This window comes from Urocitellus parryii, chromosome 4 (genome assembly GCF_045843805.1).
Source record: "Urocitellus parryii isolate mUroPar1 chromosome 4, mUroPar1.hap1, whole genome shotgun sequence".
In the NCBI taxonomy this organism is placed as follows: domain Eukaryota; kingdom Metazoa; phylum Chordata; class Mammalia; order Rodentia; family Sciuridae; genus Urocitellus; species Urocitellus parryii.
In genome coordinates this window covers 117,179,660-117,282,008 of record NC_135534.1, presented here as the reverse complement: position 1 = coordinate 117,282,008, position 102,349 = coordinate 117,179,660, and the positions used below count along the sequence as shown (strand labels likewise).

Genomic DNA, 102,349 nt, shown 5'->3' with positions numbered 1-102,349 from the left:
TTTTTTTTTTGTTTGATTGGTTGGTTGGTTGGTTTTGGTTTTGGTTTGGTTTGAGTTTTTTTCCTCTTTATTTTCTTTTTATGTAATTATTTAATTTTTTTTTATTTTTGGTACTGGGCGCTCTAGCACTGTGCTACATCCCCAGCACTTTTTAATTTTTTTTATTTTGAGGCACAGTCTTACTAAGTTGCTGAGACTGACCTCCAAGTTGTGATCCTCCTGCCTCTGCCTTCCAAGTGGCTGGAATTACAGGTGTGCACCACTGTGCTGGGTGCACACCATCTGGCTCTTTGATGCCAACCATCGTTTCACCATTGCCATCATGCAACTTCAGTCTCCATGGGATCTTTCACCTTAGTTGCTGTGACCTGCCAGCCATTAATTCAGAAAGCTGTCAAGGGCAATGAGGGATGGAGAAAAGACGAACAGACACACACACAAAGAGGAAAAGTTGGGGCCCAGTGGTTCTTCATCCCCTGATGAGGATGAAAGACCCAAGCTAGCTTGGCAGGTTTATTATATAGATTTTAAAATCAAAAGGATTTTTTGTGAGAAACTTTCTTCAAAGCATGCAGGATGGAGGTCGAATTCTGGGCAGCCCAATTATAATCATCAACTTGTGCTCATAATTATTTACCCCTGGCAGCTGGTGTCTGAACTCAGGGTCAAGAAATGATAGTCTTGTGGCCTACACAGAACCTCCTTTGAACAGCAACCGGGCAATCTCAACTCCTGCCTTTGCACAAGGAGTTTCCAGCGCAGGTGCACTCCTGTCTCCAGACAGAGAATGTGATTCAAACCACCAATCCCGACACTTAGTCACCTTGCTACAACACGGTGTCTCAGTTATGTCTTCAAAACCAAAAATCACAGCCACTGTGTGACCCAGTCTCCCTCCCATGCCACTAACTTTCTTCTTCCTGGTGGTCAGTAGCAACCTCTTTTTTGAGGTTGGGAGGCCCTTGCAGGGGTCTGTGCCCATCTCCTTCTGTACATGTTATCCATTTGCTGCATTGGATATGGACTAATCCCTTCTCCAAATGTTTGCCTTTCCTGGATTCTTGTCTTACCTTTTAGCCCCTAGATGTCAGGGTTTCCAAAATTCTCTCTTCAGCCTCCTCCTTTTTTTTTTTTCTCTCTTGGCAATTCATCTAATCTCCTGGCTTCAGAGAGGGAAACCTGCCTTCCTAGAAGAGACATCACCAAGGAGTTGTCACTTTGCCTTAGCAATCACCAGGGAATTTCTCCACCAGTGTTCTACATGAGTAATACAGTTGACCACTGTTACACAGTCAATCAATATTATTGAGCACATACACTGTCCTTAGGTACTGAACAACAAGAGTTAACAAAATAAAGTCCCCTGCTTTGAAATCAACAAGCCCAAAGTGGACTTCGCCAAATTGCCCATCTTCCACTGTTTTCTCTAATGCAATCATTCTTCCTAGGCTCAAAACTCAAAAATTATCTTTGACCCTCCACTTACCTTACATCTCATATCCAGTTAGTTCTAAATCTGGCCAAGGCTTTCTTTAATATGTATGTATACATAGACCTTCTTTTGTCTCCATTTGACGAATCTATTCAAGCCCTCACCACTCTTTGCCTGGTTTCCTGTAAGAGGCAAAGGGATTTTTCTGCCTCCAGTGTGCCACCATGGGATCTCCCCTACACAAAGCAGTCAGGTTAACTTTCTAAAACCACAGCTTCTTTAAAACCTGGTGTGTCTTTTGGACCAAAGCCAATCTCCTAGCCTAGCTTCCATGCTCTGATCCATCCTCCTTTGCAACCATGCCTGCCAGCATTGCTATCTGGACCTATTACAGTTTGAATACGAGACATCCCCAAACACCTCCTGTATTAATTCAGGAATATTTGGAGGTGAATTGATTAGATTATGGGAGCTGTAACCTAATCAGTCCATCCTAGTTTGAATGGACTGACTGGGTGGTAACGGTAGACAGGTGGGGTGTGGTTGGAGGAGGTGGCCACTGGCAGAGGGATGCCCCTGAGATGTTCACTGTCCCTGTATCTCCTTCCACTTCCTCTCTCTGCCTTCTGACAGCCATGAATGGAGCAGCACTCTTCCACCATGCCCTCCCACCATGATGTTCTGCCTCACCTTGGACCCAGAGCAATGAATTCAGCTGAATATGGAACCATAAGCCAAAACAAAGTCCCCCTCATCTAAGTTGTCCTTGTCTAGTATTTTGGTCATGGTGAAGGAAAGCTCACTACACAGGACCATTTCTTTTCAGCCACATTTTCTGACCTTTTCACCTTTCCCAAAGCTTCTCATCCAGTAGAAAGACCCTCTTTACTCCTCTATATCTTGAGTCCAAAGTCACCAATGGGAGTTACTAGCACTGTTCACTAAGTGTTTTTACCCCTCCGCCGTCTGAGCAGAGGCCAGAGCTATACTCCCTCCCTTTTGATGATAAGTTTGGCCATATGGGTAGCTGTAGCCAAAAAAAAAAAAGTGAATTAAAAGAGACGGTACCCATCACTTTCACATAGGAACACAGGAGGCAGTACGCAGCCCCTATGCTCTTTTCTGAGACAAAATCTCTGTCATCACCTTAAGGCAATGATAAATGTTTAAGAAGGTAGATACGTTTAACGTGATTTAAGCATTACACAATGTATACATGTATCAGTTGGGGGCTGGGGTTGTAGCTCAGTGGTAGAGCACTTGCATGGTATGTGCAAGGCACTGGGTTTGATTCTTAGCACCATAAATAAATAAATAAAAATAAAGGTTCATCCACAAATAAAAAAATTAATTAAAAAAACACCATGTGGTTCCCCATAAATATGTATAATCTTTATGTTTTATGTATTTTAAAAATAAATTTTGAAGTAATTTAAATGAAATATAATTTTAAAATAAAATTATATTTAAAAAACAATACTACTTTTATCAGCCTGTGATCCCAAGTGATCACAAATAACAGAGATCCTGCCAGGTATACTGGTTATGTGGCATGAGGGATAATGGCTTTGGGACATTAAACCCTGGGAGTTGATGGTTGTTTGTTATAGCTACAAACATAGCCTATCCTGAGTGATTTACAAACCTCCACCAAGAGATTTCTTTCTTCCTTCTAAACCAGGACTAGGTGTGTTTGTACCTCTATTATGGCATTATCACCTCTTCATTACATTTCTGTTTCTTATTGACCTTTGAGTCCTCAGAGTCTAGCACAATAAATTGTGTCCATTGAATAAATAGGAAAATATATCTGTAAACTTCCATCATATAAAGCTCTCCAAAGTCAAATAGAAGATATCAAAAAATAGTTTCCTACTTTGGATTACCAAAGGTACAACACTGACAATTAGAGCATGACTGGAAGTAAGCCATAGATGGGATAGCGCTCATGGCTCTCAGACCTGCTATTCTGCTTTGAAAAGAGTGATTCATATTGTATTCCCAGGGTTTCTGGAGCTTCATGTTTATCTAGAGCTTAACAAATGTCTGGCCCATAGAAGGCATCCGTGCATTCATTTGAAAGCAATGCACCTGTGATGTGTTTGCTGCAAATGTAGATGAAGAGAGAGGAGCCCAGAAGACCCTTCCCTAGAATCGTTATGTCATGGCAACTTACTGAGTTCACACTATGTTCACTCCCATGGCAGAGAAAAAAGTGTAAATATATGTTATTACATTAAACCCACTTTTAAAAATTCTCATTAAGTTATCTTATCTCAGTGCTTTTGTTTCCAAATTTTCCATGAAGGAGCCCAAGAACAGAAAGCCCAAACAATGTGGCCAAGGGGCCTTGGGTTTAATCCCCAGCATTGCCACCCCCCAAAAAAGTTCTCACACTCACAGGAATAAATCCAACTCAAACCCAGATTCCTGTCATTCTTCTGCTATACAAAGGTGACTCATGACCAAATTAACCAATCTTTGCCACCATGCCTTCTTCACCTATACCACCACCATGCTCCCTCCCAAATTGCCATCTCTCCTCCCTGAATTTCCCAGAGTTCTTTGTCTGCTAGGAAAGCCACATCTGTGTCCAGAGGACCCCAGGAGCCTTTCCAACCAGCCCCCATGTCCTTGGAGCCAGAATCATTTAAAGGGTGGGTGTACAGGTGTGGACCTGCCTGTAGGCTGAAGAACCAGGTTTGTGCTGGTGGTAAGGGAAAGGGTGAGGAGGCACCATGTAGACCTAGCCTAAGTTTAAAATCACCAGGGATGTTCCCTCCAACACAGTGAGACCGGTGGGCCAACACAGCCAGAGAAAATTGTGCCAGGCCAGCAGGCAACTCACATTACTTCTAGAAGGAGGAAAGTTTGCAAATAGCAAGAGCTGTGGGAGAGGTTTAGAATGAACAGAATAAAGTGGAATGAACCAGTCAAGGAACCTCCATCCATGAATGTCTTATATCTCCTGGAACAGCAAGTTTTATCTATTCAACACCTAGTACTGCCTTTGCCTTTGTGCTCAAGAGCTCTAGTATCTCCCTATGGAAGGTGCTTTTTGGTAAATGCACTATCAGTTGTTTAGTATCGTCATGGTTTGATATCTAAGAATCCTTTGTCAATTCCAAAATTATGAAGATTTGACCCTGATTTTTAATTTTTTATTATTTTATTAATTGATTTATTGATTGTAGTACTAGGGAATGAACCCAGGCCCTAACACATGCTGGGCAAATGCTCTACCATGGAGCTGTATCCCAAGTTATTTTTTATTTTGAGACAGAGTCTCACTACGTTGCCTAGGCTGGCCTTGAATTTGTTATTCTTCTGACTTAGCCTCCAGAGTTGTTGGAATTACAGGCCACCTTGCTCAGCCTTTGCCCCCTTCTCTTGGTGAGAGTCCAGTTCAGCTAAAACATAATATTGTCATGCACGGTGGCATACATCTGTAATCCCAGCAACTTGGAAGGCTGAGGCAGGATGATCACAAGTTCAAGGCCATCCTCAGCAATTTAGCAAGACCCTGTCTCAAAAAAAAAAAAAAAAAAGCTAAAAAGGGCTAGTTATGTGGCTCAGTGGTAAAGCACCCCTGGGTTCAATCCCTAGTACCTAAATAAATAAATAAATAATATCTGTGATCATATTCCTAGACATAATCAATCTCTTCTTTCCAAAATTGCTACATATCTTATAAAACAGTGGGTTTCTATTTTCCTGCTACACATAAGGTCTCTCAAAATGTTGTTGCACAATAAGTGACAATAATTCTTGAAGCTGAGTATGAGAATGTTAAGCCCCTGCGCAGGCTGTGTGCTGTTGGGTTTCTTCACTAACAATATAGAAACAAAAGATTATTATAATTTTATGAGAATTGAACCAAATGGGCTTCACATATTAACAAATGGTCACACTGCTTTCTCTGTCATGTGCACAGGTGCACTTAGTAAGTTGACATAACACAGGGATGCTAGGGAAGGGTCTTGGTGGACCTCTCTCTCTATTCATCTGGATTTGCTAGTAGAGGCATTGCCTGTGCATTGCTTTCAGATGATTGCATGAGCACCTTCTATGTGAAAGATGTTTCTTTAGCCCTAGATAAAACTAAGCTCTAGGAACCTGGGACACAATATGAGTCACTCCTTTTAGAACAAAATAGAGCTTTGAGATCCTGAAGTGTCATCTCCTTTATATTATTTTGGATTTGGTCATCTCAATAAATGGGCTTCATCACTCATTCAATTAACTAATTCTAGAACACACCACTGGCTTTTTTCCTTATTCCACCCAACCATAAACAACAAACACGCAAACAAATCACCAATCTATCAGTTCTAACTCCAAATTATGTTTAAAATCTATCTACTTTTTCTCTTGCCTGACATTCCTCTATTCCAGAACACCATCATCTCCTTCCTGGACCACACATAGCCTCTGTAAGCTCTCATTCACCTGGTTTGCTGCACTCCGATTCATTTGTTTGTTTTGAGGTGCTGGGGATAAAACCCAGGACCTCTTGGATGCTAGGCAAGCACTCTACCACTGAGCTACACTGCCAGCCCAACTGTAATCTGTTGGGATTACAGTGAAAGACCAAGTGTACCCCATCACTCTGCTTTCAAAACCACAGTTACCAAAGGCAGGAATTCAAACCTGTTAGTTTACCCAGCACTCACTTGATAAGTCTTTGCAAAATTATTAAAAACTCAAATGAATAAGTAAAATGTTAGTAAATACTTTCTATTGACAATTATTATTAAAAATGTAGTACAAATGTGAAGAAAACATAAGATGACTATTGTGTACAGCCTATTGGATTATTATATGGCAATACTCTTCTTGAGTCTCCTTTATAGGAAATATTTGCGATCAGAAGTAATTTGGATTTCAGATTTTCTCCTATTTTGGAATGTCTGCATATACATAATGAGAATATTGAGGATGGAACTCAAGTCTAAACATCAAATTTATTTTTATTTCATGTATACATTATACACATAGCCAAAGTTAATTTCATACACTATTTTTGTGTGCTTGCTTTTGACTGTGGAATTTTCCACTTGTGGCATCATGTTGGTACTCAAAATGTTTCATATTTTGGAATTTCAGATTAGGGATGTTCAAACTGTAGAACCTTGTCAACCCTCTCTCACTCTAAACCTCCCCGTGACTGTCCCCCAAGCAATCATTACCCTCCCCAGTCAGAGAAACCACTATGGTAATTACTTATCTGTTTTTCTTTATATAGTTTTATCATCCAGGTCTGGCTCTCTGCACACTAAAATTTACCTTTGACCTGCTTTGTTTTTCTGCAGTGCTGGGGATCAAGCACAGGAACTCATACACATAAGGCAAGTACTCTACCACTGAGTTACACTCCCAAACCTGACATGATTTTTGTTTCTTCCATTCTATATTAAATGGTTTTTAGTTCTCTTATAAGTTCCCACTTCATCTTTTTGACCCTCCCTTTACAGTGTATTTTCTGAAGACTCCAGATAATTTGTTCTGTAGACTTTTCCATAGTCACAATTTTGCTGATTGTATTCTCATGGAGGAGTCTATCTTGTGGGCTCCCTGGCTCTTTGTATTCCTTGAAAACTGTTGTATCTGGAAGTTTCCTTGGATAAAAGTTTACTTTCTTTTTGGAGAACATTTACTTCAAAGTGGATAATGTCTTCAACAGAAGATACACATCTAACTATCCCTTGGTTTGTATTGCAAGCTGTATGCCTGAATTCTAAATTCATTAGGAAATGGGAAGTCTAAGAGTTTAACATTTTCTGTTTATTTACTTGCTGGAATACTTCCAGAAAGTGAGATATCTTATTAACTATTTGGATACACAATGTTAATATTAGTGAAGGAAAGGAAGGATATTTATCTTTCCCTTCATTTAGCTAGTTCACAATAGTTAATTTTCTAACATCTTCCAAAGGTATTGGTCAGCTTTCCATTACTTTAACAAGGTACCAGAGATAATCTATTTAAAAAGAAGGAAGATCTGTTTTGACTCATGGTTTCAGGGATTTCAGTCCACGATTAGTTGGTCATGTTGCTTTTGGGCTTGTGGAGAGAGAGTACATCATGAAGAGGAACACATGGTAATACACAGTAGAGCGAACTTACTCAACTCATGGTCAGAAATGTAAGAGGAAGAGATAGGGATCCCACAATCCCCTTAAAAGGCATGCCTCCAATAACTGGAAGATCTCCCACTAGGCTCACCTCTTAAAGTTTCCACCATGTCCCAATAGCGTCCAGCTAGAGACCACACCTTCAACATATGGACCTTTGGGGTCACTTAAGATACCAGCAATAAGAACTCATAAATAAATTCAGTAAAGTAGCAGTACATAAAATTAACACCCATAAATCAACTGTGCATCAGTGATGAATCAACTGAAAGAGAAATTAGAAAAACTATCCTATTCACAATAGCCTCAAAGAAAATAAAATATTTGGGAATCAATCCAACAAAAGAGGTGAAAGACCTCTACACAGAAAACTACAGAACACTAAACAAAGAAATGGAGAAAACCTTAGAAGATGGAAAGATCTTCCATGTTCTTGGATAGGCAGAATTAATATTGTCAAAGTGGCCAAACTACCAAAAGAGCTATACAGATTTAATGCAATTCCTATTAAAATTCCAATGACATTCTTCATAGAAATAGAAAAAGCAGTCATGAAATTCATTTGAAAAAATAAGAGGTCTAGAATAGCCAAAGCAATCCTCAGCAAGAAAAGTGCCTCACATATGCTAGAACCAGATCTTAAATTATATCACAGAGCTACAGTAACAAAAACAGCATGATATGGGCACCAAAACAGACCTGAAGACCAATGGTACAGAATAGAAAACACAGAGACAAACCCACATACATATAATTATCTCAGACTAGACAAAGGTGTCATAAACATACATGAGAGAAAACAAATGATGCTGGGAAAACTGGAAATTCATATGTAGTAAAATGAAATTAGACACCTATCTGTCACTCTGCACAAAACTCAACTCAAAATGGATCGAGGATCTAGACATTAGAGACCTGGCACTTACTAGAAGGAAGAAGCAGGCCCAAATCTCCATAATGTTGGCTTAGAAACTAAATTCCTCAACAAGACTTCTTACACAGAAGTAAAATCAAGAATCAATAAATGGGATGGTATCAAATTAAAAAGCTTCTTCACATCAAAGGAAACAATCAAGAACGTGAAGAGAGACCCTACAGAATGGGAGAAAATCTTTGCCACCTGTACCTCAGAGAATTAATCTCTAGGATACAAAGAACTCAAAAAATTTAACATCAGAAAACCAAATAACTCAGTCAATAAATGGGCAAAGGAACTGAACAGACACTTCACAGAAGAAGAAATATGATCAGTCAACAAATGTGTGAAAAAACTGTTCAGCCTCTTTAGCAATCAGAGAAATACAAATTAAAACTACACTGAGATTTCATCTCACTCCAGTCAGAATGGCAATTATCAAGAATACAAGTGACAATAAATGTTGGTGAGGATGCGGGGGGAAAGGTACACTCATACGTTGCTGGTGGGACTGCAAATTGGTGCAGCCACTAAGGAAAGCAGTATGAAAGTTCCTCAGAAAACTTGAAATGGAACCACCATTTGACCCAGTTATCCCACTCCTCAGCATGTACCAAAGGACTTAAAATCAGCAAAATAGCCAGGTACGGTAGGACACCTATAATCCCAGTGGCTCAGGAGGCTGAGGCAGGAGGATTCAGAGTTCAAAGTCAGCCTCAGCAACTTAGGGAGGCACTTAGCAACTCAGCAAGACCCTGTCTTTATTTTTTTAAATATTTTTAGTTGTCAATAGACCTTTATTTTATTTATTTATATGCAGTGCTGAGAATTAAATCCAGTGCCTCACATATGCTAGGCAAGTGCTCTGCCATTGAGCCACAAGCTCAGCCTCAATACCCTCTCTTTAAATAAAATATTAAAAAAATGGGATGGGGATGTGGCTCAGTGGCTAAACACCCTGGGCTCAATTCCCGGTACCAAAAAAAAAAAAAAAAAAAAAAAAAATCAGCATACTATAGTGACACAGTCATTTCAATTTTATAGCTGCTCAATTCACAATGGCTAAACTATGGAACCAACAACAGAGGAGCAATAAAAAAAGAATGTGGTACATATACACAATGGAATACTTCTCAGCCATAAAGAAGAATGAAATAATGGCATTTACTGGTAAATGGATGGAACTGGAGACTATCATGCTAATTGAAATAAGCCAATCCCCCCCAAAAACGAAGGCGGAATATTCTCTCTGATAAATGGATGCTAACTCACAATAAGTGGGGAAGGGGGAAGGGAAGGATAGAAATTCACTGGATTTGACAAAAGGGAATGAAGGGAAGGCGGAGTGGGAATAGGAAAGACTTTACAATGAATTGGACATAACTTTCCTATGTTTTTATATGAATACATTGTAACTCCACATCATGTACAATTGCAAAAATCAGATGTTATACTCCATGTATGTATGATATGTCAAAATACATTCTACTGTCATGTATAACTAAAAAGAACAAGTAAAAGATTTTTAAGAAGATTCAAGCTATAAATAGCTGTGGCATGTGCCTGTGTCCCAGATACTCAGGAATAAGACAGGAAACTCACCAGAGCCCAGAAGTTCAAGGTTAGCCTGGGGAACATAACAAGACCCCATCTCAAAAACTTAAAAACAAAACCCCCAAACTATAACAGATCAGCTTTCTGTTTGCTTGCTTTTGGGGTTTAGACATATTTGATGTGTTTGATTTATTGCCATTTTAATGCTGATTGATTTTTAACGCATCCCCTCTTTGTCCAGTGGAAGCCTATTTAAGTCAGCTCTGAGCTCTTTGACCTACTCCTAGTCATCTTTGATTGTTTTAATTCTCCTTGTATAATGTCCCAGATTCATTTTCTACATTGCTTACACATACAGTCATTTCTTCAAGACATACTAATGTCATTTTTTTAACAAATGATATTGAAGTATTAAATCATAATCTGGGCACAGGGGATGTTCATTATTATTTGGTCATTGTTTCTGGGGCTTTTGGTGAAGAAAGTTAGGAAAATTTATTTATTTGTTTGTTTGTTTATTTATTTTGGTGCTGGGAATTGAACCCAGAGCCTCACAAATGCTAGGCAAGTGTTGTACCACTGAGCGGCACCCAAGCCCAGAAAGCTAGGAGTTTCTGAAAGAGATAAGGATACCCATCACGTTCATAATGATACCTCCAATTCTATTTTAGGACCACATGGTACTGACTTAACTTATTTTATCTTGTGTCTGTATTTTTTTTTCCACAAGAGAATCCTGTTCTGGCATTACCTTTTAAAAAGAGAAAAACTCTATCTCCTTTAATTTTTATTAACACTTTATAGTTAACACATTCATCCTGACAAACGCATACTTGCATGGAATTCAGTTTCAGTTCATGATCCGCCCTTCTCCCCCACTATCTCCTTTATTAAATAAAGGCAACAGGTACAATTGTCACAGTAGAGTTCAGTCAATTCATCCTTAATGGAGTTTTGTCAACCTGCCAGCTAACAAACAACCGAATACTCTCATTTGAGGGAGGAGACTATTGGAAGATGCTTAGAGACACTGGGAGGGCCAGAGAGGCATGAGGGGAGGAAAGAGAGCCAGCGACAAGCTCCAGCCACAGGACAAGGCTGCATGGAAAACCCCGCTGGTCTTGCCCATGGACAGCACAACCGCTGAGACGAGACACCAACCTCGACACCTGTCACACTGCCACTGCTGCCCCCAAACTGACACCTCTTACTTCACCCTGACAGAAAGTGGGTCCCCGAGTGCTGTGTTCTTTGTATTCTCCTGACTAAGCCTCTTGAGAGTGCATCTCCTTAGATCTTAACTTGAGGCCTACCTGCCAGCGAGCTGAGAAGGTGAAGTGTGGCTTCTGCCTTACCTAGCCAGGACTCATGCGATGGGATTCTTCAACATGGGAGGGTTGCTCCAAAGACACTCGGTGTCCATAAACTTGGTAAATGCAGACACACTAGCACTGTAGTTTGAGTCTGGAGTGTCCCCAAAGGCCTGCCTGTTGAGGACTTGGTGGTCAGCCTGTGGTGCAGTAGGGAGGGGGGAGAATGTTTAGGAGGTATGGCCTAATAAAGGAAGTGAGGCCTCTGGACCTTGGCCCCTTCCTGTCTTTCTAGACTTCCTCTACCACATGCTCCTGCCGTGATACACTGTGGTGCTACAGGTCCAAAGCAAGATGGTCTCAAACCTCTAAAACCATTAACCAGAATCACCTTTCTTCCTTTTAAGTTACTATCTAAGGTGTTTGTCACATCAATGGAGATCTAACTAACAAAACTAAAATGCTAGTATGAAAGTGTGTCTTCTGAGCCTTTCTGGAAATGCATTTCACCCTGGGCTACTTATTTGATACTCTGTCATTCTCAGACTTCACCTGCTCTTTCCACATCATCAGTACATCCAAGTTCATCCTTCCTTCTAATATATGTAGCTATGGCCCAGCCTACTCCCTGACTCATGGTGCCACACGAGGTCTACATGTTCATTTGTTTTCCCGGTGCTGGAGACTGAACCCAGGGGTGAATTTATATACCCAGCCCTTTTTGAGACAGGGTCTTGCTAAGTTGCCCAGACTGTACTTGAACTTGGGATCCTCCTGAATCCCTGGGATTACAGGTGTGCACCACCACACCAAGCTCTAGATTGGTTTTTAATATCAAAGTCCACTGACTCACTTGCTTCATGCTGAGCTCATGCTCAGGTGACAACAGGTATCATCTGATAAGAAGTTGACCCAAAAAAAAAGTTGAAATTATCAAAACTGTGGATTTATATTTACAGTACAGTTTCATTTTCCAAAGTTTTAATTACTCTTGGTTAACCATAGTCCAAAATTAAATGGAAAACTCCAGAAATAAACAATTCTTAAATTGTATGTCATTTGGAGTAGCATGATGAAATCTCAAGTCATTCTGTTCCATCACAACCAGGACAAGAATCATCCCTTTATCCAGTGTATCCACTTTGTGTATGCTACCTACCCAGTAGTCACTTAGTAGCTGTCTCAGTTATCAGAACAATTTTCACAGTATCATACTGCTTGTGTTCAAGTAACTCCCATACAATATCCTTACATAGCACCATTCACCTCACTTCCTCTCATCACCCAGGCATTATTTCATTATTTCATCATGAGGAGGGAAATTACAGTACATATAATATATGAGAGACTGAGACCACACTCATACATCATTATTGTTCTATTTTATTAGTAGTCATTATTGTTAATCTCTTACTATCAGCTTTCCATTATCAGAACAAATACTTGAGATAATCAACCTACAAAGAGTAAAAGTTTATTTGGGCTCACGGTTTTGGAGGTTCCAATCCATGATTGTTTGGCCACATTGCTCTTGGGTCTGTGGCAAGGGAACACATCATAGAGGGGAGTGAATGGTAAAGCAAAACTGCTTATCTCACAGTGAGCCATGGAGCAAAAAAGAGAAAGAGAGTTAAGCAAGGTGGTACATGCCTGTAGTCCCAGCTACTTGGGAGGCTGAGGCAGGAAGATTGGAAGTTTGAGGCCAGCCTGGTCAACTTAATGAGATCCTATTTTGAAATAAAAAATTAAAAGAGCAGGGTTTAACCCAGTGGTAGAGCACCTCAGGTTCAATCCCCAGTGGAAAGAGAGGGAGAGGGAAGAGGGAGGAGGGGACTACAGACCCACAATTCCCTTTGAGGGCAAGCACTCAATGACCTAGCTTTCTTCCAATAGGACCCATCTCTTAAAGGTCCCACTACCTCCCAATAGTGCCAGGCTGGGGACTAAGGCTTTAACACACGGACATTTGGGGAACATTAGCATCCAAACTTCAGCAGTAAGTATGCATGTATACAAAAAACATAAGATACACAGGGTTTGAAGCTTCAGGCATCCACTGGGTGTCTTGGAACTTGTTCTCCACAAATAAGAGAAGCTACAGTACTATTAACAATGACATTTTTCACTCTAAAGAGTCTGTTAAATCTTAAGGTATTAACAACTATTATGAGGTCAGTGTGATTAATGAGATATAAAAATTAAATGACCAGTACACAAAGACAAGCCACTATAATTCTTCAGTGCTTTAAGTCATTCAATATTCAATTAGTAGTTTACAAAATTTCATTGAAAATGATAAATGTACAGCTTGAGGTCTCTTAATTAAAAGACAAAGACGAACAGCCATAAAACCATCACAGAATCATGTTTTCTTTCCACAGGAAAAAGGACTGAAATTATACACAGAAACAATAGGGCAAGTCAGGTGCAGTGACAGCTCAGGAGTCTGAGACAGGAGGATTGCGAGTTCAAAGCCAGCCTCAGCAACAATGAGGTGCAAAGCAACTTAGTGAGATCTTGTCTTTAAATAAAATACAAAATAGGGGTGGGGATGTGGCTTAGTGGTTGAGTGCCCCTGAGTTCAATCCCCGGTACCCAAAGAAAGAAAGAAAGAAACAATAGGGCAAAAACTATAATTCATTATTCTGTCAGGAAGCACTGTTGGAAGATGCACAGAATGGAAGAAACAAGAAAAAAAAAAGGTAGAGAAGATATTAATAAAGGCACAGATGTTTCTACTATAGCCAAGCTCATGGATATTTGCTAATTATTTGATCATGAAATACAATACACTATTTTTTTTTTAGTGAGCCCTGTGTATTGTAAAATATATGTCCTCAGTCATTTGCGCCATGGTCCCAGCTATTTATGAGGCTAAGGCAGAAGGATCACTTGAGCCCAGAGGTTTGAGGCCAGCCCAGGCAACATGGCAAAACCTTATCTCAAATAATGATAATAATACCCAGTATTCACTGAGCACCTAGTCTGTCCTGGGTACCAGGCTAGGTTTAGGAGCTTTATGTATGATAACTCACTCTTTTATCTTTTTAATACCCAAGAGCGCTCTACCACTGAGACACATTCCCAGCCCTTTTTTATATTTTATCTAGAGACAGGGTCTTGCTGAGTAGCTTAGGGCTTTGCTAAATTGCTGAGGCTGGCTTTGAACTTGAGATCCTCCTGCCTCAGCCTCCCAAGCCTCTGGGATTACAGGAAGGTGCCACTGTGCCTGGCAGTAACTCACTCTCAAACCAATGAGGTAAGTAGCATCACTAACCCTATTTTTCAGATGGAAAAACTAGGGCACAGAGCAGTTAGATAACTTACTCAAGGTCACTCAGTCAGTAAGGGGACATGTTAGGAAAAGAACAGGCAGTTTAACCTCAGAATTTCAGCTTTTAATATGAACACTCTTAAATTTTACTTATACCCTGTGGGGAAGAATGTATTTAAAAAATCAAGGCCAAGGTAATGCTGATGAATGCGACTTTGATTGGAATGTAGAAACATTCTTAGGTAGGGTTCCGGTGCTATCCTACATTGGAATGTTAAATGCATAATAAGCTACGAAATGTCTCCAGTGTAGTTAACTTTAAAACCTAGTAGAATCTGTGTGTTATTGTTGTTGTTTGGTGTTCTCATTGTGCTGTATTTTTTAATAAGATTGAAAGGGTCCAAGAAAACATTTTAAATTACACAGAGATTTTTCATTTTGTGGAAAAGAGTTTTTGAACTTGAAGATGTCACATGGTTTTGTTTTTCGTTTCTTGCAGTGCTGGAGATGGAACTAAGGTCTCCCAACATGCTAGTTAGCTCTCTCCACTAAGGTTGGAGGAAAAAACCTCCCAACCCTGTTTTTTTTTTTTTTTTTTTTTGACACCCATTCCAATTTGCTGAACTTTTCCCAAGGAAACTCATGCTATAGAGAAATTTCAAAACAGATGTCTGGAAAGTTCCACAACCAAGTAATCTCACTATCAAAAGTGATGTCTCACCTGAAAGATCTATTTGTACGCTTGGAAATAGAATCAATAGGATTAAAAATTTAGTATGATTCTATCATAAACACAGCCAATGAATGAAGCATCTTTCTTCTTCCAGTCTATTTTTGCGAAGCACATTTTCTGGATTAAAAATATAGTTTTAATGATATATAATTGGTATGTAATAAATATACATAAGTTTCCAATCTGTTTGTTTTTTAAAAAATATTTTTGTTAGTTGTTAATGAAACTTTATTTAATTTATTTATTTATATGAGGTGCTGAGGATCAAACCCAGTGCCTCACATATACAAGGTAAGCACTCTACCACTGAGACACAACCCCAGCCCTCCAATCTGTTTTGACATACATGTACACCTGTGAAACCATCACCACAATCTATTACTCTCAGCTTTGATAACTATCATGTAAAGTATTGCAACCAACTGGCCTTAGAACCAGACTTTCTAAACACTCTATTTCCAAGTGTCAAAATACAATAAAAAAAATAAGGGGGGGGTAACCTCAGAGTAGATAAACCTAACAAACATGCCTGAGTCAGGGGCTCAAGGTCAATGTTGACATTGGTGAGTCCTGTTGACAATATGTACTCTCCCCCCGCCCAGGATAAATTAAAGGAGTTAATATTATCACACTTTAAAAATAGTCGTTTGTAACATGCTGCTGTAATTAGAACAACCAGTTTGGGGGTTACTGATACAAGGAATTTCAGCAGCAAACTTAGAGCTTCCTTAAAACATAAAAAATGAGATAGTGAATTGATGCAAACCTATACGTCTGAGAAAAATATTCTTGTGAACATTAATACTCAGCTAAATATAATCACTGGCATTGTGACTTGAGCCAGGCTTTAAATTTGAATTAGGCCAACGATAGGAAGGCTCCCAATGGAGGAAGGAATGGGACTCAAAGTTGGAATAACTTGAAATGCCAGGGACAATGCGGAGACCTGTTTTTGGGGAGCAGAATTACATATCAGAACAACAGGAAAATAATATGTTTCAAAGCATATGCATCAACACCTTATGGTGAGCTGAATCTTCAACAAAGCCCAGTCTGAAAAAATGCATCTAAATGAGAATTTAGAGAGCCAAGAGGCACCTACCTCTTGCCATACCCTGAGTGCAAGGGTATGGCTTTGCACTTCCTTCAGGGTCACTACTAAATTATAGGGACTCTTTCTAAAAAGATGTTGTTTATTTATAATAAACTATTTTAGTTAAAAGATTTGACCAGGTAAAAGCTCATGAGCATCACGCTGACTTCCAGGTTTTACCTCTCAAATATTCCTGAGAAAACTGCAAGGTAAAAGGAGCTTTCCTCCCTTTCTAAAAACTCTTTTCCAGAGGTTGTTCAGACCTTTCTAGATGAAATACACAGGCAATATTGCAGTTAAAGGACAAACTGAGGAACTGCTTCCCACTGAACCCAAATGGGGAGGAAACAATCAGTATAAACTTCAAGGAAAAATGCAGCTCCAAACTGAATGGAGCAGGGGTCCTTGGCTAAGTGAAGGATGAAGCAAGATGACCCACTTGAAGTCCCTGTTACATCATGAATGCAATTCAGTTTGGGAAAAATAGTTTAATGTATCTCTCAGAAAAAAAAAGTCTATACTTTGCATCACAAACAAAACAGTGGTTATGATGTCCAGCACCATCGAGCCACCTTCATTCTGTCCCATACTGCTGAAAGGGAATCGAAGGTGGGCGGACGTCCAGCATGATGAACTGGTAGTCATTGCTGACTTTGCCGCCATCATAGTAATCTATCATGTATCTAACTTCTGTGCCACAGTGGTTGGTGATCCAATCATGCCTGTCGAAAGGCAACTCAGACCTCATCCAAGAATGAATTCTTGCCCTTGGCGAACACTCTTTTGCCTTCCGTTCAATGATGGATCACAAGGACATTTCGAAGTATAAAGTGTTTCCCACTTAAAAATCTCCTTCCAAGCCTGTTCACTGTTCTGATTGTGATTATAATGATATTACACATATCTTTCTAATATCCTCATCCTTCCTCTTCCACACTTTAACATCACATTTCAGAACCTCTATTCAGAAGGATAAACACTTTTTCTCTGAATCTGCTCATGGAATGCACGACTCCTCTCTGACAGCTGACAACGCAAAGGCTGATCTGGAGGCTGTTCTGCTAGGTGGTAGCACCAGATTTGCAGGCTCTAGGTTCTCCTTATTCTTAGCAGCACTGCCTGCAATGGGAAACTCCATGTACTCATATGCATGATCTTGGTGGGCAGGCACAGAGTGTTTTGCTCTCACAGGTTGGACCAGAGGGTTCTGCACTCATCAGACAAACTTTCATTTTCCCTTCATGCCAAACAACTTTAAATTTCCTCCTGCTTCCTCCTTGGGCTATTCCAGGTGGCTGGCCTGCCTCTAACCCAAGCCTGGAGGACAGCAACTTACCAACATCCCACAGTGTTTTGTTCTTTGTTTTCCATCATTTTATTCTCTTGCCATTTCTTTCTTTTTTCTTTTTCTTTCTCTTTCTTTTTTTAGTTGTAGATGGACACGTTATCTGTATGTATTTATTTTTACGTGGTGCTGAGGATCAAACCCAGTGCCACACACGTGCCAGGCAGTTGCTCTACCACTGAGCACAGCGCCAGCCCTGTATTCTTTTTTTTGAATTTTTAATATTTATTTTTTAGTTCTCGGCGGACACAACATCTTTGTTGGTATGTGGTGCTGAGGATCGAACCCGGACCGCACGCATGCCAGGCGAGCGCGCTACCGCTGAGCCACATCTCCAGCCCCGAACCCTGTATTCTTAATCTAATATGATGAAGACCTTTGACTCTGATCTTCCTCCCCGCAAAATCACAACTCCAGGGTCTTATGAGAAACATCAGACACATCCCAACAGTGGGACATTCTATAAAACATCTGACAGTACTACTCAAAATTGTTAAGATGATAAAACAAGGAAAGTCTGAGAAATTGCCTCAGTCAAGAGGCTAGAGGCACAAATAAATAAAATGTTATAATTTTGGACAGAAAATGGACATTAGGTAGAAGCAAAGAAATCTGACTCAACGCGAGTGCACAAGTACACCCACCAGCGCAAGAGCAAAAGCAAGCCGTTGTTTTGCTCACTCTAAAACTAGGGTTTTTTGAAATCCAAAAGGCTTTGCACCTTTATTAAATAAAATTTGGAAAAATTATTTTAGACTTTCCAACTTTCTATTTAAGATAGTACATGTACATAACTTTAAAATCACCACATAGAAACATGTGGCACATAACTAAAAACGTGTCATTGATGAAAGCCACATTGCTCTAGTCAGAAAGAGGGACTGATTTCCACATTTTTAGTTCAACTGGGCCTGGGTTATCATGGCCACAGCACTTTGGCAGATGCCTCAGTAAGTCATGACCCTCCATTTCAAGGTTCTAGGAAAAATTTCTTGTGCCCATCCTTTGAAAACCTAGGGTGTTCCACAATAGGGGTACACTAACAAAGCCTGTGTTAAGGCCTGCTGAAGTGAGTACCCACAGGGGACAGAATAGCCATGACATCCCCTACTTCATAGGTAACAAGGCAAGATGCTGATTTGTTTTTTTATTGGTTCATAATAGTTATAGATAATATCAGGATTTGACATGATTATAAACGCATGGAGTATAGTTTGCTCTAATTAAGTCCCTAGTACTTACCTTTTACCTCCTTTTCTTCCCTCCCCATTTCCTTCCCTCTGCTGACATATTTACATATTTTTTTTTAAATTAGTGCCTGGTACGTAATGATGAGATTCACTACAGTATATTCATTTAAGGACCACTTTGCCCTTTGGTGCAGAAAAGAGCCTGACGCTGACAGTGGCTCTGCCACTAATAACATGTGAGCTTGTGGTCCCGTTTCATCAGTGACAGGGAGCCCTTCTACTTTCTTCTGTTTTCTCCATGTCCATGATATCCCATGAGAAATCTTAAGGACAGTGTTATGAGAGTGGACCCCTGGGCCTCTCCAACCCTTAGGGACTCACCATACATCCTAATTTGTCTCTCCTTATTATTATATGATACTCTTACTTTAAGTGTATCAGTTGTCACAGCAAATGAAATCAGATCAGATCTCCCAGACACCTGGGCTGGCTCAGACCTTAGCTGCTGAGCCCAGGTAGGCAGGTAGGAGGACTTTGCACCTGAGTCAATTGCCAGCACCTGAGGCTAAGGGCAGGTGGGTAGGGCCACATTCCCCTGAGGTCAAAGCTGAGTCACCAAGGCAGAAACCAGATAAGTTTCTCTCTAAACTAGAGGGGGGCTACGATACCAGGGAGCAGAGTGGAGCCAGCCTAGGGTGAGGTCTACGCACAGTTCCTGACTTCTATTTCCTTACAAAATTTAAACTTAATCTCTATATGGCTACCATCTACATCTACCTCAACTGTGTATAAGAATTTGATTCAATGAACCCATACCCGGTTGAGTGTAAAGCAAATATGGCCATGGTGAAGGAGACGGGTGGGCTTTACTGCCAAGACGCCTACATTCTTCTTTTTAATGTGTAGTAAAGGTCCTAGATGAGAGCATTCCAATTTATGAAGTCACACATTGGGAAAGCGTTTGTTTTATCTGGTCACATTTTTGTTCAGTTTTGTACAATCCTACACGGCAGGTCAATCGTTTCAGGAGAATGGCCATATGCTCATGGTGACCACATATTATTTAATTGCAAATTCCATCATTCATTCCAGGTATTCTTTGGCTGTATTCCATCTTCCTTTCTTGACTGCTTAAGGAAGTCCTCTCGAGATAGGTAGTCTCCCGGGGAGAGAGAAAGAAACCCTTAGTAGATGGAGACCCGGATCTATGAGCATGACCAGTCATGTTTATCCCTTTAGTTAAATGAATAATAAAAACCTCTAGCATATGTTTTTAGTGAACCAAATAGAACAAAGCCATAATAGACTTAAATGTTACCAGATTCAAAGACTTATATGTCGACAAATGTTCTATGGCTAGGCTGCTTAACTAAAAAAGTCCCAAATATCAAAGTCCCAAATATCAAAGGACTGCCATGGAATTTGATTTTCAAAGGAGCTTGCTTCAGAACCTGTGCATGTCTTCCCAGGAAAATCATTTGTGTAGTTAGCTCAGCTCTGGGTGCATCACTCATCTCTTCTCTGAGAGGCAAGGGTCCCCCCTGCACTCTACCTTTGGGATGTGTTTATCTTGGTTTTCCATAAATAGATCTTTGCTCATTCCTTGCTTTTCATACATTCTAGAATTTATTTTCAGCAGTGAAAGTCAAGAATCCACTTGGGGTCTCCTACATTCTGATCTATCCCCAGCTGTAGCTGTGCTGACCTGTTTGGATAATGTCTAAGTGGAAACTTTTGCAATTTCACCATCTCTGAAGTTCTCTGAGGTACATGATCAACAGGCATGCTGGTAATGGATAAAAGTCCTTAGTTGACCAGTTGGCTAGTTCCAGTGGACAGAAACCCACTTCTAGGGCAAACTTGAAGACCATTTTCTAAGACTGACATACAGTGAAGGAGGAACTCCATTAGAGCTGGGTTTGGAAAACCTCAGCTTGCTGTGACACAGGAGTACTATACCTCCAAATGTTAAGATGATTAAACTAGACACTGCCCATAAAAAGCTAGCAGATGGTAGAGCCGCTAAAAAAAAAAAAAAAAAAAAAAAAAGCTGGTCGGCTGCATTTGGAATCAGATCAGGAATGCTAGAACCATTTCCTGGCTGAGATTAAGTGACAACCTTCTTTAAAGCACACTGGCAGAAATTGGCTTCAAAAATAAAAAGGCCCCTCTCCTCCATGTCTTTCTTGGCAGCACCTAAATGACCAGGCAGAAGGGAGAGACGCTGGGGAAGCGAGAGAACCAAGGCGTTCAGTGGCTCAACCCAAGGTGCTCATAAAGTGCTCTTTCTATTCCAGTGTTCTAGGAAAGATCCCTCATACATACATATGTGTGTGTGTGTGTGTGTGTGTACACAATTACATATGGGTGTATGCAATATGACCTTGAAAACTGCTCCAGATATTTAAATTATATTAAATGGGGTAGGGATGAATCAGCCCTGAAATTTACTTTCCAGAGTATCACAGCATTAAAAAAGCTTAGTGAAGACAGGCATGGTGGTACATGCCTGCAGTTCCAGTAACTTGGGAGGCTAAGGCAGGAAGTTTGCAAGTCTGAGGCCAGCCTCAACAACTTCATTAAAGAGGCCCTAAGAAACTTAGAGAGACCCCCATCTCAAAATAAAATAAAATAAAAGAGCTGGGGATGTAACTGGGTTAAATCCCCAGTATGGGGGGCTGGGGGAGCATGAGTCTTAGTGGCAGTAACACCCCCTTCAACTAGGTGTCCTAGTGGCAGGTTATTGAAGAAACTCAGCAATGAAGGCTGCAAACATTTCTTTGGAAATTTAGTGCCATAAGCCCTTTCATTCTTTCTAGTAACATTAAGACAAAAAGTCTGTCATTAATAAAGTACCAGTAGCCGAATAAACTTTGCCAGACAATGTTCTAGGCAGATTTTCTTTCTTATTTTTTGAATGAAAATGAAATTTATGCTCAAGAGTCAAGACTTGCTTGAGTTGGCTTATTTCATTCTCTGTGGAACAGCCCAGTAATCCTTCACAGAAAGAAGACATCCGTCATCTCTGAAGGTAGGAGGGGTAACACCATCATAACAGATCAATACTTTGCACAGTCAATAAAACAAGGAGTCTCAGTGGAAGTTAAAGTATTTATTGATGTGTTTAAACTCTGTACATTCTCCACAGATCATATTAAGGAGTCTGTAGGTGAAGTTTAATCTGTGCATAGTGGGAAGAGACATGGATAAGGTCAAAGGGAGGAAGGAAAACAAAAAAAGTCACACACACACACACAAAAAAAAAAAAAAAAAAAGGAAAAAAAAATACACCACAGGTTACCAGAACCTTCAACTGAAAATGGGAAAAAGGAAAAGCTGTGAGCATCAACATGAACTATACAAGCATTACAGAGACTCATGTGAAAGAAACAAAAAATCTTCAAAGCTTTCCACAGTGTCTAAAGATCCAGTTTTGTGTACAACCCGCAACATTCTCTTATCACATAAATATTCCCCATGCTCTCTTCTGGACCCTCCCTCATCTACTTATAGTAGTGTCTTCTCTGGATGACAGGAGAGGAAGCAGAAGTGAAAGTACAAAAGGAGGCCAAGGGTCAGTGCCTTAGAGGGAGACATCCAAAGAAGAAGAGACTGCACATCTGCACACAATTTTAAAGGGGAAGTGAAGAGTAAAAAGCTACAGTAAGTGAACAAAAAATAGTGAAACAATTTCACAAACTACAGGCTAGTTGCTGTGGAAGAACTGGATTTAGAAGGAAAGCAGCAGTGGACACCCCCATCTGTATGCATTAGGCTTGCCGAAAGACACGGGAACAAAAATGCCTTGACACCCCACCTTGGGGACATAACTAGTATGAAGACACCAAGGCACCCACCCAGACTGCAAACACTGGGCTTCCAAGAGACTACTGACCCTTCAGAATCATTTAGCAAGGGCATCATGATGTGCTTCATGGTCAACTGCAGTTTCCTATTCCACTAAGTTTCTCAGCAATTTTCTGAAAGTTTAAAAAGGGAATACTGCCTTTTTATCTTTTTTAAATAATAAAAATCAGAACAGTGAATGAGCCTAAAGAGTTGACTTAGACACAATGTAACTGGAACAGTCTGCATATACAGTCTATCATTGAAAATCAACAATTTCCATTTATATAGAGAGCATGTGAGACCATACAATAGAAGTGGGATTTGATTAATTTAAAAAAGAAAACTACATCCATCAGATATCTGCAATAGATCTTTTTTTTTTTCATTTTACTTAAGGTTTATATATCATATATTGTTATATTAACATTTTTCACCCATTTAAAAGAATGGAAATTGAAATTCTACAGTAGTACTTTATAGTCTTAAACAATCCAGGAGGTCAAGATGTAAGATGAGACCTTCTGGCAGCAGCTGGGGGTCAGCAATTGGTCCAAAATGCGGGACCTGTTCTGGCCCACTGTACCACCCCTTCATCCAGGGTGCCACATGCTTCCTGCTACTTAAATCTGCATTTGCTCTAGGTATTTGTAGGTTGGGTTTTCATAACCATGGTTCTGCATCTTGTTCAGGTGACGCTCTTCTGGGGTAAGCATTGGGTCAACCTAGAAGAAAAGGTTAGAAGTCATTGTAATATATTTGAAGAGGCCTGTGCAGGGTCTCAGGAGACCAGAGTTATTTGCTGCTATTTGAACTTGGGCCAAGGCAGAACAAAGTACAGCTCCTCACCTCCACAATCCCATGGCTAATGGTGCCATATTGCCTCTTCCTCAGCATCACCAGGCTGATGACGATGACTGTGGCAATGGCCACTGCAATGACCAGTAAGCCAATAAGAGCACTGCTGCTCAGACTGAAGTCCTCCCGCAGAGGTCCCACAGATTCCTAAAATAAAGAAGATGGGGAACAAAGTCCAATGACCACCTGCAAACCATGAGACAGGTAATTCAAGGAGGGTCACGAGCCTTTAAAGTTGGGTTTCTAAAACCTAAGGGAGCAGAACAAAATCCTACTTCACGTTAACTATCCAAATGGGAAGAATGCCCTCTTTTCCAATCTCTAGAGATTTTCATTTTAGTTTTCTTACCCAAAAGTATGAGAGCCCTTATTTGCTTAAAACACAAGTCTCCTCTATGTGAACTGAGCAGACTAGAAACAGCCAATATTGACATGAAATCTAGAATTGGGTTCTGGAATTAACCACATACCGGTTCTTCCTCAAGGCCTCCAACTCTCTCAGCATTGAAAATCATTTCCTTAACATCCAGAGTCTCATCAATGACCTGGAAGATTAATGAAAACGTCAGCAACTACCAAGTGGGTAGGAGTGGAAATTTACTTTAAGTATTATTGCTTCTTTTGTACTCCATTTGGTGTAGAAAGCAGACATATATTTGACACCTACTAACCAGACAGTTCTGTCACAACCCCTTAATGCAAATGGGGATACAAAAATTACTGTGTGGGAGCTGGTCTAATAAGGGATTTCACTTGCATTTTTTTGAGGGTGGTGGTGGTGATGTTTACCTATTGAATCAGGGGTGCTTTAACCACTGAGCCACATTCCTAGTCCTTTTTATTTTGAAACAGAGTCTTACTAAGTTGCTGAGGCTGGCTTTGAACCTCCAATCCTCCTGCCTTAGCCTCTGGAGCCACTGGGATTACAGGCATGCTCCACCGTGCCTGACCACTTGCATTTTTCTTTAGGGAGCTATTGTGGATACATGTCTCAGGAAAGACTACTAAGAAGCCATGTTTAATTATCAAACTTAGTTAAAAATAATCCAGAAACATAAATGACAGGAAACAGAAGAATATAAAGGGGTATAACTCTGCAGTATAAAAACTAAGCCCAACTTTAAGTTATTAAATTGTAACTCACTTGAAAATGGCTTCTAGTGTTATTGATATGTTTAGGTGCAAATGTTATTTTCCTACTGTATTAAGAGATAAAATACTACAGTGAAAGACTTCATGAGCCCTTCTCATCTGCAGATGCTAAGTGACACAGCTAATTTAGAAGGACAGCTGGAGCTTCCATCTCCTACTGGATATGAAGTGCTAACATCAGGCCAATGATTCTAATGAGTCTCAAAAGGAAATGTTCTGGGCAGAAGAGAGAATGGGCTCACCATATTTTCATCCACTTTATTCTTACTGTTTATCACTTTCTCTTCTGCACCAATCAGTCCCCCGTCCTGCTCTCCTACTCCAGACCCTGTGTGGGGAGAGATCACAGCTGAGTTTCTAGGAGCCCCACTGTGGGCCAATATCACAGAAACAGCAAATTTCTGCCTGAGGGCCAGGAAGCCCCCTCACCAAGTGCCTCCCCCCACCTCCGACGCAATATGCCACTGCGTTCCCATGTTTGAGGATGTGCTGTGCTCTACAAGGATGAATGACAGAGGTATTTTCCAAGGACCGATGGGTATAATGTAGGAGGACAGAGAGCTTACTTGTCCTCCACTTGGGAAAAAAAAAAAAAAGAAAGAAAATATACAGCCTTCAGGGAGAATGTTTATTTTAAAATAGATAAAAATTGAGTCTGAAGGCATTCTAGCAAGAAAAACATGCAGCACCCTCATATGTGACACTGCTGAGCACCTGCTATCCCAACAACTTGATTCTTCAGCACCCAGGATTTTCCATATGTACAAAGGAGGACAATCACACAGCAATGATCTGCATGTTTGCCTTGTGCATGACAGTTTACTCCACAGGTAGTTCTTTCCGTCTCAAATACCCTCCTAGACACCTCAAGCTCTACTATTTGTCCTTCAAGCTTCAGCTCCTCTTGGCGGATATACCCAGGTTATAACATTTTGTAATTATCAGTGTCCTTTTGTCTCTCCCACAGGTTGTATTCCTTCTCAGAGTCTAGATCCTAGATGATCACATCCTAAATGACACATACAGAATGAACAGGAACAAAGCATTCCATCAACAGGGAGAATTCTAACACCAGGGTGGGAAAATGCCTTTCTCTACAAGGAACAATAGTAACTCTTCTCTTTCCAAGGTCAGACACTGCTGAATCAATGGCACTTGAAATGATAGCATCCAAATACATAGCATGACTGACCCAGCACAGACACAGGGAGGCTGAAAGAGGGCAAACCTCTTTGTATAGCTCCAAAGCACATGATTTCTAGTTATCAAAAGTTTCTTATTAATTATACCTATAGTCCTATACACATCTGTGACTTATTATAAACAGACCAACCTGACAGCATACTCAACATTCATTGGTAATTCTCTGCAAGTGAATAAAATTCCAATGTGAGTTTATGCACCATGGTGCTATTTCTGGGCTTGTTAAAGGCAGACAAGTCTAGCCAGAAAGCTAAGGGTTTTTTGTTTGTTTATTTTTAGTGGTACTAGGGATGGAACCTGGGAACATTTTACCACTAAGTTACAATCCCAGTTGCCCTCCTCCCACTTTTTTTTTTTTTTTAATTTTGAGAGGCTCTTAAGTTGCCAAAGTTGGCCTTAAAATTGTGATCCTCCTTCAGCCTCCCAAGTAGCTGGGATTACAGATGTGAATCACAGCTCCCAGCAATAAAACAAAGCTTTCTAGCTCACAACTAGAATCATTCTTAACACAGAACAATAGCAGAAATTAACACTACCTAATCTGCTGAACTTGAAGGTTAGTGAATTCATTAACTTATTATATATCATAGCAGCTACAAATGATTACTTTTTTCTAAACCTTTCACCTGAAAGCAATAATACTGTGCCTCGACTATTTGAGAAAGAAGGGAGTTACCTGAGCAAGGACCCAGCCCAGCAAATCTAATTCTGAGCTCATCTATCTTGTTCCCTTTCCTCAGAATCTTGCAAAGGCAGAATCCAATTCAAAAAATGTGGTTCTGAACCAACTCACACAAAGACCTACTACCAATCCACACGTTTTAATACCTTTTTTGGGGGCGACAAGGTGCTGGGGTTTGAACTCAGGGCCTCATACATGCTAGGTGAGTGCATTACCACTGAGCCACATGCTCAGCTCCCTGTTATAATACTTTCTTGCTGGTAAAACCCACATTTTGTAAATACTAACCAAAACCACTTTGGTTTTATGAAGTGCATAAACAAGGGACTTCAAGGGACCAAAAGTTAATGGTTAAATTGTTGCAACTCATAACAGTTTAAGTACAAAGGCAAAAGCCAGTTTAGTGTCTAGAAAATTCATCTTTATCTATAAACATCTAAGATGTGCTGTCGAGAGGAATGTTACCAGTGATCTCCAAAAAGAGACATACCCCAGTCGAACATAGTAAAGCATTTTCAGAAGATTCAAATCACTTTTATGTTCTAAGAGTGAATTGTGGTATAAATCAGAATACCAAATTCTCAGCCAGGGAACACTGTTTGGTCCATCCATAATCAGACTGGCAAGCCAAAAGAGTGGGCTCATAAAAAACATGAAGTATTCTCAGTGACTTCAAAGAGTGGACTGCCCAACTACCCAGGGAATTCAACAACTGAGAATGGGAACCTAGGCAACAGAAACCACATGGGCTCTGAGCCAAGAGACTGGGTACAGACCCCAGGTCTTCTACTTTTTACATTCAAGACTTGCAAGTCATGGCAATCTCAGAGACTTCTTCAAATTGCCTAATCTAGAAAATAGAGCTCAAAATCTGCCCTACAGGGAGGTCTGAACCATCAAACAAGACTGGGGGGTCAAGGCATTCAGCACATTGCTTTCCTGAACTGTCTTCAAAACTATAGATTACTACAGCAAGGGTTTGTTCACCTGTCTCCACTTGTTGCACCTATCAGCTTCTCACATTTGAGAAATGCTACAATTCAGGGATATAAGATGAGTAGAACACAGGGCAGAGACAGTAAAATAGAAGGGAAAAAGATATAGGTGGGAATAGCAAAAAAAGAAAAGAAATGAGGGAAAAACAAAAACCAAAAACCTGACTGTAAATTATGCAAATTCTTACATATATTAGAACTCAACAACCAACCTGTTTAAACAGAAGCTATTTTAAAAAACCTACCCAGATTAAAATGATTCAGAAAAACATCTGTTTTGGTTACTTTAGAAGGAAAGCTTTAAGATGGCCATTCAGTAACCAACACCACTGACACTAGATTTTGAGTGCAGGAAAGCTGGCCCAGCTCACATGGAAGTAGAGCTACTCTGGCTCCTCTCACAGCCATGGCTGAAGAAATGAGGTGGAAAAGATCAGATGATGGCATGAAACAGAAAATGAAACTTCCAACACGCTGGAGAAGTGAAAAGGAATGAAGGTCTTAAAGGGAACATCTTTGACAAACCAACCTTTTTTCATTGGATGGTACAACTCCGGCTGAGTGTCTAGCAGAAAGGAAAACAATAAAAAACAAAACAGCACAAAAGGAGATTAAGAAAGAAAATGGCTTCTTTCAGAATTTCTGTCTTAGAATTTCTCTACAGTGTCAACAATAGGCATTTTTTCCTTAAAAACCATTCCAAAATATCCCATAAACGAACAGCAGTAAGATCCACAGCAAATCATTAAAAGGTATCCTTGAAGAGACAAAAAGTAGTAATCTGACTTGTGCCTTTTGAGGGAATTTCTGAAATTAGTTTAGTACATAAAATTATTCTTCGAAAACAGCAAAAATTGAAGTTAATATTGATTGTGGTTTGCTTGTAAGGAGACAAGGTCCCAGCTGAACTAATGTCCAAGATGCCCCAACCTCAAACAAGCATAAAAAAGTTGTTCATATATGACCACCCAATAGCCCCACAGGTTTGAGATTGTAAGATTAAGATAAGTATTAAAAATGGGGTAACATATCTTTACCCACTATTTTCACAGTTCCTGTTTTGTTATTAAAGGGCCAACTATTGAGTTTGTGTAGTTCAATGAGTAGTGTAGAAGGCATTTCTAAAGGCTAAGCTGACTGCACACATACCATTCAATTTGACACCTTCCCCAGACCTCTATTCCAGCACTATACAGTCATGTGACTGTACCCCAGTGACTACAGGGCATTGTCAGTTGGGGTTCAAATCCTGACTCTCCACCTATAAGCTACATGACCCCGGGGACAAGTACTTAACTTTTTAAACCTTGGAATCCTCAAAGGGGGATACTCACAGTACCTACCTTAGAGGATTACTCTGAGGATTGAATGAAAGCATCCAAGCCAAATGCTTAACTAAAGTTGGCATGTAATCACAGTTTCATAGCTGTGGGCCATTTTTATCATTACCATCACCATTAGCAGCAGCAGTAATCAGAATCTGATTATATATACTGGTCTCAGGGCATGGTCTCTGCAGCTTGTTTATTTCTGGTGCAGACTCAAGGCTTTTAGAGATACTTTTAGACATTGAAAACCAGCAAGGGAATAAAGGAAAGCATGCCTGACTAGGAGCCAGATGACATAGCTTCTTACCCTACCACACTAGAGATGTTGACCCTGAGTCAGTTCAGGCACCTCCTCAACCCCTCCCCTATCTATCTCCCAAGACTAACAAAAAAACACAGTAAAATATAAAGGTGATATCTCACTTGCCAAGTGACTCCCACATGTGAGGGGTATCACATCAGCATGAAGAGCAGTGGGCTTGAAGCAATCCAAAAGGAGGTTTTTTTTTTTTTTTTTTTTTTTTTGGGGGGGGGTGGAGGTGGGGATAAGCCAGGGCCTTGTGCATGCAAGGCAAGCACTCTACCAACTAAGCTATATATCCCCAGCCCCAACAGAGGAGTATTCTTGACTTCATGGTGATACTGAAGCCAATTAGTTGGCAAGACCTAGAACAGTACCCACACCACAGCAGGTGGTGGGGGAGTCTCGTCTCCCCAACTCTTACCAGTAATACAACCTCCCCAGCTCAACCCAGTTTGAAAACATGAACTCCAGTTTTCTAATTTCTTTCTCCCAGCCCCATGGGTCAAGAAGTGCACTGAGGACCATACGCACCTTCATTCTCAGGTAAGGATGGGAAGGGATGGAAGGGGTGGAACGGTGGGATCTCGTCACTCTCCTCAGAGCTCACCCGGACGTCCATAGTGCTCTCTGAGATGGAGGCAGTGAACTGGTCCATGTCTGCTCGCTGTTCCTGAAGAAGCTCATCTGACAAAGAAAGACACAGCAGGGAATAGAGATGCAGTTTTCACAAAGACCTAGTATCTATGTACAGGACCAGCAGTCTGAAAAAGGCTAATGCTTGTCATTTCAGAGCTCATGATCCACAGTGTCCCACCAGTTTACAACGCAGCTGACCACTCACTCCCAGAAACACCTTCCCCAACTCTGTAACACAGCAGAGCTTCAGCAAGGAACCCAGGGCTCCATCATCAGAGTCATCCTCTGTTTCCACGCTCTGGTTATATGCTCTCCTCCAAAGCTAGTTTTGGGTTTTGAATTGTACAATTTATGATGTTTTAATTGTATAATTTATGATGTACACGTTTTGATATACATAGTGAAATGATTACTAACTATACAAATTAACACACCCATCATCTTACTTTTTATTGGTAAGAATGCCTAAAATCTACTTTCCTGGCAAATTTTCAGCATACAATAATATTAACTGCAGTGTTTACACTGTACATGCAGCCACAATTTCATACCCTTTGACCTATTTTGCCAATGTCAGTTAAAAAAAGAAAAAATCCATGCATCATGGCTTCCATAGCTATTGCCCAAACTGTCAACTGCCTCATCTACCTTAGATATTCTCTTAACATACAACAGCACTTTCTATTTTAACCTGTACAAAGAGAATTCTAGATTTTCTTCCCCACCTCAGTGAACACTAATACTACCATCCATACATACAACTACTTTGACGCCTGTATGTTATTCTTGATGTTCTTCCTCACCCCACATCTAACTCTCAGCATATCCCTTCACCCTTCTCTGGAATATCCTAAAAATATCTCCCATCATCTCAGCACACACTACCACCATCTCTCTCCAGGATTTTCATAAACATTTCCTGTCTGATTTCCAAGTTTAATTAGCTCTCCACATGGCAGTCAAGTGATTTTTTTAAATTCTTATATTTATTTTTAGTTGTAGATGGACACAATACCTTTATTTTATTTGTTTATTTTTATGTGGTGCTGAGGACCGAACCCAGTGCCTATGCACGATAGGCAAGTGTTTTACCACTGAGCTACAACCCCAGCCCAATATATATATATATATATATATATATTTTTTTTAATTCATGTTCTTTTTTTAAAAAAGCATAATCCATATCCAGTTACTCCCTAGGTTAAAGCCCTCTAAAAGTTTCCTATTAAAATCTTAAATAAATCCAAATGCCTTGATTTTACTCAAATTGCTTCATACTCTGGACCCTGTCTATTTCCCAGGCCTCACTTCCCCTTATTATGATCTAGCCACACTGATCTACTTGAATGCACTGACTTAAATTTTAGGCTTTGATATTCATCATTCCCACTGCAAACAATATGTTTTCCCTTGTGATCTTTGCATAGGCAGCTTGTGCTTATTTAGATCTCTAGTTATTTTCCCCCGAAGCAGCAATCCTGACCTAAAGTCACTCCTCACTATTACATCCTGCTTCTAAAGTTCTACTTAGCATTTATAACCATCTGACACTTGGTTAGTATTTCATTCCATTTTGCTGCCTGTTTCTCTCCTACTGTAATAGAAACTCTACCATTGTACTCTGGAAAACACAGTAGACATGATAAAACTTGTTAAATAAATGAACTGAGAGAGAGAGAAGGTGGGAATGTGTATAAAACAGAGTACCTTGAACTGCTGAATATATCAACAATTAAGGTGATAGTGGCAGCGAGAGGATGGGGTGGATAGTAAAAGGAAATTTCCAAGGCCCCTGTAATTTCACACCCTGGATTTTCTTCTTCCGCTAACAAGAGTGAAGATCAATGGAACTCCAGGCTCCCCGCCAGGACATCTGTCCTTGGGGACTCCTTGACCTTTCTATGTGAGCTCCAGTCTTCCAGACCCCTGAAGCTACAGTGAGATAATGTCCTACTCCACTGGCCTTGCTGACTCCTATTTCTCTCATCTTGTTCAGCCATGGTGCCTGAGCCTCACTCAGCAAGAAGTCCCAACCTGCCCTTGACACACTCATCAAGTACCCACCAATTTCCTCTTGAATTTCTTGCGCTACATAAGGAACTTTGTAGAGCAGAGAGAGGCTTTGGTTCCTTCTTTCTTCAATCACGTGAAGGTGTGTCATTACCTGGAAGCACAGTTACGATGGAGAGGTCTTATCACTGAAAACAACCAGGCCAGAAAGGAACATGAAGGCAGAAAGACATATACACACACACAGAAAGACAAGTTCAAAAGGTACTTTTTTTTTTTTTTTGGTACTAGGGATTGAACTCCAGGGCATTCAGCCACTGAGCCACATCCCCAGTCCTTTTTTATATTTTATTTAGAGACAGGGTCTCACAATCCTCCTGCCTCGGCCTCCCCAGCCACTGGGATTACAGGTGTGCACCACCACGCCAAGCAAAAGGTGCATTCTTTATTGAGTCCAACAGGACAGTTCCTCAGAGGAAATGTATTATTCTCCATACCATATTTACCAACTGCTAAAGTGTAAGAATATGTTCAGGCAACATTATAATACCACTAGATGACATAAGAATATATCTACAGGAAGACTCCAAATTAAAAGAAACTTTAGTTTAAAAATATTTGCTAGCCAGTTACTTGATTTTCATACAAGGCACTTATCACCAACTACACAGAGTTAAAGAGCCCCACTTTTTACAGTGCTGGATGTTTAAAAAGGTTTAGTTGAATGAAAAAGGGAAAGTGTCAGTTAATTTTTATCATTGATCCCACATATCTAAAAAGTAGATATGTGGGAAGACCATTTATGGCTTTTGCTTAGTGAAGCAAATACTTAACATAATTATTATGGTAACCAGGAGAGTTGGTGGCACACACTTCTAATCCCAGTGACTTGGCAGACTAAGGCAGGAAGATCTCAAGTTTGAGGTCACCCTGAGCAATTTTGCAAGACACTGTCTCAGAAAATAAATAAATAAAAAGGGCTGAGGATATGGCTCAGTGGTAGGAACTTCACAGGGTTTAATCCCCAGCACTGGGGAAAAGATGATTATGATGGTAAAGAATAGAATTAGTTAATTCCTATTTAACTAAATCACTATTCTTTAAAATAACGCATGCTGATTTTTTTTCTAGTACCAGAGATCAAATCTAGGCCCTCATGCTTTCTCGCAAGGAATCTAGCACTGAATTGCATCCCCATCCCTACCATCCCTAAAAAAACTGATTTTAAGGAACTGTTAAAGGAAGTTATTGACTATAGCTCACTTAGTTTACTATCCTTTCTGAATGTACAAGTTTCAAGATTGTTTATCCAACTACAAAAAAGTCATTCAGGGTGGAGCTGAATGGTGACCTGGGATAAAGTTCACATTAAGGATACAGTGAGGCATACTCTTGTTGCTCACACAAGCTCCTACTCTAAGCTAAGCCCAGTCAGACTTGCAGTTACTCCCTTTGCCTAAAGAGGGTGCTGAAAGCCAATGCATTAATTACATGGGCTTGAAGCCATTAAGATGTAGAGTCAAAATGAAAAAAAGTTAAATGTAAAGATGCTTTTATTGAAGACTGATGGGTCTCTGATCTTTAAAAGCAAGGATGAAAGCAATTTAATTTTATATTTGCCATTCTGTCATTCAAGTAAATTGATGGGAAAGCATAAGAGTGAGTACCTTAGAGAAAAAGGGCAAATGGAACTGAAATGTACCACTTACAGCCTCAGCAAGTGTTGACGCTGTTTATACTTACTCAGATGAACTAAGAAACCATCTGAGAGGAAGTTCATATACCCACAGCAGGACAAGAGCCACAGGGTGGAATACTGGAAATTAGCGCCTTTATAGTATCTCTTGAATTATAGAGCAATAAGGGGGTAAAAGCATCATCTCACTCATATTCAGGCAGAAGTTTCTTAGGTTGAGAATCTCTGATTTAAAAATCCAAAAGCATAAATGCTCTAAAAACTGACACATTTTGAGTGCTGACATAATGCCACAAGTGGAAAATTCACAGTTGACTTCATATGAAGGTTGTATTCAAAACGCAGGTACACTAAAAATACTGCATAACATTACTTTCAGGCTATGCATATAAGGTGTACATGAAACAAATGAATTTCAGGTTTACACTTGAGTCCTATTCCAGGATATTAGGACATCCCATATGTACATGAAAAATACTTTAAAGTCCAAAAAAATCCAAAATCAGAAAAGCATTTTAGATCTTGGGTTTTTCTAGCATTCAGATACTTGGCTACACTTTGACAGAATGACAAGTTCAAAGTGGACAGTAAATAGGATCCAGGAAAGCTGGATCTACCCACACCCCAGCCAAGATGTTCTACAATGGGAGGACTCTACTTCCCACTCTACTTGGTATGGGACTTTGCTCTCACTTGCAAATGTTGTCCAATTATTAATTCAATATATGGATTGAAACACCCCTTTCTATTCTCACCTCACAAAATAGGCTATTTTTTAAATAGAAAATACAGCATAACAATCTAATTTTAAACAAAAAGTTTGGAAAATTACATTCTGTATTAAAAAATCAGTAGGACCCAAGAAGCCTAACCTAGTCCAACAAAATGCATCTAACTCAATTCAACAAAATGCATTTCTCTACCTTTCTTCTCAGAGTACTCCTGGACTACTGTGCCTTTTCTCCCTCTTTTCTACTCCATCTGATATGAAGCAAAGCCTTTAACAAGCCCATATCATATACTTCCCAGAGTCCTAGATCCATCTCCTTCCTATATTCCCACTTTTCAAGAGTCTGAGTTCTTCTTTTCCCCCAAACACCCAAATTCTAATGTAAACTCTATATATTTAAAGATGATTATTCACCTTTATAATTAATAAAATTAATTTCATACTAGCTGAAAGACGCTCAAGGGTACTTAGGTGATATAACTGTACTGTCAGATGATATGAAAGATTTTGTCATGTAGATGGTGATACAACTTCTCACCAACAAGTGGAACAAAACTCAGCTTATATATTCCTAATACCTCTAGGCAGATTATGACCATAACATACAGAAAAAGTTCGGAGGGACCCATGCTGTAATTGTATTCTATGTATAATGGTACCATCAGCACAGCATTATATTTAAAATATGGAAGGAAATAAGATCAGTGATGTTATTACAAGGCCATCTAGGAAAATGAAGAGGCTGAGCTGCTAGACTTCCTAGCTTAAAATAAACCTGTATTATAGGTGAAAATCATTTTCTTGGAATATATGAAAAGTAAAAACAAGTTGATATATGGATAATACCAAAATGAGAAAGAGGAACCAGAAACAAGTCTCTACAGATAACTCTAAAGTAAAGCTGGACTCACTATGGAACAAAACCCAGGAATGTAAACATGTCTTAAAAAAAACCCTAAATGCACAGAAGACTCTCTTAAAAATATTTTTGTGGTATTAAGAGATGGAACCTTTGCACATGCTAGGCAAGTACTTTATCAGTGAGCTACTCTCCTAGCCCAAGACCAACTTTTAAGATCTGCTTAATATATTTGTCTAGAAAGGGTTTTCAAATATTAATTCTGGTAATATCCTAAATCAGAAATAAACTGATAGAAAAACCAATTTAGAAATCGATTATATTTTCAATACAATCATGCATTTCTAAACCTTCAGAAACTTTAAATACAAAGTACTTAGTATAAGGTATGGAAAATATTTTTTTAATTTTTTTTTTTTTTTTTTTTTAGTTGTAAATGGACACAATACCTTTATATATTTTATATGTGGTGCTGAGGATTGAACCCAGTGCCTCACATGTGCAAGGCAAGTGCTCTACCACTGAGCCACAGCCCCTGGAAAAGATATTTTTAAGAGTGCTACAACAACAACCAATGCATGTACTGAATGTCTTTGGAAATCAAAAATCATTTTCTAAGAACAAACAATAAACACAACTAGAATGCTATCCTACCATCAGTCAAGGCCTATGTCCCCAAGGAAAATATTCTCAAGGCAGTCATTTGTGTCTGGCATACCTGGGATTTCATCTGGGCTGCCTTTTCTGGATCAACAGCCAACACATGCTGGTAATGACGAATGGTATGCAGGCGATCTTTATTCTCAGCACGGACATAACGCCGCAGAGCCTGGAGAATGCGATGAGGCTACAAGAGAGAATAGTTGTTTTAATATCCAGAGACTCAAGAATTAAAAACAGGTAGGAAACAAAGCATGAAAAATTCACTTAAGAATGTAAAGCTTATGGGGTTAGTGTTATGGCTCAGTGGTACAGTGCTTTGCCTAGCACATGTGAGGCACTGGGTTCAATCCTCAGCACCACCTAAAAATAAATAAATAAAATACATTTTAAAACAAAAAAGAATGTAAAGCTTAGCTATGAACAAGAATGAAAGCTGTAACTCTGAAAGCTTTAGCCTACCAAGTAACAAGAAACTCTTTCTAGGTGAAATACCAAACTAAGTTCCAGCATTGTATTAAATCTGTAAAAAATAGTATTTCCCAGAATCTCCAGCCACAGTCCTCCTCTAATAGTCTTCTTTCTTGGCTAAGCCTCTTGACATCTGAATTATAAGTTAGGAAGTCTCCTATGTCACCCTAAAGAGAAGAGTATACCAACTCACTCAGAAAGGATACAAATATCCTTCCAATACTTCCCATTTCCCAAAAGCAAGGCAGGTTAGAATTAAGAGACTAAAAAAAAAGGTTGAGATTGCTCACCCAAGAGTTTCAATATAAATTACTTCACCTTTTTCTTTTTGAATGGAACTGGTCCAAAAGCCTTCATTCATAGAAAGCAAATTTTTATTCTTTGAAAATAAGGCTATGACAGAAAATGCATAAATTGTGTTAATTCTTAAACAATATCCTGAGGTTATGCTTTTCTACATAATACCTTTTCTATCCTAATCTTTTTTCTTTACCATCAGCACTGCCAAAACTTGTCAGAAATATGTAAATTTTACCAACCTGTATGACATAAACTGGCATCATTTTAGGGTGAATAACACTGAGAAGACAACTCAAGAGTGATTCTGCTCTGACTACAACTCACCCGAGGGGGGTCAGACTGCAGGGCAGCCAGGTAATTCTCTAGAGCCATCCGTCGACGGTCGTTCAGCATGGCTTCCACACGGGCCAGGTGGGTTTCCACCAGCTGCTGCTTCTCACTAGCTGCTTCCTTCTCTAATGCTTTAACCATAGCTTGGAAGTGCTAACCCGTGAAAGAAGGAATAACATTTAATTTTCAATACCTGGAGGAAGTCTAAGCAAATGCCCTTAGGCTCACACGTTTCTCCATGCCCAGTGTCTATGCAAGACAGTAACAGGTTCAGAGAGTAAAGTGAGGGTAAGATCAAGATATGCTTCTGAGTTCTACCATGATAAATACTTCCTTAACTAAAAAAGTAAGTTAAATCTCAATGTTAGAGGAACTCCTAGCATTTCTGTAACTGAAATTACTAGCACTGCAAACTCAAGCTCAATATCTGTATTTTTCAGTGTACACTGCAATAAAGGAATAACACAAGGCTGACAGGGTATCTTAGTGGTGGAGAGCTTTCCTAGCATGCACAAGGCCCTGGGTTTGATTCCCTGCACCACAAAAAATAAATATACAGTGGAACCAACCTAGATGCCCTTCAATAGATGAATGGATAAAAAAAAAAAAATGTGGCATTTATACACAATGGAATATTACTCAGCACTAAAAAATAACAAAATCATGGCATTTGCAGGGAAATGGATGGCATTAGAGCAGATTATGCTAAGTGAAGCTAGCCAATCCCTAAAAAACAAATGCCGAATGTCTTCTTTGATATAAGGAGGGCAACTCAAAACAGAGCAGGGAGGAAGAGCATGAGAAGATTACCATTAAACAGGGACAAGAGGTGGGAGGGAATGGGAGAGAGAAGGGGAATTGCATGGAAATGGAAGGAGACTCTTATTGTTATACAAAATTACATATAAGAGGATGTGAGGGGGAAAGGGGGAAAAAAACGAGAGAGAGAAATGAATTACAGTAGATGGAATAAAGAGAGGGGAGGGGAAGGGAGGGGAGGGGAGATAGGAAGGGGATAGGAAAGGTAGCAAAATACAACAGACACTAGTATGGCAGTATGTATAAACATGAATGTGAATCTGCAATCTGTATATGTGGTAAATATGGGAGTTCATAACCCACTTGAATCAAATGTATGAAATATGATATGTCCAGAGCATTGTAATGTTTTGAACAACCAATAAAAAAAAATGGCTGCACCAATTTTCAGTCCTAAATCAATCAATCAATGGTTTTTTTCCATGTTAAGCAAGGGACTAACTTCCAAACCCTGAAATTGGCAAGCAGTAGTAAATATACTTTCAAACATAATACAATAATGTGGTAAGTTATGCTGAATCATGCCTTAAAGTTGTGAAGGGCAAGTTATCTATGAGATATCTAGCCAGGTTTAGAGGTACAATTTAGAGGCTGCTGAATTTAATTTCCTTGCATAAGATGCACTGGCTTGTAACTCTTAAGATTTTTCTAAGTCATTGATAAGAAAGCAAAGGTCTTCCAGAAAAGAACTAATATCACAAGAAGAAAAAGTTAGTAAGAAATGAACTAATTTAAAATGTAGTCAGGGTCTAGGGTATAGCTCAATGGCAGAGTGTGTTTAGCTCAAGTAAGTCCCTAAATTCAATCCCTAGCACACTGTGCCTGCCCCGCCACCCCTGCAGCCAAAAAAAAAAAAAAAAAAAAGTGTGTATATATATATATATATATATATATATATATATATATATTTGTTTTCCAAAACTAAAGCAGTCCTATAAATTGCTGTCCCTATTCCTAGCAACTTTCTTTTGCTGAAGGGGAATATAGTTAACTACTATGATTTTAAGGCTGTATTTTTACAAAATTAGAGATGAACTTATATCATTGTTTTCTGCCTTTTGACTTTTCATTCTGCCAATAAATAAGTAAATCAGTACTGCTGAAAAACAAGTCATAGCCCAAGAACAAAGATGACAGAGAACTTTTGCCAGGAAAGCAGATTAACAAGTGGCAGCTAAGCTGAGGTTACTTCCTGGCATGAATTAAGTATACTCTGGGAGGGGGTTTGGTTTCCTTCTACTGTAGGTGAGTAATACTAGAGGTGAAAAGAGAAAAATAGGTTACTTCCTTGTAACTTAAGCCCCTGAATAAAAAGAGGTGCCAAATTTAAATTTCCTAGGAGTTTGGCTTTGACCATATTTTTAACTGGTAGGTGGATGCTTTATCCTTGGAGAAGGCATCTTACCTGAATAAGGGTCTGCCTCTCTGCCTTGGGAAGGTTCTTGGCTTGAAGCTCTGCCTCTTCCCACTCTTTCTTTACCTACAAAAGGTTAAAAACACTTCACCAGAGAACAATCCTCTGAAACAACTTCCCCATTTTCTAAAAATACTGCCAGGCACTGAATCCAGTGTCGGAAACTGTGCAAAAGGAAACTGCATCATGTGCTCCCTTAAGAATTCAGGGTTGCTGCTGCCTCAGAAGGTTGTAGGCCTCAACTGTCCCCAGATGGAGCCTCAATTCCATGACCACCTTGTTATATAATCTTCGATTAGTTACTTTAAAAGTCTCTGTGCCTTAGTCTACTCCCCTAAAAAATTGAGGTTAGGGCTGGGGCTGGGGCTCAGAGGCAGAGCGCTCGCCTGGCATGCGTGGGGCGCTGGGTTCGGTCCTCAGCACCACACAAAATAAAAAGTTATTTAAAAAAAATTGAGTTTAATACCTATTTCTCAGAACTGCTATGGAGAACATAATGAGCATTTCCTATATGGTAATGCTCAATGCAGGTGAGGTACAGGTATTGGAGGGAGAGCTCAGGCCAAGCAAGATTTTCCTGTGTCAATCTCTTCTCAGTACTAAGTGCATTCAGGAGGAAGCTATACTCTGGGCTCTCACTGCTCTGAACTTAGAATGCTCTTAAGGAAACGAAAGTCTCTGAGACTTCAGAACCTTCCACAGGCAGTGGTATTTAAAGCCAGTGATGGCAAAGAAAAGCAACAAGTGAGTAATAGCTACAGGAAGAGCTCTGCAGTGTCTGCATCATGTCATACAGCAACTATATCCTTATGGAGACAGGGTAGGCAAGGACTCACCCATCCAGCAGGAGTTCCCCTGATACTCTGGAACCTCACTATTCCTTACCCATTACACAACATTCTAGAAAGATGGTGTCTCTTTCTTTGACTAAAGTTGAATCCCCAGCTAAAGAAAACAAAACAAGCCCCCCCCCCCCAAAAAAAAACCCAAACCCCCATGCTACTTAACTGCCAAGCACCATGAAGAATAACAGAATTGCCTAAGTTTACCCTGTCCATTCGGTTGCGGTGCCGAATTTCCAACTGTTCCTTAGCCTTTTGGAAGCGAGCATGCTCATTATCATCTGCAGAGGTCTCAAAATATACATCAACATCATTGGTTGGCAGAGGAGTTGGAGGAACTGAAACAAAATTACAGAAGGAGTTTGCTTTGAGGGTCAGGGATCAGTCAGATGCAGTGTTAAAACTGCACAGTGCTTTAGGAAGAAAACCAAGCTCAGGACCTGCAAGATGGACTCAATTTGTGTCATGCCTTACTACAAGTACAGGGTGCTACTGTCTGCCAAGTCTTCACTTTGTTGGATTACAGTGGGCAATATTCTTTACACAATATTCATCAACCATGTCAGTCCATGCTAATTCACCAATTTATTGGTAGCTCAGTCCCCTGGTATTTTCGTCACTCATGAGGCATCCACTCTGGACTGCAGTGCAGAAAAAGAGAAGCTGCTTTTATGTCTTCCCTTCATAATGTGAAACCTGAAAACCATTTTTAAAAAAACAGCCACCTTACTGATCATCAACTAATGGTGTCTGAATAGGGACCAGCATGAAATTAGACCCTGTAGAAGCACTTCCACAAATGTATACATTTTTGAGGAACTTACTTTTACTCTTTTGGCAATCCTTAGATCCTAGCTTGCTTCAGGAAACTGGCTAAACAGTCTTTAAATATAGACTGGGTAGAGAAAGCCCAACTCACTCTAGATATAATTTTTGAGTTTTCAATATCACTGAAGGACTCTTACACCCATCCCCAATTATTAGGGGATAATTGGGGTAAAAGTAAAACTAAGTTTCTGTAGTTTAGAAGGACACCTTCCATGGATGTGAAGATACCTTGGTCTTATTGGACTCATGACACTGACCAAAGGGCCTTTCTGGGCATCTGTCCAAACATAAGCCCATTGGAATGGACAACCCCTCACCTCACTGTTGTTCACACATAATCTCTTACTAGCACCAGGCAAGTAAGTGTAAGTATAATGGAGTTTAATCTCTAAGAGAAAGAACTGAGAAGGGAGCAAGTTCACTTGGCTAACTTCTTAAGAAACACCTCTGGAATTATGTGTTAGCCCAATTCATTCAAGATTTCCCAAACCAGGGAGGAATAATGTGTAACTTGTTTATCATGACAAATGCCAAAATACAACTAATTTCTACCTTGGAAACAAATTCACCCAATTTCCAGAACTATGTCATTTTAATCATTCTGACTAGGGCTTGGATTGTGGCTTAGCGGTAGAGCACTTGCCTAGCATGTGTGAGGCCCTGGGTTCGATCCTCAGCACCACATAAAAATAAAATAAAGATATTGTGTCCAACTACAACTAAAAAATAAATACTAAAAAAAATGTGACTAATAAAAATATTACTACAGATTAGCCAATCACTCCGAAGTTTTTCCATCAGAAGAATCTTCTTTGCTCCCTTTAATAAACCTAGAATAAAATCATGTGAAGAATATCTGAGTCCCAAATAAGTTTAAAGAGCAGACAGATCACATTCTCCAAGAAACTAAAAAATTCAGTCAAGGAGAATTCAAGTCCTTTGTGCTAAATGCACATCATTATCAGGGACACATGTCTGCAGGCTCATGAGTTGAGGATGGTTTCTATCACTGGGGAGAATACACATAATGCAAAACACAGTGTGCCTCCACCCTCCATGGGAACAAAAGGGGAAGAGGACAGCATGTCTAGAGATTTACTTCTAAAGACACAAAGGGCTCAGAGCAAAATCACTACAATTCATGAAGCTAGCACATCTACTTGCCTCAGACCCTCTGAAGAGGGACACAAACACGACCACTAGAAACCTGATGCTCTAGACCTTCAAAGCCCTCCAGCCAGCAAACCCTCCCCCTAGCACACAAACAGAATTTCTCTTCCGCAATTTCCCCAAAGCCACACGGATTTCACAGACCTTCCATTCCAAGGTATCTCAGAAGACTATTTATTTGAGCCTTTGGATAGAGGTTGCCACCTCTGTATTCTGTGAGATCTTTAAAGGGCCCCAATTACGGAAATTGTATTGATTCTTAGTTTGAATAGTTTTGCAAAGCAATAATTTTTATCACTAAATCTTTCCTTGGTAAAGTTTTTGTACCAAAGTTCCTAAAGCTCACTCTCTTTCACCTTTTTAACTGATTGAAATAACAGTCTTTTCCAAATACAGCAACTTTCAGAGTAGAAGCTCTGAAAGCATGCTGAATTCAATAAAGATTTTAAAACTCTTTATGAGAAAGAAAAAAGAGGGAGCATGAAGGTATCTGAATGAAATGAAAAACCATCAGAAACTACATCCCCACCGGGACCTCTAGAGCAAATACCAGGAACAGGCAGCAAGTCATCCTGATGAATTCCAGAGTAGGAACGAAAGAAAACTGCCTGGCTTGAGGATTTTCCCAGCACATGGATAGGTACCACCAGGTTAAGAGGGGCTTGACAAGAAAAACTCTTCCTACCTGTCTAACATAAATCCAACTCAATTGAACTACTGTACTGAGTAGTAGTTTCTCTGAGACCAAAAAAACACAAACTAAAATCTCCTCATTTCCTAAAGTCCTGCATGACCCCAGGTTTCCAATATATTAAAGAAATAGTACTCAGCTACAAAGCTCTATCCTTAGAGTAAATAATGCAAGGTATTTTCGGTATTATGGAATCCCTAAAATATTGTTGCTCTTTTTAAAAGTGGGCATTCCATTAGGTGGCATCACAGGGTTCGGTAACAGAGTGGTTCAAAGATGAGATTAAGAAGCAAAACTGAGGCAAAACTCAGGCTGGGTGCAGTGGTGCACACCTGAAATCCCAGCTGCTTGAGAGGCTGAAGCAGGAGGCTCTCAAGTTCAAAGCCAGCCTCAGCAACTCAGTGAGGCCCTAATAACTCAATGAGACCCTGTCTCTTAACATATAAAAAAGGGCTGGGGATACGGCTCAGTGATTAAGCACCCGTGGGTTCAATCCCCAGTACCCGCCCCCCCAAAAATGAGGTAAAACTTAGAATACAATCATGGACGGAACTCAGGACTATTCAGTTACCCTTTGGTGCCTTTCAATCATGAATGCTTCCCAACCAATACCAGAGCACCCTTAGCACTTATAGACTCCAAGTCTGGATGAGAAAAAACAAGCCCCTGGCTGTGGCCACCCACTGCGCCAGGGAAGGCACACAACACTACCACCACCACCACCACTAAACGTCCAGCAGACACAAGGGGAGCACGGGACATGGAAAACTGAGCTTACTACTGCCAACAGGAAAGCAAAGCCTCAGTCTAGGAAGCACAAAGATGAGGGGAAAACGACTGACAGCAAACACCTGAGTCGGCGGAAACATGTCACAGATGCAGCCACGAGGACGGCCGGGAGAGACAGAACGCTGGACAGGACAGCGCTGCTGCACAGGGCCAGCGCAAGGCGGGACTTACTCATCGCTTTACACACAGCCATACAATAATCCTCAGACTCAAAATTGTTCCTGTTGCCGCCGCAGCCGCCATATATAAAGTGCACGCACTTTCCCTTGGAGAGGTCGAAGTACCAACGAGGCATCACAGCCCGGCAAGGCCCCGTCATCGCCTCCTGGGAGCAGACAGCTGTGTGAAAATGGTCAGAGTATCAGCAGAGCAGAGGCAGTGCTTCAAATGCTTCAAAATGCTACAGGCCGGCCACGATAAAACCAGGTGTTGGTAATGGGGGACCACACAGGAAATTAAGGCCCTGGCTGACCTAACTCACCAACACAGGTCAGGGGTTCTGTGGATGAAGTCACTTTCCATGTGACAAAAACATAGGGGAATGGAGATTTTTAATAAATTAAAATTAAAAACAAAACACTTTTTTTGCACCATCTGAGACTAGATCGACACACAGGTTAACAAAGAGGAGTCTCTCATAGCCTCATGAGTTTTTCATTTTTTTTTTATCTGTTCAATGGAAATAGATCCTGGTTTGTCTATTTTAGTGGTTTCAAGGACCCAAAGGAGTCAATGCAGGCAGAAAAGTTATTTTAAGTGGTGATACCCACAGCAAACACTGAAGTGCCTACAAAGGACAAGTGTTCCTATTTTCATATTCTCCAAGATGAATCATAAATTTCTAGACCAATTAATTTTCTCCCAGTTGGGTTTTAAAATTCTTCAGATCCTAACTGGTTTCAAATACACAATGAGCAGAGGCCATGTGCTCTCTGGAACTATCACAACCTTCTTTGTTAAAACTAAAGTTGACAAGATCATTCAATTTCAACCTACCAGCTACAGATACCTGAACAGATGGAGCAGCCTACAGATTAGAATATACTTAGTGAAAGAAAAACCCAGCAAGCTATTCCATCCTAAAAGTTAAGACTTGAGAGGAGAAGGATAGATGTGGAATAATCCTGCTGACAGACGATATTGCCTTTTATTTTCTAAACTCTTACAAAGCAAACTCTGTTTCTGAGTCAACCCCATATCTCTTCCTGGTCATGCATGCCTGCTTACTGCTAACATCACTTCACCGCTCTACCACTACACAGAAAAGCAGAATTCCCCTTCAGCACAGAAATACCACCTTTCCTTCTGAGACTTACCTGATTACTTAGAATCTGTATGCCTTCACCATTAAATAATGATCACATGGATTTTAAAGCCACAGCTTTAAACTGGGTTACCTTTAACATCATGAGCAATTTCTTTGTCTGAAATAGCTCCCTCGCTGCTGGGTTCAGTTGGGTTCTCCTCATTGTAGTCATCTCCTTTAAAGGTGTCATAGTAGTAATCACGGTCTTCTACCACTTCCTCCCCTTCCTCATCCTCCTCGTCCACAGCTGCCTCTGTGAAGTCTTCCAAATCTGTTTCAGTGGGAAATTCACTAAAGGCCACAATAAAAATAAAGGAAGGTTAATATCAATTCTACACACAAAGCACAATGATTGCCTTCCCTAGTCTCAAACACAAAAAGAGAGACAGGAAATAAACTCAACTTATATGTAACTATGCCATGAAAGCCCTCAGCCTAGCTACATCAGCAAAAGGGAAGAGTTAGTGAACATAGACTACATTAACCTGCAGTACATAATGTGGCCCAAAACAATAAAAAGCCAAAAGTCACAGCTTCAATCAGAATGAAATGCAGGTTGAATCAATTCTAGCATTACAAGGGTATGCCCACCTTATCCAAAAGTGAGGAACTAGCAGCCAACAGCCATTATTACAGAAGTGCTAAATTATTTCAGAGCTCAGGACAAGAATTTACCTTTTATAAATATCATAGTCTTCCTCTTCATCTTCCTCCTCTTCTTCCTCTTCTTCTTCTTTTGACACAGTAGAGTCTACAGAGTCAATAACCTTTGTCTGAGGGCAACACACATATTCGGTGCCATGGAACTGGTCTACTCCACAGGGCAGCAGCATGCCATAGCTATATAAAGTCATTCCCTGAGTCAGACATGCCTAAAGGAAAACCACAGACCACATCAAAACATATTCCACAAAGACTTCTGATACCTGTCTTTATCCCAAAGAAACCCTTATCAAATCACTAAGTAATGCTTTCTCTTACAGACACACAACTTACCAGCCAAAAAGTTGTGATACTATAAGATTTATTAACTGGACATAGTGCATGCCTATAATCCCAGCTACTTGGAAGACTGAGGCAAAAGGATCACAAATTTGAGGACTGCCTATAAACTTAACAATATCATCTTAAAAATAAAAAGGGCTGGGGATGTAGCTCAGTGGTTAAGCACTTGCTTCGTATGTGTGAGGCCTTTGATTTAATTCCTAGTACCTCCAAAAAAAAAAAAAAAGTTATACCCAACTTATAGCATCAGATGAGCCAAAACAATTAAAAGTCCAAATTTGAAAAAAAAAAATTTAAGGAAGTGGGAGTTTCTTCTACTGATTATCAACACTTATTAAAGATGACTAATGCTAATTTTTACTATACTGGTATAGATACTACTTCAGAATTTGAATAAAGAAAAGACTACTGACTGAAGAACCAATCAAACTACAGATGACCAGAATAAGTGTTTCTCTCCAGCAGAACAGAGAAATGGCAACCAATTCTGAGGTTTATATTCCGTATCCAGTTTTTCTAGAATTGGCTATTTCCACACAATCCTTAGTAGAGAGGAGGCCTGCTGAAAGCATGTACAACCCCTGCCTAACAGCCTTTTAATCTCTTCTGTGTGTGTGTGTGTGTGCTAGGAATCAAACTTCATGCCTACTAGGCAAGTGCTGTATTAATAAGCTACACCCAGCTCAAATGAAGAGAGAAACTTCACTATTTTTTTTTGATGCTGGGGATAGAATCCAGGGTGCGGTGAATACTCTACAACTAAGCCACATCTCTAGCCCTATAATAGCTTGAATTTTAGAAGTCGGACAATCTAAGCTGTACTTTCTATTCCTCTCCCATGCATTTTTAATATAGAAGATAGAAAGAAGTAATTAAAAAAAATAACTGAAAGGCATGGTGAGGTTTTGGACACCAATATTACTTTCTCTTCTAACAGGTACAATGCTTTACTTTTCCCCATCCACTCACTTACCTCTTTGACTACTGTGTGCCAGTGCTGGTGATTCTCACACACCTCCATCCGTTCTTTGTGAAAAAACTGGCACTTTTCTGGAACTAGCAGAACATCACTTACAAATTCACCCACTGGAAAAAAAAAAAAAGAACCTTTGTCAGAGGCAAATCTGATTATGATTCAAGGCAGAAAGGACTTACATGCCAGACTAATGACAGCTACATAGTCAGGTGTTTACAGGAGCAGTCGCTAATGCTCAAAAGCAGGTGTGGGCACAAGAAATCATCAATGCATCAGGGCCACAATGCCAGCAGCTTTCCTCATGTTTCCCTAACCACACTCCCTCGAAGTCCCATTGAAGGCTTTTAGCAAGACATGACAAGGGGACATGAATAGGATCCCCCTTCATGACCATCTCAAATATATATACAGCCACTCCCACTGACCTCTAGATTCATGGGAACAATATTCCTAGCTTCTTACTTTCCTAATTTGGCCCATATCTCCTCTAATCACAAAATGCCCCAGAAACTAATATTGAAGTATAGATGAACCTTATACTAGACAAATTGATTAAAGTAAAAATCATCAATGGATGTTTAATTATAAAGAGGTAAAGGTACCTTTACAATGGGAAATGCTAGCAAAACTACCTTAACAAGGTGATCAACTAAATATCATTAATAACAGACAAGTTGACATGGGTGATATCCTGAGAAGAAAATATCACCTACCAAAACATACCACCTGAATATGTTCACGATAAAATAGTAAGACAAATCCAAATTCTGGAATATTCTGTTAAACAAATGGCTTGGATTCAAAAAATGTCACTGTCATTAAATATTTATAAACATAAAGACTGAGGAACTGTTCTAGATCAAACGTAATGTGTGATTTTTATTTTAAAAGAGGCTATAAAGGGCTGGGGATATAGCTCCGTTGGTAGAGTGCTCACCTTGCATGCACAATGCCCTGTGTTCAATCCCTAAGACCACACACACACACATACACACACACACACACACACAAATAAAATATAAGAGGCTATAAAAGGGCATTATTTGAATACTTACAGAAACTTCCAAAATGTAGTAAATATATTATCATTACAAAGGAGAATGTCCTTGGTCTTAGGAAACACAAAGTAAAGCATTTAGAAGTGAACTTTTAGGATGTCCCAACTTATTTTCAAATGGTTGAGCAACCAAAAAGTACCCCCATACACACACAAATAAATTAGGCAAAATTGGAGAATCCAGGTAAAGAGCATAAAGGTATTCACTATATTTTTTTCTTTAATTCTACATTTTTCTTGGGGTGGTGGTGGTGGTGTTATCACCCAGATAAGCAGGGGTGAGGGGCAAGAGCATAGATAAAGTGATCCTGGCTCCTGAACTGATGACCATTATATAGCTGGGCAATGTGGGTTTGCAATACTACTATCCCTGTTTGAATATGTTTGTAATTTTTCATAATAAAATGCTGAGTGGGGTGTGTGTGTGTGTGTGTGTGTGTGTGTGTGTGTGTGTGTCTGTCTCACTGCATTACTGCTTAAATTCTGATTCAGTAGTGTAAGGGTAAACTCAGTAATTTGCTTCCCAGGTGAATCTGATTCATTAGCCACATGCTCCATAAAGGATCTAAGTAGAGGAAAAGAGACAAAAGGAGGGATATGTGTTTTGCATTTTGTAGGGACATGGGACAAAAAAGCAGGCAGGCTAACATCTATGGTAAAGGGGAGAAAAAGTTAAAAATGGTACAAAAGTAAAGTCAGTCCTTCTATTATCCAGCTGATTCAAGAAGGGAGTTGCTGCTCTTAAAAGGGGAAAGGATGTGGTTCCTTGTGTTTTAACTTGGAACGGAAAATAGTTTCCCAGCATGAAAACAGTGTTACACACGTTTTCATAGCACTACCAGTACATGGACTTTTGGAGTCAAATTGCCCCATTTGACATGAAATCAGGAATGCCAAGGTAAGCTAGATAGAGTGCTGCTTCCAAGGACCCTGAAGGCTCTAGAGCAGTCAGTGCCTATATTATACAAGCTTTACCAATCAATTGGACATACAACTTCATTTCATTTAAAAATGACAAAAAAATGTAGTGGTAAAAAAAGATCTCTTCTAGGGCTGGGGATGTGGCTCAAGCGGTAGCGCGCTCGCCTGGCATGCGTGCGGCCCGGGTTCGATCCTCAGCACCACATACCAACAAAGATGTTGTGTCCGCCGAGAACTAAAAAATAAATATTAAAAATTCTCTCTCTCTCTCTCTCCTCTCACTCTCTCTAAAAAAAAGATCTCTTCTATTAGGAAAACCAACTCTGATATTCAATCTAAATGCAATTCGATCTAACTACTTAAATTCTGACATCCAATCATCAACTAACATTGTTTAACTGACAATTTTATATTACCTAGGCATTTTTTGCCTTGTTAATTTATGATAAAAGACAACAAAAGCATATACTTAAGGGACAGGGTATACAGGATTAAACACCAAGGTTCAATCTCAGCAATGTTCTTTACTAGTAGAGTGATTTTAGGCAAATTATCTAACCTGCCTGTACCTCAGTTCCCATCTCTTATTCTAAGGATTAACGGCCTCATCTTTCTGACACGGAAAAAGTTGAGAACAAAAACCAAACCAATCAGTTACTATAATTGTAAGTTTTAACTATTGATGTTAATGTTATTTTAAAATCTTGCCCAACTACTTTTACACAAAGTAAACTATACAACCATAATTGTAAAGCAATCTATAGTGAAGCAATAGTTAATGCACTTTATTTTTGTTTTATACAGATAATTACAACACTGAAAAAATTAAAACAGCAATTTCACTACTATATATATCTTTAAAAGCATTATATTATCTTTAAAAGCATTAAACAAAAGTAATAAACACACCCCATATATCCCTAAGCTCTCTCATTTAGTGTGGTTAACTTCTAAGACTAGGTTTGTTTCTTACCCAAAGATGCATGTAACACATAATAGATGTTTATTAAATCTGAACTTAAAAAGCAGCACATATAGAGTATGATCCCACTGAGAAAAAAACAAATGGGGAGGGGGTGTTGTGTTGTTTTGTTTTGAGATAGGTCTCACTACAGTTGCCCAGGCTGGCCTTGAACTTGTGATTTTCCCATGCAAAATTCTAAAGTATCTGTGATTACAGTTGTGCACCACTGTGCCTGATTTTGGAGTGGGGGGGGGGGTCTCAAAGCATACACATTTCTACATGTATCCAAAGAAAAATATTTTCACTTACACACCAAAATGTTAGTCAGGTTGACTGAGGTCAGAAATGGAAATGACTTTTTGCCCCCTCCCCCACACCTCATACTTCATTTGTTGAAAAACAAACTTCTAAAAAGTAAACTAAAAGAGGAAACACATTTCAATCCCAGCATCCGTTCTATCAATTTATTGCAACTTTCTGCCTTTGTTAAAACCACTTATCAGAAGCTTCTGGGGGGGGGAAATTTATGTAGAAAGATCAGTGTTCATTCAGTTTTATATAACACTGAAAATGGTTTGGTATCACTTTAAAAGTTTATATGCAAGTTTGTGGTAACAATCTTCAGTTTAACCTGCTGGAGCACAATATAATGGCTATTATTTTCTAAGCCACTACACAAACATAAAGCTATATTGTTTTTGCTGTTCAATGCATAAGGCAATACAGCAAAACCTAACCTACAGCTTCAGTTGTGACTTAATCTCCAACCTCTTTTCACTCTATTCACTCTCTGAGATTCAGTTTTTCTTTCATGCCACCTCACTCCAGCAGGGGCATGGCAGCCTTCCAGGTTTTAAAGCTTTTTCAGAGTTGCTGAAATTCCTTTCAGAAAAACAAAGGCTGTTTATCTACTCGGGAAAGCCCCCAACACTAACATCCACGAGTGTAAATAAACCTACAGCAAAAGTACTCTCCAGCTGGAAAGGAATACATTTATGGAACTCTTGGAGGATACTGCCCAGGTGGAAGAAAACAGCCTAAAGCAATAAGTAGGAGCCATCTTTGGTAGATATCTTTGAGGTAAAGAGTGCTCCAAGAACTGAAGGATCCAAGCAGAAACATTCACCTTGCACAAGGGTCCACACTGTTAACAGAGATAATGTTTGGGGCCACTGTGAATTCAAAGACTACAGGACTTGCAAAGGAACACCTACAATGAAACAAGTTACTGCAACCTACCTACAACTGCTGAAGACTGCATCTCAAAGCCTCTGAGACTGGTTTTGATTTAGTTATTAAATGGGAATTTTTCTGGTAGTTTTCCCAGTGCAGTAACATTCCCTGTCCAAATCTCCATCCAAATATAACCCAAAACAAAATCAGTCATGAACTTATAAAACTCTCTTCTTTAGTATAGGAGTCAGTACACATACAAACGTCAGAGATGACTAAACTCCCCACCACCACCAGTACCTACAGTTTTGCTGCATTTTTTTTAAACAGCCCCCCATTCCCACCCCCAAGTACTGAGGATTGAACTCAGGACCTCATACAAGTAAGCAAGTGCTCTACCACTGAGTTACATCCCCAGGTGTCAGTTTTGCTTCTTCACACATCACCTACTCTGTCCTACTTGGGTCACTATTATCATGTATGTATGTATGTATGTATGTATGTATGTATGTGTGTGTGTGTGTGTGTATATATCAAATATAAAATTATATATTTTATAGATAACCAGAAGGCAGTAGTAATGTAAGATACAAGGTTCATTTTGAGGAAGGAGAAGATTATTCAACTGTTCCTTCTCACCAAATTTACTATACAACATTTAAAAGAGCCACACCGATAGACATGCAGCATCATAAAACTTCAGACAATCCAACCCTGGACTTATTATGAATACTGTAACTTAATCAACTGTAATAAAGATACTACCTAGCAGTCAGGCTCAATGGCACACATCTGTAATCCCAGAGGCTTGGGAGGCTGAGGCCTTAAGCAATTCAGTAAGAACTTATCTCTAAATAAGATATAAAAAAAGGCTGGGCTGTTACGCAACCCTGGGTTCAATCCCTGATACAGAGAGAGAGAGAGAGAGAGAGAGAGAGAGAGAGAGAGAGAGAGAGAGAGAAAGAAAAAAAGAAATATACTACCCAATAAAAACAATAACAAGCAAACAAAAATAGTGCCCAGAAACAGAGGTAAGAACACTGTGATATCCAAATCAATTAATAAAGGCACCCAATCAATACATACATAGCTTGTTTTCCCCATTTCTTCACCCTTGCTCTGGCTGGCCTATGTTTTGGATTTGCTAGGCAGCAATATATTAAAGGAGATTTCAGGATTTAAGCCAACCACCCTATTGCAATCTCTCTTTCAACATATAGCATTCATTTTTTTTTTTTTTAACTTGGGGTGGGGGGCTGAATCCAGGGACACTTCACCACTGAGCTACATTCACAGAGCCTGGAACTTTCAATCATCCTGCCTCTGCTTCCTGAGTCATGGGATTATAAGTAAGTGCAACCATCTCCAGTCAAACTGCATACTTTTAAATGAGTAAATTGTATAGCATGTGAATTATACCTCAACAAACCCAATTTTTTAAAAAGCCAAGATTTGGTTGTGGGAATAGCAGGCAAAGAAGAAAATATACTGAGAATACAGGAATTTGAGCTATCACTTTGAAGCCTTTTTTGTTGTTGTTGTTAGTTTGTTTTGTTTTGGGGGACAGGGAGGGGCAGGGGGTAGTTCCCAGGGATTGAACTCAAGGACACCGGACCACTGAGCCACATCCCCAGCCCTTTTTGTATTTTATTTAGAGACTGGGTCTCATTAAGTTACTTAGTGCCTTGCTTTTTTGCTGAGGCTGGCTTCAAACTCACAATCCTCTTGTCTCAACCTCCCCAACTGCTGGGATTATACGCGTGCACCATAGTATCCAGCTCACTGGTTTTAATATGCACTCACAGGTCGATAAGGCAATGTAGATTTTTGTACATCTGGACATGTAATACATACATATATTTCTTAGCTTCATTTATTGAGTGTGCCTAGAAGCAACACACCCTTGGCAGCAGTAAGCATTCCTAATGCCCAGATCCCCAGGACCCCAAATCCTGAACACTGCTACCAGTCCCATTAAGAAATCAAAGAAATGGCTTACTCCAGGCATGGGCAAGGGAAAATTCAGAATGCACTTAGAGAATCTTTTGTACCAGGCAAGTAAGCCCTCAAAGAAAGACAGGGATATGTTAAAAGGATACAGGAAAACAGCATAAAATGGTTTCCACGATCAAATCTGGAAAATGAATACATATAAAATAACTGAAATCTAAAACCATCTGTTTTAGTTAAGTTTTTGCATCCCTATGACCAAAGTATCCTACAAAAAAATAGAGGGAAAGTTTATTTGGGGCTTACAGTTTCAGAGGTCTCAGTCCAAAGTGAGGCAGCATATCATGGGAAGTGTGTGATGAAGGGAAGCTGCTTCCCTCGTGGTAGCCAGGAAGCAGATAGAGGAGACAGAAGGGGGCACATGCCCAGTAACATAGCTCCTTCAGCCATGTCCCACCAGCCTATGGTTACCCACCCAGTCAGTCCATTCAAACTAGGACAGACTCTTGATTGCATTAACAAAGCATCTCATATCCAAACCAAAACAGCATCTTAGCCAGCAGATAAACATGATCAAGAATAACACAACAAATTGACATCACACAACTGATAATAAATACAATGTCACAAAATTCTGTGACATTCCTCTCAAAATGCATACACTAAATAAAGCATGGAACAAGAAGTGGTAGATATCAAGACAGGATTAAAGTCAAGGTTCAGCAAATTATGGAAGGTGATTTTTATTTTTATTTTGTACTAAGAAATGAATCCAGGGCCTCAGGTATGGTTACTCTACCATTGAGTTACACCTCCAGCCCTTTTCCTTTTGAGACAGGGTCTCACTAACTTGCTCAAGGTGGTCTTGAACTTATGATCCTCCTCTCTCACCTTCCTAAGTAGCTGGATTTATAGATATACACCACTGTGCCCAACAGATTATGGAGTTTTAAAGTCATACTAAGAAATTTCAAAATTATTTTAGGTAAAGAAGAGATGCTAAAGAGTTTTACGTACAGGAGAGACATAACTTTATTTTCACTTTAGATCACCATAAGGGCAACAGACTGGACAACAGAACAGAGAAATATGTGGAGGCTGCTGTCATGATGGAGACAAGAAGTGACCAAAGCCTGAGTTAGAGCAGTGAGAATCTGATGGAGGACATAATCCAGAAATTTACAAATTTCCTCAACTCACAGCACCCCAAATATCTCATTTTTTTCATAACACCCCTAGGCCAAAAAAAAAATTTAAAGAGGGGTTGGGTCTGTAGCTCAGTGGCAGAATGCTTGCCTTGCATGTGTGAGGCACTGGGTTTGAGTCTCAGAACCACATTCAAAAAATAATTAATTAATGAAGGTATTGTGTATCCATCTACAACTAAAAAACACATTAAAGGTAAGTAGTTAGGTCAAAAAACAAACTAAATAAGTATCTGTGTCCAACCATTAAGTGCATTTTGGGCACTGCACAACTCCCTCCACATTGCAATCAGACTGAATATCATGGCCCTTGTTTCTTCTTCTAAAGTGATTTTACTGGTATGCTTGCTTTTTTCCACAGGAACCACTGAAAACACAGCTTCATAAAGATATGAAGTTTTCACAAGATAAATAATGTTGAAATAAAACTACCTCCTGATAACAGTCTGAAGAACATCTGGCATATGTCACGTTTCCCTTGCAAATAAAATATATCCTGCAAATAAAATATGTCCTTTTTAGTTTCTTGCAAATCCTGGGGTGCCTCGGAGCAGTTTGGGAATCATGGATATAAGCCATATATAAGAGGTAAAAATCGAGCTGACTTGAAAACTGAAATGGGACGGGCATGGTGGCTGATAATCCCAGCAGTTCAGGAGGCTGAGGCGGGAGGATCAGTGGTTCAAAACCAGCTTTAGCAACTGAGTAAAGTTGTAAGCAACCTAGTGAGATACTGTCTCAAAAGGCTGGGGATGTGGTTCAGTGGTTAAGTGGCCCTGTATTTAATCCACGGTTTAAAAAAAAAAGAAAAAGAAAACTGAAATGGATATGGGGAGATAAATGATAATAGAAGAATCATAGGTTCCAGGTTCACTTGGAAGTCTACCTGTACAGTAAAGCTGGCAAGTAACAAGAACAAATAGGAAGATTAGAATGCAAAATCTTTAGGGGTAAGGATGCAAAAGAAATAATTTTAAGTACTTTCTATTTATTATCCACAAATATTCAAAAATAATCTCTTAGCCTGGGGATGTAGCTTAGAGGTCGAGTGCTTGCCCAGAATGCATAAGGCCCAGGGTACAATATTCAGCATGGCAACACACATATACACACACACATTTATGTTTATCATGTTTCACTTTTAGTTGAAAATGTTACCGATGATGAATGAAACCTCATAGGCAGAGATTTCCCAGAGTCAAATGAAAGGAAAGAATATCCTTAAAATGCTTCATACAAAAATTTTGACAAGTTTTACACTACTGTAAGATGCTCAGTTTTAAAGTAAATGTTAAAGCATGCACACTGTCCCTCTTTCCCCCTACTGAGTGCTCTTAAAACTAAGTTAATTGTTCAGTATTTTAAATATTGTTCCTTCAAGTGCTGATTCTTCCTATTATTTGCTTGCTCAATGTTAGGCAAAGAAAAATAGCATTCTACTGTGCTGCTGTCTGTAGTTTAAGGAAATGTTTTAAAGAGAGGGAGGGAAATAAGTTTAACTGACAGCTCAAAATAGATGTATCTACAGAACTCCTCAGGATGTCACTGTTGATGCCAAATTTATGTTAAGATTATCATGGATCTGGGCTGAAGATATAGCTCAATCGGTGGAGTGCTTCCCTCCCCTGCACAAGGCCCTGGGTTCAATTCCCAGCAAAACACACACACACACACACACACACACACACACACACACACACACGATTATCATGAATCATTTAAACCCATTTTTTGTCCCTTTTATCATCTATGACCAAATATGGAATGTGTCAGATGAGGAATGGTTAGGATGACTATTAACACTGTTGCTGAATAATATACTATCACAGCTTTATTTAAGTTGGCTCCAAATGCTAATGCCATCAATGGAGTCATAAACACCTCAGTAAGCCCCAAACCCATCAGGATGGTGGGTTCCATAGCATCTGGCCCTGGCACCTGTTACTTACCATGAGTCACTTTTCCTTCTCCCTAACACTACCAGAAGTCTAATCTAACAGTACAAATGCAGTTCAAGTAAGGGAGACAAAGAATCTTTTCCTTGGACTACTTTCTACTATTCACCCCTCTCTACTATCATTGTAAAACACTAATTTCAAACTGTTAATGTGAGGGGAAAGCTGAACTGCTCTTGGGCAGTACTCTTACTCTAGACACTGAGAACACCTACAACGGAAAAGGCAGTTAGTAATCACTGAGAAGTCAACCACCAACATAGGAAAGTTCTGCCTATTCAAAGCACAAATTCCCTCGTAAGTTCATCTTAACAGATGCAGATACTTCACTGTTATGTCTAGAAAAAGTTAAATTTAAAGATGAGGGAGAAGTTAAAAGTAACTCAAAACACTTACCAAGACACTTGAAAGGTATAACAATGTGATTCTTGCATTGTTTTTTGTCCCTCCGGCACCAATTGTCAATACTGACAGGCTGGTTTGCTTCCATCACATTTGTGATCTTCAGTTCTGGATACATCTGTTAAGGAAAAAAACAAACACAAAAACACAAAACAAAAACATGCACATAACAATAAATTGACCTGCAGATGGACATGCACTTTCAAGTTAGGATAAGTATTTAAGTTTACTCAGGCTCTAATCTTATCCTACATAAATCTGAAGTTTCACTCCACCACCCCTGTGGTTCCAACTAAAGTCACCAAGTAAAAAAAGACAAACTATTAGTTTTCCTTTGACAGGTTACATTTCTGACTGCTCCTATGCATTCTCTTTTAAAAAGGAATCTGTATTTAAGGACAAACAAAAGCAGCAGGCTTTCATCCCAAAACAAATCCAACTGGATATCAAGTTCCTCTACAGGGCATGAGTAAATCACTGAGTTCATGAACCTCTTTAGGTAAGGCAAGTCTATGGAAGTATCTGTTAAAATTACAGAACAAAATTTCATTCCTGGCTCTATATGTTGGCCTTGGTAAGTTAAAGCATCTCATTTTCTTTGAACGACCTTTTCGCTTTGGACCAAAAGGGAAGCTGACTCAGATATGAGACGATCAATTACAATACTGGTGACTTTCTATTAGCAAGTAGAAAACAAGCAGACGATATTTTGCTTTCCATCTTCCCAAGACTGGTAGGAAGACAAAAGTAGCACGCTTTGCTTCTATAGCACTTGCCAAGTTTCTGGAGTATTCCTTCTGGAAAGAACTGAGACCTCACAGCACACACAGGCAAAGTCTTTGAGAGACCTCATTCATACCAGACATTTAGAAGCAAGAGGCCTGGGCTCCAGTTATTGGCATCATATCTATTTCCAAGGTAAACAAATTCAATCCTGACCCCAGGGGTGGGGTAAGTTTTAACTGCCTGGCAACAATCTTACCTCCTGACAGTACTGAAGAACTTCTTCTTTTGTTCCAAAGCAGCTCTTGGTGCCTGTTGGGTCAGGTTCCCATTTCCCAGTCTGGATGTTCACATGCATATTTAACTTCCCACAGAACATTGCAATTTGTGGCTCTGCAACAGCAAATCCTGTTCCAGCATTGGCTGCAAGAGCCTACCAAAGAGTGGGGTGGGGGGAAAGTCCAGGTTTACTCCAAAGAGGGTGGCAGCACAGTCATTCAGTGGTTTGTGACAAAACTGATCTTTTGATAAACTTTGTTATTCACTATTTTTATCTTCATATACAAACCCTTTCCACAGGGGGAGATCCAGAATTTTAAAATGACCTCTGGACATCTTTGGCTAAAGAAAAAGGTCAATTAGAAATCCAGACCCCAGTTTCAACCTGGGATACTTGTAACCTAAGAAACCTGACTGTACCTGCCCTACTACAAGCAAATCTATTCACTTCTTCAATATAATAAGTCACAAAAAAAGAGGAACGGCTCAAGTTCCAGTGATTTTACTTAATTCACAATACAACAATAAAAATTTTATTGAGCAATTATTTTGAAGGCAATGTGCTTAATGCTTAGCACACAAGGATAAGCAAGAAGTCATGGCCCCACTCTGTTTCTGATGTAATACACGAAGTCAAATTCACACAAAAATGTGTGATTAGATTCCCAGTTCTAAGAAGGAAAAGTGAAGAGTGCTCAGAAAATATACAAAAAGGTCATCTCAATGGCAGAGTGCTAGCCTAGCATGTGTGAGGCATTCGGTTTGATCCTTAGCACTACATAAAAATAAATACAGGCATTCTGTCCATCTACAACTACAAAAAAATTAAAATAATAATAAAAAAAAGGTATCTGACCCAATCTTCAGTAGAAAGATGATCAAAGAATCTTCCTGGAAAAAAAAAAAAGTGAGGCTTAAGCAGAACTTTGAGCATCTCCCATGGAGAAAATGTAGACCATGAGGTAGAGAAAAGGTAGAGTGGAATGCAGAAATAGTTCTAGACAATCTGTAGATGGAAAAAATTTCAGTCTTTAAAAAAAAATTCTTTTAGTTACAGATGAACATGATACCCTTATTTAATTTATTTATTTTTATATGGTGCTGAGGATAAGACCCAGTGCCTCAAATGTGCTAGACAAGCACTCTACCACTGAGGTACAACCCCAGCCCAAGAATTTGTCTACTCCACTAGAAGTGTTGAGAGATTTTAAGCACAAAGTTACTACTTTCAATATGTAACTCTGTTGCTTTTCCTGGTTGCAATATGAAGAATGATGAAATGCCTCAGAAAGTCAGAGGTGCACAGTACAAAAGGATGATGGTAGCTTGGGCTAAAGTAAGCACAGAGATTCTAGAGAAGGACAAAAGGAAAATAAGTAAGTCCTGAAGATAGATTAAATATGGAGGAAGAGGAAGATGTAAAATTTGGCTTGTGTCACTATTTAGATCTCCATCATCCCGTAAAAGGCCTACATATAGAAAGTTTAGTGACCAGCCTGTAGTGTTACTACAAAGTGGTGGAACCTTTAGGAGGTGGGGCCTAGTGGGAGGAAGCTAGGTCACTGGGGGCATGCCCTTAAAAAGACACTGGGATCCCAGCCACCATGAGGTGAACAATTTCTTCTGCCATGCAGTCCTACCATAATGTTCTGCCATGCCACAGGCCCAAAAGAACAGGGCCCAACTAACCATATTCTGAAATCTCTAAACTGAGCCAAAATAATCCTTTCCTCTTTTTAGTTTGATTATCTCAGGTATCTTATTACAGTGATGCAAAACCAACTACCATAGTCTGCATTACTCAATATGTGGTGGCATCATTCATGGAAACAATACCAAAAGAGAATTCCTGAGCTGGGAAAAATTTGTGTCTACTGCTCAAGTTACTTGGGAAGTTGAGGCAGAAGGACTGCATAAGCCCAGGAGTTTGAGGCCAGCTTGGGCAACACAGAAAGACCTATCTTAGCTGAGTTGACCCAAGCTACCATTGTCCTTCTTTGGACTGTGCACCTCTGACTTCCTGAGGCATTTCCCTGCTTACATACATTCTTATTTCCTTTCAGTCCATTCTTCATTACATGTCTGTAGATTCCAGCAACTAAAGAGGATGAGGCAGAAGAGTCACAAGAGCAAGCCCCACCTTGGCAACTTAACAAGACCTATTTCGAAGGAACTAAAAAAAAAAAAAAAAAAAAAGGCTGGGGATGTAGCTCAGTGGTAGAGAGGCCTTGGGTTAAATCACTAACACTGCAGGCAGGCAGGCAGGAAGATCAACTCTTAAAACAAAAGGGATTCCATGAACTATTTTTATCCAACAATAATCAAATATTCCATAAAGTCTTTGGTCAGTAGCCTCTTGTTTTGTGATCAGATATTAACTATTAATAATCTCAGAAATTATAGACAGGAAATACCATTTAGGAATTATGGTGGTAAGCCTCCCGCAAAGAAACGAGCACAGGAGTGCATCTATTATTACAGCTGTCCACCTTTATCTGCAGGGATGTGTTCTACTAGCAGATGAATAATATTCTTTGTATGCATACACACACACTTATGATAAAGTTTAATTTATAAATTAGGTATAGTACGAAATAAGCAACAATTGCTAATAAACTAGAACAGAGCTTATTAAAATCAACCTCCTTTCCACTGAGGAGAAGGAAACACAAATATCTGTTAGATCACTCAAAGAAAGCTAATTTGGAATTAAAATGTTGTCAAGATCTATCAAGTTTGGAAAACACTGCAATTAAATCCAACAAACAATTAGCACCCTTATTAATTAAACTGATTGTAGTCCTGCTGTGATCAACAATCATTTATTAAAAGAGAAGACCCTAGGTTCTATGCCTTCAGTAAAACTGCATATGAAGCTTACAGACTGATGTGAATTCCTGCTTCCTTGAAAGAGAAAAAAATTAAAGCTATCTAAAGAAAGTAACACATACTTAATTATAGGGAATACTATAAATTCAAACAATGTGTTTAAGGTAAACAAATCATTAAAAGGTACAGAGGATGCACAAGACAACTGTGTTTAATTCTTAAAATGAAGTTCAAGATGTGAACCAAAAGGAAAAGCTTCTTTTGGGCTTAGAGTGTGGCTCAGTCATAGAGAGCTTGCTTAGCATGAGGGAGGCCCTGCATTTCACCCCAACAGAATGACAAAAAGGAGAGAAGGCTCTTCTTTTGTGATCCATAACTAAGAATTGTGGCTAGAAACCTGGATATATATGAGAAAGTCAAACGAAAGGTCAGAAGGATATGTTTCCTAAATTTACTACAAATAAACTAGCAAAAGATTTTAAGCAGTGTTTCCTAAATTCTCTCTATGGCTTTGTATACTTTCAACATTAAACAACACAGCTACTGAATAGAATTTGTGGTAGAGTAACAGAGGACCAGGTGTGGTGGCACATACCTGTAATCCCATCAGCTCAGGAGGCTGAGGCAGGAGGATTCTGAGTTCAAAGCCAACTCAGCCAAAGCAAGGCGCTAAGCAACTCTGTGAGACCCTGTCTCTAAATAAAATACAAAATGGGGCTGGGGATGTGGCTCAGTGGTTGAGTGGCTGAGTCTAATCCCCAGTCAATCCCCCAAAATAATAGAGGGGAATGCAGAGAACATCTATACCTTAAATTCTAAAACTGATACAGGTAAGAAACAAGTGTCAATTTGTTATATGAGCTCACCCAAGCCACAGTCCTGAAGTAGTCCAATTTAGTGCAGGCAGCCATTCATCAGCACCAAAGATTATGTTCCACATGTTACTCATTATGGTTGTTGGCTATAAGACCACAAGAGTTCCAACAGTATAAATTGTTCAGTTTATGAGTCAACCACGGAGGTCAATACATCAGTAGTAAGTGCATTTGATCTCTGCACTGAAATGGTCAGCATTATCATCTCTAAAGAGAATCTAAAATACCAGAGGTTAAAGCAACAGGAAGAAGAGATAAGCAGCAACAGATCCTCACATCAGTTACCACCAAGAAAAAGGAGAGTAACTGGAATCAATCCAGACAGCTAATAAGCTATAGTGATTCACTTCTGAGTTCAGAAAGATTAATCCTTGTGGTTATGAGAGACTCTCAAGAAAGTATCATCTGAAATATAAAAAGCCTCTGCGGACCATGTCTAGGAATCAACTAATCAAACACACCCCATCCTTACCTAGTGTATGATAGGGTGACTTTTTCTATAACATTTAGACTCCTTTGAAAATGCTCTTATTTAATGTGCTTTCCATTTTCTTAGGCACAGACTGTGCCTTGATCCATTACATCAACATATAAATCAATCTGTTTCCTAATCTAACATGTTACAAATGGGATTTCACTGCCAACTCAGCATTTCTGAGCTCCTGTGAACCTGGAATCCTCCATGAAAGAAAATTAATGCCCCATGTGTTGGCACTTAAGCCAGTCTTTGTGATCTATGCACATTGCAGCACTTTTAAGGCTTTGAAAACAAATTGCATCAATTGCTTTCCTAGCCAGTGCTTCCACTTTACTTAATAATTCATTCTTAATAAGAAATTCCATTTTATTAATTTAGCTTGGGGAAAAGAGTTTAGCTATCCAAGGACAAAATTCAACTTGGTAAAAACTGCTTCTAGTAACTTGGTTGAAACCCTGAAATAACTTTAAGCAATAAATATGTAAATATAATAAATCTGAATCTGAACCTATGATAAATCAGGTCCTTTAATCACCGCTTCAAAAGACACTACTACTGGGGCCACCTAATCCCTACTTCTTCTCCCTTTATACATACACTCAGGACCTCACTAGCCCTCCCACCCCAAAGCCAGCATACAGGCTGAGTTATTTCTACCCTCACTAAAGCTATTGCCCCAGAATCAAATCAGCTACAGGGTTTGTGAAAATGCCAATTACTGTAAAGAGAACATATTCCAAAGAGCAGGGTTCTATCATACTACTTAGGGTAGAACCATGTTTTCCTGGATGGGAAGGCACTGATTTACAGACATGCTCCACTCTCTGAAGGCAAGTCAACACAGTTCCAGTTCTAATAAACACTAATGAAAAAGGCCTTCACAGGCCTAGGTGCCACTTGAGGTTCATGACTGAAAAAGATGCAACATTCCTACACAAAGGCCTTTCTTTTTTTGTTAATGAAAAAGTCAGTAAAGAGCAATCTATTAAAAGATTTGAAGAACCTATATACTACTTTCATTCCTGTTTATTCAAGTGCTGAAAGACACTTCATGATTCATAAACTACAATGGTTTAATCTGTGCCCACAAACCATCAACAAAGATTTACTTAACTGTATAAAGTGAACTAAATCCTGTTTTTAGCATACTTTAAAAGTACTTTCCCCAAAGTGTTTCTTTTTTAAAATTTTAAATTTGTTAATATGACAGCAGAATGCATTACAATTCATATTACACATATAAAGTACAATTTTTCATATCTCTGATGGAGTCACACCATTCATGTCTTCATACATGTTTAGGGTAATGATGTCCACTCATTCCACCATCTTTCCTACCCCCATACCCTCTCCCTTCCCTTCCCTCCCTCCTCAAGGTATTTCTAAGTTACAAAAGGAAATGCAATTACTTTAGAGTACAGGCACCCATCAGAACACCAATGTTGCCAGACACAGTAGTACATTCCTATAATCCCAGATACTTGGGAAACTGAAGCAAGAGGATCACAGGCTAGAAGCCAGCCTCAGCAACTTAAAGAGACCCTGTGTCACAAAAAGGGCTGGGGATATAGCTAAGTGGTAAAGCACCTCTGGGTTCAACCCCCAAGACCACACACACACACACACACAAAAAAAAAAAAAAAAAAGGTTAACTTTACCAGCAAGAAACCATTCAAGAATACTGATCAAGGGTTGGGGACATAGCTCAATGGTAAAGTGCTTGCCTAGCATGCGTAAGGACCTGGGTTACATCTCCAGGTTCAAAACAAAACCAAAAAATAAAACAACAAAAACTGATCAGAAAACACTGAGGGAATGTTGCAAGTAGAGAAAAGACTAAGCAGAAATGACAAGTAAATGCAGTGTGGGAGCCTGGACAGGAACCTGGAATAGGAAAAGGACTTAAGTGGGGAAACTGAAGCAATTATTTGTATAAGCTGTACCAATGGCCAATGTAACTCTCCTAATTTTTTCTTTGCGGGGGGGTGGGGGTGGCGGGGGGGGTGGTGGTGTTGGGGGATACCAGGGATTGAACTCAGAGGTATATCCTCAGCCCTATTTTGTATTTTATTTAGAGACAGGGTCTCACTGAGTTGGTTGGCACCTCATCGTTGCTGAGAATGGCTCTGAACTTGTGATCCTCCTGTCTCAGCGTCCAGATCTGCTGGGATTACAGGCGCAGCACCACCACACCTGGCTTTTTGTTAGTTAGTTAGTTTTAAATAATTGCTCTGAATTATTTAAGATGTTAGCATTAATGGAAGGCACAAGGAACTCAGTAGTATCTTTGCCATTTTTATTTAAAAGTCTAAAATTAGTTCAAAATAAAATGTCGGGACTGATAGAACACATTTTTAGATTAGGCAACTAATAAGTGTAACCAAAGCAGGTTTGATACCTGAAAAGCATGTTGTTTATTCCAAACACACAGGCACATATCCTAATACATATAATTAAATTTTGTTTCAGAGGTCTATTACAATTCTGATCCAGGACTTAACATAAAGAAATTTCACCTTGGTTGCTATAAAAAGAGTGACTACAAACTTTAGAGTATCTTCAGCAGCAAAAAATGGAAACTTTTTAAGCGGGAGGAACCCAGGCTTTCAAGTCAGGCCTGGTGATATATGCCTGTAAACCCATCTACTATGGAAGCTGAGGCAGGATTTCAAAGTTCAAGGTCAACATGCAACTTAGTGACATCCTATCTCAAAAGAAAATGAAAGGGATAGGGAATAGAGCTTGCCTAGCATGTGGGAGGCCCTGGGTTCAACCAAAAAGTAAATAAATAAATAAATAAATAAATAAATTTCAGGCTCCAAACATTTCAATCCACTATCTGACAGAATAGCAAGTGTCTTGTTAAGCATTTTCAAGTTTAGGCAACAAAAGGAGTTTGAGCCAGGCATGGTGGCATACACCTCTAAATCTCAGCAACCCAGGAAGCTGAGGCAGGAGGATCACAAGTTCAAGGCCAGGCTGAGCAACTGATATATGTCTCAAAAAATAAAAAGGGGTGGGAATGTGGTTCAGTGGTTAAGCACCTCTGGGTTGAACACCAGTACCCCCCCCCCAAAAAAAAGGATAGTTTACATTATACCAACTGAAAATGCTTGGCCTATTTTTTCCATTTGAACTTAATTCTAATTAGAAATTGGTAAATTAAGTGTACAGGAAAAACTCCCAAGTATTAAAGGCCATTATTCTTATACAGATGTATACCAGCTGCTGGGCATTATTTTCGGAGGTAGTAATTTATACAAATAACCTTGCTTTCATTAGAGCTTTAAATATTGAAGCATAAATGAGGTATCATTTCCAAGATTGAAAATGGCTTAGCCTGTCTCCAAGGCTTTTTATAGGAACACTGTAATTTGTCCATCTGGATTTCACTGGTAAAGATCCAAGAACCATGATTTAATACAGGTCTGCTTTTCACTATGTGTGAGATGAGAGTCAAAAGTCTTTTATAAAGTTAATGAAAGTAGACAATAAAATATTTTTATTAAAAAAAAGGATGCAGAACAGTGTTTACTCATATTCTCACGAATGAATTTTTCACTAGTTCCTGTGTTTCTTCCCAACTGTCATTATAAAAAAGGAAGTCTCAGAAACTGATTTCCAGGGGTATAGTCTCCAGGGATTACCTTGGGCTGCCAGTAGGTTTTTTTTTTTTTTTTCATTGTACTTTGTGCCTCAGAGGAAGTGCATGAGGGGTTAGCTAAGCACATGGCTTTAAGATACAAACCATGACTGAGTTTCAGCTTCATCACTGACAAGCTATGCCACCTATGGCAATCACCTAATCTCTCTAAGCCTGTTCCTTCTATTAAAATGATGATGAAGTGTTTGAAATAGTGCTTCACACAGAAGGAACTTTTCAAGCATTGGTGGCCACAATAATGGGCTTTAGATTTCTTTATTTGTAAAATAGGGCTCCTAACATACCTATTCCTCTCAGGCCTATTTGTGGAGATTAAATTAAGATAATGCACAGAAGCACTAAACACAATGCGTGCTACAGAGCCAGCATCATCGAACTGGCTCCTGAAGATTTAATTCTCTTGGCCGCAATTACACAGAATGGGGCTTAAATTACAGGCACTCAAGTGAAGAGCACATGAAGCCTCCATGTGACTATACATCTCTAAAATCCATGATGACAAGAAATGGGTTTAAAAGACTAGACATTCCTTCTTTACCTATTAAATCTAGACATGCATAAGGTATGAGAATCCATCACCAAATGTTTACATGAACAATTTAACGTGGCCCTACCATTTAAAAGAAAATCACTAGGAGCTGCTGATTTTCTGACTGGCCCACCTTCCCGCTGGCTGGTAACTGCAGTCAAATGAATATGTAGTCACTATGAGACACTTCTGTGATAAAGGAGCTCTATGTAAATTATTTCTCTAAATTTATTTTCTTGAAGGATATTTCCTCTACATACTAGCTAAACAACCTCATGGAAGTTACTGAATTGCTCTTCACTTTAGTGTTTACTTTTGTACAACACAAATATGGTGCTACCCAAATTTTCATTTATTTCAATCAGTGAGACAATTACATTATTAACTTTGGACTTTGGTTCATCCCACAACAAACAACAGTCTACTTTCCTAAAACTTCTAATGCATGAGAAACATATCTTGCAAATAAAGACTTCTTCCTCACTGAACTACATTTCACTATGATTATGTAGCAAAGCTGTCATTTGTCATACTTTGCAAGGCATGCTAACTGTGCGGAGATCAGGTTCTCAGGAGATTTTAGTATAAGATGATCTAAATGGTGTGATTTAGCTTAATCTTAGTACTTACTGGCCACCTAGTAAGTGGGTGTACGTGCTGGCCAGGCATGGTGGTGCACATCTGTAATCCCAGTGGCCAAAGAGGCTGAGACAGGAGGATTGCAAATTCAAAGCCAGACACAGCAAAAGCAAGGCACTAGGCAACACAGGGAGACCCTGTCTCTAAATAAAAATACAAAATAGGGCTGGGGATGTGGCTTGGTGGTCAAGTGCCCAAGTTCAATTCCCAGTACATGCCCTCCCCTCAAATCGTTTGCATGTGCAGGACTGGGTAGAATGTACAAAGATGAATTGGCCTAAACCTTAAAAGGGTGAAATTGTTTCAAGTAATGCAGGACTACCAATTAAATACTAACAATAAAATATGTTCATTCTAAATCATTCTTATTGCTTCATAGATGACAAACATTTTTATGATGGAGGGTTTTCTATGAATATTAAGCACAAACCTGGTAATGTTCTCAAATTATAAGCACTCTGCAAACTGGTCTGATGTTGCATGATTTTTAGACAGGGTCTAAGTTGCCCAGGCTGGCCTAAAAGTTATGAACCTCTTGCCTCAGCCTCTTGAGTAGCTGGGATCACAAGCATTCACCACTGCACCTGGCTCTTTTATTTTGTTATTAAAAATGTTTTTAATAATTTTTTTAAAAAATGTTTTTTATAAAATGATGGCAATCATAAATAAGCAGTCTGGTTTTTAAAAAAATATTTTATAACATTTAGCATTTAGCAATAACATCCTTCTCTACCTAAAACTTTATTCTATGAAAACCAAATATTGGAAACCACAAACTTAGCTCTTAATTTCTAAGGTTTTGTGATGCAGAAAGGCAAGGAATTCTTAAATGAATAACCTGTAGTTTTGTCTGTAACTAGAAAAGATGAAAATTTGCCAACATAATTTGCACAGGCACAGAGGGAGGAAACTGACAATCTAAAATACAAATGGCAATTTCTATACAGTTATCCTGCTAAACATTTCAGTAGGTGCAAGCAATACTCAGATACTGACCTCAAGGAAATAAAAACAAATCATTTTAACTAATGTCCATTAAAACTGTGAAAATAACAAAAATATGAAAGTACTCTACCCTCTCCAAGTTCAAAGCAAGTCAAAAGACATCTTTCTTGTGATTTATGTAGCATTTAAATTTAAAAGTAAGTAGACTGCATTATCAGCTCACACCAGATCTGCTTGCAGACAATAATTCTTCCTGTCTTGGACCCATGCCCATGTGCATTATTGTAATTATCAGCAACTTTAAAAAATAAAGTAATAAGGCTAGTGTATGCTGCAAGTCAGTATGTTTACTGCTTACTGCATTGGCCATTAATTAGTCTTGCTGGGTTAAAGCCATCTAATTACTAAATAAATGCATAAAGAACAGAAGGAAAAGCTGCACTCAAATAAAAAGAATGAATAAGGATATAAACATGTATGAACATAGGTAAACACAACTCACAAAGTGGCAAGTACAACAGTACTTTTGTTCAGTTTGTCAGGTGGCCACCAGTGAGATGAGCCAGTTCTTGCCTTCCAGGATCCAGTCTCCACCTTAGTACTCTGAATCACCACAAGTCAGAACCCATTCCTCTTCCATTCCATAGGATTCTAAGTCCTTATGCTGAGCACGGTGGTGCACTCCTATAATTCCAGTGATGAGGGATGATGAGGCAGAGGATCGCAAGTTTGAGGCCAGCCTCAGCAATGCAATTTATCAAGAACCTGTCTCAAGGGGTCTGGGGATGTGGCTCAAGCGGTAGCGCGCTTGCCTGGCATGTGTGCGGCCCGGGTTCGATCCTCAGTACCACATACAAACAAAGAGTTGTGTCCGCTGAAAACTAAAATAAATAAATAAATATTTAAAAAAAAAGAAAAAGAAAAAGAACCTGTCTCAAAATGTAGTTCAGTGGTAGGGCACTCCTGAGTTTGATACCCCGTACAAAAAAAAAAAAAGGTTGTCAGCATGGCTTGCAAAGGACACTGGCATAGCCCATGCCTTGCTCTATCACCCCACTCACTTCAATAGCACCCTTAATACTGCAACCAAGCCAGGGTGACTCATCTTCAGGCCCTATATCTACAACTTTTCCCTAAGCATGTGTATTCTCACTTTTCAGGACTCAGCTCAAGTGCATATCATTTGAGAGGTTTTCTGACTCTATTTTAAGGCCCATTTGGTTTATTTCCCTCAATAAACCGGAAACTACCTTGCTCACTGACTTGTAGTATCCATTGCCCACAATTAGAATGCAAATTCCTGGGCTGGGGTTATAGCTCAGTGGTAGAGCGCTTCACTACCATTAGCGAAACACTGGGTTCAATCCTCAGCACCACATAAAAATTAAATAATAAAGGTATTGTGTTCATCTATAACTTTAAATTTTTTTTAAAAGAACACAAGTTTCTATTTTTCTAACCTCTGTATCCAGCAATAGCACCTAGAATATAATACACAGTCATTTATAATCAAGTAATTGACTGTTACACTCTAAAACCTTGGGATTTAGTTAAAGTAATATTGAACAACAGTGATTTCTAAATCATCAACACTGTACTAATTTGCACACTGATCTACAAAGAATAACAAAACAAACTTACACAGGATGGAAATTTTGTTTTTAAAATTTTAATCTTTGCCAATTGACTCCAGAAATCCACTTATATAATACAAGACCCCAACAATGTACTAGAAGAATAGCCCTCCAATCCAATATGAGCACACTCCTCAGAGGTAGTTACTTCCATAGCTTCAAGGCCTCCCCTGTCTGTTTACCTCCACATTTCTGAACATGTATTTTTGTATCATTTCAGTCCAGAAATTATCTATCAACCTGCTATTAAGAAGGTTTCAACTCTTTAACTATCACACCTTAAACTCATCCATTCACTCATTTGTTGGTCAAATCCATACTCCTTATTTCCCTTATTCTAACATAAACATATAATACAATTAGAATTCCTTTCTTAGCATCTATTTCCTTAACAATTTCAAGGAGAATTACTAATCAGTACATGTTGTTGATATCTCATGTACTGATTACTTATTCTCCCCTGAAATTGTTGAAACACACTCACACACCATGAACTCCTTACACTTACACTACAGTCAGATGTACTAGGTGATCTACTGAACAGACACACACACGTAAGTACTGGGGATGCAAGTCTGGGTTTAGGATTGCTAGGAGAGTGCTCTACCACTGAGCTACATTCTCAGCTCATGGCTTCACTTCATGAAGGCAATCCTCCTCCAGGTCTTCAGATCCCTGATTCATCTAGACCCATTATTCTTTAAAGAGAGAGAGAGAGAGAGAATTTTTTAATATTTATTTTTTAGTTTTAGGCGGACACAACATCTTTGTTTGTATGTGGTGCTGAGGATTGAACCTGGGCCACATGCATGCCAGGCGAGCGCGCTACCGCTTGAGCCACATCCCCAGCCCCTAGACCCATTATTCTTGATCCTGATGTCATCTGTCCTGAAAATTCCTTACAATTTTCTCTGGCTTCCTGACTGTTTTTGTCTTTCTTGACTTACTTCCAGTTTTAGTGGCACTGCTGTTGATAAATCTAAAGTCAGTCTGATTCCTAATCTTTCGTGCAGTCCTGTTTTATTCCTCCTTCTCTTCCCAATTTCTGGTATTCTGAAATGACAAATGTGCCACGGTGTGATCTTTGTGTCATTCACTGACCTGAGCTCTCAAAGAGCCAAGTCAACCTCAACATATTCAGCCCTACTGATTCCACCCCCTTCCTCAAATTTTTATTTAGTTGCACCTTGGACTTCCTGGATTGTTCTATCCTTCTTATCTTTTTCTTCCTAGTTTCATTTTGTTTGACCCTTTAACTGGATGACTTCTATTAAATAATAGTAGTCATCATTATTTTATTCTCTTTATTTTGGAGACAAGGTCTTGCTAAGTTGCCCAAAATGACCTCAAACTTGCACTCTTCCTGCCTTGGCCTTGAGAATACCTAGTTTATAGGCTTGAACTACCATGCATGGCTCTATTGAATTTGGCATGTTCTAGGCCAAGGGTGTAGAGCTCAGTGGTAGAGAACAGGCCCTGGATTTAATCCTTGATACCAAAAATATCAGACTACCATAGGGATATTTTAATGAAAATCCATTTATCCAGTAGAGACTGGCACTCAATGATTCACAACAGACTTCTATGTCCATACTCTATGATGGGTTCACCTTTCACACACTACATGTTGTATACACATAAAACGACAAGTAATGGCTCTGCTTGGCTAGGAGCTGATCAGGTTTGATTCTGTGCTTTGTATTTTACCTTTTTTTTTTTTTTTAAGTTATAGGTGGACACACTACCTTTATTTTCTATTTATGTAGTGCTGAGGATCGAACTCAGTGCCTCACACATGCCAGGCAAGTGTTCTACCTCTGAGCCACAATCCCAGCCCTGTATTTAATCTTTTAAGAGCAATTCTTAAAATAAATAAATAAATAAATAAATAAAAATTAATCTGGTTTTAATCTGTCCTGTATATTATTTCTATTGTTTAAAAATAACACTAGCCAGCATAGTTTCAATGACTTCTATTAATTCACAAGATTAATCTTCCAAAGCAATAGTCCAGAAGGACATTTAGTAATATTGATCCTGAGGAAGCTAACAAAGCCTCAAATAATCATTTTTCTAGCACCTGCTATGAAAAAGAGAGGAGGAAATAGGTTGCCATAAGAAAAAAATGTATAATGTCAAAACTAATATCCTTAGGGGATAATGGGTCAGGGTAGAACCGTAGATATCAGATGATTCTGTTAGTTCACTAAAAATCTGCTATGGGTTGGGTACAGTTACACACACCCTTCTAATCCCAACTCCTTGGGAGGCTGAGGCAGGAATATTGTAAATTCAAGTCCAGCCTGGCCAAATTATCAAGACACTGTTTCAACCTAACAGAAAAGTGCTGGAGATATATAGTTCAGTGTCCTGCATTTGATATGCAGCGCACCCATGCTCACACACCCACATATATTACCATGGGTAATACAGTGATCCTGCATTATGTGAGCTTTCATTTTACATGGTTTCAGTTACCCACAGTCAAATGCAGTCTAAAAATATTAAAAGGAAACTTCCAGAAAAAAATAATTTATAAATTTTCAATTGGGCACCATTTTGAGTTGTAAGATAAAATCTCATTCTGTCCCTTCTGGGATATGAATTATCCATTTGACCAGTGTATCCATACTGTATATGTGACCTGCCTGTTAATCACAGCTGTCTGAGTTATCAAACTGATTGTTGCAGTATCACAACACTTATGTTTAACCCTCATTTTACTTAACAACAGCCCCAAAGCACAAGAGTAGTAATATTGGCAATTTGAATATACCAAAGATGTCATAAAATGCTTCAGGTATCTTTTCATATTATCACAAGGCTAAGTACAGTACAGTAAGATATTCTGAGAGAGAAACCACATTTACATAACTTTTAATGTAATATATTGTTACAACTGTTCTATTTTTATTTATCATTCATCTCTTAGTAGGTCTAATTTATAAATTAAACTTTACCATTGGTGTGTATAAGAAAAAACAAGATAGGGTCTTGAAACATATCCCCCCATAGATAAGGAGGTTACTACTCTAAATATTTATTTCAAGCTATCAACTCAAACCACCTTTATCTCTTCTTTTTCAATAAGGGCTAAAAACTTAACTGGTTACACATAACAAGGTAGATGGATGTATAAAACAAAAATGGCAAACCACACTTGGTCTCCCCTTCATAAGACCACAGGGTCTCTTTGCCAACTAAAAGAAACCTGTTGCTACCTGCCCCAGCTGTCAGATCTTTCAATTTCTTCCAAACACCAGGAGAATTTTTTACATTAAAATCTATATTATTTGGAAATGAAAATATGTACTTTGAATTTAAAATACAATGAAGTCCAACATGGTGAGGAAAAGATAAAACATAAGGACAGGACACATTATGTCTGTAGGCTGCGGATTTTCTACCTGAATTTTTTATTATATAGTGGGTATTACAATGAAGAGGTGAGTAAAATTCACCAAATACTAATACCCTAAAGTCATAACATAAACTAAAATTGGTTGTATCCTGTCGATTACAATTTTTATAATAAGATATGAAAACAACCTAAATGACCAACAGATGAATAGATAAAGAAAACATGACATATACATAAAATGTCATATTATTCAGCCTTAAAAAGGATGGAAATCCTGCCAGCTACAAAACATGAATTAACCTGGAGGACATTATGCTAAGTGAAATAAATCAATCACAAAAGGACAAAAATTGCATGATTCCATTTTTATATATTATCTGAAATAGTCAAATTGATAGAAACAGTAGAATTATAACTACTAGACTGGAGGAAGAAGGGCATAGAGAGTTGTTATTCAACAGATATAAATATGTTTCATTCAGGTAAGATGAATAAGTTCTAGAGATCTGCTATATAGCACTGTGCCTATAGTTAACAATATTGTATTAAGCACTTAGATTTTTTAAGAGGATAATCTCACATTGTGTTCTTATCTTGAAGAAAAAAAATTTAATGGTTAAAATGATAAATTTTATATTATGTATGTTTACTAAGGAAACAACAACAATGAGCATCTGGATTCTGAGATGTGTAATTCAAAGAACTTTTTTTGTCAGGCTGGGGATCAAAACCCAGGCTTCATGCATGCCTCTCTACCACTGAGCCACATCTCACATCTCCCAGGTTTACAGAATTTTTATTCTTGTAGCTATCAAACTATCTGGAAGTAAAGCATATAAATCAATGAGAAAACAAGTCTGCTAGATTAAAATAATCTGTACTAAAGGACTTGAAAAGTGTTATCATTTTTCCAAAAACAAAAAACTTCAAGAATTTATCACCTTAGAAACGCCATGACACCTTCAGTTTTGATGTTATCTGTTCTGTCACAATGCCTTACATATAGCAATTTAATAAATGTTTGCTAATAATGACACTGAAGAACTTCGAATGAACCAATTACCATGGAATGTCTTCAACTTCTAAATAAGTTATATCCAGAGGTTCTTTTAAATGTCAACTTGGGCTACAGCTAAAAGGACCAGGAAAACATCCAATGCATGCTTTTCAAAGAAATATTAGAAACATGGCTGTTCAATTAAATAAATCACAGAATAGGTAATTCCCTACTTTCACATATAAAGTATTCCTGAAAACATGGGGAAGCTTCAGAGTCATGCATGTTATTTGGAAGTTCTGCTTCTAGCAAACTAATAATTTATTAAATTTCAATTATACCCAGTGTTTCAAGGGGAAAATCCTTAAACATTTTATAAAAATTCATATATGACTGAATCCATTCAGTGTTCACCTAAGTTCAAATATTTTCTACCTGGGAAGCACCAATATGTATCAATTCTATCAAACCGTGCATCTTTCATCATTAAAATAAGCACTTTTCTTTTTTTAAAATACATTCTTATAAAAATGAGGGTAAAATGTAGTAAAATATTCAAATACCAGGTCCAAATAAGCAACTACAGGCTGGAAAGCTACACCCCCCTGCAATGTTTATGTAACAGCCCAAATTCAAAATCAGGATATGAAAGGCTATTTGGGGGCAGGGAGTGGACTTTTAAAATTTCAGTGATTTCTTGAGGCTGGGGTTGTAGCTTAGTGGTAGAGCGCTTGCCTAGCACGTATGAAGCACTGGGTTCAATCCTTAGCACCACATAAAAGTAAATAAATAAAATACTATGTCCATCTACAATTTTTTTTCTTTTAATTAATTTTTTATTTATATGACAGCAGAATACATTACAATTCTTATTACGAATATAGAGCAAAGCACGATTTTCCTTATCTCTGGTTGTATACAAAGTATAGTCACACCAATTCATGTCTTCATACATGTACTTTGGATAACAACTTAAAAAAAAAAAAAATCAATGAAAGTCCCAAACCATGAAGGTTGATTCATTTAAAAGCTAATCTGTTTGGTATAGTTCCAATTTCAGTATACATGCTGCTGAAGCAAGCACTACATACTACTAGATACACAGCAAGAGTCACTATGTAATAATTTGTAAAGTGTCTATTTAGAATCTCAAGGTTTTGGTTTCTGTTTTGTGCCATGGATTAAACCCAGGACCTAAAACCTCATAAGCATATGCCCTACAATGAGCAACACCTCTAAGCCCCTCAAGGTCTTTTGTTTATGTGGGGCTGGGGGAATCAAACCCAGGGCCTAGCATGAGCTAGGCAAGCACTATAACCAGGGGTAGGGAACTTGTTTAGCATATGCAAAGGCCCAGGGTTCAATCCCTAGTACCACCAATTTAAAAAAAAAAAGAAAGAAAGAAAGAAACAAAGCAGCAGCAGCAAACAGATTCCTAAGATACACTGTGTACATTTCAAATCATAATGTGCAACTACTAGAAATCTAAATTCCATGACAGGATAGTAAATTGGTGCTGGGAAAGTACTGAGAAACGTAATAGTTTTCCCTTTATTTTTTGATTACTAATAATTACCTATTCCAAATTTCTGCCTAAATATTAATTGTCTGGTCAACCTGCTGATCAATACCCACATGCTGGTGTGAGATGGCCCATACTTCAAGCCATCTGTTCCTCCAGTTGGCACAAACTTTAGAACAAAACCTCCACTAACTGATTTATGACCTTGGTCAAGTTACTTACCTATACACACCTCAGTTTCTGCTTCTGTAAAACAGGGATAATAATTCCTGTCTCAGAGGATTATTTGGAAGTTTTAATGAATATATGAAGAACACTAAACACAAAATAAATGGACCATAAATAGCTACCATTATTTTTATTACTCCTACCAACTTCAGAATCTTCTAGTCTATTCCTGCTAATCTATTCTTCTTCCCTAAACTACTTGAGTCTCATAAATTCTCTCTAAAGCTACTTTAAAAATATTTATAATTTCTAGGTAATTAATGTGCAGTCATGGTCAACCCTTCCATTGAGGACAACTAAAAAATAATATTAAACATTTTAAAAGCATTTGCTTGCAGACAGTGAGGATATCTAGAAAGAGAGCAAAGAATTACCAAGCCACTATCCAAGATAGGATAGAAGCCCTAATACAGTTTGTAGGGAAGTTAAAAGATTCTGAAGAAAATATACCTTTTGGCATCATAGAAGGACTAACAAGAGAAAGGGACTGGAGTCCAGGGCTGAAGGAAGAGTAGGAAGAGAGGATACTTGGAGAATATAAAGGTTTGGAGTTGATATCCCTAAGCAAACTGACCTAGAAAGGTAAGCCAGAAATTGGCAGAACGCCAAAGAGACTGCAGCTCAGTTTCCAATCATTCAAATCCAGGAAATTAGAAAGAGATTCTGGATTGCTCCTGTCCTTAAGCTCCAGGTAGAATGAAACGAAAGATGGTCTCTGGAGCATAACATTAGGCCCTCAAATTAATCTATGACCATCTATATAAATAAAATGTCTGACATACAATCAAAAATAACTTGCTGGAGTTGTGACTCAGTAGCAGAGTGCTTGCCTAGCATGTATGAGGCACTGGGTTCAATTCTCAGCACCACATATAAATAAATAACAATAAAGGTCCATCAACAACTGAAAAAAATGTTAAAAAATAAAATAAAATCACATGAATGAAAACCAGCAGAAAAAAATCATAGGAATGGGTTGTGGCTCGGAGGTAGAGAGCTCACCTACCATGCATGAGGCACTGGGTTCGATCCTCAGCATCACATAAAAATAAAGATATTGTGCCCACCTCTAACTAAAAAATAAATATTAAAAAAATCATAGGAAAAGATCTCCACAGGGACCACAGATACAAGAATTATTAGACAGACTATTCCACTATTCTTACCATGTTCAAAGATACAAAAAAGACTGAGACTTTCCCCATTATGATCTAGAAAGAAGAAAAAGAACCAACTTTAAATTATAAAACTGAAAGCTACAACAATGAAAATTAAAAAGTCTGGATGGAGGCTGTGGTTGTGGCTCAGTGGTAGAGCGTTCGCCTGGCACATGGGAGGCCCTGGGTTCCATCCTCAGCACCACATAAAAAATAAGTAAATAAATTACAACTAAAAAAAATATATTAAAAAAAAAAAAACTGGGCTGGGATTGTGGCTCAATGGTGGAGTGCTCACCCAGTACGTGTGGGGCCCTGGTTCGATCCTCAGCACCACATAAAAAATAAATGAATTAAAAAAAAAAAAAAAACTCTGGATGGACTTAATGGTAAATAGGCTATAGCTAAAGAAATTGTCAATATGCAGAATGAGTCAAAATAAAATCATTAAATGAGGGAAGACAAATGAGGAATACAGTGATAATGTCTTAAGATTCCCCTGTCTCTCTCTCTCTCTCTCTCTCTCTCTCTCTCTCTCTCACACACACACACACACACACACACACACACACACACACATTTTTTCCACCTTTCCATGGTCTTTTACTGGTGCGTAATGATGAGATCTGCTGTTATATATATCCATACATGCACACAATATATTTTGGCCAATATCACTCCCAAGGACTTCCCTGCTTCCTCCCCCCTTTTCCCACCTCCTGGTCCCTTTCCTCTACTATCTTCCTTCAATTTTCATGAGATTCCTGACCCCCACTTTTCCTTTTTTCTCTCTAGGTTCCACATATCGGGGAGAGAACGTATAACCCCCTAGACCTTTGCTGAGATTGGTTTATTTAGCTTATCATGATGGTCTCAAGTTCCATCCATTTTCCTGCAAATATTTCATTTTTCTCTGTGGTTGAATAAAACTCCATTGTGTAAATATGCCACATTTTCTTTATCCATTCATCCACTAATGGACACCTAGGCTGGTTCCAGTTTGGCTACTGTGAATTGTGTGATTATGTACATGAGTATCCATGTATCACTATAGTGTAATGACTTTAATTCTTTAGGATAAATACGAAAGAGGATTATAACTGGGTCATGTGATGGTTCCATGCCTAGTTTTCTGAGGAAGCTCCATACTGATTTCCATAACTGTTGTACTAATTTACAATCACAACAGCACTGTAAAAGTATTCCTTTTTCTCTACATCCTCTCCAGCACTTAATGTTTGGATTCTTGATGACTGCCAATCTGACTAGTGTGAAATGAAATCTCAATGTAATTCTGATTTGTATTTCCCTGTTTGCTAAAGATATAGAACATGTTTTCATATATTTGTTGGCCTTTTTTTGGGGGGGGGGGGTACAAGGGATTGAACCCAGGGGCACTTACCCACTCAGTCACATTCCCAGCCCTATTAATTTTTTATTTTGAGACACAGCGGTCTCACTAAGTTGAGGCCTTGCTAAGTTGCAGAGACTGCCTTTGAACTTGTGAGCCTCCTGTCTTAGCCTCCTAAATCACTGGGATTACAGGTGTGCACCACCATGCCTGGTTTGTTGGCCTTTCATATTTCTTCTTTTGAGAAGTGTCTGTTTAACTCATTTGCCCATTTATTAAGTGGGTTATTTGTTTTGGGGGTATTAAGTTCTTTATATATTCCAGATATTAACCCTCTATTAGAAGAGTAGCTAGCAAAGATAAAGTAGGTTCTCGTCAGGCATACTGGCACACACCTATAATCCCAAAAGTTTGGGAGGCTAGCCTCAGCAATTTAGCAAGTTCTAAGCAACTTAATGAGATCCTGTTTCAAAATAAAAAAGGGCTGGGCTGGGGACATGGCTCAAGCAGTAGAGCGCTCACCTGGCATGCATGGGGAGCTGGGTTCGATCCTGTACACCAAATAAAAAATAAAATAAAGATGTGTCCACCGAAAACTAAAAACTAAATATTTTTTTTTAAAATCTCTCAAATTCTCTCAAAAACTAAAAAATAAAATTAAAAAGGGCTGAGGAGCTGGAGTTGTGGCTTAATGATACAGCGCTTGATGGGCAAATGTGAGGCACTGGGTTCAATCCTCAACACCACATAAAAATAAATAAAGACATTGTATCCATCTGCACCTATTAAAAAAGGGTGGTGGTGCTGAGGATGTGACTCAGTGGTTAAACACCCTGGGTTCAATCCTCGGTACCAAGAAAAAAAGTGGTTCTCTTTTCACATTCTACTTCTTTCCCTTACCATGAAAAAGCTTTTTAATTTGATGTCATCCATGTATTAACTCTTGGCATTACTTCCTGAGATATGGGAGGGTCTTGTTTTAAGATATTTTTTGGGGTCCTATAGGAAAATAGAAAACTACTAGTAGTAAAATGTTAGTAGATATTTAAACATTTAAAGAGAATGACTCAGGGCTGGAGTTGTGGCTCAATGGTAGAATACTTGCCTAGCATGTGTGAGGCCCTGGGTTTGATTCTCAGCACCATATATAAATAAATGAATAAACTAAAGGTCTATCAACATCTAAAAAAAATTTTAAATAAATAAAGAGAATGACTGAGAAATTTCTAAAACTGAAAGACATCAACTACAGATTAAGGAACTTCACAAGAACATATTTTTTAAGAATTCACACTTCTTTCCTGCTGTGACCTCAAACCCTGCAGTTTCCACCATGCCAGATGCCCAAGAAGAATGGGACTGCCATTTATGAACTCCTTTTTAAGGACAGTGTGATGATAGCCAAGAAAAATGTCTATATGCCCAAACACCCAAAGCTGGCAGATATGAATGTGTGCAACCTTCACATCATGAAAGCTATGTAGTCTCTCAAGTCTTAAGGCTACAGTTTGCCTGGAGATATTTCTACTGGTACCACAACAAGGGCATCTATTATCTCCATGATTACCACCACTTGCCACCTGCAATAGTGCATGCCACTCTAATGTTGTATAATTTATATTCATGGAAAAAAATAAGGCCGGGCATGGTGGCAGACACCTATAATCTCTTTTTTTTTAATTTAATTGATTTATTTTTTTAAATGACAGCGGAATGCATTACAATTCTTATATACACATACAGAGCACAATTTTTCATTTCGTTGTATATAAAGTATGTTCACATCCATTCATGTCTTTTTACGTGTACATTTTTTTGCATTACAATTCTTATATTACACATATATATCACAACTTTTCATATCTCTGTTTGTATATAAAGTAGGTTGACACCCAATTCGTGTCTTCATACTTGTACTTTGGATAATGATGTCTGTCACATTCCACCATCCTTGCTAATCCCCTGCCTCCTCCCTTTCCCTCCCACCCCCCTCTTCCCTATCTACAATTCATCTATTCCTCCCATGCTCCCCTTCCCTACAAGACTATGAGTCAGCCTCCCTATATCAGATAAAACATTTGGCATTTTTTTTTGGGGGGGGGATTGGCTTACTTCACTTAGCATTATTGTCTCCAATGCCATTCATTTACCTGCAAATGCCATAATTTTATTCTCTTTTATTGCTGAGTAAAATTCCATTGTGTATACATGCCACATTTTTTTTATCCATTCATCCACTGAAGCACATCTAGGTTGGCTCCACAGTTTAGTTATTGTGAATTGTGCTGCTATAAACATTGATGTGGCTATAATCTCAGCAGTTCAGGAGGCTGAGGCAGGAAGATCATAAGTTCAAAGCCAGACTCAGCAACTCAACAAAGACCCTGTCTCTAAATAAAATATTTTTTTAAAAGGCTGGTGGTAGGCTGGAGATAGAGCTCAGTTGATAGAATGCTTGCCTTGCATTCCCAAGGCCCTGGGTTCAATCCCCAGCATCACCAAAAGAAAGAAAGGAAAAAAAAAAAAAAAAAGGCTGACTTGGCTCACTGCTTAAGCACCACTGAGTTCAATTCCTGGTACCACAAAAAAAGAAAAAAAGAAAAAAAAAAAAGGAAATATACTTCTGGAGATGAAGCCCAGGGGTAGCTTCATCTCATGTGCTGGCCACACATGAGGGCCCTGAGTTTAATCCCCAACACCTAAAAAATGACATACAGTGAAAGATGCACTTTTAAAGTAATAACTGAATCAAAAAAAATAGAATCACAAAGGAAAACCAACTTTTTAACTAAATAATCATTTTTTAAAAACTCATGGACTAAAACTAAAGATCTGTTTGGAGGGGAATTTATAACTTTAATATAAAATAAAAGAAAGTCTAAAAAAACTGAGTTAGGCAACCATATCAAATTGTTAGAACAAACTTGATTGGTTATATAGTTTGGTGTTAAAGCACTTGCCTACCATGTACAAAGGCCCTGGATTCAATCCCCAGCATTACAAAATAAAATTTAAAAAAGAAAAAGAACAAATTAAACTTGTGGAAGGTATAAAGAAAGAAATAATAATGAGCAGAAATAAAGTTGAAAAAAATATGTAGTATGGGCTGGGGATGTGGCTCAAGCGGTAGTACGCTCGCCTGGCATGCATATGGCCCGGGTTCGATCCTCAGCACCACATATAAACAAAGATGTTGTGTCTGCCGAAAACTAAAAAAAAAATATTAAAATTCTCTCTCTCTAAAAAAAAATAAATAAAAATAAAAATAAATAAATTATGTAGTAAGATCAACAAACCCCCAAGTTGATCATTTGAAAAGTCTAGTATTGCTAACACCTGGCAAGACTAGCTAAAAGGAGGGGTGAAGCTGGGCAGGGTGGTTTATGCCTGACATTCCATTTACCTGGGAGGCTGAGGCAGGAGGATTGCTTTGAGGCCAGGAGCAACATAGTGACAACCCACTTCAAAAAAAAAGGTGGGCCACATGACTGCAGATTCTGACATTTCAGAGACCATAAGAATATTTATAAAAAAACTTTAATCAGATAGGGGTTGAGGTTGTAGCTCAGTGGTAGAGGATGTGCACAGCACATGCAAGGCCCTTGGTTCCATCCCCAGGACTACAAAATTAAATTAAAAGTCAGATCAAATAACAACTAGACACACCAAAACTGACAAAAGATCTGACTTCATAACTATAAACCTTAACACAAAGAAAATTCCAATGACTTCACTGATAAATATCTCCCAAATTTTTAAGGAAATGATAATGCTGCTCTTAAATAAAATATTCTAGATTTTTTTTAAAAAAGGCAAGCTCTCTCTGCCAAAGCTTTTATGGAGCCAGCAACTCTGAAACTAAAACTTTACAAGTATATTATAAACAAGAGAAAAATTATAGGTCAAACCCACTTTGGGGCACAGAGGCAAAATTCTTGAACAAAATTCTGGCAAATCAAATCCAGAAAAATTTTAGCAAACAAAATTTGGTTAATTTCACGAATGTAAAATTGCTTATAATATTGCACTATCAAAATTAAAGAGCAGGCTGTGGGTGTGGCTCAGTGGTCGAACACTTGTCTAGCATGTGCAAGGGCCCCAGTTTGATCTCTAGCACCAGGGACTGGGGAAGATCTTTGGCAATCTTAGAATGAAAGAATTCTTTCTCTTCTGATAAAGGTGGTAGGTATCTGGGGCTGGGGCTCAGCAGTAGAGCACTCCCCTAGCACATGTGAGGCCCTGGGTTCAATCCTCAGCAGTACGTAAAAATAAAATAAAGGTATTATGTCCAACTACAACTAAAAAATAAACATTTTTTAAAAGCTAGTATCTGTTAGTATCATATAAATGATACAGTTTCCTCTGAGACCAGGAGTTAGACAAAGATGTTATGTAACAGCTTAATCTATATCATCTAATACAGAAAACATGTTACTAGAGTCCTAGCCAATATAATAAAGTGAGAAAAAGAAAAGCTACAAGGATTAAATGCAAAGAAAACTCACAGAATATATTCAAAAAATTTCAAAGCTACAGATAAAAGGGCTGGGGATGTGGCTCAGTGGTTAGGTGTCCCTAGGTTCAATCCTTGATACCAAAAAAATAAATACATCAAGCTGGGCATGGTGGCACATGTCTATAATCCCAGCTACTTGAGAGTTAGGAGGATTTGAAGTTCAAGGCCAGTGTAAGCAATTTAACAAGATTGTCTCAGGAAAAAAAACAACACCACCACCTATTAATAAACCTAACAAAACTGTTTAAGATCTCTATGCAAAAAAAAAGTATAAAACATTGAGTATAGAGAGGACCTAAATGAAAGCATATGACATTTTCCTGGATTGGAAGACTTAAGGTTAGGATCAGGTTTTTTTTTTTTTCTAATTGAACCACAGACTTCATGCAATACCAATAAAAATTCCAGTGGGCACTTGGTGCAGTGGCACATTCCTATGATCCCAGCTACTCAGGAGGCTGAAGCAGGAGGGATGACAAGCTCCAGGCTAGTCTGGGCCACTTAATGTCACCCTGTCTTTTTTTTTTTTTAGTTTTTTTTTTTTTTTTTTTTTTTTTAGTTGTACATGGGCATAATGTCTTTATTTTGTTTATTTTTTTATGTGGTGCTGAGGATCGAACCCAGGGTCTCACACGTGTGAGGTGAGCGCTCTACCACTGAACCACAACCCCAGCCCTCACCCTGTCTTAAAATGAAATAAAAAAAGACTGGGACTGTTAGCTTAGTGGTAGAACCCCTGGGTTCAATCCCCAGTATTGTGCAGAGAGGGTCCTAACAGGTAGTTATTTCTGGTGGAATCTGGCAAATTTACATAGAAAGAAATGTGTTAAGGAATAGCCAAGACACCATCAAAGACAATCAAGGTTAAAAAAAAAAAAGCTTGTTCAATTAGATATAGAACCATACATAGTACCTGGTGCAAGGACAGACAAAGAGAACAATGTACTGTAAGAGAGAAAACCAGATTCAGAGATACCTGATTTACAATAAAGGTGGCAGAGAAGAGCAGAAGGGAAAGGACAACCTTGACGATAAATGCAGCAGGCTGGATATCCATATGGAGCAACTAGGAAAAAAAAGACCTTCACTATACACCTACCTAAATAAATAAATCAGTTCAAGTAAATGATAGCTCCAAATGTAAAAGGCAAAAAAAAAAAAAAGTTCCTAAAGACAGTAGAATGAATTAGATATACCTTTCTTATGTTCACATATGCATACATGACCAGTGTAGTCCCAAATCATATAAAAACCACAAGAATGGGAAGTTTTACTCCACCTATGTATGTCAAAATATGCTCTACTGTCATGTGAATCTAAAAAGAACAAATAAAAAAAGTTTAGAAAAAAAAATTCTAATAAAAGGTATATATAGTCATAAGATTGGGAAAATACAGTTTAAAAAATATTTTTAGGTCTTCAGGATAGTAAAAGAAGAATAGAACACAAAAAGCACCTACTATACTTTTTTTACATAAAGTTGGAGGAAGCTACCTGTGAAATGTGTGAGGACCTTTTCAGCGTTGAAGCCAGTGAGGGGGTAGATCTGATATTTGGGAACTTATAGTGACATTCCTGTTATTAAGATTACCCAATTACAAGTGAACTCCCCCTCCACTCTGCCCAGAAAGGTCCCAAGCAACACTGGAATGGGTGTAACTGAGTAGCCTACCTGCCCCCACCTCTACCCTGTTTTGGTGAAGAACTTTCTATCGAATGTCTTTGATGTGTTCCAATATAAATAAACCAGGCACAGGCTCTGTTCTTTGTCAGAAGCCCCCATTCTGAAACCGTATTTCTGTGTCCTGTGGTTATTTCCTAGTACTATTTTTCCTAGCTTTTATTTCTCAGCCAGCCCATCTCTCCGGAGGAGAGTCTTTCCTTCGCCCACGCAGAACATGAGTGAGATAAAATAAAAACTGAAAAATTAGACATTAAAATTAAGACCTTCTTCAAAAGACATCAAGACAGTGAACGGATATGGATGTAGTTCAGTGGTAGAGTACATAGTGACCCTAGGTTCAGTCCCCAGTACCCACCCCCACCCATCCAAAACAAAAAGAGCAAAGGAAAGCCACAGAGAGAACAGCATTAAACTAGAAATAAATGGCAAATAGGCAAAACAAATTGTGTTTCATTCATACAACAGAATACTACACAGCAATGGAAACAAACCAATTACAGCTGCATTCAATACAAACTACTCTCAAAAATAGGTTTGTTGAGGGGTTGGGGTTGTGGCTCAGTGGTAGCAGGCTTGCCTAGCGTGCGTGATGCACTGAGTTCAATTCTCTGCACCACATACAAATAAATAAAATAAAGGTCCATCAACAACTAAAAAATATTTTTTTAAGAGAGAGTGAGAGAGGAGAGAGAGTGAGAGAGAGAGAGAGAGAGAGAATTTTTAATATTTATTTTTTAGTTTTCTGCGGACACAACACCTTTGTTGGTATGTGGTGCTGAGGATCGAACCCGGGCCGCACGCATGCCAGGCGAGCTCGCTACAGCTTGAGCCACATCCCCAGCCCTAAAAAATATTTTTTAAAAAATAGGTTTGCTGAAAGAGACCAAACACTTACAAATACATACTGAATCATTTCATTTACATGAAGCTTTAAAAAAAAAAAAAAAGGAAAAATTAGGGTGGTGTGAGGAAGTTTGGGTGGAAAAACTATAAAGAAAGGCAAGAAATGATTACCATAAAAGGGTAATGGTTACTTCTGGAGATAGAAAAGAAATTTTGGCCATATTCTTTTTCTTGACTTTGGTGGTGATCACACAAGTGTTTGGTGAAAATACAAGGAGGTATATTCTTTTTGTATGCTTTTAAGTTTTAAAAATCTCAAAAATACCCAAGGGCTTACTTAACACTAAACAAATTATTTACTACAGCTGTAATCAAACCTGAGCAAGCTTCATGAAAACATGACTGGGAATACTACACTCCTCACTCAAGGTAAAACTTGTTTCTGGAAAGTTCAAATATGATCTTTATTTCTGTTTTATTTCTGTATCTATATCTGTACTGTTTTGTTTTTTAAGGCTAAGGCAAAGTGTTAAATTTAGCAAAACTGGATGTTTGCTATGTATTTTAAATATATTTATGTTACAGCTATTCATAATTTAAAAGGGTAAAATAAAAGAGATCCTATCAATTCATCTCTCCAGTAAAAATCCTGCTTTTACCTGTGCATTTGTTAGCCTTACAGAGAAAAAGATGAAATATTTGAAAATATTTATGTTTTTACCACCACCAAAAAATTTCCCCATTTTCTTCTATTCCAGAGTATCTCCTTTTTATAGTTCATGCAAGTCAAAATATTCACTCTTCCAGTCACTGGGTTCTAGATGACAAAATAAAGTGCATAGGTAACACATATGCCTAAGACAGGTCTCAATTTTACCAGTAACTTTTAACCCATGGGTAATTTCGAGTAAAAAAAAAAAAAAATTACTTCTCTTTCCACCAGCTCAGCTGGATAACTTCCCAAATGGAGAATGTCCACGTAGCAGACACTGTTAACTGACGATAACACTGGGTTATTAACAATATTCATAGTTCTCTTTTCAAACCACATACAATTTGATTCAAGGCTGCATCTCCTGCTCCTGGCCACCTGCTTCATCAAAAAGCGGGTTTTGAGAATCTATGACTATTGAGGTAGCACCATCTCTCCTGCAAAGGCTTAATTTGGCTAGAAGCTCATAATCTGGCCAATGACATTTTAGGAGTCTTGTGAAGGTGGACTTTGAGAAATGTTTCTTCACTCTTTAAAGGAGATATATGAGAAGAGACAGTTTCCTGCTCTTCCTCTGGACATGTTCTTTTCTTTTTTGGGGTGGGGCAAGGGAGTGGAGGTGGGGTACCAGAAACTGAACCCAGGGGCACTTAACCACTGAGCCGCATCCCCAGCCATTTTTATTTTTTATTTTGAGACAGGCCTTGCTAAATTGCTGGCCTGGATCTTGCAATCCTCCTCAGACTCCTGAGCTGCTGGATTACAGGAGTGCACAACTACTCCCAGCTCCTCGGGATATTTTCTCCACAGCATGCAATAACCACTCTTCAACCACTGGGGGAGTTAGTTTCAGGAAGATGGAGTAGAAAAGATGATGGCAAACTGCTAAATAACCAACCTTTACACATGCCTCACTCCAAAAACTGTCACAGTCACATTGGTCATTGATCAGTAGTTATAAATCTGGTGTTATTAGCCTTTTCTCTTCCAACTAATGCTATGGATTGTGATAAAACTCCCCACATGGGGTCATAATTTCTTTTAAAACTATTGTCAGAATATAAAGATGAAAAAAGAGAACTTCCACATTAAAAAAACTTTTGAACTTTTTTTGTATAATCAGTGTAAAATGTAAAATGTCAAAGAAGTCAATTATATCCTCCAGAGTCATTGTTAAATCTCATATTGATTCATTTGATATATATATATATCTATACGGGGGACTGAAACCAATGGGGTTTAACCACTGAACCTCATCCCCAAACCTTTTTATTTTTTATTTTGAGATAGGGTCTTATTAAGTTGCCCAGGGCCTTGCCAAGCTACTGAGGCTGGTTTTGAACTCAAAATCTCCCCGCCTTAGCCTCCAGAGCCACTGTGAGCCACTGGGATTACAGGCATTTTAAAGACATAGTCATATCAAGATTTTTAGTAGTGTGAAAGACAAGTAAACATTAAAAACAAAAACAAAAAAAAACTCCAAACAAACAATAAACATTATGAAACAAAAACAGAAAAAAAGGAAAAAGCAGTGGACTTAGGATGGACAGATTTATGCCCTGGCCAAACCTTGGTCTCTACTAACTACCTTATTAGGTGAGGATAACAACCAGACTGCTGTTTTCTTGGGGTTTCTTATTGGCTGGAGTTGTTTTCTCTACTTGCATTTTAGAATCACCTGGAGAGCTTTTGAAACTGACCAGCCCAAATGTCTACAATGAGTATTTGGGGGTGGGGGCCTCAAAATCATATGCAAGGGCTTTTCTTAAGAGTAAAAACAAACCTTATTTGTTGTTACTTCTGTATTGTTATAGCACCTAGCACAAAACCCCAAAAAGGAGTTTAACACTACTTGAATGAATAACAAAAGAAAAGCTGGCTAGTTTTCTAACCTTCCTATTTTAAAAAAGATTACAGTTATGTTTACAAAGAATTTAAAAAAAAAATATTTGGGCTGGGGTGTAGTTCAGGAGTAGGGTGTTTGCCTAGTGTGTTCAAGGCCCTAGAGTTCAATCCTCAGCACCACAAAAAATAAACAAAACAAAAAAATTAAAAACTAAAATTAAATAATAATTTATGATGCTTATATAAAGAAAAATTCCCTTAAAAGCAATTATTAGTTGCACTTAATACAAAGAACTGAAACCCATTTCTATCTGAATAACTACATGATCCACTTTCCACTTCAGGTCATAAATCAAGGTATGATATACTAAATTTAATTAAGCTTAAAAGTAATCTAGTTTATCTCACTAAAAAACAAGTCATGAAAATTGAATTATAGGCAATTTAGAATTCTCTCTCTACTGGTTCCTCCACAACAACTACAATTATTATACAAAGATTTACCCCTATCTTTTTTTTTTTTTTTGTGGTGCTAGGGATTGAACCCAGGGCCTTGTGCATTCGAGGCAAGCACTCTACCACTAAGCTATATCCCCAGCCCTTACCCTACTTTTTGACAAAACAAGATTCTTTTTTTTCAGGAGTTAATTATAAGATGATTCAAACTAATCATTATAGTGTCATTTTTATAAAATTTCTGTACAAGATAAATAAAGAACATACACCACCAAAATGTTTACAGTGCAATATTCCTGGATGAGATTTCAGATTAGTTTTCATTTCTTATAATTTATATATTTTTATTTTTTTAGTTTTTTAGTTATAGGTGGACACATGTCTTTATTTTACTTTATGTGGTGCTGAGGATTGAACCCAGTGCCCATGTGTACTAGACAAGTGCTCTACCTCTGAGCCACAATTCCAGCCCTTTAATATGTTTTTACAAATGAGTATGCACTACCTACACAAATTTTCTTCTGTTATTTTAAAAATAAAACATAAAAGCCTGAAAAATCAGTAAGGGTAAATAACATGAGAATCTTAAAAAGTTATGTCTTTATTTTTCCAAGTCAAAAGAGCATAAGTTAAAAACCTGATTTTTGTATTTTGAAAAAATAAATAAGCTTCCACACATTACTGCTAAGAATTCAAAAGTTCTTCAGCTTTAAGAATAACCATGTTTTCAAATGCAAGGACACTTTTGGGTCAACTAACAAATGGATCTATAGACATTTGTTACTGGATTCAAGTATTGTTGAACTTCCTTAGATTGATAACCATACTAAGGTTATGTAAGAGAATGTCCTTGGTTCTTAGAAAATACACACTAAAGTTCTAAAGGACAAAGGGAAAAGTGAATACAACTTACTTTCAAACAACTCAGCAAAAAAATATAGTAAATAGAATAAATGTTAAAGTAAACCTTTTTTTGGCTATGCTGGAGATCCAGAGCCTAGCACATGCTAAGCATGCTCTCTACCACTGAGCTAAACCTGGCAGCCAGTGAAAGCAAATTCTGAATATTAATGGTAAATGTGGGTAAAGTAGTATAAAAGTTGTTTGTACAATTTTTGAATTTTTTTAAATGTAAAGTTATTTCTAAATTAAAAAAAAAAATTGGGAGCTGGCACTGTGGCTCAGCAGTAGCATACTTGCCTGGCATGTGTGAGGCACTGGGTTCGATTCTCAGCACCACATATAAAAATAATAAAGGTCATCAACAACTAAAAAAAAATTTTTTTTAAATTTAACTGAAAAAAAGTAATAGGAAAAAAGGTATATTGGAAACTGTCCTAACAACAACAACAACAACAAAAACACTTAAGATCATGCTGAACCCCAACTACAAGCAAGAAAACATAGCAACACATTGGGCCAACAGTAGACTTTAAGTCAGCACTATCCAAGAAAATTAAATTTTTAGTATTAAATTTTATAGGGGCTAGGGTTGTGGCTCAGAGATAGAGCACTCACCTAGCACTTGTGAGGCCCTGGGTTCCATCCTCAGCACCAAATAAAAATAAATAAAAGTATTGTGTCCAACTACAAAAATAAATATTTTTTTTAAAAAAAATTCTAATAGCCATATTAGAGTTAAAAGAAACTGGTGAAATTAATTTTCATACACTTAGCCAAATGTCTAAAATATTATCATTTCAATGTAATCAATATAAAATGTGAGATGCTTTACAACTTTCATACTAAATCTTCAAAACCAGATATTTTACACTTAACAGTGTATCTCAATTCAGAAGCTAAATTTGTTATACCATATAGGAAAAATTCCACCTGCATTTAGATTTCATAAATGTACAGTTAAACTAGATTTACAAGACAAAATTGTTTCAAAGTTAAAAAGTTTTCCAATTCGTTTTTTATATGTAAACTTCTTAAATTAAAATTAAGAAAAAAGAAAAAATCATTTCTCAGCCACATTAGCCACAATTATCTCAATAGGTAATGGCTACAATATAGGAAAGCCTAACTTTAGATGAGAATAAAACAAATTCCCTCTATAAAAGGAGTTCATAAAACAGCTTCTATTATCAACAGATTTTTAACACAGTCATAACAGAAACACTACCAACATACCTCTCCCAAACACAATTAGATATTCCCTATTCCACCTTTCAGAAATACCAACACAAAGCCTTCTCTCCTGTGCCTCAGTTGTCATACTGTCATTTGGGCTTAATTTGAGTTTCCTGAAAATTGGCAATCAAGTGGCCCTCTTATTTTCAGATGTGCCAGAACAAGTTCCAGCTCTAAGACGTCTAAAATGTCCGTTGTATTTAGCATACAGGTTTCAACGCAAAAACTGTTTCTTGATTTCCAAACAGGAGCAGGCACACAGGAGAAGGTCTCGGATTTAACAGAGGAAGTGACCCTGAGTACAGAGGGTGGGGGGGTTTCTTTTTAAACAGGTGTAAGAGATTAATTTAGTCAACACCAAGCAACACGAAAAGATTCGCCAATCAATAATTCTGTGCCAAGCAACTTGATCAGGGATTTGGCCAGAATCCCTTTGGCTAATCTCAATACGGGCCTCCCAAAGACATCCTGATTTAGGCCATTCTCATCTAAATTAAGGCTTAAGCAATCCTGACAGCAAATAAAATCAAATTATATACATGTGAATAAAATTCTGCCAGTCTGACAAAAGAATAAAGATAACTTATTAAGTGGGCAAAAACAGTTCCATAGGATAAAAGTTACCATAAACTAGCATTTACAAAGCATTTTGCAGAAGTTGATATCTTATTTTGTTTAGTCAGACTTTTCAATTGAACACAGTGTGGCTACCAAATTTAATCCACAACAACCAATTCTATTATTGTTTTTTCATTCTCCATAGGCATGTTAATATTTTTTAAAGCATTTTTATATTTTTATGTGGTGATGAGGATCAAACCCAGTACTAGGCATGCACCCTACCACAGAGCTACAACGCCAGCTCCAATATTTTTAAGTTGATAAATCCTCTCTTATGAATTCATTAGTGCCTGGAGTCTCTCATACCACTGGAAAGTGAGGTAAGAGTATGAACAATGGTTTCTGACATCCTGCCTCACTAGTTAAGTTCCATCTTGCATACAAAATCCTTTTTTCCCCTTTCCCTTCCCGTTCTACTTAATTGTTGCTTTTCATGAGACATCTTATCCACTTTGTGGAGACTAAAATAAAAGCCTGTGTATATCAACATTGACTATTTCTACTTAAAACTTAATTATCCGCCCCCCCAGTCAAAAAGCTTAAGCAAGACGAATACAAACGTTTTTAAGCCATTCCTTAAGGGATTTTTTTTATTAGATTTCTTTTGCAATGGAAATATTTACACATTCTATAGAAGTGAATAATACATTCTAAATTGGGGTTTTTATTAACAAGTTCGCAGGCAATGCCTAGTTATCAACTCCAGTCTCACATTTCTGAAATTAGCGCAACACGCAGAAACCAACAGTAATCTTAAATATAGCGAACAGGCACAAGGAATAAACTACATAGAAACACACATTCCAGTGCAACAGTTCAAGCACTATTTTGAGAAAAAAATAAAAATAAAGTCCCACGTCTACTTCAGCAACAGAGGGATCCTCTAAGGAGGCTCAAGGCAGACCGCGCTGCAGAACGCCAATCCACACCGATTCTGGCCACCCTGCCTTTTCCAGTGGCCTGAACTCCCGCCAACCACCAGGGAGCCTGGCCACTTCACCACCCAGCAGCGAAAAAAAAAAAAAAAAATGTACAGGGTTACCCCCGATGCGAAACGTCCACTGACATTCTGACACTAAAAAAGTAGCATTTAAATAGAGTTTTCATAACGCCTTCAAAGGATACTTTCCTCTCTGGCTAAGACCCCACCCTTTCCCCCCTACTTAAAAGAGGCAAACACCAAATCCAGAGGCAGGTTTTCCATAGTTCATTAAACTTGAGCAACCGGCTGTATTGGAAGGCTCCGGTTCCCGGCCCGCACCCCGCGTGCTGGCACCGGCTCCCGCGGCGGCCGGGAGAGCCAAGGCACCCCGCGGCCGGTGCGGGCGCCTCTCGGGACGCGCCCGGCAAAGCGGCCGCCAGCCAAGAGCCAAGGCTGCGGAGCCGCATCCCACAACAAAGTCCACCTGGCCAACAAAGGCTTAGCCTGCCGTCTGCAGGTGGGAGTCCCGTGACCAGAGGCCCTGCCGCCGTGGGAGAGAGTGAACCGGGTGCGTGCGGGACCGCCTCCGAGGGGACCCAGACCCCGAGGTGCGAGATGCGGAGAGGCGATGGCAAATGCCACAAGAACGCCGGCGGGGCCGCAGGACGCTCGCAGAGACAAGCATTTTCCCGAGGGAGGGTGGGGCGAGCGTCCGGGCGGCTCCGGGTCCCCGGAGAATGTACCGGTGCAGCGGGCAGGTTGGGGGCTGGAGCGGTCGGGGCGGCAGAGGCGGCCTGCCGCCCCCAGCGCCCCGCAGCCCCGACGCCTTTCATTTGGCCTCTGCGGCGGCGGAGGCGGTCCGACCTCAGCGCTTAGCACTGCGCCAAGCAGGGGCGGGCGGGGGAGGGCGCGCCAGACCCGCCGCAGCGCCGGACCACCTCTACCACCCCGCGCTGCGCCCCCTGTCCGGCCCGCCGCGGACCCCACTGCCCGCCCACAGGCCGCGCTCCCCGCAGCTCGCGAAGACGGTGCTCGGGCACTCGCCTAGTCCTCACCTCGATGTAGCCGGCCAGCGCCGCAGCGGGTGCCGTAAGCACGAGCAGCAGCAGGATCAGGAGTTTGCCCGTGGCCGCGGCGGCCGCCGTCCTGGTGGCCGCCATCCCTCACCGGGTCGTTCTAGCCTGGGCTCTCAAGCTCACACACACACGGGTTAGAACGCTTTCCCCACCGCGACCCAGAAGCATCTGAAGCCGGTTCGCCGCCGCCCCGGGGGTTTTACACCAACCGGAACTGACTTCACAAAACCACGCCCTCCTTCTGCAGCACCCAATGCTGGCCCGCAGGACTGCCCCCAAGACACCGCCCCTTGTTCGTTCCAGACCAAATCAGTGCATGGCATAGCCTGCTCCTCCCGCAGTCCCAGACGCGCGCCCCCGCCCGGCCCCGCCCCCAACCGCGGACAGCCCCGCCCCCGCTTCGGACCCCGAGGGCGTGAGGCGCAGGGGTGTGCGGTGGGTGGGCCGCGGGCCTCTGCTCGGCTGGGCGGAGGTGCGCCCCGGATGCTAGCACCCGCGCGGTGATTTGTGTTCACAGCGCTGGTCTATCTGCCTGCAGCCTCCGGATTCAAGCACATTCCGCTTCCCCGCCCCTGCGGAATATTTTTCAGATTCCTTTGGGTACCGCCCTCTTTTTGGTTCTGAAAATGGTTTTGTTAAAAACAGGATGGATCGTTAAGGGTCCGGGACTATTTACCAAAGGTGAACCCCCGAGGCAGAGGGTAGACTAAAGCTGGGAGCCTTCCTGCTCCTTCAATCCCCCAAGTGGAACGCGCCAGCGTCCCGCGCTCTGCTACCTACCTACCCACCCCCAGGCTGCTTCGCCTTTTCCTTGCCCCTGAACCGACGGAGTTGACCTGTGGTCTTTGGGCCTCATCCTTACCCGCCCAAACCAGGGATAGCTGCTTTGCATGAAGACCCCTGGTGCAAGGACTATGCTAAGTAGAAAGACCAGGCCCCCCTCCTCCTCGTGTTTTAGGAAAAGATCCTGGTTTATTTCTTATTCTGTTTAAGATCACTAGCAAGAAAATTGCCTTCTGTTTTCTTCCTCCTTAGCATTTCTTCTCACCGGGAAAAGGTTCTGCTGCCCCATTTCACATTGGCACCATGGCCTTGCCATCACGAGGGCTCTACTAGCTTTGTATCCTTTCAGTAACCTGTAATTTATGTACCACTTTCTGCAGAAATCTGGACTAGCTTCTTTAGGTTCATCTAAATAAGTAGTCTCTACCCTCAGCAACTGACAGTAAACAGAAGAGGCAACGTTCACAGAATGAACAGAGTGGAGCAATGAGAAGAACCCTGGATTATTTTGAACTACTCACCTACATTGAGTAGTTCCTGTGGTTAAACTGGCTCTTCCTCATTCCCCAAAGACTTTGAGTACTTTTCCATTTCAGAGCCCTTCCTAACACTGCTCCTGCTGTGGCCTCCATATTTACCTATTGGGAACATTTTCGCTCTTTCTATGCTCAAGTAGATGTGATATCATTCATAACTGAATGCTTGGAGGATTATTTCCTATTATGGCGCTTGCTCCCCTAGTTATTTCCTTGCCTCCTATGCCACTGAAGATACTTGGCTATATCATACTGCAATGCCCCTCACAGTGGAAGCCTTGACAGATGTGTGTTCAGTGGTTTTGAAGCCAATTATCTGGGTGCTAGTCCTGGTTCTGGAACTGACTTGTGTTTAGGTCTGAGTTTTGGCCCTCCCCCAAAATTATATGTTGTGGCCCTAACCCCCAATGTGATATTTGTAAGTGGGTCCTTAGGGATATTGGAGGGAGGAAGTCCTCATAATAGGATTAGTACCCTTATGAGAAAGAAGAGACAACCATACGATTTTGCTCCACCCCTCCTCCTTTTCATTCTCTTGTCTCTGAGGCCATCATAAAAATGTAGCCATCTGCAAGCCAGGAAGAGCGCCATCGCTGAGGAACCAAATTGGCACCTTAATCTCAGACTTCTCAGCCTTCAGATCTGGGAGAAATCAATTCCTGTTATTTAAGCTACCTAGTTTATGGTATTTTGTTACAGTAGCTGGAACTAATACACCTGTGTAACAATGGGCTCCCTCCATCACTTGGGACTCTCTTACTTGTCAATTGTGAATCTTAAAGCCTATCTCATTTCACCAGTTAGGTGATTCAAAAAAAAATGAGAGCTAAGCACAGTGGCACATGCTTGTAATACCAGCGACTCTGGAGGTTGAGGCAGGAGGATCATGAGCTCAAAGCCAACCTTAGCAACAGAAAGGTGCTAACCAACTCAGTGAGACCCTGTCTGTAAACAAAATACAAAATTGGGTTGGGGTTGTGACTCAGTGGTTGAGTGCCCCTGAGTTCAATCCTCAGCACCAAAAAAAAAAAAAAAAAAAAAAAAAAAGAAAGAAAAGAAAACTGAGGGCTGGGAATATGGTAGAGAACTTGCCTGTTATGCACCAGGCCCTGAATTCTATGGAGGGAGGGAGGGAATGAATATACAAAAGTGAAAAGTATGAAGAGACTTAAATATAAATGGTGGAAGATGGTAAAGCAACTGATAATCTTTTTTTTTTTTTTTTTGTGTGTGTGTGTGTGTGTGTGTACCAAGGATTGAACCCAGGGGCACTTAACCACTGAGCCACATCCCCAGCCCTTTTTAAGTTTTTTTTAATATTTATTTTTTATAGGTGGACACAATATCTTTATTTTATTTTTATGTAGTTCTGAGGGTTAAACCCAGTGTGTCATGCATGCTAGGCTAGCACTCTACCTTTGAGCCACAACCCCAGCCCTGCCTTTTAATTTTTATTTTGAGACAGGGGCTCACTAAGTTGCTTAGGGTCTTGCTAAGTTACTGAGGCTGGCTTTGAACTCATGATCCTCCTGCCTCAGTGTCTCCAGAGGGCAAAATTGTGATGTATGCAGTCAAGAGGAGAAATAAAGAATGTCCACATACTTCTGCCCCTTTCAATGCTTTATTCACTCAAATTACTCAATACAATTTCACTCTATAGGTTCTTAATCAAGCAAACGACAATCCTTAATGCTAGGCACTGCAATAGACATAATAAATTCACAGCAAACAATTCTAGATTAATTAATCACAGCAAACAATTCTATATTAATTCTAAGCACTACAAAACACACTTAATCATGACAGGCTAATGACAGACATTCCCTCTGCATGCTAAGTTCAAATGTCAGATCAAAATTCTTAAGCCTTAGGCTTTATGCCCAGCAGATGCACACTCACTCAAACCGCGGTGATCAGGTCTGGAACCAAGGCTGGCTTCCCTGGAGTGTAATGGGGTATAGTTTAGGAGAGGATTGTAGGGAGGGTTGTAGGTTGTAGGGCTCTCACCAAGGTCCAGACCAGGAGGTAGAGTTCGAGATCTGGGAGGATTATGCTGGGAATCAGGAAACGATGACAAGTGATGGGATGTCAGGTCCTCATCAGGCTCTCCAGTTTAAGTGCCTCCTTATTTCAGCTAGCTGAATCCCTGTTCATCAGCTCTATTATTTATACTAAATATTGGGCCTTTTGATCCCCCTTTCAATCCTTATCAATCCCTATTCATCAGCTCTATTATTTATACTAAATTTTAGGACTTTTGATCCCCCTTTCAATCCTTATCAGCTACCACCAGATTTCTCCATGACATCATTTACCCTAGGGTCAGAAACTTCTGGTCTGGTGGTCTCCACCATAATCTTCTTGACTTTCCCCCATATCAGGAGAGGACAGCCTGCCAGAGGCTTCACTGTGTTTATCAGGGTGAGGGAAAGTAACTTGTTTGAGGCCACACTGGAGGGCTCTGTGGGTGTGCCTGGTTTCAAAGTGGAATTTTTAAAATGGAATTGCTTATGCTCAGGCCTAAGGCCATCCTCACATTCAGCTTCCTGAGCCATTGGGATTACAGGCATATGCCACTGCACCTGGCCCAAAGATTCTTAGTTAAGTGTTGATTGTCCTGTTCATCAAAGTTCAAAGCTTGAAAATGTTACTCTATTTTATTAAATGACACTATTGGGTGCAAACCTAGTTTTCCAATTCTCAAATAACAATTTTTCATCCCAAATACATTCTTGTCTGTGACCAAGGTTTAAGAGTGATATGTTTTCATTTTAGTAACTTTTGTGCATAAAAGTAAAAGGCCATAATCTGTTCTTTCCATCTTCTTAAAAATCAGACTTTCTTCTAAAACAGTGTCTTCCATGTACACCTAAGACAAGTGCATTTCTTTGTTGTAAAAAAGCAAAGTTCATGTCCCTGTCTGTATAATTACATTAGCAGCATCCTCTTGTTCATTTATCCAGCATATATGGGGCAGGGAGATAGGGGTGCATAAATAGGGCTATGATAGTTGCTCCCAAATCAAGATATTTTTCAGAATCAACAAGGTGTTTTATTTTTTTATATTTATTTTTTTAGTTGTAGATGGACACAATACCTTTATTTTATTATTATTATTATTATTATTATTATTATTTTTATGTGTTGCTGAGGATAGAACCCAGGGCCTTGCATGTGCTATGCAAGCGCTCTACCACTGAGCCACAATCTCAGCCTCAACAAGGAGTTTTATTTTAAGTCCCAGTCTCAAGCTGGGGTTGTAGCCCAATGGTAGAGCACTTGCTTAGCATGTGTGAGGCACTGGGTTTGATTCTCAGCACCATATGTGAATAAATAAATAAATAAAGGTCCCTAAACAACTAAAAAAAAATTTTTTTAAAGTCTCAGAAATCCTAAGTCTCTAAGGCTGGGATATCCAAGGGAATCAGTATATGCATATATGTTCAAAGCTCTTCCCAATAGTTGTGTTGTTGATGGTTTGCTTTTTGTAGTGCTGGGGCTTGAACACAGGGATCTAAGCATACTAGGCAAGTACACTACCACTCAGCTACATCACCAGCCCACTAATAGTTTTCAGAACAGCTGCTCTAAAGTAGTAGTAGTTGCTTGATTCTTGGATATCATAGAAAAGGAAAAACATTTTTAATTGGAAGAACTAACTTAAAATTAATAGTATTTTTAGTTTTTTAAATAAAAGCATTAAGACACATAAGGGAGACATGGTGATGTGCATCTCAGCTACTCAGGAGGCTAAGGTAGATTTGCAAGAGCCGAGGAGTGCTTTCAAGCACAGCCGGGGCAACATAAGAGACCCATCTGCTCTTTTTTTTTTTTTAGTGCTGGCAATTGAACCCAAAACCTTGTGCCTACTACACAAACATTCTACACTGAGTTACAACCCCAGCTGGAGACACCACCTCTTAAAATATTTTATTCCATGAAGACACGATTTATTATCACCACCATTTAATTAAAGAAAGAGGATTTAACAACAAATAGTAAGAATAATTATGGGGGCTGGGGATGTAGCTCAGTGCTGAGAGTGCTTGTCTCGAATGAACAAGGCCCTGGGATCAATACTTGCACCACATATACCAAAAAAAGAAAAGAAAAGAAAAGAAAAAAGTTAAGGAGTGTTCTGTAAACAAAGGAAATACTAATAGGAGGCTGCAATCTTGAGAAAGATTTAAAAGGGGGAGTATACAAAAACAGTTAAAAATAAAGTAATAGACTAATTCTTAAAAAAAAAGAATAGTTATGATTTTTAAATTTCCAAATTAAGATGTATTATTATTCTTATTACAGATCAGGATGGTTAAGACTTTATAATGCAACAATCCTGGTTTAACACAGGTGTAACCTGTGAAGGAAGGGAAATAAGTGTGAATCAGTTATATACCTTGGCCTACCACTGGTAACCTTGAAACATCTGCCTCCTGCTACCCAAATTGCCCTTTTCCCATTCAGCCTTGGCTGCCTTGACTTGGTCTGGCATCACCTTTTTATGGGAATTTTCTTCTCTTCTCCTTCCCCTTCCAGCATGAGTTTGGAATGTGTTCCCCAAAACATTGTGTACACATCTCTATCACAATATTACTAAGTAAACTAAGTATGAATCATTTGTTTTTATCATGAGTTCCTTGAAGGGAGGAACCATGTTTTATTATCTCCACATTGTAGCATTTTATTTGTACTTAGTGGACATTCAAAAAATATTGCTGCATTGGGAATGTAACACAGTGGTAGAACATATGATTAGCATGTTTGAGACCCTGGGTTCAATCCCCAGCACCAAAAAAATAAAAAATTACTGAATGAAATATATAATCAAATGAGCTTTGTAATCTATTGGGGAGGAGGAAACTTGTACGTTCATAAGATAGTACTAGGTAGAAAGTCATAAATGCATATGGGGAGAACTGAAGGCTTCGGGGGAATGAAGAGGAGAAGGAAGTTGGTTACACCTAGGTAAGGACCTCAGACCAAGGTCATAAAGGAGATATGCAAAATTTCCTGGGAATATATATAGGATGTACATAAGTAGTGTCAGGAGAGAACATGAAGTATGAAGAAACAGTGCAAGCAAAGCGTGGGACTGGAAAAATGTGAAATAGGTAAGCTAAGACATGAACATTTCACTTAATTAGAACACAAAGTTCATGATAAATGATTAAGGTAGTACAGTCCAATGGGTTTACCCAAAGAAGTCATAGAATCCTTTGGATAAGAACATAATTCTTGGCTTTTAGGCAAGAATGAATGTGATAACTAGATGAGGAATGAACTAGAAGCTGGAGGTAAGGAGGCAGCTAGGTATATACTATAATCTTGGGGGAAAATCAGTAGGGCAGATCTGAGAGAGTTGCAGTAGGATTAGAAAGGAGACAGGTGAAAAGGTAAAAATGTGTAGTTTTGGCCAGTCACTGACCCAGGGAATCAGTGAAGTAGAGTGAAGAAAAGGGAGGAGGAATGAAAAGAAACTTGAGTGCCCCAAAGTGGCACCTAGGAGAACACGGTAATGAAAATGCCATTGACAGAAATAGGGAAAAAATGATTATTGGGATGAGAAGAATATGGAGATGTGAAATTCCAGCAACATCTCCAGCATGAGATGCTTAGGAATTACCCGGGGGTTGCGGGGGAAGCACAAAGAGAGGATAGAGTCAGAATTAAAATATGAAGTTACCAACCCAAAGTTTATTAATTAAGTCCATAAGATAGCCAATGCAGACTGCAACAAGAAAGGCAGAGAGAAACTAAAAGGATGTTTTTCATTCAATTAATATTTATAATTACAGAATAGAGTCAAAAATTAGAAAAGCCACCAGACATAGTGGCACACATTGTCATCCTAGATGCTTCAGAGGCTAAGGAAAGAGGATCCCAAGTTTAAGGTCAGCCTGGATAACTCAGCAAGACTCTGCCTCAAAATAAAAAATACAAAGGGCTGGGGGTGTAACTCAATGGTAGAGCTCCCCTGGACTCAATCCCAAATAACTTTAAAAAGTTAGAAAAGTAATATGAGGACTGAGAGAGAACCACTGACCTTGGAGGCCATTGAAGAAAACAAAAATTTAAGTGGCTCCTCAGTGAGGAGAGCTAATAATTTACAGTCATCTCTTCCAAGATGCTCCCTGTTGAAAGAGGGAACAAAAACTGTCTCCTGTAGAGTATGGAGTTTTGCTGTTTGCTCTTGATAAGAAAGTGCCGGTAAAAAGAACACATTTTAAAAATCAGCTCTGAAAAAAAAAATGTGCTTGTAGAAGGAGAGAAACTGAAAAGGCCAGAGAAATGTTTAAAATGTGTAAGGTTAGTATCATTCCCATTTTACAGATGAGGAAACTAAGGCTCAGAGAGGTTAAATGATTTATCAATAGCCCAAACCAGTTCTAGCAGAGAAGGAAATTGAATCCTGTCTTTTCTGGCTCAGAAATGGATGATCTTCTAACCACATCTCTACTAGCCATCTCCTCACGACATATCAGAAAATATTAGATAAATCCCTCAACAGACACATGAAAAATGTTTCAATGCCTTGCCATTCTGTTTACTTGCATTTTGTTTTATTTTTTAAATGTTTATTTATTTACTTACTTTTAATACTGGGAATTGAACCCAGGGACACTCTACCACTGAGCTACATCCTCAACCCTTAAATTTTTTTATTTTTATTTTTTTTTTAATTTCTGAGACAGGGTCTTGCTAAGTTGCTGATACTGGCCTTGAACTTGTGATCCTCTTGCTTCAGCATCCCACTTAACTGGGAATTATAAGCATGAGCTTCTGCATCCAGCTTTTTACTTGTATTTTATTTTGTCTTTGTGATATTCTGAAAAATCACTCTTTGGGAGGGGGGTACTGCAGATTTAACCCAGGGGTGCTTTACAACTGAGCTACATCCCCAGCCCCCTTTCTTTTAAATTTTGAGACAGGGTCTCACTCAGTTTCTTAGAGCCTTGCTAAATTGCTGAGGCTGGTCTTGAACTTATGATCCTCCTGTCTCAGCCTCCCCAGACACTGGGATTACAGGCTTGCGCCACTGTGCGCAGCAAAATCATACTTTTAATAATAAATAAGCCACCATAAAAATGTGACTCATGGGCTGGGGTTGTGGCTCAGTGGTAGAGCACTTGCCTCAAATGTGTGAGGCACTGGGTTTGATCAGCAACACCACCACATAAACAAATAAATAAAATAAAGGTATTGTGTCCATCTACAACTAAAAATTTTAAAAAATATTTTTAAAATGTGACTCATTGTCAGGTGCAGTAGTGAAAGCCTATAATCCCAGTGACTCTGGAGGCTAACGAGGAGGATCGAAAGTTTGAGGCCAGTCTAATTAATTTACCAAGGCCCTGTCTCAAATAAAAAATAAAAAGGACTGGGGATATAGCTCAGTGGTGGAGCACGCCTCGGTTCAATACTCAGTATCAAACAAAATAAAACAAAGCAAAAATGTGACTCATAGCTTTGCATAGTGTCAGTATTGTAGCCAATGAGGTCTCTCTGAAGCGTGATTATTGATAATTAAAAATGTGACTCAAGAGGAGTTTGAATGATATCTAGCTGTCCCATCTTTTTCTCCTGCCTAGAATGCTTCTGTGTTCTGTCTGCACCTATGCTGAGCAGGTGGAATCTCTTCTCAGAGGGAAGTAAAGTAGTTTCTTTGAGCAGAACAGGTTTAACTTGAGGTGAGTCACACCTTTACCACATAAATACATCATTAAGATTTAACGAGTTTAATTTATGGTCTTTTTTTTCCCTACCTCCTGCTGATGTAGACGAAAGGATTTATCAAATAAGACAAGTAGACAAAAATATCAAATCCTAGTCAGATGTGGTGGCACACATCTGTAATCCCAGCAACTCTGGAGGCTGAGGCAGGAGGCTTGCCAACCTCAACAATTTAGCAAGGCTATGAACAATTTAGTAAGACCCTGTCTCAAAAAAAAAAAAAAAAAAAAAAAAAAAAAAAAAAAAAGCCCACTGGTCAAGTGTTCCTGTCAATCCATGGTACCAAAAAAAAAAAAAAAAAAAAAAAAAGAAAGAAAGAAAATAAACTAATATTGCTTGAATTGATTAAAATCTACATATGGAAGCATGTTTGAAATCACATGCTTGGAAAAAAAAAACAACTTTTAAACACCCTATGCACATACCAAGTTTTGTTTTGCTGGTAAACTGGTTTATAGGCTTGAAGCAAGCAGGCTTTGTAAGGATAATCTAGGGAGCCTTCTTAAAGAAAGAGACAGTGTAAGATTATGAGGGTTCCTACCAGAGCCTTGAAAAAGACTGGGCCAACCAAGTGGCCCTGAAACTTACTGTTCATTAACTCTGCAGAAAAACTGCTTCTGGTTGCAAATCATGTTTGCATGTTTGAAGGAGTTGTCATTCTATGTGAGCTGCCTGTTGAGCTTCTTTCATTTACTGTTGTTCCTAAGTCTTATTTGAAAGAAGCCAACCCATTCCTTGCACTTTAGTTGGTTTATTCTACCTGTGG

General features: G+C 39.1%; 1 protein-coding gene and 1 pseudogene across 4 annotated transcripts; both read right to left on the bottom strand.

The window, feature by feature from the left end:
- Nucleotides 1-16,991: 16,991 nt before the first annotated feature.
- On the bottom strand, nucleotides 16,992-19,826 carry LOC113185316 (holocytochrome c-type synthase pseudogene; annotated as a pseudogene).
- A 2,252-nt stretch (nucleotides 19,827-22,078) lies between these two features.
- Nucleotides 22,079-92,706, bottom strand: Aplp2 (amyloid beta precursor like protein 2). 4 transcript variants are annotated; one of them, XM_026392398.2, is made up of 18 exons: nucleotides 92,510-92,706; nucleotides 57,491-57,664; nucleotides 56,503-56,626; nucleotides 46,879-46,991; nucleotides 45,576-45,772; nucleotides 44,992-45,191; nucleotides 43,766-43,933; nucleotides 40,324-40,454; nucleotides 39,266-39,340; nucleotides 37,036-37,194; nucleotides 35,999-36,127; nucleotides 32,050-32,149; nucleotides 29,881-30,033; nucleotides 28,247-28,282; nucleotides 25,080-25,165; nucleotides 24,156-24,230; nucleotides 23,677-23,832; nucleotides 22,079-23,552 (listed from the first exon to the last, which is right to left on the bottom strand). In XM_026392398.2, the coding sequence occupies exons 1-18, from the start codon at nucleotides 92,612-92,614 to the stop codon at nucleotides 23,451-23,453; spliced, it is 2,283 nt and encodes a 760-aa protein (XP_026248183.1). In that variant the 5' UTR covers nucleotides 92,615-92,706; the 3' UTR covers nucleotides 22,079-23,450. The 4 variants fall into 4 exon arrangements, with proteins under 4 accessions (XP_026248183.1, XP_026248185.1, XP_026248184.1 ...); XM_026392400.2 differs by lacking the exon at nucleotides 43,766-43,933; XM_026392399.2 differs by lacking the exon at nucleotides 28,247-28,282 and having other exon boundaries at nucleotides 92,510-92,704.
- Between the last annotated feature and the right edge of the window lie 9,643 nt (nucleotides 92,707-102,349).

What these genes read in the sequence shown, in the direction of transcription:
- Aplp2 (XM_026392398.2), bottom strand. Translation starts at nt 92,614, where the DNA reads ATGGCGGCCACCAGGACGGCGGCCGCCGCGGCCACGGGCAAACTCCTG. An exon ending in CGCTGGCCGGCTACATCGAG is followed by an intron (nt 57,665 to 92,509) that starts GTGAGGACTAGG and finishes ACTCTTTGGTAG; the next exon opens with GCTCTTGCAGCCAATGCTGG. An exon ending in TGCAGTCTGACCCCCCTCGG is followed by an intron (nt 36,128 to 37,035) that starts GTGAGTTGTAGT and finishes TCTCTCTTGTAG; the next exon opens with CCTCATCGCATTCTCCAGGC.